At 52.7% G+C, this 122,932-nt stretch overlaps 10 protein-coding genes across 20 annotated transcripts; 5 read left to right on the top strand and 5 right to left on the bottom strand.

Moving 5' to 3' along the window:
* Positions 1-4,116: 4,116 nt before the first annotated feature.
* On the top strand, positions 4,117-9,387 carry SNX21 (sorting nexin family member 21). 2 transcript variants are annotated; one of them, XM_044262947.1, is made up of 4 exons: positions 4,117-4,147; positions 4,475-4,742; positions 5,181-5,338; positions 8,336-9,387. In XM_044262947.1, the coding sequence occupies exons 2-4, from the start codon at positions 4,481-4,483 to the stop codon at positions 9,008-9,010; spliced, it is 1,095 nt and encodes a 364-aa protein (XP_044118882.1). In that variant the 5' UTR covers positions 4,117-4,147; positions 4,475-4,480; the 3' UTR covers positions 9,011-9,387. The 2 variants fall into 2 exon arrangements, with proteins under 2 accessions (XP_044118882.1, XP_044118883.1); XM_044262948.1 differs by lacking the exon at positions 4,117-4,147 and having other exon boundaries at positions 4,298-4,742; positions 5,181-5,331; positions 8,336-8,441.
* ACOT8 (acyl-CoA thioesterase 8) lies at positions 9,384-21,233 on the bottom strand. Its single transcript, XM_044262946.1, has 6 exons — positions 20,987-21,233; positions 19,602-19,738; positions 13,849-14,074; positions 11,792-11,949; positions 11,054-11,248; positions 9,384-9,620 (listed from the first exon to the last, which is right to left on the bottom strand). Exons 1-6 carry the CDS (start codon positions 21,211-21,213, stop codon positions 9,502-9,504), a joined length of 1,062 nt encoding a protein of 353 aa, XP_044118881.1. The 5' UTR covers positions 21,214-21,233; the 3' UTR covers positions 9,384-9,501.
* A 74-nt stretch (positions 21,234-21,307) lies between these two features.
* On the top strand, positions 21,308-31,828 carry ZSWIM3 (zinc finger SWIM-type containing 3). 2 transcript variants are annotated; one of them, XM_044262937.1, is made up of 2 exons: positions 21,308-21,681; positions 29,421-31,828. In XM_044262937.1, the coding sequence occupies exons 1-2, from the start codon at positions 21,608-21,610 to the stop codon at positions 31,354-31,356; spliced, it is 2,010 nt and encodes a 669-aa protein (XP_044118872.1). In that variant the 5' UTR covers positions 21,308-21,607; the 3' UTR covers positions 31,357-31,828. The 2 variants fall into 2 exon arrangements, with proteins under 2 accessions (XP_044118872.1, XP_044118871.1); XM_044262936.1 differs by having other exon boundaries at positions 21,310-21,762.
* On the top strand, positions 21,684-36,199 carry ZSWIM1 (zinc finger SWIM-type containing 1). 5 transcript variants are annotated; one of them, XM_044262938.1, is made up of 2 exons: positions 21,684-21,762; positions 34,186-36,199. In XM_044262938.1, the coding sequence occupies exon 2, from the start codon at positions 34,332-34,334 to the stop codon at positions 35,700-35,702; it is 1,371 nt and encodes a 456-aa protein (XP_044118873.1). In that variant the 5' UTR covers positions 21,684-21,762; positions 34,186-34,331; the 3' UTR covers positions 35,703-36,199. The 5 variants fall into 5 exon arrangements, with proteins under 5 accessions (XP_044118873.1, XP_044118879.1, XP_044118874.1 ...); XM_044262944.1 differs by lacking the exon at positions 21,684-21,762 and adding an exon at positions 33,121-33,224; XM_044262939.1 differs by lacking the exon at positions 21,684-21,762 and adding an exon at positions 33,121-33,378.
* Positions 36,200-36,855: 656 nt separating this feature from the next.
* On the bottom strand, positions 36,856-38,260 carry SPATA25 (spermatogenesis associated 25). Its single transcript, XM_044262945.1, has 2 exons — positions 37,870-38,260; positions 36,856-37,487 (listed from the first exon to the last, which is right to left on the bottom strand). Exons 1-2 carry the CDS (start codon positions 37,988-37,990, stop codon positions 36,856-36,858), a joined length of 753 nt encoding a protein of 250 aa, XP_044118880.1. The 5' UTR covers positions 37,991-38,260.
* Positions 38,261-39,053: 793 nt separating this feature from the next.
* On the bottom strand, positions 39,054-41,245 carry NEURL2 (neuralized E3 ubiquitin protein ligase 2). The gene is made up of 2 exons (XM_044262935.1): positions 40,214-41,245; positions 39,054-39,262 (listed from the first exon to the last, which is right to left on the bottom strand). The coding sequence occupies exons 1-2, from the start codon at positions 40,953-40,955 to the stop codon at positions 39,147-39,149; spliced, it is 858 nt and encodes a 285-aa protein (XP_044118870.1). The 5' UTR covers positions 40,956-41,245; the 3' UTR covers positions 39,054-39,146.
* A 53-nt stretch (positions 41,246-41,298) lies between these two features.
* Positions 41,299-47,137, top strand: CTSA (cathepsin A). Its single transcript, XM_044262934.1, has 15 exons — positions 41,299-41,381; positions 41,553-41,734; positions 41,851-41,962; positions 42,200-42,250; positions 42,341-42,427; positions 42,667-42,822; positions 43,136-43,227; positions 43,554-43,638; positions 44,218-44,309; positions 44,387-44,465; positions 44,544-44,686; positions 45,280-45,355; positions 45,983-46,072; positions 46,251-46,355; positions 46,592-47,137. Exons 1-15 carry the CDS (start codon positions 41,328-41,330, stop codon positions 46,673-46,675), a joined length of 1,488 nt encoding a protein of 495 aa, XP_044118869.1. The 5' UTR covers positions 41,299-41,327; the 3' UTR covers positions 46,676-47,137.
* On the bottom strand, positions 46,982-69,680 carry LOC122916020 (phospholipid transfer protein). Of its 3 annotated transcripts, none has more exons than XM_044262931.1 (16): positions 69,663-69,680; positions 55,917-56,027; positions 55,730-55,829; positions 54,949-55,077; positions 54,111-54,266; positions 53,083-53,146; positions 52,947-53,010; positions 52,210-52,301; positions 51,291-51,467; positions 51,144-51,203; positions 49,775-49,939; positions 49,614-49,681; positions 48,166-48,208; positions 47,994-48,057; positions 47,832-47,908; positions 46,982-47,389 (listed from the first exon to the last, which is right to left on the bottom strand). In XM_044262931.1, the coding sequence occupies exons 1-16, from the start codon at positions 69,667-69,669 to the stop codon at positions 47,258-47,260; spliced, it is 1,509 nt and encodes a 502-aa protein (XP_044118866.1). In that variant the 5' UTR covers positions 69,670-69,680; the 3' UTR covers positions 46,982-47,257. The 3 variants fall into 3 exon arrangements, with proteins under 3 accessions (XP_044118866.1, XP_044118868.1, XP_044118867.1); XM_044262933.1 differs by lacking the exon at positions 69,663-69,680 and adding an exon at positions 56,637-56,751; XM_044262932.1 differs by lacking the exon at positions 69,663-69,680 and adding an exon at positions 56,119-56,396.
* Positions 69,681-70,515: 835 nt separating this feature from the next.
* On the top strand, positions 70,516-82,453 carry PCIF1 (phosphorylated CTD interacting factor 1). Its single transcript, XM_044262930.1, has 17 exons — positions 70,516-70,926; positions 73,160-73,333; positions 74,718-74,860; positions 74,951-75,075; positions 76,204-76,341; positions 76,535-76,665; positions 76,800-76,954; positions 77,525-77,672; positions 77,786-77,869; positions 78,109-78,208; positions 79,258-79,420; positions 80,078-80,250; positions 80,392-80,478; positions 80,565-80,749; positions 81,401-81,494; positions 81,593-81,768; positions 81,864-82,453. Exons 3-17 carry the CDS (start codon positions 74,737-74,739, stop codon positions 82,087-82,089), a joined length of 2,109 nt encoding a protein of 702 aa, XP_044118865.1. The 5' UTR covers positions 70,516-70,926; positions 73,160-73,333; positions 74,718-74,736; the 3' UTR covers positions 82,090-82,453.
* Positions 82,454-83,113: 660 nt separating this feature from the next.
* On the bottom strand, positions 83,114-103,326 carry ZNF335 (zinc finger protein 335). Of its 3 annotated transcripts, XM_044262928.1 has the most exons (28): positions 103,061-103,326; positions 102,670-102,920; positions 101,118-101,358; positions 100,198-100,275; positions 99,672-99,971; positions 99,446-99,580; positions 98,531-98,677; positions 96,072-96,324; positions 95,814-95,991; positions 94,735-94,847; positions 93,659-93,677; positions 93,413-93,529; positions 93,255-93,331; positions 92,998-93,158; positions 92,054-92,286; positions 91,044-91,137; positions 90,829-90,923; positions 87,266-87,525; positions 86,212-86,323; positions 85,751-86,125; positions 84,811-84,953; positions 84,575-84,729; positions 84,381-84,484; positions 84,226-84,303; positions 83,946-84,029; positions 83,791-83,856; positions 83,625-83,706; positions 83,114-83,538 (listed from the first exon to the last, which is right to left on the bottom strand). In XM_044262928.1, the coding sequence occupies exons 2-28, from the start codon at positions 102,868-102,870 to the stop codon at positions 83,411-83,413; spliced, it is 4,029 nt and encodes a 1,342-aa protein (XP_044118863.1). In that variant the 5' UTR covers positions 102,871-102,920; positions 103,061-103,326; the 3' UTR covers positions 83,114-83,410. The 3 variants fall into 3 exon arrangements, with proteins under 3 accessions (XP_044118863.1, XP_044118861.1, XP_044118864.1); XM_044262926.1 differs by having other exon boundaries at positions 102,670-103,326; XM_044262929.1 differs by having other exon boundaries at positions 98,534-98,677; positions 102,670-103,326.
* Positions 103,327-122,932: the final 19,606 nt, after the last annotated feature.

Here is a 122,932-nt window from a genome sequence, read left to right as displayed (position 1 = left end):
AAGCATTTTAACCATGTGATCTCACCGAGATCACCCCCATCCCATGAGGGAAAAGCTATTATTATTCCCTTTTTACTAGGGAGCTTTGTAAATCATAAAGGTCTCTAGTCATATCAGTGATTCTTATTAATTCTGAAGGGAGGGGCACCTGGTTTGTTCAGTTGGTTGGGCGTCTGCCTTCGGCTCAGGTCATGATCCCACAGTCCTGGGATCGAGCCCCACGTCAGGCTCCCTGCTCAGCCTCCCCCTCTATCTCTGCCTCCTGCTCTACCTACTTGTGCTCTCTCTCTCTCTGTCAAATAAAGAAATAGAATCTTTAAAAAAGAGAAAAGTCCTGAAGGGAAGTTGGGACAGCCCTTGAGGGCACCTGTCCAAACGAGAAATCTAAGGAGGGGTCCAGGAGATGGGTATGTAGTCGGAGGAGAAATAAATGTTGAAAGCAGACCTTTCTCTCGTTTACCTTGTCCAGGGAAAAGGTGTTTGAGATTTTTTTTTTTTTTTTTTTTTTTTGAGGGCAAGGGAGACTAGGTGGGGACAAGCTCTCCAGGTGAGTAAAGGGGCAGTCGGCCCCTTCCTAGAGCTCGGTGAAGAAGTCCCGAGCCCCTCAGCTGTCCATCTGGAGAGTGAAGGGATGGGCAGAGCAAGCCCAGGCTGAAGGGAGCCCATCCTCCAAACCCACAGGGTCCAGACTGGGTGTCGGAGAGGTGGGCGCTGTGGTAGGATGCTGTGGACAGTGGCTAAGCCAACAGAAAGAGCACGAAGACAACTGAGCGCATAGCCTGGGGCCAGTGAGAGGAGGCTGGATTCCAAGGAAGGCAGATGGACGGAGGCAGCTGGGCCGCCATCTTCCTCTATTTATAGGCATTCCCAAGAAAAGCTCAGTGGAGCTAGGCCAGACTATGTAAGGCCTCCCCCGGCCGGGCAGAGAACCAAGGGGGCAGTGACACCAGGGGAGTCCAATTTGGTTGTGAGCCCTGGAGCCACTAATGATTCCTTTGAAGCAGGGAGTTTGGAACCCTCAGCAATCATTTGTTCATTAATTTGTTCTTTCATTTATTCAGGAAAATAGATAAGGTGCAAATTTACCTATTCCCTCTAACTCCTCCAATCTCCATCCCCTTCCCTCCCCATCCTACATGCTGCTGTGCTCTGGTCAGACTAAAACACAGCTCCAAACAACGCCCTGTGTAGCCTCCGGGTCTTTGCACGTGCTGCTTGTTTCTGCCAGAACTCCCATCGTCTCTCTCTTCACCTGCCCACTTCCCTGTCAACTTTCTCAGCTTTAACATCACTTCCTTGTGACACATGGCTCATTCAGACAGTAGAGCATGCAACTCTTTTTTTTTTTTTTAAGATTTTATTTATTTGACAGCGAGAGACAGAGCAAGAGAGGGAACACAGCAAGGGGAGTGGAAGAGGGAGAAGCATGCTTCCCACTGAGCAGGGAGCCCAATGCGGGGCTCGATCCCAGAACCCTGGGATCATGGCCTGAGCTGAAGCCAGACGCTTAGTCACTGAGCCTCCTGGGCACCTCAGCATGCAATACTTGATCTTGGTGTCATAGGTATATATGTGTATATATATGTATATATATATATATTTATGATTTTTTTAAAAAAGATTTTATTTATTTATCAGAGAGAGTGAGCACAGGTAGACAGAGTGGCAGTCAGAGGCAGAGGGAGAAGCAGGCTCCCCGCCGAGCATGAAGCCCGATGTGGGACTTGATCCCAGGATGCTGAGATCATGACCTGAGCCGAAGGCAGCTGCTCAACCAACTGAGCCACCCAGGCGTCCCAATATATGTATATATTTTTTAACTTATTTACTTACATTTATATGAATGTGTATTAAATATATATCTATATTTATATAAATATTTAATTCACATACATGTGTATATATACCCATATATGTATATATTTCAATATAGTTAAATATATAAAATAAAATATCTATAATTTATGCATAAATATATAACATATAATGTATATATAAAATTTATTTATTTATTTATTTATTTATTTATTTAAAGGGGCACCTGGCTGGCTCAGTTAGTGCCCCATAGGACTCTTGATCTCTAGTTCCTACGTTTGAGCCCCACGTTGGGTTAGAGATGACTTGAAAAAAAAAATACAAATAAAAAATAACATCACTTCCTTTGGGATCCCTCCTCCCCTACTAAGGCCAAGGGAGTCCAAGGCAGTCTCCAGTAGTTTCTTCAATCATGGCCCTGAGCATGCCACATGACATGCCTGCTCTGAGTTCCATGGACCGAAGACTGTTACTGTTCATCACTGCGTTCCCCAGCATGCAGCACTTAGCACGCACTCAATAAGTATCGTGTTCTTTATATGAATAACTGGACAGAGGAGCATCTGGTTAAGAGGAGGAAATTCCTAACCATCGGAATAATCATGGGAACAGGAAGCCTCCAGAGAAAAGGAGCTTCCTGTTACTGAATGTATGCAACCAGGAAATTAATGACCATCTCTCAGGACAGCTGTGGGGAGATACTATACAGAATCCGAGGAGGGGCACCTGGGTGGCTCAGTGGGTTAAAGCCTCTGCCTTCGGCTCAGGTCATGATCCCAGGGTCCTGGGATCGAGCCCCACATAGGGCTCTCTGCTCAGCAGGGAGCCTGCTTCCTCCTCTCTCTCTGCCTGCTTCTCTGTGATCTCCGTCTGTCAAATAAATAAATAAAACCTTTAAAAAAAAAAAAAAACAGAATCCAAGGAGAGTGGAGAATACAAGACTTCAGGAAACCTAGTTCTCATCCTATTTGTAAGACCCAAGGTAGGTCCCTTCCCCTTCTGTAAAATACAGGTACCAGACCAGATTTCTGACGGCCCATGGTTTTATGAGCCCCTGCTTTGTACACAGACTTGAGAGACATAGGCCCAAACACAAGTTAATATTGTTTGGTGTTCAGTGAATGAGTGAGTGTTGAATGAATTAAGGAATGAAGTGTGTCCTTTTTTGCCCCCACACCCTACTGCTAAGCTGAATGAAGAGTAGCGTGGACTTTGGGCATAGATCCCAGCTCCTCTATTTCCTAGCACTGGATTTTGGGAAAGTCAGTTTGTCTCTTCATCCTGAAAATGGGCCATTATTATCTGATAACAGCCCCCTTCCTCAAGATGTGAGTGTGAGCTGTGTGTGGCCCCACAGAAAACGCCTATAACAGGATGTAGGTCACGGTGGAACCTTTGTGCATAGCAGAGCAGGGAGTGTGTTTCCCATTCAAAGCTACTTCCCCCACCTCTCCTGGGCTGTTCAAAAAGGGTAGGAAGGATTGTCAGAGAGATCTTATTTGCCGGATTGGAGGACAGCAAGGCCTTTTGACAGGAAGCGGCAATAAATTCTTCCTGACCCACGGCTGCCCTCCGGGTAAAAGATAAAACACAGCCAGCCTTTCAGAGGAGCTGCTGAGATTGCCAGGCCTTCTGTGTGGGAAAAAAAACAGAATGAGGAACTCAGGAGAGGTAGGCTGCAAGGTCCCACACTCAAAAACCACTGGCAAGCTGTGTGACTTCGGGCAAGTCAGTCTGCCTTTCTGGATCTCACTTCCTCGTCTGCTACTTCCTATGTGCGAGGCTCCAGTAGAGATTGCAAAGAACCTGTGAGCACTGGAGGAATAACGATAACTATGTAGCTGATCAATTTGTCAGCCTCTGCTCAGCGCCAGGCACTGGGATCAAGGTCCTTAAGGACTGCAAAATTAGTACTAGTATTACTTGAACCTAGGCTCCAGGCTCGACGTCAGATTCCAACTCAGATAATAGGTCTTCCTTGGCCTCGATTTTTTCACCAGCGAGATGGGCTTTCCACTGTGGCATGACTTTGGAAAGTTAGAGCGCTGGATGGAGACTGTGGGATAGAGCGGGGGCAGCCGGGACAGACTGGGTCTTCGGGACGGTGGGAGGATTTGCGGAAGGTGCGAGCCCCTGCGGATTGGGTACGATCCCGCAGGAGGCTGGGGCTCGCCCAGGCCTACCCAGGATTCCCAAGTCCCTCCCGGAGCGGAGGGCCCGGGATTCCCGGGAGGCTCCGGGGAGCGGGCGGGGCCGGGGGCGGGGCGGCGGCAGGAAGCGGCCGCAGCGGCGCTGTGTGCGGCCTGGGCCCGGCGAAGCCGGGCCGGCCTCGGTAAGCTGCCGGGGCTGCACCCCGGACCCCGGGGGATGGCGCGCCCCTGAGCACACCGCGGGGCGCGGGAGGGAGAGACGCGCCAGCAGGCGAAAGAGACGAGGGGGGGGGTCCCGGCCTATCCCGGGAAAAGCGCGGCCCTAGAATACTGCGGAGGGAGGGTGCGACTCCAGGCAACGCCCGGGCCTCGTAGGACCCCCAACCGGCTGGGGCGGGGCCTCCGCGGCGCCCCTCCCTCCGCCGGCTGGGCCCCGCCCCTCCTCCCAGCGCGGGGCCCGGGGTCTCCCTCCCGCCCACGCCCAGGCCCCAGTGTCGGGCTCCCCCCAGGGTGCCATGGCTTCGCGGCTCCTGCACCGGCTGCGGCACGCCCTAGCCGGCGACAACCCCGGGGAGGCAGCGACCGGTCCGGAGGCCGAGCAGTTCCCGGAGAGCTCGGAGCTGGAGGATGATGACGCCGAGGGCCTGTCCTCCCGCCTCAGCGGCACCCTCAGCTTCACCAGCGCCGAGGACGAAGAGGAGGAGGACGACGAGGACGACGGGGAGGTTGGCCCCGACTCGCTGCCCTCCGGGGATGGGGCGTCGGGAGAAGATGCAGGCGAGTTGCCGAGTTGCCGAAGACCGAGGCGGGAACCCTGGGGCTCGGTTAGGCCTCCACCCCAGACCTGTTCCCCAGCCATTTCTTGGCTGTGTGACCTTGAGAGAGTCACAACACCTCTCGGAGCCAAGTTTTCCCTTGTGTCAAATGAGGAAAATCATTCCCATCTCGGGGTTGCTGGGGGCATTAAATGTACAGCGTCTGGGATACAAATCGTAATAATGTGCTAGCGATGTTTTGGGGTGGAAATATTTAGAGCCCACTGTCTGCCACGCATGGTGTTTGGCACCTGGTCCCTCTCTGTCCCTCAGTTTCCATTATGTCAGATGGAAATAAAGCCTGTCTCACCTGTTGGGTGTATGAGTGAGGTCGCCACACGTGGTTTATGTGACCCTCAGCCCCAGGCCCATTGATGTGACTGGTTGTGTGCCCTTGCAGATCGGAGCTCTCCACCTGATGGGCAGCGGGGCAGTCAGCCGCTGGCAAGGCAGTTGCAGGATTTCTGGAAGAAGTCCCGGAACACCCTGGTGCCCCAGCGGCTGCTCTTCGAGGTGACCAGCGCCAACGTGGTCAAGGACCCACCCTCCAAGTACGTGGTGAGTGAAGGTCCAGGAACCCCTGGGCTGTGAGTCTAAAAGTCTGGCTAAGAGAAAGTAGGGAAAACTCCCAACGTCCCAACTTGATACATGGTCAATCTATTTTAGGAATGGGGAAACTGAGGTCAGAAAAGGGATGTAATTTGATCAAGTGCTTGGGCAGATGACTTAGCTTTCTGAGGGATTATGGATCTGCCTCCCCAACCTGGTTTTGAGACTAAGAGAACTGCCGTGTGGGCTCCCCTTCCCCCAGGTTTTGCAAACTGTAGCAAAATACAAGATATACAAGAAAGATTATTATCTGGGTCAGACCTGAGACCCAAGTTGCATTGGTGAGTAGTTAAAAAAAAATGGGTTTTGAATCCAGACCTTGATTCAGACCCCAATTATCAGCTGTTTGACATTGAGTGAGTTGTGTAACTTTGATGACCCTATTTCTTCATCTGAGGAGTGGGAAATAATGCAGAGGATTGTTGAAGAAATTAAATGAGTGCGCAGAGAGCCCTTAGCACTGTGCCTGGCATTATGAAGTGCTTGATAAAATGGTAACTACTATTATGACTTAACTCTGGCTTGAAAATGTCTGGCGTCTAGGGCCTTATACCCCAGGTCAATCAATCCCTGGGCACCCACACTGTACACAATAATCTTGTTCTGAGGGTTAGGTTTAGGGGGTAAATGGTGTTGAGTTGAAGAGCAAGGGGAAGGCCTTGGAGTCTCGTTTTGCCCGTGGAAAGGAGAAACTGACATGGGAGAATGAGGTCTGCCAGGTCCTGAAACCCAGCCTGACCTGGCCGGTCCTGGCAGACTCAGACCTCCCTCATCTTCACCACCCTCCTCCGTTTCTGACTCAGCAGGCAAAAGGGCCTGGAGCACTGCCCCACATCTGGGCCTCTTCATTCCTTTCTGCGCTGTGAGTAAACAAAGGCCTCGCCTATGGGGTGACTGCTCCAATTTGAGCAGGGATCGACTCTGATCTAGTCTTAAGTGGCGAAGGTCCCAGCCAGGCCTCATGTACTGGGAAAAGGACCCTCAGGAACAGCCAGGCAGCAGGGAAGTACTGGGTGATTCTAGGAAGAGAATGACAAGATAGAGCAGTATGGCCGGATATGCTCTGGCCCATGTCTGGAGAGGCAAGTCCCCTTTATTCCTGGGGTGGGGTTGAAAGCCGGGGCTCTGGAATTAGGCGGGCCTGGGTTTGAATCCCAGCTGGACCATTTAGCAGCTATGTGACTTAGGGGAAGTCTTAGAGCCCTTTGCCTCTCTTGTAGCCTGCTTCCTTGGTTGTCAGAGTCAGGAGCTCCCTCCTTGCTGTGCTCCATAGTAAAGTGCCCAGCACAGCACATCATGGCGGGGGCCGGTGCTCAGTTAATGGAGCTATAGTCATTCTTACCCATCTTGGCAGGACATTACAAAGGTCAGATGAAATAATGGATATAAAATGTTTCCTTTTTGCCAAATATTTAAAGTAAAAGCTACATGAATATAAGGGGTCATTTTAGACAATGCTTCCTGAAGTATATTTTGAAGGAAACTGGTTTCCTGGAATGTTGATAACTGTTCCTTTAAAAAAAAAAAAAAAAAGTTTTTGCAGCCAGTATTTTTTGGGAATGCAGAACTGAGCGGGAGTAAAATAAACTTTTTTAAGGTAAAATCTTTTAATCCTTAGTATTAATGTCCACTGAATCTTGAAGAGAAGTATAAAATAGGCCAGAGGTGGCTACAATATTGGCAATTTCACAGAACAAATTCGAGAGAAAAGTCCAGGTTTGGTGCTTCAACATCCCATGCTTAACAAATCCCACTTTTCAAACCTGGTGGGTCAGCATTATTACAGATTAATCTATGTGCGGATCCTCAGGCCCGAGGGCAGCTTCATGGTCATCTTGATCAGCGTTTCTCAAACATCACTCATTCCAGGACCACCTTCATGATTCTCGTCCTAACTAAATGCTACTGTACCATTCCTTGCTTAACATTTTTAAGTAAACCTATTTTTTTTTCGTAAATAAGTTCAAAAGACTTCAAAGCAGTACTGTATGTGGAAAGGCTTGTTTGCCATAAAGACAACCATAAAAATTAATTAATTAAATACAATAAAAGCAGTGAAAATGAAACCATGTCATTAAAACCCTGGACAAATCCTGTTGCCTGAAGGCCCAGACCTGAGATTTGCTTTCTGGGTCTTTTCTGAAAGGGGATATGAGAAGTGTTGGAAAAGTGCGTTTCAAAAAACCAAGCTAAGAGCTTCTCAACCTGTAGTCAGGATTCAAGGGGTACTCGGCAAGGGGAGGGGGGCCACCTCCTGTCTCCACTTCAGTGTTATTTACTCTAGTACCAACCACCTAGAATCTCGGGCCCAACATTTACTTATACGCATCCCACATGTGAGGGGACACTGACCTAGGTCACCGCTTCGCTCACTATAGAGGACAGCAAGACCCATGGGCGTACTGCCTTGCTTGACAACACACTGCAAGGGAGTAGCTGACTGGGGGCTGTGCCCCGATGCCCTCTCACTCCTTGGTCTATCTGAAGACCTGTCCTCCAGGTCTGCTTTGGAATAACCTGACTAAGGATGTGGGGGCTCTGTTTCCAGAGCGGAACAAAGTCCAAGCTGGTCTTGAAGGTTGGTTCAGTGGCCCAAGAGATCGGCCTGGGCTTCAGCTCCCAGCTGGTTTACCAGAGGGGCTGTCCGAAGAGCTAACTGCCCTATGGGAAGGGAGTGCTCCCTGAAAGGGCAAAAGGGGTGGTCTAGGCACTGAAGCTCATCTCTGTCTTTCTCTCCCCTTGCTGCCTTGGGCCTGGGTCATTTCAGACGAGCCTCAGGTAAGATGGGACTGGGCTCCCTGGCTGCTGCCCCAGCAGCTCCCACCCTCCTGGGCCCAGTCTCAGGGGCCAAGGAAGAAGTGGGGGGATGCAGCTTGAGGTGTGGGTATGGGGAGGGAAGGGGCACACGGCCAACTCACACCTGCACTGACCCCACCCTCCCTGCAGCTCTACACCCTCGCCGTGATGGGCCCGGGGCCACCCGATCGCCAGCCAGCCCAGATCTCTCGCCGCTACTCGGACTTTGAGCGGCTGCATCGAAACCTGCAGCGACAGTTCCGGGGCCCCATGGCTGCCATCTCATTCCCCCGGAAGCGCCTGCGCCGGAATTTTACCGCAGAGACCATCGCCCGCCGGAGCCGGGCCTTCGAGCAGTTTCTGAGCCACTTACAGGCAGTGCCTGAGCTGCGCCGTGCCCCGGACCTGCAGGACTTCTTTGTGCTGCCCGAGCTGCGGCGGGCGCAGAGCCTCACCTGCACTGGCCTCTATCATGAGGCTTTGGCGCTCTGGGCCAATGCCTGGCGGCTGCAGACCCAACTAGGCACCCCCGTGGGCCCAGACCGCCCACTGCTGACCCTGGCTGGGCTGGCTGTGTGCCACCAGGAGCTGGAGAACCCTGGGGAGGCCCGGGCGTGTTGTGAGAGGGCCTTGCAACTGCTGGGGGACAAGAACCCCCACCCTCTGTTGGCACCCTTTCTGGAAGCCCACGTCCGGCTCTCCTGGCGCCTGGGCCTGGACAAACGCCAAACAGAGGCCCGACTCCAGGCCCTGCAGGAGGCAGGCCTGACCCCCACGCCACCCCCCAGTCTCAAAGAATTGCTTATCAAGGAGGAACTGGACTGACTTTGCCTAGACTTAAGGCCACTGTGGGGAGAGGCACCGCCCCGGGGATGGCGGGTGGGCAAGGAGGGCATGAATAGCAGTTGGGAAGCTGTAGGGAGTGCTGGGAACCCCTAGAAGTCCTACAAGGAACTTGTAGCAAACCAAGGAAACATTCCTTCTGTCCAGCGGAGCTTAGGACAAGCTTCGGCCAGGGTTGCCCTGGGGTGGCACAGGGAGGAAGTCTGATGCAGCCTCTCCAGCTCATGAATGTCTGGGGACTATGCCCCAGGGTAGGTCAATGTTACCTCTTCCTTGGCCCGAGGGTTAGGGACTCTTCCTTGGGAGTCCTGGAGTAGGGCTGCCGTCTGGCCCAGGGGAATTAAAGGCCCGCAGCTCCAGTGGTATTCGTCTCTTTTTATTGGGTTTGGGGATAGAAGGTCCCGCCCTTGACTGTAAGGTGTTGGGAGGAGAAGGGTGACCCTTGAAGCCCCAGGCCAAGCTGGTCCCTCTGGCTACAGCTTGCTCTCTGAGTCCCAGGGCTTCACTCGGATCACGCCCTCCTGGGCACAGGACACAGCAAGGACACCGTCCCGACGCCACAGCCGCCCTTGGACCAGCCCCCGGGAGCCACCTGCGGGTGAGGGGAAGGGTGAGAACGGCCTTCTCTCTCCTTCAGAGCCCGGCCAGACAATGCTTCTTGGAAAATGTGCAGCTGCTCTGGCTGCCCCGTCCAGGGGCACATCGAGTGTTGTGGCCTCTCCCAGTCTCTAAGTGCCCCTTTATGAGCCTATTGGGGATGGTCCCTGCGGCTAACTCCTAAGGGAACCCCACTTGACAGTTTGAAAGCACTTTCACATATCCAGTGGCTTCCTCAAAAAGCTCACAGGGGGAAGAATTCTGAGGACAGTCTCAGGTCAGCTGCTTGGCTAAGTAGATCCGTCCCCACTCTGGCTACTTAGGGTAGGGAACCCAGCAGTTCCCTTTCTAATGAATCAAACTGGGTGCTCCAGGGTGGCAATTCACAAAACAAACAAATAAAAACCCATCCTCACCCCTATCCGGAAATAGGGCGTGTGGGGAGGACCTGGGGCCGTCACATCTGGCCACCCTCCCAGCCTGAACACTTCTTTGCTAGCAGTGGGCCTGAATGGAAGGTTCCAGAGGGAGCTGCTGGTCTCCCTTACACAGAGTAGAGCTCACTTAGTTCTCATAGTGGCCAAGTGAAGCAGGCCCATTTTCCAGATGAAGACACCGAAGTCCAGGGAGCCTCAGGCCCTGGGCCATAAGAAGCCGGCCAAACCCGAAGCCAGGTGTTCTAACCACAAGGTTGCTGATCTTGTGTTGCAACACTCTTGGTGCTGGAGACTCCCCCTTCCCTGAAGAGAGATTCCCTTCGTTCTGTCCCTGTTTTACAGAGCAAGGCTTTTCTTCATCTGAAGTATACTTGCCTGGAAAGGAGCCCAGGGCTCTGAGACTAGACACTGATGAACAAGTCTGGGCTTCTCTGCACACCATGAGTATCCTAAGTAGCGGAGCTCTTAGAGACTATGGAGGGCCCTGACCCCCACTCAGGTTGGTTAATCTGCACTATTGCTCAAGGGAGCTGCTTAAAAAATAGTTTCCTGGATTTCATCCAAGACCTGCTGAGTCAGAATCTTGGGGGTGGAACCTGAGTATCTGTTTTGGAAAGGCTCCCCCAACTGGCTGGCTGACATGCCACCACGTTCAGATACCACTGCTCTATGTGACCCTATTTGTTTAGATGGGGAAACTGAGGCTCAGAGAGGAGCTGGGACTGGTCCGGGATCACACAGAGAATCTGCAGTGCTTCTGGGCCTAGACCTGGGTCTCTGATACTCCCTGCAGGCTATAGAAATTAAGCTTAGCAGGTGTCCCCTCTCGAGCCTCATGCTGTCATTTTGAAGACAACAATGCCAGAGACTAGGGGGCTAGGAGAGGAAGTGATGGGTGGTGCCCCACAGGATCGCCTGAGAAAGCAGGCTTCCTGCCCTCCCCACACCCCCCTCCCATGAGCCCCCTTGTCCCCCGTGGCCCCATACTCACCAGCCCAGGGGCTCTCACACTCATACAGCATCCAGTGGTCCGCTCGGAAGGGGGTATGGAACCACATGGAGTGGTCCAAGGAGACCATGAAGCGCACCTTGTGCCGCCACTGGTGGGGCAGCATGGCTGTGCCCAGGAAGGCATAGTCCGAGATGTAGGCGGCCACACAGCAGTGCATCTTCATGTCGCCCTCCCCTGCAATGCGTGCGGGCCCATCAGCCCCAGGCTCCTGGGCTTCACAGCTCAGGACCTGCGGGGAGGCAGGCAGAGGGGGCTGCCGTGCACAGATGTGTAAGTGTTTGCTGCATGAGGGGGCCTGGCCTGAGGGGTGTGTGTGTGTGTGTGTGTGTGTGTGCACGCGCGCACACGCCATCTGACAAAGGAGGCAGGGATGGGCAGAGGGCAGCGCTAAGTGAGGACTGAAATCCAGTCTTCGCTCCCTAAGTCTCCCACAATGAGCCCTCCAAGGGAGTGTCTTCTTCCAGCCTGCACAGAGGCCATATGGTTAGCAGGAGTCCTAGAGGAGAACCTCAGCAAGGTGCCTGGTCTTCCCCAGAAAGGGCTCCATGAGGATTATTATAGTCACCATCCCTTTTATCCCCATGCAGGCAGCAGAAAGAGTCCTGGTGAGAAGCTACTTCCCCATCACACGGACAAGGAAACAGCCCCAGAGAGGGGAATTAACACGCCCCGTGCCACAAAGAGCACGCCTAGCCTCAGTCCTCCGGGTCCTCTTACCAATATGGCCCCGGGCTCGCACCCAGAACATCTGTTTGGGCTCCAGGCTCTGCAGCTGATTCAGGGCAGGTGGCTTTACCGGCCTGATCTCAATGGGGACCTCCTTGGCAGCAATTCGGTTCAGTCCCACTCGGTACTTCTCTTGGAGGCTGGGATCCCTGAAAGTAAAGGGGAAAGGGAGAGCCTCTCTGAGCTGCCTCTGTGACCCCCTCATTCCTCCACAGGGAGTCCTGATTTTTCCCCACAGCTCCCCTCCCGTCTGACAGGCAGAAGAGCACAGTGTCTGACTCCTTTCTCTGCCACTTAGGCGCCCTGTGGCCCTGTGCCAGCTTCTCTTCCCATCTGCAAAATGGAGCTGGTGACGGCCACCTACCTCCTCTAACACTTCAGAGTGGCAAGGCGGACCCTACCACAGGCCTGCTTCTAAAGCACACATGACCTCGTCACGACAACCCTGTGGCGACACAGTGCTGTCATCACCCCCGTGGGAGAACTGACCTGAAATAAGCACTGGGAGTTCCAGGAGCTTGCTCCGGCAGTGGGGAAGGCAGCACGTGGACCCAGGCAGTCTGGCTCCATGTTTCAGGCTTTGACCCACTTCGCTATTCTCCGCTTTCAGGAAGCAGGCTGAGCAACTCAGACCGACCAACCGAACCCTAAGCAATTGGGAAAACCGCGTTCCCAGTGTGTGGGGGAGGGGGGGCGCCCATCTCCAGGGAAGTCCCTCCGCCCTGGTAACAACCGCCCTGAGCGCTCTTCACTGGGGTTTCCATTTTCAGCCCCCCCCCTTCTAGGGCACGGTCCCACAGACCTTATGTGATGGTGGGACATTCTGTACCTACACTTCCCACTGGGAAGTCGCTAGCCACATGAGGCTACTGAGTGCTTGGGGTGTGGCTAGTGGGACGACAGAATTGTTCATTCTATTTAATGTTACGTTAATATAGCCCCATGTGGTAGTGACTTCCTAGCTGGACAGCATAGCTCTAGAATCAGGGACCTCTAAGAACAATGTTCTCCTTTCATTTCAGTGAACATCTGGGAGCGCTGACAGCAGACCAGGCCCTGTGCCCACTCCTCTCTGTGGGCAGCGCTAAAACTACAATTCACTGAGCTTTCACCGAGTTACTTATCATCTCTTACCTCACTTAATCCTCATAGCAGCTTTGTGAGGTAGGAATCACGATTAGCACCGTGGTACCTGCGAGCAGAGGCTCAGAGTGGGAAAGCAACTTGCCCAAACTCACACAGCTAGCAGAAACAAGGGTCTACAATTGAATCTGGGCCTTTACCTAAAGATCACACCCATTCTATCCCATCGGTGCTCTGCTGCCTTCCCAGCAGGCGGCACGAGCCAGGGGAGCTCTCCTTGGGATGCAGCTGTGAAGTGGCAGGACAGATGTGACCATTCCAGATTTTTAGGTAAAGCAGGACTCTGAGAGGCAGGGTGGAGAGCCAGGCAAAGTCACACAGCAGGGGAACATTAACAGAGACACAGACCTGGCCAGAGTTCCTGTGTCCATCCTGTGTCGGGACCCAGAGCCCTCTCCCCTGCCCCACAATGTTCCCAACTTTACTGGCTGCGATCCAAGAGAGAGAAAGGTATTTCACCAGGTGATATTCAAATATTGAACACACACTAAGGCAAAGGCAGCAGGGACCATCACACGCCAGGCATTACCTGCGAGGGTGCCGGATCACGAGTGACCCCAGAGGAGCAGAAGGGCCACTCAGGGTTTGGAGAGCTACGTAGCAAGTGATCACAGAAGTGTGTCTGAATTTTAATAGCCAGGAAAGCTGTAACAGTACCTGACCCGGCCGAATCAGAAGCTCTGCACTTTCACGACCCGACATGCTCGCCCATGCGCAGAGACACACGCACACCACAGACGCACACAACTGAAGCTCAAGCTTCAGGAAAGGGGGCTGACCCTGACTACACACAATACACTCTAATACCTGTATTTTTTTAAATGCCGGTCAAGACCCACTAAAGGATTCCATGACCCACTCCCAGGTGACAACTGCAGGTGTCCCGGAGCCTCCTGCTCTCTCACCTTAAATACTGGTCGATGAGGGCCTCGTGGTCCAGCAGCTCTTCAGGCGGGGGCACGCTGGGCATGGAGAACTGGTGCCGCACGGGGCTGGGCTGGGCCTGCTGGAAGGAGGCCTGGCAGATGAAAATGGGCCTGCCGTGCTGCACGGCCTTCACGGAGCGCACCGAGAAGCTCGTCCCTGTCCGCGTCCGCTCCACCTGGTACAGCACCGGCACCTTGGGGTCCCCTGCAGTGGGCACAAGTGACATGGTGAGTCTGAGAGAGCCCCGTATGGGCGGTCGTCATCCCCACGGCTGGACAGGTACCTCCGCTACTCCTTCTCTATTCCTTTTCTGCCCGGTAGCCCCTGACTGAGGCCTGCTATGGCCCAGGGACTAGGGATGCAATAAGGATAGCAGAGCCTGTCCTCAGGTTCCCCAGGAAACACGGAGCGCCTCTCCTTCCACAGCCCGGAGCAGGGGGACATTCCCTCCATTCACATCCTGGCCAAGCCACTCACTAGCCACTAGCCGTGTGGCCTCGGGAAAATCTCTGAGCAGTTTGCCCATCTGTAAAATAGGGATCATACCTCTCAGGATCTTAAGGAGAATTCAGTTAGAGTTGTAAAGTGTTCAGAATAACGTCCAGCCACAGTCAAGTGCTCCCCGTGTTTGTGAAAGAAAATAATCCCAGCTTTTGTCTGGTCTCATCTATTGACTGGAACCTTGTCATGAGTCTAGGACTAATCTTCTAGATCAGAGGTCAGCAACTCTGGCCTGCGCCTTTTTGTCTGTTCACTTTAGAACAAGCGAAAGCTATTTATTCGGAGTTTAGTCTAGCAAGGGAGTCCGTCACCGTCGCTTATGTTTGGCAGAAACTCAAAGGCAGGCAGAGGAGCAGAAAAGCATTACCGTGAAGAAAGATGGACTCTGGCACGCCAGGAGGCTGCGGGCATGGGGAGTGTGCAGGGAAGTGAACTAGAAGCAGGCAATCTCTGTAACTGGGTAGGTGCGCGTATCTGGCTTTCTCTGGTTGGTCCTAAGTTGGAAGTGGGGACAAAACTCAGGGAAGCTATCAGCTGTTAGTCCAGTCTTTGGTGTTTAGGGCTGACTGTTAACAGGGGTTATGGTCTGGCTGCCTGGTCTGGTTGCCAGAGATGGCGGCCTGATTTCCTGGAAGTCTGATGTGTAGACAGTAGATTGATTGGCTTCCAGAGTTCTGGTGTTTTGTTTTGTTTTTTTTAAGATGTTTTTATTTGGGGGGCAAGGGCAGAAGGAGAGTGTCTTCAAGCAGACTCCCTGCTGAGTGCAGAGCCCAACTTGGGGCTTGATCTCACAAGCCAGGAGATCATGACCTGAGCCAAAAACCAAGTCAGACACACCCTTGACTGAGCTACTTGGGCAGCCCAGAGTTCTATTTTTATATATGGTCTGGCCATTATCTGTTTGACTCTTCATTTTCTTAGGAAAAGCCTGCTGCCAGTCAGTCACTTCATTCTAGATGCAAACAACAGTCACTTGGCCCTTCTCTTTTGAGTGTCTGCATCGCCAGGGTAGAATGGAAGTCACTGGCCCTGGGTTGAGGCCTATTAGCTAGCCCTCAAAAAACCAGTCAGAAAGGTTTCTAGGAGGAGTTTCCTTGGTGTCTCTGAAGTCCTTCTGTGTCTGATTCAGGCTGATGCTGGAGAACTCTGATACCTTGGTAGTGAGACATCTTAGGGACGATATTCAATATTCAGATGAAGGAAGCAGGTCCCAACCAGTGAGCTTCCTCCATCATCATCCAAATGGGGAGCCAACCAGGCACCAGAGGCTCATTCAACAGCAAAGAGTATCACTATCCAAAACTGGCTGGTTTGCTCAGCAACCTGCTGGTCAGCGTTGCCAAAGGGCCATTTTATCAGAATGGAGGCCCCTCAAGGTCTTCAGGCCTTTAGGAAGGGATTCCCAAGACTGCACATCTTGGATACAGTTACATGTGCAGTCTGATATCAGGGGCTGGCAAGGAACTCTTCTTTCCCTACCAACAAACTTTAAAAGGGAAATAAAAATGGGGCGCCTGAGAGGATCAGTCACTTAAGCATCTGCCTTCGGCTCAGGTAATGATCCCAGAGTCCTGGGATGGAGCCCCCTGTTGGGTTTGCTGCTCAGAAGGGAGAGAGCCTGCTTCTCCCTCGTCCTCTGCTTCTCCCCCTGCTCGTGCTCACTCTCTCAAATAAAATCTTGAAAAGAAAAGAAAAGAAAAAAGGCTCTAATCTAGTATTTGGCTGTAGCTAATACATAGTACTTCTAGATACTAGTGATATACCTTTCAGTGTGAATGAGTTCCAGACCTGTTCTTGGAGATTTTTATTGGAACAGAGCAGGTAGGCCCTGGAATATATTGAAGGAAGGGTCAAACAGTTGCGGAGTGATTTCTGGGTTCCAGGTGGCATTAGAAATTAAGGTGGGTCAGGGTACCTGGATGGCTCAGTTGGTTAAGGCTCTGAATGGGTTTCAGCTCAGATCATGATCTCAAGGTCCTGAGATCGAGCCCCCACCCCCCCAACCCCAAAAATGAGGCTTGACCCTCAGTAGGGAGCCTTCTGGAGAATTCTCAACTTTTGCCCCTCCTCCCACCCAGCAGGTTCTCTAAAATAAATAAATCTTAAGAAAAAAAAAAAAAAGTGGGGGTGGGGGGGCACCTGATCCCAGGGTCCTGGGATCAAGCCCTCCATCTGCATCGGGCATCCTGCTCTGCGGGAAGCCGGCTTCTCCCTCTCCCACTTCCCCTGCTTGTGTTCCCTCTCTCGCTGTGTCTCTCTGTCAAATAATTAATCAAAATCTTGAAGAAAAAAAAAAATAAAGACACTAAATCAGGTTTTCTCAAGTGGGTCTCACAATAGTTATACAAAGGGTTTTTTCCCCCATTGAATAGATGAGGAAATTGATGCCATTAATAACATTTTTTAACTATACACAAGCCCCTCCCCCCCCTTTGTTTTTACATATTGTCTGTTGCTTTTGCCCTCAAAACCTAAAATAGTTTTTTAAAGGAGGCTCCGGGCCCAAATGGGGCTCGAACTCATGACCCTGAGATCAAGAGTCATCTGCTCCACTGACTGAGCCGGCCAAGTGCTCCAAAACACAAACTACTTTTTATCTGGCCCTTTGCAAAATGTTTGATGACTCTATACTCTTCATTTGCCAAGCTCTACACCTATCTCAAATCAGACGACCCCTGTACTACATTCTTCTTTATCTGCAGAGCACTACCTGGAAAAAAAAAAAAAAAAAACTATCATTCTATCCCGGATTTTTAAAAAAAGAACTGATATGATAAATAGCCAAGGACAACCACACCCATCCCAGCCTCTTTTATTTAAAAATATGGAAATATCATCATTGGACCCCCTGGGAGGTCACATCTCACACTTGCAAGAGAGCTTCCCTTTTTGCAGTGCTGCAAAGAAGCTCAGAACAAACTTTACAAAACTGTAACAATATGCCTTAGCCTAGTTTTTTTTTTTTTAACACAATCATTTTTCCTAAATCCTGTTACTACTAGTCTCCTGTCCCCTGACTTCTATTTAATAGTCCTGTAAGAGTTGCCAATTATTCAATATATACTGAAAAGCTGCAGCCTTTAAGAAGCAGGTAGGGACACAAATGATTTACGATTATTTTGAAATAGTAGCGTGGGCATGCCTCATTTTATGCTGCCCTGGATAGAGACCTTCCAAGGAAAAGGATCCTTCCCCCAAAATCCGGTAGCTCTCTCATGGTTTGGAATTACGTCCCAAGAGTAAAAGAGAAAAGCAAAGGAGGAGGGTAGAGTATGAAGCTTGAAGACTCACAATCAGGTTTAAATCCCAGTGCTGCCTCCCTGAGCACTGAGGAAGCTGGTTCCATAACCTCTTCTGGTCCCCATTTCCTTCTGGAATAGTGGCAGGAATCCCCACCCCTCCTGTTGACTTGTCAGGACCAAGGTAACAAGATAACATACATAGCTATGCTCCGTATCATGCAAATTTTACTTATTCCCATAAATTCCTCATTGGAAAGAGTATCAGTTCTCATTGATGGGAAACCAGCAACATTCCAGAACCCTCCCCTTCTCCATTTTTCAGGTGGGATGAACCAAGCCTGGTGAGGATGTAGATGGTAGCCTCATTCAAGACTCCTTGGCGAGGGGCACCTGGGTGGCCCAGTGGGTTAAAGCCTCTGCCTTCGGCTCAGGTCATGATCTCAGGGTCCTGGGATCGAGCCCCACATCGGGCTCTCTGCTCGGCCAGAAGCCTGCTTCCCCCACCTCTCTCTCTGCCTGCCTCTCTGCCTATTGTTATCTCTGTCTATTAAATACATAAATAAAGTCTTAAAAAAAAAAAAAGAAAGAAAGAAAAAGACTGCTTAAGGAGTTAGTGGCAAAGCTGAAACCACACCCAAGGTCTCTTGATTTGCAGGCTGGTGCTCTCTTCTCCAAGCCAAGCTGCCTACTGTGAACTCCTAGCAGAGGTGACAGCACCTCTCCAAGTATCCAGTACAGGGCTTGGCACCAGAAGGTGTGGAGAGAATACACAAAAACCTGCAGGGAGCAGTTAAGCAACAAAGTCTTATGTCATTTGTGCCAGATAACAAGTAATGTGGGAAACAAAGGCAAAAGAAATTAAATTTCCTTACTACAAACAATGCACTGACAAGTCCTTGAAACAGGCAGAGTGACATTCCTCTAGGAACTCAGCGGCCTCAATGTTAATACTTTGCTAAAGAGAAAAGGCGATCTTAGCTTATTATCCAGACCTCCACCCCTTTAAGTCTTCTTTAAACATAGAAATTCCTCTGGAAACTTCCTTTATCTCTACCCACCCCCCCAGATGCAGGTTGGCAATCATCCTCCAAGCATTTGGCCCACTGATAAACATCTGAAGAGTCTCCTGACTAAGGTTTTATTAGCCAGTAATAAATGACCTTTTCCTAACAAGAGCTAGCCCCCCTCCGGTTCCTGGAAACCTTGTTTCCAAAATACCTTGGAGGCTTGTGCTGTCCCTAACCGCCTCCCAGTCACTCATCACAACCCCAGTGCAGCTCCTTCTGCTCACCGGCCTTGCCCCATGCTCTCCTAAAACCACCTTTCTGGAGGCACCTCGGTGGCTCAGCTGGTTAAGCCTCCAACTCCTGATTTCCGCTCAGATCAGGATCTCAGGGACACCCCAGTCTGCTTGAGATTCTCCCTCTGCCTCCGCCCCACCCCTGCCCCACACTCTATTCTTTTTTTTCTTTTTTAGATTTTATTTCTTCATTTGAGAGAGTGGAGCACAATGAGGGTAGGGGGCAGAGGGAGACGGAGAAGCAGACTCCCTGCTGAGCGGGGAGCCCAGTTTGGGGGGGGGGCTTGATCCTAGGATCCTGGGATCATGACCTGAGCTGAAGGCAGCAGTTTAACTGACTGTGCCACGCAAGCAACCCCCCACCCCAAAAATACAACTTTAAAAACAAACACACAAAACCACCTTTTTGCACCAAAGACATCTCAAGAATTCTTTCTGGACCATTTGCTCTAAACCCCAACACTTTCACATCAACAAGCACTCAGTGATCTCAAGAGGTGTAAGGTCCAACACTCTTCTTGGCCCCAGGCTTTGTCCCTCTAGGCTCCCCTAAAGGGAATCAACTAATAGTTTCTCTCCCCCCAACCACTGTCCTTCCTCCCTCTCCCCAGTCAGCCCTCCAGATACAGTAAGAAGTGGCTGTTGGGCCATCAGGGATGGGTTGGGGATAAGGGGGGAGATAGTTTACCTGCCCGTACAAAGTAGCAGTGCAGGGAGTGCACATGGACATCTTCACTCACAGACTTGGCTGCAGCCACCAGGGCCTGGCCCACAATCTGACCTCCAAACAGCCGCTGGGTTGTGGGTACCCAATAATGTCTTCCTCTGTGGGGTGAGGAGAAAGCAGGAAATACTTGGGTAGAACGTGAGGCCAAATCCTGCAACCATCATTAAGCCCATAGGGCAGGATCTCTCTGGGATCCTCCTGAAATCTGGTGAAAGCCATGAACCCTTCCTCCAGGCAAATACCCTTACTCTGCATACAGCATACATAGAACTTCAAGGCCTTCAACACTGCTCAACCCTTCTGTGGGCTTCACTTAAAGAACCAATCCCCTTATTTACATAAAGAGAACAGGAATCAGAGAGAGGGAGAGGGACTTGAGCAAGGTGACACAACTTAAATACTACCAATCCTAGCAGTCTCTGCATCTTTTGTCCCCAGGTCCAGTGTTTCCTCTAATGCTGTATTCAAGGATACGGCAGAAGCCTGTCAAGGATCTTAGGGGACCAAGACAAACTGGAAGAACTGGGGGTGGACTGCATTAAAGCCTGCCACCTGGACGGTCCAGTTCTTCCAGGAACTAGATCTAGAACTCTAAGAGCCCTCAGGCTTCCAGTCTGACCCTTCAGTGAACAGATGCAGAAACTAAGACCCCAGAAGTGAAACTCCAGCTTCCTACCAAGGAACCCAGCCCAGCCCTAAGTTAACATTTTTTAATACAATGGATTCCAAGTAGCCCTCCAGGAAGTTATTTGTAATTCATTAAGTAGGGGGAAGGGAAGTTAACACCTAAGATTGTTTCTGAAAAGCCAGTAGGAACCTTGAAGGACGAGAAACTATTAAATCTCTAGCTACAGAAAGCATTTAGGTGGCATCTGGAAGGAAACTGGCTGAGGCCTCGGAAAGAGCAATGAGCTACTAGATCCCTCCCAGTGGCGGAGGGAACGAGGTATGTAAGAGGAAAAGGACAGTATGCAAGGAGCTGCTTTTAAGTTTTAAACCTGATCAACTGCGTGCACTTGGACAAGTCACCACCCTTTCTGGGCTGGCTCCCCCAGGGACACTGACTCCTCAAGGGTGGCTGCTGAGGCGGCTGTCTCAGGCCACCACTTTATATGCCAGACTGCTAGGACCTCCCTAGTGGCAGGGCTGCGCAGACCCGGCGCGCAGAGGGACGAAGCTAGGGCAGCTAGGGCATGTCTGCTCTCCCAGACGCGGCAGAGCCTGCATCCCGCGCAGAACCCATCCTCGTCCAGGAGGCTATCAGCAGGGGGCAACGCGGAGGCGGCAGTCGAGATCAGAGGCCTCTGTCCCAACCGGGGGGATGCGAGCCAGATGCAGCCGGCTACCTGAACAGATCCTCGTCTAGCGGCTCGAGGTTGAGCACGCTGGTAACCAGGACGCTGCGGAGGTCCCCTGGGGGATCGCCGCCTCCCTGCTCGTCCTCTGGAGCCTGCCGCGACGACATAGAGTTCACTTGCTGCGGGGCAGGGCACTGCGCTGAGCGAACGCAAACAGATGCGCACTGAACGCGGAGCTTTTCCCGGCAGCTTCCTCCAGAAACCGGAAATCCCATGCCGGCCCTGAGGAAGCGGGATCCAAGTTGTGATTGGCCAGTGCTCCTGTCAGTCTTCGCGAGAGCCGTCTACCTTTCTCTGGCGATTGGAGGAAATGATTGCCAGTCTGGGCATCCCGCGTATGATTGGGTATGACTGTGAGGGGGCGGAACCCGGGACTGAATAATAAGCACTGAATGTCATTTCTGCTCCTTCAAATAGCTAAGACGCCCCCAGACCCTCATATCCCTCTCAGTCCTAGGGCTCCTCCTAAGCTCCGTAACAGGCCACTCAGTCGGGACCGACCCTTCAGGCATACTGGACACACGTCAGCCTGTAGGCCCTCATAGTGTGACCTCTGAACCCTTCTATTGATTTTGGGGCCAGCCCCTCGTGTGGGCTGAGGGGGCGGCCATGGAGCTGGGCAGCTGCTTCAAGACCTACGAGGATTTCAAGGAGTGCTTCAGCGCCTACAAAAAGGAGAACAGGTGCTCCTTCATTCTCAGGGACTGCGTTTCCGTCCGCTTCCACAACCTCAACCATGGGACTTCCATCCGCGAGGACATCCTGTAAGGGCGGGGCGGGGCGGGGGCGGGGCAGGAGGGTGGGGAGGGAGCCCGACTGTCCCCTGGAGGGAGGCCTGGAGGAAGAGGGAGTGCAGCTGGGCCCAGGTCTCCAGCAGGCCGGTAAGCACCTGGCCTGTTCCTGGCGAAAAGAGCAAACCCTTCCCAGGCACCGCTTTTTGACCACCCACTTCCCCTCCGCTCATTCACTCCATTACGGTTTTCCCGGAATTCCCAAAATAGCAGCAATTTGCCCCATTCTTTGAGCACCTGCAGTATCCCTCATACAAAGTACTGTCTTCACAAATAGATAAAAACGCCTTCGCGATGACTTACTTCATTTTGTTCTCTGGACAAAGCAATTAACGCGGTCGTTGTTGGTTAGTTTGCTCAGGCATTCGTTGGTTCGTTTCGTACCGGGTTCTTGGAGCTTCTGAGCTTAACAGCCCTTTTAAAAACACTTCCCATGCCCCAGGCGTCCTTCCCTGTCGTTGGTGTGCATGATTTACCCCGCAGGGCTGCGTGGAGAATTACAGATAAATGCTATTTTTCCCTTTTGGCAGCTGAGAAAACTGGCGGCGAGGCTAAGATAAGGGTTGACAACTCCTTTATCTTCAGGGGTCAGGTGAAACAGCGGAAGAAAGTTTAACGTTTAATCGCACCGTTAGAGAAAGAACAATGAAATGACAACAGATATCAGGTCGTCTTAGCAGGGACCACGGAGGTGTGACTGGGGAGAAATGGGGAGGAGGCCCGATCTAATGAACTCCAGCTAATGGCCGCCAGGTGAAAATGAAGAGCGGGTGTTGTCAGAACGGGGGGGGGGGGGCAGAAGTCAGAAATCCAGGCTTTGGGTCAGTATCTCCACTTTATAAAAACTGCAAGTCAGTTCAAATTTGAACACACTCCAAGGGGGCCAACTCAAAGTACTTTATGGGCTCCTTGTGTCAATTACCTTAACCAGTTAAGGAAGAGATGAAGAGAGCTCTTCTTTTTTTTTTTTTTAATTTTTATTTATTTTTTTATAAAGATTTTATTTATTTATTTGACAGAGAGATCACAAGTAGGCAGAGAGGCAGGCAGAGAGAGAGAGAGAGAGGAGGAAGCAGGCTCCCCGCCGCGCAGAGAGCCCCATGCGGAACTTGATCCCAGGACCCTGAGATCATGACCTGAGCCGAAGGCAGCGGCTTAACCCACTGAGCCACCCAGGCGCCCAAGAGAACTCTTCTTGAGTCTGTTGGACTTCATAGTATTCAGCTCAAAATAATCCACATGCCAAAGTGGCAGATCCTGGGGCAGCCTGCCTTGAACCCCATCGGTGCTTAAAAGGAAGAGCTCAGGAGTCCTAAAGACAGGCTTTACCCTAGAGTTTGGGCAAGACTTAATTTCTCTGTCCATTTCGTCCTCTGTAAAATGAGGTGGGTGTGGTGAAGAAGAAGTAAGAAAATGCATGTAGGAGCAGAAACGTGGTGCTCTGTAAGTACTCACCAGAGCTGTAACTAGTACATGTTAGAAAGTGGTACTTGGACACAGTACTTAAAGAGGCAAATGCGCTGTGGGAGTTATCACTAAGTGTCCAAAAGTCCCATTCCACTGGGAGATTCTCTGATTTTTATGCCCAGTTTCCCCTCTCATTTTTGTATATGGCTGTTGTGTTTTTCTTTTTGTTATGTCTTTTTGGGGATTGATAATCATCAAACAGTCCATGAAGTAGTCTCCTGTCTCTCTCTCCATTGCTGTTCAGTGTAATAGCTACCTTTTTCGGGACATTTGTTTGGACCGCATTCCACACACTGCTAAGTACTTTACTTGCATTGTTTTTATTTAATCCTCATCACACCCTTTGAACAAGGCCCTTATTATCTGGGTTTTCATTTTCCATGTGTGCATAGTCACAAGGCCCGGTAGGAAAGCAGATGTCATGCAAAACTCTTGCTAATAAACCAGGCACTAATAAAATTAGTCACTGCTAAATAATGTCCTGCTTATCCCTACCGGTCCCATTAGCATCTTTGGCATTCAGTTTCTGGACAGTCAATAGATACCGTAAACATCAGGATAACACAATGGAGATAAAACTAAGTGCAAACTGAAATTACACATCTCCCAAGAGCTGTAGGACTTAGTGAAGTCTCTGAAAGTAATGAGTGAGAATTCCTTCCATCACTCTCAGCCTGACACCTGTGAACAAAGGAAGAAGGGAAATGACAAGGCTGATGATGTGATAGGAATTTAACAAAGGACATGCATAATAAAGAAATTAGGCCCCTGGGAAGTCTGATAAAGCCCAGGAATGTTTCCCTAAAACTGACCTTTCCATATTGTAAAATTGAGACAGTGAATGAAGTATCATAGTGTTTGGGGAGAATGCAGCAGGAAGAAAAAAAAACAACAACCAACAGTTGACACTGTAAGTCATGCTTTGATTATTTTAAGAATTGGTATATGCTTAAAAAAAAAAAATTGGTATATGCTGCCATTATAACCTACATTTTGTTAAATATAATATATTTTAAAGATTTTTATTTATTTGTCAGGAGAGAGCACAAGCAGGGGGAGAAGCAGGCTCCCTCTGAGCAAGGAGCCCAATGCGGGACTTGACCCCAGAACCCTGGGATCATGACCCTAGCCAAAGGCAGACACTTAACAGACTGAGCCACCCAAGTGTCCCTATATTTTCTTAACTGTTTAAGTGATCTCTATACCCAACATGGGGCTTGAACTCCCAACCCTGAGATGGAATCACATGCTCTTCCAACTGAGCCAGCCACATGCCCCTAAATATAATTCAAACTTCACAATTCAGTTCCACTGAAGTCTTTTTTTCCACTCTTACTATGATACGTTATTTCTGGGGGATGTTTTTGGCTGCAATTATCTGAAAACTCTGACTCAAAATGGCTTATTTCTTAGAAGCCTAGAGGAGGGGCTTGGAAGGTGAGTTTCCAAGGCCCAGGCTTTTTATGTCTCTCCACACTGTGGTCCTCAGGCCCCAGCTTTGCCTGCAGGAAGGCTCCCACATGGCACAAATGCAGGAGTCCTGTCCAAAGGGAAAAGCCTTCCTTGGTTTCCTACAGATTTCCTATCATTTTCCTTCTCCAGAATTGGGCCAGTAACCCTGGCCAATTCCTAATGAGATTACTTTAATTGGCTTAGACAAGCCCTGAAGTACTTAGCTATGTGGGGGAGGAATGGCAACCCAAATTAAGTTAGCCTTCTGTTAGAATGAAGAAGGGGCTAAGGGCTGTTGAGTTAGCAACCCACAGGTGCACTCACAGCCTTTCACATGAATTCAATTTTAGTGGTTCTGGATGGTTTTGGATGAGGTACTGACTTTTCATAGACAGTACTCTTGTGATTTCTGTATTTACAGATAAGGATTTGGAGGCTCAGAGGAAGTGAAAGGACTTGTCCAGGCTCACACAGCTAGTACTTGTGGTAGAGTTGGAACTTAAAAGATCTTCTGACTCAGAGTCTTGTTGCTAACTCAAGTTATATTGTCTAAAATGGCTTTACTCCACCCATAAAAATCCTGCTCATTGCTGAAGGTATGATTTAAACACCACAACACAAATCTTATGTAAAATTAATCAAAAGCCTTAGTTAATCTGTACCAGTCCCCAAAGAGTGAATCACTCTTTGCTCAGGTATAAGTATGTTGCTTATACTTCTCTTTACCCAGTCACTTAATGTTGATTTCACTGGCTACCTATGTGAGCCTCTCTCTGCTCACTAGACTTGGAGAGTGGAGACTATCTAATTATGGTGTGTTGCCCTGTGAGCCACTAGTGTTCAGTACCTAACAGGACTTGGTAATTGTTTGAAATGCAACAAAGTACTTGTTCAGAGTCATAGTTAGGAAAAGGAATAGTGCTAGGACCAGAAGCGTTCCATCAGAACACTCCCAGTGGTCTTCCTGGTATACTTCTCACGTTCTAGGAGGATAACTTCCTGTGCTCTGCAGTCAATCATTTAACATTCATTTGGTCCTCGGGCTTCGTGCACCTGGTGTGTGCTAGCTGTGGGAGCGAACACTGGGAGCACACCGGCAGCGCTGTCCAGGAGGGAATGCAAACACCTACAAAGTGGATGAGAAGCAAGGCTGGCTGACTCCCTCCAGATCCTGGTTGAGCAGTCTCAGATACAAGCAATAAAGGAGATTCAGAAAGGTGTGAAACCTTGTGCCTGTCTTCAAAGGAGTGATGTTTTAAGCCTCGAGACAACTAAGTACAGGTTAAAACAACTTAGCAGTGCTCAAAGTTCTTAACAAAAGATTTGTATACTTGGCTGTATGTAGGTTATGTCTCAATTAAAAAGATGAAATGAAGCAGGGGAAAAAACAGGCTTCAACCTATGATGTTTGAAATGCATGATGACAACATGAATTTTATGTTTAGAGATCTTTAAGGAAGTGAATTGAACCCAACTAGTTGTTGAGGGTCAAGTTGATGAGGGTAAGAATGAGTATTCTGTGAAAGGAGAGAGATTTTGAAAGTGGACAGGCAGTGTAAGGGTTAACTACACAGACTGTCGGCAAGCAGGCTTAGTTCAAATCCCAGATTGGTATCCTTAAGAACATTTTTAAGCCTGTTTCCCCATCTGTAAAATGAGGATAATAGAACCTCTTTCCTAGTCTAAAATGGTGCATGTTAGGGGCTTAATATAGCCTGGCATATAATATCTTAATACATGTAGTACTGGTAGGAAAGCGTGTAAACGGATTGTTAATGTATTGGGTATTGATGTGGAAAAGAAGGAGTTAAAAAGAATGCCAAGGTTTCTACTCTGGGAGGTACAGTCAGTCATTCATGGAACCAGGAAAGATGTGAAAGACCTTTCTGGTTGGGGTTCACCAGTGTCTTTTTTTGGACTAGCCTAATAAACGTGCACTAAGAGCACATGAAGTCGATCTAATTTGATGAGCTAGGGCTCTGTTAAGGTGTTGAGCCAGCAAAAGGGTAGGGCCCCGAGTATGGGCTCGGGGAAGTCTTCCCAGAAACGATGATGGTTGCATGTAGTCAAGGATGAGTAAACTTGGAGATGAAGGCGGGTGGGAAGAGCATTCCAGAGAGAGACAAACACAAGCAAAGGCAGAGAGGTGAGACCCAGCACAGTGAATCCATGAAGCTGTAGACAGTTTGTGTTTCTAGGGCACAAAAAATAAGATGGTGAGCGGGTGGGAAAGGAGGGGCTGCCGAGATGGGCAGAATCCATCCTCAGTCACCACTGACTGGCCTTGCCATGCCACTGGGCTGCTCCGGCCCCTTCCTGGCCTGAGCTGGGGATAGTGTTGCCGCCCTGTGCACGCAACAGGTGCAGGCATTTTCAGCCTTGGACCCCTCCACCCTGTTATTGCAGGCCTGACATATCCTGTTTTTCTAAGCTTACCCCACGGGGTGGGCAGACAGGACCAGCTAGATTAGAGTGTTTGGAAAAGGGTTAGTGAGGTGCCCAGGCTGTGTCACATCATGCCAGGGGCTGAGATTTTTTACCCCTTTCCTGGTGGCTAGGACACTCCCTGAGGAGGCAGGGGTGTGACCCATCCCACCCACGGTCTATGCGTCATTTATCAGAACATCTTTGATAAGCATCTGTTAAAAGAATAGCATTGTGTTAGGTGCTTGAAATACACTGAGAAATAACTCCGGCCTGCCACTTGATGACAGCCCCATCCAATTGTAAAGGTACTTTATAAACACCCAAGAGAATGTCACAAGGCATAGGAGTTGTAATAACAGCAGCAGGCTTTTATTTAGCATAAATAAAAGGCTGAACCAGGCTCTGGGCTAAATATTATATCTGAGTCTTACTTAACCCTCATAACAATCTTTTTCTTTTTTCTTTTTTTTTTTTTAATTTTTTTTTTTATTTTTTTTTTTTTTAAGATTTTATTTATTTATCAGAGTGAGAGGGAGAGAGCGAGCACAGGCAGACAGAATGGCAGGCAGAGGCAGAGGGAGAAGCAGGCTCCCTGCTGAGCAAGGAGCCCGATGTGGGACTCGATCCCAGGACGCTGAGATCATAACCTGAGCCGAAGGCAGCTGCTTGTTTTTAACTAATCTCTATACCTAACACGGGGTTTGAACTTACAACACCAAGAAAAAAGTCGCATGCTCTACCAACTGAGCCAGCCAGTCATCCCTAATGTTCATAACAATCTTAATAAAATAGTCTCATTTTATGACTAGGAAACTGCACACAGAGGATAAAGTGACTTGCCCAAGGTCATAGAGCTTCTGAGTGGTGGAGCCCTGATCAATACCCAGGCAGTTAGCCTCCAGCATCTCCACTGTTTACTGCCACCCAGAGAAGTTTTTAAGCCTTTTATGTTAAATAAATGCTATGAATTGAGAAAAGGGAGCAGTTAACTGGTTGAAGACATCCACAAAGCCTTCCTGGAGAAGGTGGGACCTGATCTGGCCTTGAAGCATGGGTCGAATGGGGATAGGAAAAGAGCAGATTTTCTTTTTTTTTTTTTTTTATTTTTATTTATTTATTTATTTTTAAAGATTTTATTTATTTATTTGACAGAGAGAGATCACAAGTAGGCAGAGAGGCAGGCAGAGAGAGAGGAGGAAGCAGGCTCCCTGCTGAGCAGAGAGCCTGATGCGGGACTCGATCCCAGGACCCTGAGATCATGACCTGAGCCGAAGGCAGCGGCTTAACCCACTGAGCCACCCAGGCGCCCAAAAGAGCAGATTTTCAATTTAATCACCCCTCTCCTTTGAATCTTCACTATCAGCCTAGAATGGTAAAGCTGACAGGGACCTGAAGATCATCTGACCCAGGGGTTCTCAGACTCTCTTAGGATTTGGACATTTTTGTTTAAGTAAAAGAGAGATGAATAGAGATGTTTCCTGTGAGAGAGGGGCACTTGTATCTTTACTGTCTGGAGGAAGAAAAGGCAAAGGCAGGAACGAAGGGGAAGTTTTTTTTAAAGGTTTTATTTATTCATTTGACAGAAAGAGACAGCGAGAGAGGGAGTACAAGCAGGGGGAATGGGAGAGGAAGGAGCAGGCTTCCCCGGATGCCGGGCTCAATCCTAGGACCCTGGGATCATGAGCTCAGCCGAAGGCAGACGCTTAACCACTGAGCCACCCAGGTGCCCCCAAAGGGGACATTTTAAACAGTGAGGAGCCAGCTGGCCCTTTGCTACTGCCTGTTGCCTGTTTTCCCTCGTGTCTTGCCTGACACTGAATCATTGGGAACTACAGATGGGCCATAGAGGATGAATGAAAGGAGTGCGGCTTAGAACTGAGGATGATGAAAACGAACGCCGTGTTAGTTGGACAGGGTCTTGATAAAAGTGTCGAACACTGTGGGATTGGAGTGTGAGTGTCAGTCTCCCTTCCCTACATCCTACACTGCCTCGTGATCTCTGGGACACATACCAGTCACTGTATTCCTGTGGGGTCTTGTCTTTTTTTTTTTTTTTTTTTAAGATTTTATTTACTTGAGAAAGAGAGCACACAAGAAGAGGGAGAAGCAGGCTCCCTGCTGAACAAGGAGCCCAATGTGGGACTCGATCCCAGGACCCCAGGATTATGACCTGAGCAGAAGGCAGACCCTTAACTACCTGAGCCACCCAGGCGTCCCCAGGGTCTTGTCTTCTAAGAGAAAGGGGCAGGCAGCACCTTTCTCACTGTCACCTCTACCTTCTCTAGATACATGCAGGTGAAATTTGTCTGTATTCGGACTCAGTCAAACAGGAAGAGAACCTCAGAGGCGGACATGTGCCCAGCGTACTTGCTTCTCCGATATAATGAGAAACTGGATAGACTGTTCATCAGTGAACTCAACACCCAGCATATCCATGTTGACTCCAAACCTGCAGGTCCTAGAGGAAACACCGCTGACAAATCTCAAAAGACAGTGTGCCTGCAGAAACCCCAGCCTGAGAAGTCTGCGATCAAGAAAGACCTTGACCTGGCCGAGAAGTCCCCCATTGAACCATCATTTTGCTTAGATAAGGCCCAAGTACCCTCAAAGCCAGAGCAGGAGGGCATCACTCCTTCTGACCTGGCCAAGATAGCACAAGTGATGAAGAACTTTCTTAAGGTGGACGAGGGTTCCATGGCCTCTCTCAGCGTGGGCAACAGCCAAGACCTGGACCGGCTCAGCTTCCAGAGCAGCAAGATGAGCGATCTGTTCATCCGCTTCCCAGAGAATCTCTTGCTACACCGGGTGGAGAATGCCCAGGGCCACATCCTTTATGCTTTCTTGGTGGAGAACAAGGAACGAGAGGGTCGCGTGGTACACTTTGCTGTGCTTCAGGCTGAGACCGCTACCTCAGTGGCCAAGATGCTGAGTATCTTCACAGAGTTCAACTCCGATTGGCCCAAGGTCAAGGTGGTGTTTGTAGACCCGTCCTTCCCTCACCGAGCCATCCTGCAGGAGATCTTCCCTGCTGCGCGTATCCTCCTCTCCATCTACCACACCACCCGGCTCCTGGAGAAGAAGTTGCATCGGAGTTCAGCAAATCCATCCTTTAAAAGGCTCATGAAGGAAGCCCTGCGGGAGGCCGTGTTTGTCACCTCTGATGCCAGCCTCCAAAATCTCCGTCAGATGTCCCAAGCCCTACTGGATGAGCAGCTCTTTGACTTCCTGCAGGCCCACTGGTTCTCCTGTGAACTGCTCTGGTACATGCACGTGAGGAAAGGCCTGCACGCGTGTAACACGTATATGGACAGCCTAGACGTGGTCACCAGCAAGGTGTCCAGCCTCTTCCGGGAACAGCAGTCTCTGCCGGACTGCATCCTCCGCTTTGTGGATTATATAGACTTCTTTAATACCAAAGGCTTGAAGAACGTGCCCATAGCTCCTCCCAAGTTAAAGAGAGCCCGGCCAGCCAGCGTGCCACCAAAGCCCAAGAAGGCATTCGGAGCCTGTTGGAGGAGCCTCACCAGGCTCGCCGTGGAAGAGCCCAAGGCAGGCGCACAGCAGGTGGAGCTGGAGCAGCAGCCACAGGTGCAGCCCTCCCAGGGCGGCATGCTAGACGCCTTGCACGGCAGTGGCTCCCAACTGGCCTATAAGCTGTGCCAGAACGAGTGGGAGGTGGTACAGAACTCCACTCACCTGGGGGACCTGGCTGGCTCCTCGGTGGACATTCAGCTACTAGAGGATTCTCACCAGGTGAGCAAAGACGGCCGTAGCTGCAGCTGTTCCTTTCAACGCTGGTACCACCTGCCATGCCGGCACATTTTAGCCCTGCTGCACACCAGCCAGAAGCCCGTGGGAGAAGCCATGGTGTGCCGCCGGTGGCAGAAGAGGTACCAGCACCTCCTTGGGCCCAGTGGGGAGCTCCGGGACCCCGTCGTGGTCCTAAACACAGGCCAGCCTGGGAAAGAAGGACGGAGTGACATGATTCAGGACCTAAGTAGGGAGCTAGCAAACCTGCTCATGCAGACCGAGGGGCCAGAGCTGGAGGAGCGCTGTTCCACCCTGCGCAAGATCGTGGACATCTGGGCGGACCCCTCCCAGCCGCCTGAGCCCAGTCAGCAGCCAGAGGACTTCAAGGATGTGGGCCGCCTCCCTTTCCTCTGGGGAAGGCCAGAGGAAGGGGAGGGCCTCTCTCTCACTGGAGCCGTGATTCACAACTGAAGCACTTGCACTGGCACACTGGACCACAGACCCCTCTCCTTGGAAGTCTGGGAACTCAAGGCAGGCAGGACATGCCAGGGGTCAGCATTTTCACCAGTGTCTTCCTAGGTAGGGCTAGGAAGATTGTTACAAGAGGGGGAAGAGGAACCCCACTGTGTGACAGTCCTTTGAATCCACCCCTTTTCTGCCCTACCTTTGTCATTCCTCCAGAGCCTCCTTCTGTGTCAAGGCCAAAGTTATCTTCGTGCTGAAAGGTCACCCCTCTTTCTGCCCTGACTCCTGAGATCAGACATTACTACCATTAGAGAGATGAACTCCTGCCCAGGATTGGGTGAGACAAAATATACCTGGTAAAAGGACCTATTTTCAGGGACAAAGGGACAGGGTGATCCTTGACTGTTGCTGCTCTTTACAAAGATTCTGTTATTTGTACTTATTTTTATTCATGTTAAATAAAAGTTGTGGGGTTTTTTGTTTGTTTGTTTTTTATTTGACAGAGATCACAAGTAGGCAGAGAGGCGGGTGGGGGGGGAGCAGGCTCCCCGCTGAGCAGAGAGTCCAATGTGGGGCTCGATCCCAGGACCCAGAGATCATGACCTGAGCTGAAGGCAGAGGCTTTACCCACTGAGCCACCCAGGCACCTCTGTGTTGTTGTTTTTTTTTAAATAAAATCAAAGAAGCAGGTGAAATGCGTGCTGCCTGAACAGGGAAGGAATGTAATGGAGGTTGTAGAGTACAAAGCACGTGATGCCTTAAATTCAAAGTCTTAGCAGTCCACCACCAACTTAATCCTCTTCCTACCAATCAAGGCTTCAACACGGATATCAGGCTGCCTAGAATTCTAGTAGGAGGAAGTCAAATAGATGTGGGGCAGGGGGAAACCTAAACCAGATTCCACTGCCTATATTTGCTGGGGGACTGTGGGCAAATTTCTAATTTCTTTAACCCCGGGCTTCTCATATGTAAAGATAAGTTGTTGGTCTGTTCTAATCCCAATATACCCTCTAGATTTATATAAACAGAGCATTTTCCTTCCAGTTCTAAGCCCCAGTATGGGCTTCTGTTGTTGCTAGTTAATAGTTTTAATCACTTAAAACCTGGGAGCTACCCGGCTTTCCCAGATGTCATCTTCAGGGGAACCGAGGTCAAAGGTGGCAGTCAGTCTTGGCTCCTGCACTGGTCTGCCATGACCTCAAGTCACAGGGCCATTTTGGATCTGTTTCTTCTGTAAAACACTGGAGGGGGTGGGGCTAGGCAACACAAGGTTCAGCTCTCATAAGGAGATCTGGATTTCCTCAACAGTTCTGGCTGGGCCTCTGACCCCTGGTGAAGAAGTCAGAATCTGAGACCTGGTCCCCAGTTTCCCCATCAGGCCGAAGACCGTACAATCCCATAGTCACCCTTTCCCACCCACAACCCCTCTGGAGGAGGTTGGAATTTGACCAGAAAAGAAAGAAAAATCCATAAAGCGCTGCTATTTATTTTCCTTTTTCATTTTCGGCCTCGGAGGAGTTTCCATGGTAACACAGCCTTCCAGAGTCTTCTTTCCCCCTCCCTGCCCCCTCCCCGCCCCCCTTACAGACGCGGGGCTTCGGAGTTTCATCCTCAAGGCTCAAGCTCGCGTGGATGCTAGTGTCCTCGGGCTTTCATTGGTCACCGCCAGCCGAGCCCCTCGTAACCCTAGGAACAGCACCCGCCCACAAATCGCCGGGCTACGATTGGTCTAATCCCCCCAAACCGAACGCGAACTCTTCAGGCCATTGGCCCAAGTCACGGCGAAGCTGGTGCCGCGGTTGGTGAGCCTAGAGGTCAGTCAGAGTCAGAGGCAGGGTCAAATAGGGAGAAATGGCGACGGAGCCAGGCAGTGGGTGAGTGATTCTGGAGGGTGGAGGTGTGAGGCGATTGATGATGGTGGTCAGCCGTGACAGCTTCCAAAGGGGTGGGAGGTTGACTTCTCCTCTGGCTCCGGCTGGACTCCGAATGGGAACGTCTGATACCTACATCCTCCCACCCGGGTTAGAGGTGAGAGGTCAGAGGCCGCGTCCCCACTCGGGTGTTTGGACCTCAGGTACTCGAAAGCAGTCAGGATCCCGAACCAAAGACTCAGCTTCCAGCTACTTATGGAGTAATGGTGGGAAAGTTACTTAACCTCTTTGAACCTCAATTTCTCATCTGTAAAATGGGGATAGTAACCGGGTTTGGGGCCAAATAGACGAAGCTTTTAAACACAGTACTGCAGTTAATAGAGGGATTTATGGAGAGGCAGGAGAAGCCAAGCACATGTGATAGCTCCTGTGCGTGGTTCAAGGGCTTGAGGCTCAGAAAGAGTCGCTGACTTGCCTAGAATCATACAATTTGGGGCGCAATTAGGTTCTCATATATATACTAGGACCAAATGGAAGAATGGATGCCAAGCGGTAATCTGTAAATATAAAGTGCTAAACAAATATTTTTAAAGCTATCTAGGGGGGTGGGGAGGCCATATGCACCTCCACCCCTCACACGCACTTAAATCTCTGAGAACTGAATCTTTCCATGGCCAGCTTATCAGTTAGGTCTCAGCTACAATGTCGTCCTCTCTCCCCACCAAGAGACACCTTCCCTTCCCACCTTAGCTAAATTTCTCTCCCTCTCCCATCTTACTGTCTACCTGTTATCCAGTTTTGTGCTCTCTGCAACCTTCATTGCCTGTTATATCTTTATCTGTTTACATGTTTATCATGCATCTCCCCCAGAACAGTGCTGATCCACAGTAAGCAATATTATCTGGATGAATAACTGAGGAGCCAAGCCCCTGCTGTCTCCTTAAGATTCTATTCCTCTCCATAGGCGCATCTTTGGAACAAGATCGGGGAACTACATCCCAGCCTCACGCTTCAGCTTGCTTGGAGCTTGAGACCTTGAGAGTCTCCTGGACAGCAGTCTTGCAGAGAAAGTATTTTGACCTTGGCATCTAGACGTCTCCCATCTCCCCCATGGCCCTGACAATGCTGAATGAGTTCCTGATTGAGGACCCAAACCCACCTATGCTGCTGTATCAGGTTAGCAAGACTGCTCAGTTAGATACCCTCAACTACCAGAGCTGCTTTATGCAAGGGGTCTTTGCCCATTTCCCTGAGATCTTATTTATCCACCGGACCTATAACCCAACGGGCAAGGTGCTATATACCTTCCTGGTAGATGGACCTCGGGTGCAGCTGGAGGGTCATCTGGCCCGGGCAGTCTACTTCGCCATTCCAGCCAAGGAGGATGCTGAAGGCCTGGCCCAGATGTTCCAGGTGTTCAAGAAGTTTAACCCAGCATGGGAGAGAGTCTGTACCATCCTGGTGGATCCCCACTTCCTCCCACTGCCCACCCTTGCTATGGAGTTCCCCGCAGCTGAGGTCCTGCTCTCAGCCTTTCACATCTGTAAGTTCCTCCAGGGCAAGTTCTATCAGCTGTCCCTTGAACAGCCTGTGGAGAGGGTGCTCCTCAGTGCCCTGCAGAGCACAATGTGCTCGGCCACCGCTGGCAACCTGAGGAAACTGTATACACTCTTGAGCAGCTGCATCCCTCCAGCCCGGCTGCCCGAGCTCCACTCCCACTGGCTGCTCAATGACCGGATCTGGCTGGCGCACCGCTGGCGAAGCCGAGCTGAGAGCAGCCGCTACTTCCAGGGCCTGGAGGTCACCACCCGCGTCCTCAGCCAGCTCTTCGGCACCACCCCCTGTGTGGAACAAGGCATGGCCTCTCTGCTCCGGTACATGCATCAGAATGCGGGAGACGAGGCGAGCTTCAGCCTGGGCCTGACTCCCCAGAACAGTCACGCCCCCTTAGACGTCAGCCCGGAAAGCCCCAAAGTGGAGCGGCTGGTAGAAGCCCGCATCCAGCACTCTCTCAATGCCATCTGCACGGGGCCGGCCGCCCAGCTCTGTCTGGGAGAACTTGCTGTGGTCCAGAAATCTGTGCACCTCATCAGCTCCGGCTCGGAGAAGGTGAACATCCAGATCCTGGAGGACACCCATCGGGTGCAGCCCCAGCCCCCTGCCAGCTGCAGCTGCTACTTTCACCAGGCCTTCCACCTGCCCTGCCGCCACATCCTGGCCATGCTCAGCGCTCGCCACCAGGTGCTTCAGCCCGACATGCTGCCCGCCCAGTGGACAGCAGGCTGTGCTGCCAGTCTAGACAACATTCTGAGCAGCAAGTGGAGTGAGACGCTGGATAAGCACTTGGCTGTGGCTCTCCTCACCGAGGAGGTGGGTCAGCTCTTGCAGCACTGCAGCCAGGAGGAGTTTGAACGGAGGTACAGCACCCTGCGGGAGCTGGCCGACAGCTGGATCGGCCCTTATGAGCAGGTCCAACTCTGATTACCTTCCATGCCCAGAGATGCTCATGCACACATACCCGCTCACATCCACCCCTACGTGCACAACACACACACACACTATTATACTTCCGTGGGCCTTCCTTCCAGGAAAGGACAAGGGTCTTCTACTCTACCGTGGCCTGTTAGCCTAAAATGTGTCTAGTTCCTAAGACAGGAGTCAGCAAACCTTTTCTGTAAAGGGCCTGGCAGTAAATATTTTAGACTTTGCTGGCCATAGTCTCTGTTGTATATTCTTGGTTTGGTTTTGTTTGGCAGCCTTTTCAAATGATTAAAAACCATTCTTAGCTCAAAGGCCTTAGAAACAGGAGGCCCTGCTCTAGGATAAGATAACTGGGTGGAGATCAAGGGCAGGGGCTTGGTAACAGCTTCCCCAGTCATTAGATGACTCACCTGACCCACAGAGGAGAGGAGGTGGATCCCAGCCTTTGTCCCCTGGCCCCCACAAGGAGGTCATTAAAGTCACATTTGCCTATTCCAGCCCTCGTCTCATTTTGTATCTTCTAGAAGACAGCAGAGCAAATATCATGGAAAGAATAGACTTTGGAGTCTGCCACTACGTGCAAATCCCAGTTCTTTCAATGCCTGATTTTTGAGGCCTAGTTGTACCTTTTACTAGCTCTGGGACATCAGGCAAGTCACCCCTCAAAAGGCTCGATATGTTCATCTGTAAAAATGGATATCCTCCCAGCACTGATGAGATTAAAGGAGAGCCTGCCTGTAATGGGCCCATGACCAGTGGGTGCTCAAGTGTTCATCTTCCTTCCTTGACACTGGTCCCATCACTTGCCCTCAGCTGGCTGGGAGATGTTAGACAAGAGGAAAATTCACGTTGCCTAGGACTTTGTATCACAATCTTGATCAAATCCTGAAACAAGACAAAAGAGGCCTCCACTCCAAGCGGGGGTCCCCTACCTCAGGTGATTTTCATTGTAACTACTCTGAGAAGTCCTGTCTCCTGACTTACTGGCATCTGGAGAAAGTTCCTGGGTCTGGGCCCTGATGAAAGACTTGTATTGACAAGAGTGGTTCATACCACCACCCTATCCCCATCCGTGTCACAGGCACTCCCAATTCTGTCTGCCCAAAAACCATACAGAGAAGCTGCCCTGTGCGTCTGGTGCTATTTCATCCAGCTACAAGCAGGAGCCAGGAGGCTGGCCTCTCCTGGATCTCATGAGGGGCATTTGCCCAGAGGCTGTGTGGGCACGGGCCTGCTCCCACCGCGCCCCCTCCGCGGCCCCCTCTGGCTCCGGATGGGCCATCATGAAAGCTTGAGCCGCCCGGATCAGGTCCTCTTCCCGAAGCCCTGGGACAGGCACGGTGGGGATGCCTGCGATCATCATGGCCAGGGTAAGGATGCAGATATCAGGCTGGGAGCCGGCCTCCTTCCCCCCTGCCTCAGAGGGCATCGGTAGAACCCCTGGTGACAGCCCACACAGCAGCAGGGGCCCAGGCCTGCTGGGGCCACCCAGGCGGGGAGCTCTGCTTCTGGAGCAGCCATCCTCCCAGCCCAAGCTCTCCGGCTGCCTTGCGAGGGGGAATCTGTGGTTGTATCGGCCATAATCCTTCCGCTGCAGTGTCTCCCAGCCAGCCCCCCCAGGGCAGCCCCTGGCTTCTGGCACTGCCAGGGCCGGGCCCCAGGCCTGGGCAATGGGAGCCACCTGCTCAGCTTTCTGGCTCACTGGGCCTAGTCCACCAGAGGCCACCACCACTGGCTCTATAGGACTATAGAGGCCAAGGGATGAGCCTGGAGAAGCAGCCCCACCTGTAGAGACAGGAACGAGATGGAATGTTACTCTTGGTGTCTTGCGGGAGGCCCTGAGGGGCAGGGCATAGGAGCAGAGTACTGGAAACAGGAGTGATTAAGACCAGCCCAACAGGGCTGTCTAGTGGTTGGGAACTAGGTGTTTTACTCATATCCGCACCCCCGGTCTCCAACACTGAGTAGGTAATGGAGAAGTGTTTGTTGAATGAATGAGTGAGCAGGTAGCTACTGGCAAGACCTTTCGGAATGGCTTTCTTCAGAGAACTGATTCCAGGGCCAGCCCAGAAACGTCCAGCAGAACCCCCACCTCCCCAGAGCCAGGAAAACAAGTTCTCAGGGAAAGTTGTGATGCCCCCTCCAGTTCCAGGAGCCCCTCTCTCACCTTGACTGGAAGGCGGAAGACCTTGATGAGTTTGTGGAGACATGAAATAGGACATGGCGGCCGCAAAGCCCCCGTTTGTGAGGGAACAGTCCTCTGCCTCCTGTCCTACCCCTTCCACCATTCTAGAATGTCACCTCATAGTCCCTCCCCTTTACACCTGGAATCCACCTCATAGCACTGACCTGTTCATTCTAGAACCTGTATATGACAATAGCATGGGGTTAAAAGATTGCTGGACCAGGAACAGGACATTCTAGGTTCTTACCTCTACCTTGGGCAAGTCACTTGGATAATTTTGTTCCTTGATATTCTCCTCTGTAAAATGGAAGTAATGATACTCACTTCCTCACCAGAAGTCGTGAGCATTAAATGAGATTATCTGTCGTGGAAGCAAATGATCAGAGCTACCAATAAAGAAGCGAGTGCTTTGTGCTCTGCAGTCTGAGAAGGAGTGCTCTGCCCTCATTCATTTGCTGTGTGACTTCAGAATACATTCCTGTCTTTAGACTTCGGTTTCCCATCTGCAGGATGAAATCGCTGGTCCAGGGTGTCAAACTGGGATGGACATTAAATTCTTTGGGGAGCGCTCAGAAATCCTGATGCCCAGCCTTGTCCCAGACCAATTAAATCTGAACCCCTGGGTCAGACCCAGTTAGTATTAGTCCCTCAAGTGTTTATACTATATGCCAAAGTCAAGACCTCTATTCTAGGGGAATGCTCCTCAATCCTGGCTGTACATTAGAATCTCTGGGGAGCTTTTACAAAAGAATAACGTCTAGGCCTAATCCTCCAACAATCAGAATGGGAATCTCTGGAGATGGGGTTTGGGGCATCAGCTCTCCAATGTATCCCAGATAACTCTAATGAGCAGCCCGACTAGGAATGCTGGTCTAGGTGATGTCTATAATGCTGTCTAGGGGCGCCCAGGTGGCTCAGTCAGTGAAACATCTGCCTTCGGCTCAGGTCATGATCCCAGGGTCCTGGGATTGGAGCCCCACGTTGGCTCCCTGCTCAGCAGGGGAGGCTGCTTCTCCCTCTCCTTCTGCCCCTGATCATGTGCTCTCTCTCAAATAAAATCTTAAAAATAACTAAATAAAATGCCCTGTCTTGCTCTGACCTGCTGACTCTCAACGTTTCTACAAGTGCTGCTAATGGGCTTCCAGGGCAAGGAGACCGTCCAGTGATGGGTGTCAGCATCAGCTGTGTTTATTTCCGGGCCTGGCCAGCTCCAGGGCCAGGACATGCTTGTGGCCCGGTTCTAGGGCCACTGCAGGCCTTTATTCATACTTGCAGAAATCCTTAAGTCCTTTTGGCAGGTGGAGCCCATCAATGGCCAACCGGTGCACCACGCTCCTTTGGATGACCAGGCGGCAGAGCGTCTGCAGGGACGGCACTGTGGAAAGAAGGCTGTCAGAGGCAAACTTAACTGGAGGGGCATCTGAGGCTGAGACCCAGAAGACCTAGGTCCTGGTTCTCCTTTTGTCATTAACTTGGGCAAGTCCCTTCTGCTTTCTAGGTCCAGCCTGCATCACAGGCTGTCCATGTGGTTGACATAGCACGTCTTTCAAAACCTCCACAATGCTGCAGCCCTGTTTCTATTGGAACCCCTCTTAGCAGTTGCTGGGGGCACAGGCAGTGTGCCTGACTCACCTGTGCACACCCGGCATTCCAGCACAGGTCTGACACAAGAGTGGGTTCTAGTTCACTGAATTCATAAAATGATCAGAGGTATAAATAAAGGGCTTAAGAAGGCTAGGGGCGCCTGGGTGGCTCAATGGGTTAAAGCCTCTGCCTTCGGCTCAGGTCATGATCCCAGGGTCCTGGGATCAAGTCCCGCATCTGGCTCCCTGCTCAGCAGGAAACCTGCTTTCCCCCCACTCTTTGCCTACTTGTGATCTGTCAAATAAATAAATAAATCTTAAAAAGGGGGGGGGGGTGCTTAAGAAGGCTATAAAGGACCAGATCGCACGAACAATCTGGAGCCTATGATGCCTTTCAACCGGTATGCCCAAATCCAGGAGCATTTGTCAAATAAGAGAGCACACAGCTTCCAAGGCAGCCCAGGTGTGACAGTGTAGGTTAATACAGCCCTAGGTTAATACAGAAAACACTGGCAAAGCAAGCAACCTAATAGATCAAAGCTGAGATGGCAAAACGGAGGCCCAGAGCCAGGCAGTGACTTGTTCAAGATCCCAAGCAAAAGCAGAATTTCAAGTCTGATTCCTTAACTTCTACACTAAGGCTGGACAAACGGAAGTCTTGCTAGCTGGCGTGAGAATTCTAGCAAATTCCTATTCCCACACTGGGCCAGGAGGGGTCGCTGCTCAGGGGGTGGGATACCTACAGCCATACTCGAGCTGGACCAGGCGCACGCTCTTGGTGGAGGCAAACACGTCCACCACTGCGTAGAGAGGCTGGGCGGCTGGCAGCCCCCGGGCGCTAGGGCCCATGTCCTCGCCGTTGATGATGATGTGCATGTCGGCAGTACCGTCCGGGCGTGGGCAGAAAAGAACGCCCACGCGGCTGCGGCGCGCGGTCGGTGGCAGCACGTTCAGCTCATACAGCTGATCCAAGAGGTGGCTGTAGAGCCCGGGCCGGCTGCGACCCACCAGGCGGTCGCGGGGAATGCGAAACTGCTCGATGCACAGATACGGTTCCACCAGGAGGGCTGGGGGGCGGCTGGGGGCCAATGCCTCTGCCTCCGGGCGGTCCTCCCGGGGCACGCGGTTGTGATGGCGCGTAATGGCGAAGACCCAGGTGTGGCCGAGGCTGACTAGGTCGGGCAGCGAAAACTCGGGCACGGAGGCCAGAGTGGCGGGGTCTAGCGCGGTCAGGCCGAGGCGCAGGTGCCCGCACCAGCCCAGCTCTTTCTCCTCGATCTCGACCAGGAATACCTGGCCCGGGGCCAGCGGCTCGCGACTGAAGCATACGCCGTGAGCGAAACTCTCCACGCGTGTGGCCCGCGTCCCGGAGAGGTCCACGCGGATGTTGGCACCGTGCACCTGGTGGAAGCGGGTGGGACAGGGCTCGGGACGCGCGGATCTCCAGGCCGCTCCCAAGTCCACGGGGTCGGAGACAGCAGCCATCTCCCGGCCACGAGACAGGCCAGCGAGCGCCGGGGGCTATTTTGGGAGGCGTGCTCAGAGGGTGACCGCGGGGGCACCAAGTAAGGTAACCGTCCCATCCCCCCGACTGCCCTTCCCGAGGCTCTGCCCTGGGGTCCTAGCGCCGCTTGCTCAGCCATCCGGCTTGGACAGGGGCCCACCGGGAGGCCGAGGGATCCTGGCCGCCCACATCTGGGTCATCTGATGGCTGGCGCGCGCGACACGACCTGGGAGGACCGCGGACTCTGACCGCACGCAAGCCGCCGCCTGCGAGCCGCCGGTCCCGGGGGACCAGCGAGGCCCGGGCGGGCTGACTGTCACGTGAGGCCGGCACCCACGTGACTCCGACTCCACATGACCTCCCGCGACCGGGCCCCTCCTGGAGAGCGAGGACGCGGGGGAGCAGAGGTGAGGGTGTCCCGGGAGGCCGGAGGGGACCCGCGGCCCGGGTGGGTGGGCGCTAGAGCCTAGCCGGGGACTTCTCTGGCCGCGCGCCGCCAACTCCTCCACGGGGCCGCCCCGCGGAAGCGCCGAGGAGCGAGGGAGCGCGGAAACAGACGGTCCCGCTTCCTGCTGCAGATGATCGGAGCCGCGCTGTCGCCTCCTTGGCTGTTGCTGCTGCTCCTGCCCTGGGCGCCCCCAGGCCAGGCAGCGCCGGACGTGGATGAGATCCAGTGCCTGCCTGGGTTGGCCAAGCAGCCGGCTTTCCGCCAGTACTCCGGCTACCTCCGTGGCTCCGGCTCCAAGCACCTCCACTACTGGTCTGCGGCCCTCCCTCCGGGGCGGGGAGGGGACGGGGCGCGAGTGGGGGAGGGTCTGAAGACCTCCCGGGGAGCCTGGGAGCGGGGCACTCACCCTGCTCTGCCTCCCCTCCCAGGTTTGTGGAATCGCAGAAGGATCCCAAGAGCAGCCCTCTGGTGCTTTGGCTCAACGGAGGGCCTGGGTGCAGCTCCCTAGATGGCTTCCTCACAGAGCACGGCCCCTTCCTGGTGAGTGGAAAGCCACGGTCTCCCCCCTACAACCAGGAAGGGGACAGCCCCTAAAGGAAGGGGCTGGGGAGGAGGGAGAGCAGGACTTAGAGGTGTTCCCAGTGTGCCCTTCTCCTGAGCCTGGGTTCCCTGGTCTGTACCATTGACCTGACTTTCTATACTTCGCATGGGTTTTGCCCGAGTGTAGAGTGCCCAGCACAGTGGCCCTTGGCACTCAGTCCTCTCTCTCCTCTTCAGGTGCAGCCAGATGGTGCCACGCTGGAGTACAACCCCTATTCTTGGAACCTGGTATAGCTGGAGCCGGGGGTCCCGTGGGGGTGTCCGGGCACTCGGATGGGTTGGGGAGCCTTCTTCAGTTGGTTTCCTCCTGCCATATAGATTGCCAATGTGTTGTACCTTGAGTCCCCAGCTGGGGTGGGCTTCTCCTACTCTGATGACAAGACTTATGCCACCAACGACACCGAGGTGAGTCCAGTGCCTGCCCTGTGCCCCAGCTTCCCCAGTTCTCGAAGGGTAGCCTGAGCCGGGAGAGAAGAACATGGTGCTGGAGTCTGTTTTTGGCTCTTTCGCAGGCTGTGTATGGTCTTGGCGAGGCCACTTCCTCCTGCTCAGAGTGGGTGGTGGGTGTCATGATCTCTGAAGTCCTTTCTATTGGTGGCTCCAATACCAGAAGCTTTCGGTTCCTTCCATCCTGCTTTCCCTAGGTCGCCCAGAGCAATTTTGAGGCCCTGAAGGATTTTTTCCGCCTCTTCCCGGAGTACAAGGACAATGAGCTTTTCCTGACCGGAGAGAGCTATGCCGGCATTTACATCCCGACCCTGGCCGTGTTGGTCATGCAGGATCCCAGCATGAACTTGCAGGTAGGGCCGCTGCGGGATGGGAGTGAGGCAGCTTATGGTCATGGCCTTTCGGTGAGCGAGGTCAGGCAGGCCATCTTCCCTGTCCAACTTGGTCTCCTTTGTAATGCGCCTGCCCCTGGCTGGCCTACCCCTGCTCACGTGCCTCCCAGCACGGAAGCTCACCTGTTAGCCAGCCAGATCTGTTCTTTACTTTGAGTGGCCTCCCCACAAACCAGCTTGGATTTCAGTGTCCACATTGCTGGAGGTCTGGGTGTAGCCCAGGGAGGCTCCTCCTCTCCCTCCAGATGACCTGGATGCCCTGGCTGTTTCACAGGGGTTGGCTGTGGGCAATGGACTCTCCTCCTATGAGCAGAATGACAACTCCCTGGTCTATTTCGCCTACTACCATGGCCTTCTGGGGAACAGGTACGGGAGGGGGCGGTTGGGCAATCTCCAGGGTGGGGCAGGTCATGAGATCTCAGGTCTGCTCTCCAGGCACACGATACCCCCGGGCCCTACCCCAGTTTATGACCAGGTGGGGGGGGGGCTGGGGTTGCTAGAAGTGTTCAGTGCGGGAAGGGATTGAGGAGGGCCGCCGGCAGGATGGCCCCAGAGCAGCTAGGTGGAGAACTTCCATACCATCCCCCGTGATCCATATCCTTGTCCCCTGGGAGGCAGGTGGTGGTGGGAGGTTGGAGGGAGAAAATGGGAGGCCCCCCTTGGGCCTGAATGCTTTTGTGCCTCTCCTGCAGGCTCTGGTCTTCCCTCCAGACCCACTGCTGCTCTCAAAACAAGTGTAATTTCTACGACAACACCGACCCAGAATGCGTGACTAATGTGAGGTTCTTCCCCCAACCTCTGTCACCCCTGACACCCCCAGCCCAGAGAAGAGACCACATCCCTTCCTTGGGGACTCCCTGACCCTGTCCCCTATGGCTTTCCTGTCCTGCCTCCTACAGCAATTTGGTGTTTTCTGGGACACATCCCTGTCACTACTTCCTGTGACTTTCTCGGCAAATCCTAGAATCCTTGGGAGGGAAAGGGTCTCTCGCACCTACAGTGTTCCAGGCACTGGGCTGACATAGGTCAACGTGGATTATTTGATATTCAAGTTTCCCCTTTAAGGGACATCGTATTTTCCACATTTTCTAGAAGAGGAAAATCATGTCAAGAATGTTAAAGTGTTCAGGTTAACTTGCCTGAAGTCACAGTGCTAGGAAGTAGTGCCACCAGGGTTTAGACCCTGGGCTGGCAGATGCCTTCCACTGAGCCTCAGTTCCCCTACCTGTAAAAAAAGTGGGGGAAGGGTAACAACAAGAGGCGAAGCAGGAGAGTGATGAATCTTGGGACATGTTGGTGAGATCCTGGGGGGGCCAGGGCTTTGTGACACAGGGGTGGTTCGGCATGTCATTGCAGCTACAGGAAGTGTCCCGCATCGTGGGCAACTCGGGCCTCAACATTTACAACCTCTACGCCCCCTGTGCTGGGGGTGTGCCCGGCCATTTAAGGTAGGCCCTGCGGTGTGCCCTGGGGGGCCCTAGCCCCACCTGGAGACGGAGGCACCCATCCCCCACTTCACTTGCAGGTTCGAGAAGGACACTGTCATGCTCCACGACTTCGGCAACATCTTCACTCGCCTGCCACTCAAGCAGGCACGGCATCAGGTGTGCAAGCATCTGGGCTGCTTCTGGTGGGGGTGGGCCAGGGCGGCAAAGACCCTGACCTTTGGTCTGGTCTCCCAGGCGCTGCTGCTGCGCTCCGGGGACAGGGTGCGCATGGACCCGCCCTGCACCAACACCACGGCTGCCTCTACCTACCTCAACAACCCTTATGTGCGCAAGGCCCTCCACATCCCTGAGCAGCTGCCCCGCTGGGACATGTGCAAGTGAGGCGCTGCGGCCAGCCGTGGTCTGGGGGTGGCAGGCTCTCGGGACCTGTGGGTATCAGACGGGTTCCCAGGAACCCCTTGGCCAGAGTCTCTCAGGGGTGGCCTTCAGGGTGTGGCGGTGGGTTAGTTGTACAGGAAGTCTAACCCTTCAGCTGATGGATGTTTTACCAGTTCATTGGTAGAATGTTAGTTTGCTTCCCCAGTAGTGAGTCAGCAGACCCTGTCCCCCACCCCTGCTCCGCTACAGTCCCCAGTTGCACAGATCTCCTGTGGCCCATGTTGAGTAACATGGTGACGCCCAGCATGGCGGGGGCCACTCAAGTCCATTCTGATTGGCCAGCACCCCTGCCCTCCTGCCGTTAATGCTCTGTGGTTCTCACACCCGTGGGCCCCTTGGTGCTAAATCCCAATCGTGGACCCGTCACTAAATGTTTCCATCTACGTTTCCCAACGGGGGTGAGTCTGAATCCCAGCTCTGCCCCCTGGGCTGGAGCTTCGAGCTGGGAGGGGACAGGAAGGGGAGGTCTGCCATGTGACTTTTTGTTCCCCTTTACCTGGTCTTCGTGGGGCCTGCCCACGTGCTCCCGCAGCTTCCTGGTGAACATACAGTACCGCCGTCTCTACCAAAGTGTGCAGGACCAGTACTTGAAGCTACTCACCACGCAGGTGAGTGGGGGCCACCAGCAACCTCAGGGCTCCCTTGAGAGTACCACTCTGGACACCAGAAGCTGAAACTCTAAGAAATGAAGGCCAGTGATACAGGGTTACGATTTGAATATGGCTTTGTCCCCCACCCCATGCTGCTCTGTGGTAGGAGGCTGGGGGTTCTGCATCGGCCGAGGAGACCTTAGGTGGAGAAGAGCAGGGAGTACGTGTTACAGACAGACAAATGGAGGTCTAAGGTGGGACATAGCCTTGTCCAGGGTCATCTAGGAGACCCTGACAGCCAGTCAGGACCAGGTTCTATACCCACAGTGGTTAGAGCAGGAGCTCTAGTGTCAAATGGACTGTGTGCAGGTTCCTTTACTAGCCATATGACCCAGGGCACGTTTCTCGTATCTTGAGATTAGGTTTCCTCACCTGTAAAATGGGGTTAATAACAGTATCCACCTTCACAGGTGAAGCATTTAGTAGAGCACTGGACATGTAGAAAACAGAAAACCTGAGTATTTCCTGCTTCACACTATATAGCTGGGCCCCCTGAATTCCCTGAAGGGGTAGGGCTTGAACTAGGGAAGGGCTGGGCCCTGCGCTCACGCCAGAGCCCCCATTCCCTCTCTTGTCCGGCTCCAGAAATACCGGATCCTGCTATACAACGGAGATGTGGACATGGCTTGCAATTTCATGGGGGATGAGTGGTTCGTGGATTCCCTCAACCAGAAGGTAAGGTGCAAAGATCCCAGCTCTGGGGAGGGATGGGGCAGCTGTGCCTGGCAGCTGGCCTCTGGGCAGGCAGACAGGGCAAACCCGGGGGAGTTCCGGGCCCCTGAGGTCTTGCTGGCAGCTGTGAACAGAGATGATGGGGCAGTAGCAGGCTGCTAAGTCTTTCCTGGTGCGGCAGATGGAAGTCCAGCGCCGGCCCTGGCTAGTGGACTACGGGGACAGTGGAGAGCAGATTGCTGGCTTCGTGAAGGAGTTCTCCCACATCGCCTTTCTCACCATCAAGGTAGAGCCTGGGCCTGACGAGGGTTGGCTTGGCTGGAGGGGATGGGGCAGGACCCACCCATCCTCTCCTCCCAGCTGCCTGTTACACTGGGTTACCGTCTGGCCCCATAAGAGCAAGTTTTCTGGAGGGAGTGGGAGAAGAGGAAGGTCACTGGCTGGAGGGATCCAGTAGGATGGAGGAGGCACCGAGGGGCAGGGGTGACACGGGAAGGTGATCTCACAGAGCTTTGCTTCTAGGGCGCTGGGCACATGGTCCCCACCGACAAGCCCCAGGCTGCCCTCACCATGTTCTCCCGCTTCCTGAATAAGCAGCCGTACTGATGGAGACCAGTCCCCCTTCTGCCCGATGCAGCCGTACTGACAGAGACTGGTCCCCGTTCGGCCTGATGCAGCGGTACTGACAGAGACCGGTCCCCGTTCTGCCTGATGCAGCCATACTGACAGAGACAAGTCCCCCTTCTGATCCAGCCCCTTTCCTGCCTCTCCTGCTAGGAGGGAGGCCCTCTTTTGTGCAAAATGCCCCTGTGGGGCAGATCCCGGCCTCCAGAAGCAACCTACCCCACCACCACTGCCCCCTCCACAGCCCTCTGCCTCCCAGACCAGGCCCCAGTGCCTCAGAAGACAGCCTGGGGGAGTTAGCACTTTATTCCTGACGGGGGTGGGGCCTGGCCCCTCCCTTCATGCACTGGAACACAGCAGAGCTCAGCACGGCCCGTGGGGAGGGTGGACGGACTGTAATCAATGGAATGACTGATTATGGAATTAAATTGGGTACAGCTTAAAGCCCTGTCTTCTCTGTGGCACTGGGGGTTGGGACACTGTAGGCTGGGGTGGGAGGTCCTAGGGGAGGGGATGACAGGCGTCTGGAGTCCCAAAAGCCCCTTCCAGGGTGGGCTTGAGGACTCAGGCAGCCGCTTTGGAGGGCGGAGGGGCACTGGATGTCCAGGGGTCCCGGGTGTCAGCAGGCCGGTTCTTCTCAATCACCTCTCGCAACCCTTTGGCAAAGTGGAGGTCAGCCCCGATGGTGAGGAAGCCCTGTGCAGTGGGGCAGAGAGGGGAGTCTGTTCATTCCATCACAGAGGCCAAAATTTCAAGATAGAGACAGAGTTCTTAGCCTTGAGGGGTTCTGTTTAGTGGGACAGGAGGAGCAGCAAAGGTGGTCTTCTAGCTCCCTGTGAAGGGTGTAAAAGAGAGGCTGCAGGAACTCAGTCTGTGGAGGTCAAGGAGGGCTTCCTGGAGGAGGTGACCTCTTAGCTCAGACGGTCAAGATAAGTAGATATTAGGGGTGGAATCGGGGAAGAGGCTTAGAAGGTGAGGGCACAGCTGTGCAGAGGGCTGGAGAAGTCTGATGATGGAAGATTAAAATGGGAGGGGCCGTCAATGAGGGAGGAGCTGGGGTCAGGTAGCCCAGTTAGTTAGGTTGGTGGTAAATCAGGGGCGGGGAGGCTCTGCCCTCCTCCATCAACCCCCCACTCACCGCATGGTTCGTCACTACCTCACGCACGAAGTTGATGCCCTCGGGTAGTGGGATCTGCACCCCCCGCCACATCCGCTCTGTGGGTGGGAGCAGTTGGCTCAGCCGGGATCCACCCAGCTCCCCTCTCTTTTCCCTCTCCTGCCCTCCGACCCCTAGCCCTACCGTTGAGCATGGGCATCACCCCAATCTGCAGCATGGTCTTCAAAGGGGCTTGCAGTGGGATTAGCTGGGAGGGAGAGGGCAGGACGGACGTCAGGGCAAGCAGTAGGAAGCCGACGGGCCTCCAATTGCCTAGCCTGACCCGGCCTCAGCACCCCCACCACCCTCAACTCACTGCCAGTGACTCCAAGGCGGACTGGTTCGAATAGATTCGGAACCTATGGGAGAGAAACAAGTGTCCACTAAGCACAAGGCCCAGAAGTTCCCCTTCTTCAGGCCACCAGGTGCCCCTCTGTCTCAGCCTCAGATGTTCCCATCTTCACACCTGTCGGGGGTTTCTGCCACTCGCCAGATGTGCATCCCTGGGTGGGGGAGTCCTTTCTCCCACTTTTGGTTCCTTTTCTTCAAGTTTGCTACTCATAATTCATTGACCACTTCCTGTATACCAGACTTGGCCTGACCGCCTGGCGTGTATGGTTTGTGTTTATTTAACGAAACTTACAGAGCTTACTTCCTTCTAGTACTAATAAGCATGTTAACAGAAGTTAAGTAGTAAGATTTTTTTTTTTTTTTTTTATCAGAGAGAGAGAGGGGGAGAGAGCGAGCACAGGCAGACAGAATGGCAGGCAGAGGCAGAGGGAGAAGCAGGCTCCCTGCTGAGCAAGGAGCCCGATGTGGGACTCGAACCCAGGACGCTGGGATCATGACCTGAGCCGAAGGCAGCTGCTTAACCAACTGAGCCACCCAGGCGTCCCAAGTAGTAAGATATTTTAAAATGCCAACGTGACTTCATCCTCCCGACAGCTCTAAGAAGTAGGCACTATGAAATGATTTGTACTTTTTAGATGAGGCAGATCAAGCCTAGAGAGCCGAAGGCATTCGCCTGCGATCTCACAGCTGGTAGAGGGCAGAAGCTGCCTCTAGGATCTAAACTCTTTTTTTTTTTTTTTTTTTAAGATTTTATTTATTCATTTGGCAGAGAGGCAGGCAGAGATAGAGGAGGAAGCAGGCTCCCCACTGAGCAGGGAGCCCGATGCAGGGCTTGATCCCAGGACCCTGGGATCATGACCTGAGCTGAAGGCAGAGGCTTTAACCCACTGAGCCACCCAGGAGCCCCTAGAATCTAAACTCTTAACCACGACCCTGCAATATCTCATTTAACCTCTGGGACAGTGCTGTCCAGTAGAACTTTCTGCAGACCGTGGCACATTTGCCCCCGCTGTGTAGTAGCCCCTGGCTGCCTGTGGCTCGCATAGTAGGTGCTATTTTTCCCTCCATTTAGTCCATGAAGAAAATGAAGGTGAAGTGACTCTTAAGATCAGAAAAGCTGTTTCTGTCTGAACCCCTGTGGTTAGGCTCTTTGCTATGCAACTGTGGGACCGTGGGCACGTCACTTAACCTTGCTGGGCTGGTTCATTCCTCTCAGAAGATCTGCTCTGCCTGCCTCTGGGTCATAAGATAATCTAGAGAAGTTCCACCTGATTTAAATGCATTTGTTACACATGAACAAAGACCCTAGCTCCCCAGTAGCTATAGATCTGTTGTTGAACAGGCGCGACTATCCTGAAGGCACTGAGGCTCAGCGAGGTGAAGCGCTTGCCCGAGACCTTGACTGGTGCTTACCGGCGCAGGTCCAGCTGGGTGCGCAGCGCCTTCCCCCGGAGGGCCATCTTGGCGCTGAGACGGGCGTCCTACAGGCAAAGAGGTTGGGGCAGGGTTACTGACCCACGGGGCCCACAGCATGCTCATCCCGACCCTCAGTACCCCCGCTCTAGTGTCCGCACCATGATCATGCTGGACAGCTGGACCTCGGGCTGGTCAGGCGGGACCAGGGCTATGGTGACACTGGCAGTGACGGAGACCGTGCTCCCCGAGGGCTTGATGGTGCAGCGAGGTGGTTCCAGGACGCGCAGCTCCAGCTTCAGCGGGGAGTCAATCACTGCTGGGCTCTGGGGACAGAGTGTGGGGGGGGAGGTGGGGGTAGTCCCACATCTGCTCCCTGATGAGCCCCAGGAGGGAACATTTGCCTGCTGGGAGCCCAGACCCGCAAATAACAGGGACTGGTGTGGCTTCCCAGACCCTTCAGAACTGTGTCCAGCCTCTGTGCCTTTGCTCACGTGAGGGATGGAATGTCTCCTACTGCTTTCCTGAGTTCTTGCTAGTGGGGATCTATATCCAGCCAGACTCCTCCAGGACAGTGTTTGCATCAGATATCCCCACCCTCTGCCGTATCATCCTTTTCTCTGCACTGCTGTGCTCTTTCCCATGTAGGCACTGACCAATATTTTGCCTGTGTTAGCTCATTCAGACCTCATCATAACCATGTGAGGCAGGCTTTATCATGCTCATCTTGGAGATGGGGAAACCAAGGCACGGAAATCTTAACAGAGAAGTTAAGTAACTTGTCCAAGGTTCTGGAGTCATCCAGGTACAGACCCTGGGATGCAGACCTGGGCAGTCTGGCCAGAGAGTCCATGACTCTCCCCCACCACATGGCCATCAGGCAGATGGTGACGATGGGGATGACAGCAGCGGGGATGGCAGCTAGTGTTTCCCGAGCAGTTAACCTGCACCAGGGGCTGCTCTAAGTTCTTTACATGAATTAATTCAGTTAATCCTCAGTGACAGCCCTGGGAGGCTGTATAGTGTAGAAGAGATTAAGGGCAAGCCCTCTAACGATCACTGAGATACTTTTTAGATTCTGACCTCCCAACTCTCTTCCCATGAAACAAGGGGAAATCATAAGGCAAAAGAAGAATACATCAGGGGCATCTGGTGGGCTCAATCAGTAGAGCATGGGACGCTTAATTGTGAGGGTAATAAGCTTGAGCCCCACGATGGGCATAGAGATTATTAAAAAAATTAACTTAAAAAAAGAATACATTGGTCATTGTTAGAGTCCCTATGCTTAGAGAGCTTGGGTTCTCAGCCTGTGCTCCTCCTAGCTTCATGAAGAAGCAGCAAGGGCCCTTCACAGACCTGAAATCGACCTTGACAAACAAGAGAACTTGCCACAGGCAAGACGTCGGGCCTTCTGTCTACTGCTGAGTGGCTGCGGGGGCCTCTGCCTGTACAGCTCACACGTCCCCGGCTGGTGTGCAGGTGGTATGGCCGCCCACCCTGGCCACGTCCCTACCTCCCGCCAACACTCACCAGTAGGACAATGCTCCCAAAGTAGGTGGCTCTCAGCAGCATGTCCAGATCGTGGGGCACCTGGAGAGGGGAAGAAGATGAGGCAGGGTTATCGGGAGTTTCGGACAGGTCCCCTCTTGGCCATCCAGCAGACAGACCCCGACATACCTTGTCCCCCACCAGGGACAGCTTCAGGGCTTCTGCCCGGAAGTAACTCTCCATGGCAGAGTCAAAGAAGAACTCCGAGAAGGCCACGTACACCATCCGCTCCTCCTCCTGCAGCTGGGGCTCTACCGCCCGGTTGGTCAGGCTCCAGTTCTCCTCAGCCAGAGGAAAGAAGGCCCCCTACAGTTGGGGGGTCAGGGTCAGCCTGGCCCAGCACCCAGATCTTCCCATGCCCGGTGCCAGGTCCTGTGAGGGTTGGACCCAGTTGCTATCTTTAGGGGTCTTGTTAGCACAACTTCTTCTTTTAAGTTGTACTTATTTAAGTAATCTCTTCTCCCAACATGGGGCTTGAACTCACGACCCCAAGATTCAGAGTCGCATGCTCTACCAACACCCCATCAGGTCCCCTCGTTGTTAGCACAACTCCTAAAAAGTCATTCAGAGGAGGGCAGCTGGAGTTCTGCAAGGGAGCACTCCCATTAGGCCAGAGAAGGGACACCCAGGAAAGGGACTTGGGGAGGAGGTGGCTTGTGAGTGGGTCTTGAAAGATACAGAGCAGAAGTGAGAAAAGCTGCTGTTTACATTTACATAGATTATGTGCATTAAGCTGTTATGTCCAACTGCTTCGGGGGAGGTGGGAAAGGGCAGCACACGAGCAAAGGCCCTGAGGCAGGAAGCCAGGGGCATATTTGGGAAAGAATGAGTGCAGAGAAACAGGGTGAAGTCACAAAGGGGGGGCCAGACAAGGTTAACCAGGCTCAGAAGCCAGACCCAGGGGTTGAACCGAATTCTGCAGGCCATGGAGGTCCACTCAGCAGTGGAGTGGCCCAGAGCTGTGCCTTCAGAGGACAAAATGAACAATGCCAGGAACGAGGAGGAGGTCTGGTTAGGTCAGAGACAACATAGCAGCCAGGCAGCTCACCCGGAAGTCCATGTCCAGGTTGCTGTCGGAAGCCACGGGGTCCTTCAGGAGAGAGTAGTCGATGCCAACCAGCTCATCCACAGAGCTGCGAACTGTGGGAAGGAGCACAGTCACTCAAGCTGCGTTCACCCTTCTGGGCCTATTTCTCATCCACAACACGGTGATTAGAAATCCTCCCTCATAGGGTTGTTGTGGGGATCAAATCGGTTTTACGCGGGAAGCAGTCAGTGCTCAGCAATATTAATGACCACTCCTGCCATTGCCACCCCTATGGCAAGGGCTCCATGAGATCACTGAACAAGACGGCAAGGGATTCTTTTCCCTCATTGTTTGTGTGTGGGGCGTGATGATCTCTACCCCACAGCAGGCAGAGGTCACGGCAGGAAAAGGGAATTCGTGTTAGCTGAACACCTGTTAAGTGCAAGGGATGAATACAGACAAGCTCCCAGTGATCAGCAAGTCCATATCGAGGACCTAGACAATCATTGCTCAGTTACTCGTTCCAACAACCACAAGGAGGCATCGGCAGCCAAGCGAAGACACCAGGGCCCAGAGAGGGGTGAGTACTTACCTAAGGCCACGTGGCCAGTCAGCAGCAGAGGCCCTATTTGAGGCTAGGGCATGGCAGGGGACTACTCTGAGGCCCTGCCTGGCAGCTGCACACCTGGCCCCCTCCTCACCCCCAGTCCAGTCCCAGGCATGGCCCGGAGCTTCCCACCCGGCCAGCACCAACTCACCAGGCACAGTGTCCAGGAGTGAATTGAGGAGCACCGTCCCTGCGTGGTAAAGCACAGGGCAGATCTGCGAGGTGGGGTCTAGAGTCAGGGCCTTCCAAAGAGAGGAGGGCACCCCACATACACACTACTGCTGTACCTGCTGGTTCAGGAGAAAGCGCATCCCCGAGATGATGAATGTGGAGAGGAACTCATACACCTTCCTGCAAGGAGGGGAGAGACCACGTGAGCCCAGACTCTGCCCTACCCCAATCCAGGTCCAGGAGAAATCACTAGCCTGAGAGATGGGGAGGAGGTGGCTCAGCTTTACTGTATTACCACCTCTTTAATGGAGGGTTTCCAAATCCCCTCTCTAGCCTTATTCTCAAGACATAACCCCTGCCCCCCACCAGCCCCATGAATTTACCCCCAGTTCTTCAAGCCTGCTGTAAGCATCCCCACTTCCAGATGCTTACTCATACCCTCCCTTCCACCCTCAGCGTTCCTGTCCTATATGTCCCCCTGTATAGGCTCAGATGCTTCCTCTTCCAGGCAGTCTTCCCAGATTACCCTCTTCTGAACCCAGGGAGGACTCAGTTCCTCCCTCAAAGCCCCAATAACAAATATTTTGTCCCTTCAGCTAGGCTCTGAGTTCCTTTATGAATCCTCAAGTACTTGCATATACGTTATTTTTTTAATAAATAAAAACTTGGCAGTATACCAACACCAGATGATAAATCCACCATCTTTTCTTTCCCACTCTCTTTGAGAACAATCACTAAGTCCCCTTCTCAGCCCCAAACCTGAAATTATGCTATTGTTTTTATCAGTAGTAGTGAGGGCTACAAATTACTGAGTTCATGTCCAGCTGCACATACTGATCCTCACAATTACTCTTATCTAGAAAGCTAGCCACTAACATGCCAGGCACTGTTCTAAATATTTGTACATATATTAACAAACAGTCTTCAGAACATAAAATTATAAAATAGTTCCTATTATCATCCTCATCTCACCAATGAGGAAATTGAGGCACAGAGCCTCAGTGACTCGACCAGGTCACACAGCAAGGCAATGAGGATGCTGAGAGTTGGACCCTGTTGACCTGGCTCCCAAGTCTGTGCACTTTGCATCGTACTAGGCAGTAAGGCTCAAAGGGGGGTGCCCTGGGTTGGAGATCAGGCTTACTTGAAGGTTCCCCCGAAGGCTGCGTGCATTCTGGAGACCGAGGCCTGGCAGGAGACATTGGACACTTTGATGCGGCCAGTGGCATCCCGGGAGAGCTGTAGAGCAGTGCGGATGGACACACCCTCGGCAGAGGCATTGATGTAGCCCCCATCATACCTGCAAGGGGGGGGTGGGGCACTCAGTGTCCTGCCTAACGGTGTCTTCGCCAGCCCCTACCCACCCCATACCTCATGATACTTTTCTTTAAAATTTTTTATATATTTATTTGACAAAGAGATCACAAGTAGGCAGAGAGGCAGACAGAGAAAGAGGGGGAAGCAGGCTCCCTACTGAGCAGAGAGCCCGATTTGGGGCTCCATCCTAGAACCCTGAGATCATGACCTGAGCCCAAGGCAGAATCTCAGCCCACTGAGCTACCCAGGCACCCCGCCATACTTCTTTTTTTTTTAAGATTTTATTTATGTATTTGACAGAGATCACAAGTAGGCAGATAGGCAGGTGGAGAGAGAGGTGGAAGCAGGCTCCCTGCTGAGCAAAGAGCCCGATGTGGGACTCGATCCCAGGACCCTGGGATCATGACCTGAGCCGAAGGCAGAGGCTTAACCCACTGAGCCACCCAGGTGCCCCTGTCATGATGTTTCTTAATAAGGCTTCACTTCCCCGTTTTACTAGACATTCTACCAAACCTTATGAAGTGGGTCTGCTTGTCCCTATGGCATAGATGAAGAAATTGAGACGCAGGAAGGCTAAACGACTGCCCACAGCCCCGTGGCCTCCCGGCCCTCCTGATCCGCCCTCCTGATCCACCCTCCACTCCCCAGCAGTGCCAGGTCCTCACAAGAACCAGTAGACAAGCTGCCTCCGGAAACGCAGCCCCAAGGACGCGTTGGTGATCTGCAGCACCAGCTCTTGCTCTGGCTGGAAATGGAGCTCAGAGGATGTCAGCTGCAGCTCTGTGACCTTCACCCTTCAGGAAGCCTCGGGATTAGTTTCAGGACCACGAAGTGGGTCCCACCCAACCACAGGAAACTCATTCCCTCCTCACCCGGTCCAGGCCTGGGGAAAGCCGAGGTGGGTGGAAGGAATTCTCCCACTTCCCCTCAAGTGCTGGGCCTGGACTTGGACAGCTCAGAGATGAGCTTCTCCTGACCCAGGTGTTAAAAAGTGCGCTTCACCCCTTCTTCAGAGTGATTGCTTGCACTCCCTTCCCTCTCACACCCTGTAGTTGCTTAACCTGCTCTTTTAACCGAATGCTTTGATTTTGTTTCTGTCAGCTGAGCTGCATATCCCATTTCTCCTATCCCCACCGTCGCAAGTTCTTGTCTCTTGTTGCCTGGTACCTTTCCCTTTAGCTCCACCTCGGGGCCTAGACCCCACTCTCATCCCCTGGCAAGTTTCCTGACTCCCCCTTTCCCGGGCTCTTTAGCCACGCCTCAGCCTGCAAGGATTCTGCTTTGCGGTTCTTGGTCCCGCCTATGTTGGAGGGCTTGGCCTATATAGTCTACGCCCCATCCTGTCTCTTGAGTCCCGCCCCCTAGATGTGGCCACGCCCCTACCCACCCACTTTGTCGTTTCCCCCCCACCGGCCCTAGGCCCCGCCCCCCAGGTCTCCAGCTTACTCCGAGATGTTGTAGTAGAATTGGCCTTCCCGGCCCCGCAGGTCCGGAATGGTGATGGTCTCCAGTTCTTGTTCCAGAAAGCGCAGGCCCTCCTGCTTCACTGAAGTAGCAGCGAGACCCTTAGGTCCTGCGCCCACTGCCGAGGCGACCCCTCCCTCATCGGCCCTCAGCCCGCCCCGCGCCTTACCCAGCTCGAGCGCCTTGGAGGTGATGCGGATCTTGCAGCCGGGGAGCTCCGCATGAGCGCCTACCAGAAACGCTAGGAGGAGGGCCCCGAGGAGGGCCATGGCGAGCGGGCCTGGGGTGGGGTGGGGTCGCTGGAGTCATCAGGGCCGCCCAAACCCACTCCCCGGTTGTCCAACCAGAAAAGGGACTGGCCGGATCCTTACCCTCGAAACAGCTCTTCAGGGAACTTGGAACCAATTATATTGCCTCCATTTGGCAGATGCGGAAACTGAGGCTCAGAGAGGCGATGCGACTCGCGCTCTGGTTCCCAGAGGATTTGGGACACGGGGGAACGGGAGGGGACATCTTCGGTCCCCCCCGTGCACCCGCCGCGTGATGAGTTTGGACCTCCCGGGTACCAGCGCCCCCTCCCCTTTCCTTTAGCAGAGGGCGGGCGCGGCTTGCCTGTTACTATGGAAATGGCTGCACGCGCATTCCTGGGGGGTGTCTCGCAGTCTCCCAGGCCCCGCGCGGGGGGGAGTAGAGGGGGCTGCCGGTCCAACCTCGGGCTCACCGGTCTCCCGGCTCCGCTGGGTCCTAAATCCCTGCCATTGGGATTCGGCCTGGTACCCCCCCCCCCATATCAGTGCCCGCCTTCACGGGATCTCTACCCCACCCGGGTTCAGTAGACCATGCAGCTCAGCGAGGGGCTGGGGGTGGATGGGGACGCGCCCCAACTCACTGCGGCGGAGCTGGGGGGGGGGGGTCGGTGCGGTCACGTGGGGCGGCGGGCTGCGCAGGGGATCCAGGCGGCAGGGTCTGGCGGGCAGTGCTGTTCCAGCCGCCTTTATAATGCCGGGCCTCTCCGACCCCCCTCCTCGCTCCCGCTCTCCCCTCCTCCCTCAGGGGCTGGGAGGGGACGGGGCGGAACGCTGGCAGCCGCGAGGGTGGAGAGGGCTGTACAGAGCCCCGTGACAGGCCGGGCCGCTGTCAAGACAAGTGGGGGACCCAAGCCGTGAAGGAGGGAGGGAAGTGCAGGAATTGGCCCGCCCAATCCCAACAGTCCTTGCTTCTCTGGGACCTTGGTTTAAATTCCAAATGCCCATGTCTTCTTGTATGATCCTGAGCAAGTCACTTCACTTGGGTCACTGTGCCTCAGTTTCCTCATCCAGCAAAATGTGCGGGATACTTGGGACCACCCACAAAATCAATGCCCAAGGCACATTTTCTTCCTTTCCACCTACAATCATCAAGACCTCTTCTTGGCAGGCTTCACCCGGGGACCCCCCTCCCCACCACCACCACCAAATGTCTCTATGTCACTATGTGACCTAACACGCCCCGGAGACTTCTCCCACCAGAGTCCAAGCAAGTGCTGCCTGCCCAGGAGGTTGGGCGCAAACTGCTGCAGTCACCCCAGAGGCAGGCAGGGTTGGTGTTTCCCAGGGATTGTGGATTTTGTGTGTGTGAACCTTTGAAGCTAGGTTCTCTGCACAGTATCTCCATCTACTGCCTGCGGTGTGTCCCCAGCTCCTGGGACTGGCACAGAGTAGGTGCTGGCTAACCCTAACCTTTGTTTGTTGTCAAATGGATGAAAGTGGAAAGGAAAAGCAATAAAGGTGAGTGTCCACTGAGAACACATATGTAACACTAAGCACTCATCCACGCAGGAATGCCAACATGTCCTGACTTGCCCAGGACCTTCCTAGCTTTGAAACTGAATGTCTCCCTTCAGGGGAACCCCCTCAGTCCCAGGCCAACAAGGATGGTTAGTCATCCTGGATCTAGAGGAACTTCTTTAATCTTAACCTATGACGTTGCACTTTTATGGACCGACCCTAGCAGGAAACCAGACGTGAAGACCACTGGACAGCTACTACCAGAAAACCCACGAACTGTGAAAGGGTGGGAGGTGGTATTTCTAGCCCAGTAGCTAGTGCTTAGACTCTTGAGTCTGACAGACCAGGATTCAAATTCTTAGAATTCATCCAATTCTTGGACCCCTACTGAAGCAGCGCTGAGACTCAGCTTCCTCTTCCAAAAAACAGAAACAGCAAGGTCGTTGCAAGAATAAATGTGCCTCCTGGCTGTGCTGAGCACAGTACATGGCATACCATTAGTGCCAAATAAATACTGGCTATTCGGATGAGAGGCACACCCCACAAGCACATGAGACAGAAAGGGTTTAGGAGAGGAAGGAAGAAAGAGCTAAGGATATCCAGAGGAGGAAGTGCCTTAATGCCTTTGAACTCTAGTACCCTGCACTCTTCCTGGAGCCTGGCTCAAGCAGAAAACCTGGCAGATGTTAGTTTTCTTTCTTCTCTTTTTCCTTTTTTTTTTTAGATTTTATTTATTTGTTTGACAGAGAGAGAGCACAAGCAGGGGGAGCAGCAGGCAGAGAGAGGGAGAAGCAGGCTCCCTGCTGAGTAGGGAGCCCAATGTGGGGCTCATGGGGTTCCATTCCAGGACCCTGGGATCATGACCTGAGCCAAAGGCTCAACCGACTGAGCCACGCAGGCGCCCCTCTTCTCAATTTCTTAACTGAAATGCAAGCTCCATCTTTGTATCACTGGGATGTCCTGCAGGAGATTCTTGTTTCCTGCATGTCACTGTCTCCGCAGCAACCCCAGTGAGCTTTAAACGGAGCTGTGTGATCTTGGGCCAGTGGTTTAAACTCTCTGGGTCTGTTTCCACATCCGGACTGCTTGTAGATCCCTAAGAGTTAATGCGTTTGTTTGTTTGTTTGTTTGTTTTAAGAGTTAATGGATTTAAAGGACTTGATGAGCACCTGGCATTTAGTTAGGGCTCAGAAAATGTCAGCTACAATCATTAGCGTCCTTTGTTAGCATCTAGGGCTCTCCATGACATTCAGAATAAACTGTGGCCTCTGTGCCCTGACTTCCAGGCACGCTACACGTGTGCCCCTGTCTCATCACCCACTCTCTGTCATCCCCCTTTATTCTGCTCTGGCCACACTGCCTTTGCATTTGCTGTTCCCTCTGCTTGGAATGCCTTTCCACCTGATCTTCCCACAGCTCGCTCCTTGTCATGCTGGTCTCAGCTTCAGCAGCATTTCCTCGGAGAGGACTTCCTGTCTACCTCGCCATTACTCTCAGTCCCATCAGCCTGGCTTATTTGCTTTATACATCTTGTGACCAGTTAATATCGGTCTACCAAAGTATTGGTGAATGGAGACCTGGCCTGTGCCCATGAGAGCTAGGATCTCGTTCCCCACTTATTCCCAGTGCCTAGAACCGTGCCTGCACGGAGGAGGTCCTGCCCATTTGCTGAGTGACTAAACTGGTTTGGAGCCCTCAGGTGTGTCTGGGGGACAGATGACATCTATAGCACCCCAGATTCTTAAGGGACTCCTGTCCCATGTTTGTCTCAGCCCGAATGACCCTAAACACAGCTCTGGGCTCAGGGACAAGATGGACTCACTGGCCTTGAATCCAGGGACTTGCCCTGGCAGCCCGACTCTCTGTCCCTTGGGTTTCCCCTTCCTCCTGAAGCGTGTGCCCCCCGCCCTCACACTTCAGTGACACTGGCAGCTGGGCAGCCCAGGGAGGTCTTTGGCAACCTCCCTGAGTCCTCAACACTTGACCTGAGGGATGAAGAGATCAGTCGCCCCAAATCCCTTCCACTTTCACTCCCAGCTTTGAAGAGGGAAGGAGGGACTTCCCAGCCCTCAAAGAGACAGGACAGAAATCCTTTTCTAGCTCCTGTTGTGCACCCAGCACAGCGATATTGTTAGACCATGAGGAGAGCAAAGCATTATTTAATTAGCTTTGGAATCAAACAGACCTGGTTCAAATCCTGCTCCTGTCATTTTCTAGAGCAGAGGTCAGAGAGCTGTTCCTGTTAAAAGTCAGATAAGATAGTACATATTTTAGGCTGTGCTGGCTCTGTGGTCTCTGGTCAGCTGTTCAAACTCCTCCACAGCAGCTATAAACAAGACTTACACGAACAGACTGCTTGCTGGATGCGCGCCCATGGGCTGTAGGTTGCCAACCCCTGTTCTAGAGTAAATTAAAAAGTAAATCTTGGGGTGCCTGGTGGCTCAGTGGGTTAAGCCTCTGCCTTCGGTTCAGGTCATGATCTCAGGGTCCTGGGATCGAGCCCCATATGGGGCTCTCTGCTCAGCAGGGAGCCTGCATCCCCGCCCCCCCCCACTCCCCGCTGGCTTGTGATCTCTCTGTCAAGTAAATAAATTAAAACTTTGGGGAAAAAAAAAAAAAGTAAGTCTCTTTAAGAGCCTCAGTTTCCACGTCTGTCAGATGGGGATGATCTAGTACCTGCCTACCTCTCTGGGTGGTTGTGAGATTTTTTTTTTTTTTGGTTGTGAGATTTTAAATAAAGTGTGTAACATGCTGGGGGCCTGGGTGGCTCTGTCTGTTAAGCCGACGCCTTTTGATTTTTGGCTCAGGTCATGATCCAGCCCCACGTCTGGCTCTGCGCTCAGTGGGGAGTCTACTTTAGGATTCTCTTCCTCTCCCTCTGCCCATTCCCCCCAACTCACTCTCTCTAAAATAGATAAGTAAATCTTTTTTTAAAAGATTTTATTTATTATTTATTTGACAGATAGAGATCACAAGCGGGGCTTGATCCCAGGATCCTGGGATCATGACCTGAGCCAAAGGCAGAGGTTTTAACCCACTGAGCCACCCAGGTGCCCCAGCAAATTTTTTTTTTTTTAAAGTATATGGGGCTCCCGGGTGGCTCAGTCGGTTAAACATCTGACTTTGGCTCAGGCCACGATCTCAGGGTCCTGGGATAGAGTTCAATGACAGCCTCCCCACTGGTCCAGGAGGTTTGCTTATCCCTCTGCCCCACCCTGGTTCATGTGCGTGTGCTCTCTCTCTCTCAAAACAAACAAACATACAAACAAACTTACCAAATAAAAGTATGTAAAATGCTAGGTCTAGTACTTGGCACACTAAAGGGCTCAGTAAATGTCTCTGGTCTTCAGTAGTAACTAAACAAAAGTGCTAGTATTAACAAACAAAAAGTGCTTTCCAGATATTAACTCACTGAAAACTCATAACATCCTATAAGACAAGTTATCATTAACCCATTTTACAGATGAGGAAATAGAGACCTGGAGAGGTTAAGGAACTAGCTCGAGTCAGTCTGGCTCCAGAGGCCCTGCTCTTAACCACTCCACTCACTTGTGTCTCTTCTTAAATGACCCCGTTTAATCCTCACAGCAACTCCTTGAAATAGCTATCCTTGCTCCTATTTTGTAGACTGGCAGACTGAGGTACAGCGGGGGGAACTAAATGGTCCAAGTAAGTAAACACAGGACACCAATTGGATTCCTGCCCAAGATGTCAACATGCCTAGCCTGGCTTCCCCTTCCCTCTCCCCACCTCCAGCTGTGTTTTCTTTGGATCCTTGCAGGGCTTGGAGAAGCTGCGTCAGACCGTCTCCCCTCCTGACCATTCTCCCGCCCCCCCGAGGCACATCCAAACTACCCCTCAGGAAGTGAACCCCCTTCCTCTCTCTGCAGCTCGTGGACATGGAGGGGCCTGGGTTGGTCCCCCTGCGTGTGTGACAGGGGGCGGAGTTGGAATGAGGGAAGAGCTCTGTGGAGGGGGGGGCGATGTCAGCCCAGGAGACTCTGATTACATCTCCCCAAACAGGCTGAATGACACATGTAGGGGGAGGCCAGACACTTACCAAATGGAGATATAAGAAACACCGGACTGGGGCTGTCTGAGTGCACCCAGCGCAGAGCTGCTTACTGCCTTTCTATGGCTTCTAAAACTTGGACACGTGGCCTTTGGGTTTCTCCTTTTCTTTCCCATTTTTCTCCTTGAAGACCAGCTCCTTTTTCTGCGAATGGAGCTGGCCACCTGGCCCCCAAAGGATCTTCCAGGTTTCAGAGTCAAGGACTCCGACGCTTCTCATGGAGCGTTGCTCCCCGGCTCCAGGGCGCTGTGCACCCCTATCCCTTGTACCTCTCCAGCTACTTGGCCTTGAGCAGCTCACTCATCCTCTGACTTCTCTCTTCTTCATGTTCACCCTCCCTGCCTACTTCCATGCTTCTTGTAGCCTCTCGCTGACTCTGCCTCATGTGGGCCTCTTTCTTGATGGTTCTCTAAACTTCCTGTCCCTGCTTTTGTTAGCACTCAGCATGGGCTTCCCAGCCGCTCACTGCTTTGAGGAAGGTGTGGAAGATCTGTCCAGTGCTGCCTAGATGTCTGGAGTTCATAAGCCAGAAATAGAAATTTCCAAGTAACTGAAGGGAGGGGGTTGCGAGTGGTAGTGACTTTTCCTTTTGAAGATGACGATGGGTCACCACGTTCAGCCTGTGCTTTTGTCTTCGCAGGACTTTCCAAAGGGTACAAGAAGTACCCAACACATTCCAGCATCCTGACTTTTTCTGGAATCCTCTGCTGCCACAGTCTCTGAGGGCCCAACATACACAGAGCCAGGAGTCAGGAGAACATCACAGCCCCCCGGCCTCCCTCCCTATTGCCACCAGCTAGTGCTGTATTTCAGCAATGTCCCCACTGTGGTACCAAATTCTGCAACTTTCCCAGGCTTCTCATCTCAGATCACAGGCCCCTCCTCGCCCAGATGCTCGAAGCTCACCCAGAAGCCGGGGAGTTATCCTTGAGTCTCTTACTTCCTGAAACCTCATGTCAGCAGATCCTGGTGTCCCAAACTCCAAAAGGTGCTCCCCCTCCCCACTCCTACGCACACCTTTCCATTTGCACCAACACTAGTCTGGCCCATTTTCTTCTTTTACCTTGACAAGCAGTATCATCTCCCTGTATCACTGTCGCCCCTAAGGGATCTAGCCTTCCTGCACCAACCACAGTGATGTTGAAAAAGTAGAAATGGTAGTTCTTTTCCTACCCTGTTTGAAACCCTCGTTCAGGGGCACCTGGGTGGCTCAGTGGGTTGGGCCTCTGCCTTCGGCTCAGGTTATGGTCTCGGGGTCCTGGATCGAGCCCCACATCGGGCTCTCTGCTTAGCGGGGAGCCTGCTCCCCACCCCCCATCTCTCTGCTTGCCTCTCTGCCTACTTATGATCTCTCTGTCAAATAAATAAAATATTTTAAAAGAAACAAAAACAAAGCAAAGCCCTCATTCACTCCCCGTCACACACAAAATAAGACCTGGACTCTGGCTACGAGCCCAGAAGGACTCCAGGCTGCCAGCTCCTTCCTACCTTCCTCCCCAACCATCTTCCACCAACGCCTGGACACCAGCTCACTCAGCCTCAAGCTTGCCCTTGACCCCTCCCTTCACCCGCTGCACCTTTGCAGACAGACTTTGCATGGTTAGCTTCCTTCATTCACTTGAATCTCTCCTCCAGGGTCACCTGCCCTGGGAGGACCCTTCTATCACTTCCTTTTGTTCTGCTTCATTCTTTATTCTCTGTTTCTTCCAGCAGACTGTAAGCCCCATGGGTGTTTCCTCAGGCCCCACACAGGGTCTGGTACACAGAGAGTGTACACAGAGTCTCCTTCAGTGGGAGGAGATCTTATCATGGACTGAGCAGTACGGCCCTGACTGCCCCCTGAGCCTCTAAGCTCCCTGTGTTTCCTGCTAGCACCCCTCTCCTTACATCTTTCTGGGGTTTTCTGGAGCTGGCCTGCAGCCAGGAATGCCATACTCTGCTAATCTTTTCAGAGGCCTGAACAATCCCTAAAGTCATAGCTGGGGGCGGGGTGGGGGGGGTGCGCATTGCTCCCTCAGTTTCTCAGCTGGCTGTGCAGAAATCAGGACTCCCTGACCAAAGCCACTCCCAGGCCCCTTTTCCTCACCTTGCAGTGGGCTGGGCTGCCCTGGGACTTCATGTGCCTTCATGGGAGGCAGCTTGCCTCCTACCCTCAACCTCCTATGTTTCCCGGTGCGGGAGAGGCTGCCGGCCAGCCTGAGGTCTCTCTCAGTGCCCCACAGGCCAGAACTTCTTGCCTGAAGTTAGATCACTGGTTCTCAACCCTCCCACACATTAGCAGCTTTTATTTAATTAATTTATTTTTTTAAGATTTTATTTATTTATTTGACAGACAGAGATCACAAGTAGGCAGAGAGGCAGGCAGAGAGAGCAAGGGAAGCAGGCTCCCCGCTGAGCAGAGAGCCCCATGCGGGGCTCCGTCCTAGGACCCTGGGATCATGACCCGAGCTGAAGGCAGATGCTTTAAGTCACTGAGCCACCCAGGCACCCCCACATTAGCAGCTTTTTAAATAGGGAGGGTTGGGCGCCTGGGTGGCTCAGTGGGTTAAGCCGCTGCCTTCGGCTCAGGTCATGATCTCGGGGTCCTGGGATCGAGTCCCGCATCGGGCTCCCTGCTCAGCAGGGAGCCTGCTTCCTCCTCTCTCTCTCTGCCTGCCTCTCTGCCTATTTGTGATCTCTCTCTGTCAAATAAATAAATAAATAATATTTAAAATAAATAAATAAATAAATAAATAGGGAGGGTTATGCTTTGTTTTGTTTTGAATGCCTATGACCCCAAACCCTAAAACTCTGATTTTTCCTTTCCTTCTTTTTTTTTTTTAAGTAGGCTCCATTGGGTTCAAGCCCCCCCCAATGCCGGGCTTGAACTCACGACCCTGAGATCAAGACCTGAGCTGAGATCAAGACCTGAGCTGAGATCAAGTGTTGGACACTTAACTGACTGACCCAGCCAGGTGCCCCTCTGATTTTTTTTTTTTTTTAAATAGGCTCCACGCCCAACGTGGGGCCCAAGTCAGGACCCTGAGATCCAGAGTCACACACTCCATGGTCTGAACCTGCCAGGCACCCCCGCAGAACTCTGATTTAATTGGTTTGGGCTGAAGCCCAGGCATCAGTGGGTGTTTTTTTAAAAAAGTTCCTCAACAGGATATAATAAAAAAAGACTGATAATAACAAGCATCGGCAAGGACGTGGAGAGATGAGAACCTTCACATGCTGCTTCTAGGGACGTAACACAGTGAAGGGCTTTGCCAGTTTCTCATAAAGTTAAGCACACACTTAACTACATACACAGCAATTCCGCTTCTGGGCGTCTACTCCCCAAACAGGAAAACAAACGCTCACACTAACACTTTGCACACGGATGTTCATGGCAGCACCATTCCTAACAGCCAAAAAGTGGAGAACAACCCAAAGCACCCCGTAAACAGATTAAGCAGAACGAGCTGTATAGGTGCGGCGGGGACCATTCAGCAGGAAAAAACAATGAACTATACCAATCGGTGCAGAGACACGGCTAGTCTCAAATACAGAACGTAAAGTAAAGGGACAGAGGCCAACACTGCATTCTGTATAGTTCCGTTATGCGAAAGGTCCAGGAAAAGCAACTCTATACAGATCGAAAGCCAAGTAGTGGTTACCCGGGTCTGGGGCGTGGGAAGACGGGGTGACGGCAAACAGTCACGAGAGCTCTTTTCTGGGGTGATGGAAATGTTCTGAGTTGGGATGGCCGCACAGTGCTGTACATTTGCTCAAAATCATTGACTGGTACATTTGAAACAGGTGACTCTCACGACATACATAAATTATTAAAGTTATTATTATTATTATTAACGTTTTTCCCACCAGGGTTGAGATCTCTGGGTTAGAAGCCAAGCATCCTAGGAAGCCAGCTGGTGTCCTCCCTCTTCCCCTTCTCTGGTCAAAGTTTCCTATGATTTCAGATGCTCATGAAGCTGCCAGCTGTCACCCTGGCTTCTTTTTTGGAGAAGTCTGGGATTTCATTCTGCAGACTCAGCTCATAGGAGGGTAAACATCCTGGTTCATGGCTGCTCTGCCCAAAGTAGTACGAACCGGCATCAGAAGGAATGGGTGAGGAGGGTGAAGGTGCCCCCGCCCCCAACCTGAGACAATCCAGACACCACCTGGACATGGCAGGTGCTCATCCAGAACAGGGACTGAATTTGGGGCTCAGGACCCTGACTCAACCTGCACCTTCCCCATTGCCTCGCAGTGTGCTCTGGCTGCCGAGTTCCCCCAACATGCCACCCCTTTCCACCCCTCCAGGCCTTGGGACGGGCTGCATCCTTGCCCACCTGGAAAGTCCTATCCTTCCAGCAAGAGTCAGCTCATTGCCCTCTCTTCTGAAGCCTTCTCTTTTGCAGGGCCCACCCCCCTGGTCAGCCCAGCTGAACCCTTATCTCCCTGCAGCAGAGGGTTTCTTCCTGTTCTGTGTCTGTCTCCCCGCCTCCTCTGTGAGCAGCCTGAGGACAGAGTCTGTCTTATTTATCTTTGGTTTTCAAGGTTCTGGGGTGGGCCCCACCTCATAGCGGGCCCAGCTGGAGGAAGAAATGGAGGGGAGCCGGACACCACATCAGACACTTAAAGGACCAGGAAGGCTAGAGGAAACGCCCCACTCCCCTCGTCTATTCTTGGCCTAAATGGCTTCTCTCATCTGGCCCCAGAATGGCCAGAGAGCCACTCCCAGTGGAAACCACAGTTTGGGATGGAAAACTTCCTTCTGCAGCTTTCCTAGGGCCAGGCCCACTGACCTTGGAAACAGCTTCAGTGTTATTTAAACGGCAGAGCAGAGTCTATGGGCAGCTCTAGCTGGACCTGGGTGGGGGTAGCCTGGAGCCTCCCTGCCCCGACTGCCAGGACCTCAGGGATTGGGATGTGTGGTTCCCTCTTAGCAGCTTCCTACTGTAGTGGCAGAGAACAAGGGGGTGAAGGTATGTGGCAGCCTGAGCCTGGATGTTTGTTTCTACTTTAATATGGAGCCTAGGCTGAGGTCCTCAGAAGCTCTGTCAGCAGGCTCCCAGCCAGGACTGGCTAAAGCTGGAGGAGTCCTGCTTATCTCAACCACGCCTCCCAACTCACTAGGCTTCTTCGAGAAAGTTGATGGAGTACTTGAAAGCCCCAGGATCTTTGCTTGACCTGCTCATCCCTATCTTGGGAGTAGTGGACTCCAGGCTGTTGGCAAGGACTCTGCCACGGCAGGCAACTTCTGCTTTTCTTGGCATCTCAAAGGGCACTGCCTTGGTGTCCCCACCACAGAAACCAGAGCCTGGAATAGAAACAGGGATACCTGGAAAAAATCACCCAGGCTTCAACCCAGTGTGGTCTCTCCATGGTCAACAAATATTTACAGAGGGTTAGGCACAGCACTGGGTATGGGCGCTACAGATGTGAACAAGCCCCGGCCCCACCCTTAAGCAGTCCACTGAGCACAGGCTGTTGTAGGAATACAGAAGAGGGGGCCTGACCTAGCCTGGTTCAGTGAAGGCATCCTGGAGGAGGTGACATCTAAAATAAGACTTGAAGAGGGCACCAGGGTGGTTCAGTCGGTTAAGCATCTGACTCTTGGTTTTGGCTCAGGTCATGATCTCAGGGTTGTGAGACTGAGCCCCTCATCGGGCTCCATGCTTAGCAGGGAGCCTGCTTGAGATGCTCCTTTACCTTCTGCCCCTACCTCCCTTCTCTCATATAAAAAATAAATAATAATTTTTTAAAGATTTTATTTACTTGGCAGACAGAGATCACAAGTAGGCAGAGAGGCAGGTCGGGGGTTGGGGGGAAGCAGGCTCCCCGCTGAGCAAAGAGCCCGATGTGGGACTCAATCCCAGAGCCCTGGGATCACAACCTGAGCCGAAGGCAGTGGCCTAACCCACTGAGCCACCCAGGCGCCCAAAAAATAAATAAAATTTTAAAGTAAGACTTGAAGGCTGAATGAGTCCAGTTGGGGAGAAAGTGAGAGCAAACAACGTATGCAAAGGCCCAAGCTCAAAGAGAACCTGGCACCTTTGGGGAAATTGCACATAGTTCGTGAAGGCTGGGGTCTGATGAAGGAGAGGTTGTTTGAAGGTCTGGATCATGAATAACATGAATGTATGTAAAGTGTTCGACACAGTCCATACTCAACGCTCTGCCATGGTAGCTCCCCTTATAATTACGACCTTGTAAACCAAGTTAAGGGTTTGGGAATTCATCCTGCAGTCAGTGGGGAGATATTCAAGGGTGTTAAGCCCAGGGGGACGTGAACAGATTTTCCATATGACCAGATTTAAAGAGATCTCTGTGACTGGAGGGGGCATTAACGGACTACGAGAGAAGCAAGAGTGGAGGACGGGAAGAGCAGTTTGGAGAATGATTTTAGTATTCACTCATCCACTCAAATATTTACATACTTAAGGGCTTAGTTCATTTATTTAAATATAATAATTTTGTTGTTATTATTATCTATAATAATTCAGAAAGAAGGTATGGGGTGGGGGGCTTCAAATACCTCCGGACAGCAGAGTAGATAAATATCCATTGGAAGACAGAATACAGCAATGAAAATGAACTACAGCTACATGCAACAACATAAATGGGTTTTCCAAGTCCAATGTCGAGCAAAAGAAGGCCAACACAACATAGGACTGTAGAATTCCATCTGTATACAGTTCAAGCAACAGGCAAAATGAAACTGTAGTGTTTAGGGATACACGCTTCTGTGGTAAAACTACATAAGCAAAGTGATTACCACAAAATTAGTGGTGATTCGTGCACCCGAATGTGTATAGCAGCAATGTCCACAATAGCCAAACTATGAAAAGAACCTAGATGTCCATCAGCAGATGAACAGATAAAGAAATGTGGTATGGGGCGCCTGGGTGGCTCAGTGGGTTAAGCCTCTGCCTTCAGCTCAGGTCATGATCCCAGGGTCCTGGGATCGAGCCCCACATTGGGCTCTCTGCTCAGCAGGGAGCCTGCTTCCCCCTCTCTCTGCCTGCCTCTCTGCCTACTTGTGATCTGTCAAATAAATAAATAAAATCTTAAAAAAAAAATGTGGTATAGATATACAATGGAATACTATGCAGCCATCAAAAGAAATGAAATCTTTTTTTCTTTTTGAAGAAATGAAATCTTGCCATTTGCGACGACGTGGATGGAACTAGAGGGTATTATGCTGAGCGAAATAAGTCAATCAGAGAAAGACAATTATATGATCTCCCTGATATGAGGAAGTTGAGAGGCAACGTGGTGGGTTTGGGGGGTAGGAAAAGAATCAATGAAACAAGATGGGATTGGGAGGGAGACAAACCATAAGAGACTCTTAATCTCACAAAACAAACTGAGGGTGGCGGGGATGGGGGGTGGTTATGGACATTGGGGAAGGTATGAGCTATGGTGAGTGCTGTGAAGTGTGTAAACCTGGTGGTGAGTCACAGACCTATACCCCTGGGGCTAATAATACATTATATGTTAATTTTAAAAATTTTTAAGAAAATAAAGGAAAAAAATAAAATAAAAAAATAAAGGAAAATACAACAAATAAAAAAATAACTAGTGGTGATTTTGCTGTGCTTGATGATACCTTGACCTGAGTGATGTTCACATGGGTCTTTACTCTGTGACAGATCATCAGGTTTACATTTCTGTTTTGTGCACTTTTCTGTATGTGTGCTATTCTCTCTTTTCTTTTTTAATATTTTATTTATTTGACACAAAGAGAAAGAGTTGAGGCAGGGGAGCAGCAGGCAGAGAGAGGGCGAAGCAGGCTCTCCGCTAAGCAGGGAACCTGATCCGGGATCCATGGAAGGTCCCTGGGATCGTGACCTGAGCCGAAGGCGGACGGTTACCCGCTAAGCTTCCCAAGTGAACTGGTACCCTGTTAAGGGAGGCTTGGCTTCACCTACTGGGCCTATACAGGAGGCCGGTTTGTTTTTGGAGGGCTCAGATCTTCTCGGAGCAATCCTCATAACCCCGTGAGGTGCTAACACCTAACGTTTTTAAAGGCCAGGTACCACATGTGCTGGGTACTTCACAGGCCCAGTTAATTCTCTCCAAACCTTCACAAGGCAGGTGGACTTACCTTCCATTAGAGGAAACCAAAGTTCAAACAGGTCGAACAGCTCCCTCAAGGCTACACATCTAGGATGGAGGAGCAGGGCTCTAAACTTAGCCGGATTGATGAATTCCCTACTTCCTATTGCTGCCTCCCGTTTTGGTGGCACTCCCCCAACCCCACCCGGCTGCACCGGGCTATAGGCACCGCGGACGGCAGAGGCTACTTGCCCAGCTACGGTACCAGCAGCTTCCGGCTCCGCCTGGGAAGCGCCAGGCCAACAGCAGGTGGCAACCTTGTGTTCTTTTCAAGCTCCTGCTGAGAGGTCAGTTCAGTAAGGCCCGAGAGGGGTGGAGCTAGCAGGTCGGTCCGCCCCTACCTAAGAAGCCCGCAGAGAGTCGGGCGTGCGGTACCTAGCAACTGCATCTCCCGCTGGGCTAATTTTGGTGGCCGGTCTGAGCTCTCAGCGAGGCTTAGCACCGCAACTAGTAGCCACAGGTATGTCAGTGTTGGGAGAGCCCCTCTGATGCTTTTAGTTAATAATTTCCTAAATTTGCCAAAGCCGTTTATTATGTCTCCTGCGGCTGTTTTGAGTTTCTCCTACTCAAGAGCACTTAGAACTTATGTAGCCTCACTGTGGGCGAAGGTTCGATTTGCATGCATCCTGGATATGGAGAACGGCTGGAAAGCATTCTTGGCACAGAGAGGTCAAGCGACTGGACGTTGAAGGGGCAGAGCCCAGCCGGAGCTAGGACCCGGGTCCCTGCTACGCCCAGAGCAGCGTCACCACAACTCCGCCCCCGGGTGGGCGTCTTTGCAGAGCGCCCGCAGGTTCCCAGCCCGCCCCGCGCCCCCCGGTGCGCATTCTCAGTTCGGCCCCGGCGGTGCACCTCCCACCTGGGTCCTCCATCCCCGGCGGGTGTGCTCGCTTGGGGGAAACTGAGGCTGGGAGTGTGCTTGTGAGCACGTTCTTTCCTCAGCCCACACCCCACAAACTGCAAAGCTGCCGTGCCCTCCTGAGACCCGCATGGAACAGCAGGGAAGGGCGGGAGGAAGGGGAGGGGGCCGAAAGCAAGCAGGGTCTGTGGAGTCGGCTGGTTCTGCCACACTCAAGATGGCGGCGCGGCAGCGGCAAAGTCCCTCAGAGGCGGTACCAGCGCATGCGCAGCGCGGAGTCCCGGCCCGGGACACAAGATGGCGGCAGCGGCGCTGGGGAGGGCGAGGCGGAGGCGGCAAAACGGGAGGTCGAGCAGAACGTGTAGCCGCGTCCCCGCGAGTCCGCTCCGGGCAGGTAAGAGCCCCAGGATGCCATGGTCCCGCGGCGAGCCGCTCCGGGGTCCGGGGATCCGAAGCCGGGCAGCGGTGGCCCCTGTGGCGCTTTCCGCTCGGGGCCACCGCTTGCCCTATCTCTGCCGCCGCCGCCATCTTAGGCCCGCGGGTGGGTGGCCAGGCCGGTGGCTTCGGTGAGGGAGGTGGGCCCGGAGAGCGCGGGCGGAGCGGCCTCTAGGGCCGCTCCGCTGCTGCCGCCGCCACCGCCTTTGTGTCGGGCTCCGACTCTGAGTCGCCTCAGCCCGGGGGCGGGAGCGCGCGGTGGGGCGGGGGGCGGAGCCCGGGAGATGGGCTGGCGCGCGCGCGCCAAACAGCCCGCCCCCGCTGGGGTTGGGGGTAGGGGAAAGTGTGCGCGCGCTCGGGTGAGGGGGGAGCCCCCTCATTGAGCGTCCCCCGCGCCTGCGCACTTTGCAAGTCCTTTGACTCCGCCCTCCTGGCTCAGAGGGGTTCTGATTGGTGCATTCCTGAGATGGTCCCGCCCCATCTTTCTCCAATAACTGGGTTCTTTTCTTCTCGTGCGTTCCTCCGGTTGCGCAGATACAGTTGTTTATTAAGCTGGTCGGCACTGTGAGACTGCGGTATGCGCGGGGGCCGGGAAGCCTTTGGAAAATAAAAACATTATCTTGATAATAGAGTTATTTCTTACTTAAAGTGTACAATACGCTAGACTCTACGTATAGAGACCATAGAGGTCGAATGAGTCCTGTTTGTAAGTCGGAAGGCTTTAGACGGACCTGGACCACGGGTCTCCCCAAACCCAGAGCAGGTTCTTCGGTCATACACTTGATGGCTGCTCCCAAATCACCTGGGAAATTAAGAAAAATTCTTTAATCGTAAAAAATTGGTCAAGGTTTGAAGCGGTGTAAAATTTGTCATCGCGTTTCCTGGTCCTGCCTTTTGGGGTGTGTTTAAGAAACACGAATTCTTGTGTATCTCCCCTCCCCATTCCTGACTTCTAGGACGTGAAGTGAGGGACAGGAATCGGAATTGTTTTACAAGCCCTCGTGATGCCCAGTCGCTTTGAAAAAACTCCAGTGTCCCCATTTGGCCTCTTAAGCTATGCTGTTCTTGCTGCCTCTGCGTAGTTCAGCTACGGAGTGCATCAATGTCACAAGATAATTTGTTGGGGAAACTGTCAATAAAAGTGGACATACCGTGTTACATAATCCATGAGCATGTATGATTATTATTGTGGTTTTAAAGAATTGACTTCTTTTCCCTCACTGTGGGTGGCTTGGTAGTGTGCCCCCGCCCATCTGATATGTATAGTTGGCCTTTGATCAACACAGGGGTTGGGGCACTGATCCTGGCTCAGCTGGAAATCCCAGTAGAACTTTGGACTCCCCTCAACTTTACTAATAGCCTACTGTGGACCGGAAGACTTACTGGTAACATAGGTAGTGGATGAACATGGGTTTTTTACATTATGTGTATTATACAGTGTATTCTTACAATAAAGTGAGCTAGAGAGAATCAAATGTTACTGAGAAAAGCATAAGGAAGTGTAAATACATTTATAGCAGCACACTGTGATGAGAAAACTGCATGTAAGTGGACCCACTCTTTTCAGACCTGTGTCGTACAAGGGCCAAATGGTATGTCCGCTTTTCTCTTGTCTTAGGGATATTTGGGGTGATAGGAGCAGTTACACAGTTTTTGGGGTCCAGTGTGCAAAATGAAAACATGGGCTCCCTTGTAAAAAACTTTTTTTTTTTTTTAAGATTTTATTTATTTATTTGACAGAGACACAGCAAGAGGGGAACGTAAGCAGAGGGAGTGGGAGAGGGAGAAGCAGGCTTTCTGCCAAGCAGGGAGCCCAATGTAGGGCTTGATCCCAGGACCCTGGGATCATGACCTGAGCCGAAGCAGACCCTTAATGACTGAGCCACCCAGGTGTCCCCCCTTGTTAAAAACTTATTAGAAACTTCAAGACAGCAACCATAGAGCCTGAAACCAGGCGTAGGGCCCTCCACAGCACAGGGCCTGTGTGCCTGCAGGCTGCAAGTCTGAAGGTGAAGCTTTCGGTTTGCAGAATTTGAGAAGTATCATTTTCATCCCTTAAATCCCCAGATCTCCTACAGTGTTCCTTGCCCTGGGGGCTCCCACCTTGCTCCACGTCATTGCCTCTCTTGCTGCTGTCTCTGTGCTGCAGCATTTCACAGGTTTGTGACTCTCCTCTTCTCTTCGCTCTGCAGTTGCTGATGCAAGGAATTTCCTGGGCCCCCGTCCACTCCACTGCTGACCAGCCCACCCACCTGCGCTGAGCCTTCCTGCAGGCCTCCCCCCTGCCTCTGTGGGACCCTGTGACGTGGGGGTCCATCTGATCGGAGAAGAAAACCCTCTCATGCTAGCGTTGCAGACCCCAGAGGGTGAGAAAAAGAGGGACCTTTTTCAGGCTTGAGACATACGGGCTCAGCCCCAAGGCACCAGGAATCCTTCCTCCCCAGAGAATCAAGCTTTTTCTCCCCTCGGTTAGTGGTTCTGAACCTTTTTGTTATCACGGCCCCTTCTGGTTGTATGTATGTCCTTTTGCTTCGTGCATTTTTACTGCCAAACTGTACCGACAAGTAACCATTTGCTTTTCCCTTTCCAAATTAACGAAGACATCTATGACTGAGTGTACAAATAAAATTAATGTCCAGTGATTCCTATGATGTTGTCAACAGCCAATCAGAGCTTCTGATCATCACGAGATAATCAGTGTGACCACAACGAGTTGATAAAATTTCAGCAAGCAAAGATAACTGATGTTTCAACATGCTTTTGTGCCTTTTTGTGGGTAAATGATTTCTTGGGGTGCTGTGACATATTGAGAACAACTTTGGGATCACCAATCCAATCTTGGTTGGGCACCTAGGAGTCTAACAGCCAGATTGGGAAATCACTGGCCACCAAGGCTTGTGCTGGATGTACTGGGGTGGGAGTCGTGGAGAATACAAATCCGGAGGAGCTGACCTGCTTCTTGGCATTTAAATTTTCACCTGGGAATTAGGAAGGACTGAATTAGGTATTTCTTCTCAGTCCCACTGGTTTCTTTAGCAACAGATTGTTTCCTGCCCTGAAGCACAGAATGAGGCAGCCACTTAGATCCCGTGTCCCCTCCGGGCTGCACTCTGTGCCAGTTAGATTTTATTGGATAGGAACAGGAAAGAGGAGGATTTACTGTTCTTTTTTTGTGGGAATAGCTTTTCAAGGGCAGACCCTGTTCTGTCTTCTGTGCCACTCTGTGCTTTGTAAATATTTGCAGAATGAATAGAGTTCCTATTGGGTCCAGGGACCCTGCTGAGCACTGGATAGTCGTGAACTGGACCCAGTTCGTAGCCCTGGGAGTTCTGATCATCTGATGGGTAGACAAACCCCGCTGACAGGATTGAGTGCCACAGTGGAGGTATTCATGGCCCTGCAGAGGGGCTCTGACCACCTTGCTTGGGGTGGGGGGTGACATTGGAGAGTCCAGGAATGCTTCCTGGAACATGTGAACATCATGACAAGCCAGGTGGAGAATTTGGGAGAGTATGTCAGGAAGAAGGAACAACAGGAGTGCACCCATTTTCTAGTTGAGGGAACTGCGTGCGACTTAGATCCCAGGGCTCCTCTGGTACCACACCAGCCCTCCAGGGACAGGACTGGATTGATATCTTCACATCTGCAAGTGGTCATTGGGGCTCTCAGTGGATTGTAATGGGTGGGTGAGGGGTGGAGTTGACGTCCGTGTCCTGCTGGCCTGATACCCTTCGGTCCTCTGTGTGGCAGGTCCGGTGTGGGTGCTGAGATGGCCAATGAGAATCACGGCAGCCCCCGGGAGGAAGCGTCCCTGCTGAGTCACTCCCCAGGCACCTCCAATCAGAGCCAGCCCTGTTCTCCAAAGCCCATCCGCCTGGTGCAGGACCTCCCAGGTACTGGCGAGGGGCAGGGTAGGGTGGTGGGGTAGGAAGGAGGCCTCAGGAGCAGCGCTGACCCCAGCTGGGTTCCGTGCTTGTTTGCAGAGGAGCTGGTGCATGCAGGCTGGGAGAAGTGCTGGAGCCGGAGGGAGAACCGTCCCTACTACTTCAACCGATTCACCAACCAGTCCCTGTGGGAGATGCCTGTGCTGGGCCAGCATGACGTGATCGTGAGTGCCAGCCCAGGGAAGGGCTCCCAAGCAGCTTCTAGCATTTGGGCCTTCCTCAAGTCTATCTTGAGCACCTGTTATGTGCCTAGCCCCGTCTTGGGACCTGGGAATACAATGACACACAGACACAGCCCCCGCCCTCATGGAACCTACACTCAAATAGGGGAGATGGACACGTAAAGAATTGATTGTAATCACGTATGATCCTGAACTTGAACTCCATGTTGGGCTCTGTGCCTGTGGTGCAGTTGTGAACAACTTGTCCTGCCCTTGTACACTCAGGGGGCCACAGTCTGCTGAGGAGCCAGTAGGATCACAGTGTGGCACATGCGTGAAGACTAGCATTGGATTGCACCAGGGACCCTGGTCTGCTCATGGGGAGGGGAGGGGACAGGGAATGCTTCTCCTTGAATTAGCATTTAAGGTGACAAAGTTAGTGAAGTGAAAGTTGTCAGAGGGGAGAAGCACGTTCTAGGAGCAGAAGTGTGCACGTGAGGGGGCTGTCTGGCAGGAACATGGGCTTCTGGATCCCTATCAGGTAGGGCAGACTTTCCTTACTGGGCATAACCAAGCAGGTTGGCACCCCCATTTTGCAGATGAAGACACTGAAGGTCAGAGATGGGAAATGACTGGCCCAAGACCTTGAGCCAGTAGGAGGCAGAGCACTTGATGTGACTTTAGGGCCACCCCGCCTGCTATCACTCATTCTCAGTGTCACCAAAGGAATATCATCCATAGGGCCTTGCTCTTTAAAAAAAAAAAAAAAAAAGAATTTCTTGAGTTTTTCCCTTTATTCCTCTCATTCTTGTGTTTAAGGAGAAGTTAACATGTACAGAGGGTTCCTCTCATGCCGGATGTCCTATTAAACTGGTCATATCCCCGGACCCACTGAATCATTTTCCCAGCAGGAGGTTGGGCCATTGTGAAGGTGAGGGAATTAGGAAGGGCCGTAACCATCCCAAGGTCACATAACTGTAAGAGGCAGGCAGGAGTGGAACCCAGTGCTCTTTCTGTGTCCTAGCCCCCTTTGCTCTTGGAGCAGGGGGCAGGAGGGCACCAGGATTCCGTATTCGTGGGACTCCTAAGCCACTAGCCCTGCTTGCAACTGTGCTGGTCTCCCTCCACCAGTCGGATCCTTTGGGGCTGAATGCGACCCCACTGCCCCAAGACTCAAGCTTGGTGGAAACCCCCCCGGCTGAGAACAGGCCCCGAAAGCGGCAGCTCTCGGAAGAGCAGCCAAGCGGCAATGGTGTAAAGAAGCCCAAGGTGAGCATCTGCGGGCTGTGAGGGCGTGGCTGGTAAGCGGCTGCCCCAGGTGGGCAGCCTACAGGTTCCCTGTGAGGGCTGGGCAGTGGCAGGTCGGTCAGGAGGGGGTCTGGGGCACAACTCACCACTTTGCCAGTGCAGTAGCCATAGGCTGTCTCTCCTGACCCCGGTTCCTTTTACTTTTTTGCTCTAGATTGAAATCCCTGTGACACCCACAGGCCCGTCGGTGCCTAGCTCCCCCAGTATCCCAGGAACCCCAACACTGAAAATGTGGGGGACATCCCCTGAAGATAAACAGCAGGCAGCTCTCCTCCGACCCACTGAGTGAGTCCCTGCCGATCGACTTGGGGGCATCCAGTGTTGATGTGGTCTGGGACCGTGGGGTATGGCGGCAGGCGGGGCACCCCTCCTTCCTTCCTTGCCTCTACTTTCTGCTTCACTCCTTTTTGTGCCCCAAGGGTGTACTGGGATCTGGACATCCAGACCAACGCTGTCATCAAGCACCGGGGGCCTTCAGAGGTGCTGCCCCCGCACCCCGAGGTGGAGCTGCTTCGCTCCCAGCTCATCCTCAAGCTTCGGCAGCACTACCGGGAGCTGTGCCAGCAGCGAGAGGGTAACTGCCTCCTGGGCCTCCAGACCCTTGTTTCCACCCACCCTTAGCCAAGAGCTGGGCTTGGGAATGGCGCAGCGGTTGAGCACGTAGGCCTGCTGGAGCCCCAGCTCTGCTAACTGCTTACGGAAAGGGGGTCTGGCGTCAGTAACCGCAAAAGCCATCATTAGCATTTCCAGAATGCCTGCCATCTGTCAGGTACGGGTGAAGCCTTTTCATGTATCTGTAAGAGGGCATGAAAACCAGAGTACCTGGACCTCACAGCATTGCTACAAGGATGAAGTGGAATGGGAAGTCCTCAGTAAGCTGCAGCTTATTCTTTAGGAAAGAAGCCTGCGTAACTCGCTGAAATGGTGTTTCTCCTTTTCCTTTTTACCTAAGTAACATTTACTAACACTCTAGAAAACTCACGATTCTCAGTACTTGGGGAGGAGTTGCCTAGAGGCAGGGCTTCTGACGGAACAGGCCATGCCATTTACTACTGCCCCTCCGGTGCCCGCATGCCCCCCGTGGGCTGGGCCCGTGTGCAGGCTCTGACCGAGCCAGACCTTCACCAGCCTGTCTGTCCCGCAGGCATCGAGCCCCCACGAGAATCGTTCAACCGCTGGATGCTGGAGCGCAAGGTCGTGGATAAAGGCTCTGACCCCCTGTTGCCGAGCAACTGTGAACCGGTCGTGTCACCTTCCATGTTTCGTGAAATCATGAATGACATTCCCATCAGGTACCGGCCCCGAGCTGGGGCCAACTTGGTGGGGCGGGAGGGGAGGGGGTGTCGGTGTGTGTGTGGCCACTCCTGTATCAAAGGGCTCTCACTCTGCCTGCTCTCGGTCCCAGGTTATCCCGAATCAAGTTCCGGGAGGAAGCCAAGCGCCTGCTCTTTAAATACGCAGAAGCTGCAAGGCGGCTCATTGAATCCAGGTTTGCTCTCTCCTGTCCCCAGCAGGCTGGGTGTGTGATCAGAGTGGGGAGGTCCTCGGCTCTCTGGCCCGTCTCATGGAGCTCGGCATCTCTTTGTGGCAGAAGGAGGCCGGCTCCCAGAGGCAGCACAGGGGCTGTGAGGGATGCCTTGATGCCCGAATGTCAGTGCGGGGGTAGGGGGTAGTAAGTGTGGAGCAGATGCCCGACTGCTGGCTCCATCACGCACCCTCAACTGGCAGGAGTGCGTCCCCCGACAGCAGGAAGGTGGTCAAATGGAACGTGGAGGACACCTTCAGCTGGCTGCGGAAGGACCACTCTGCCTCCAAGGAGGACTACATGGTGAGTGGCCCCGGGTAAGGAGGCCATTGGAAAGGCTCTGTGGCTCCTTCCTTCAGCTGCCTGCCTAGGCTGGGCAAGGGCCCCCAGCAGAGCTTTGATGCTTGTCAGTCCCCAAACCTCTGCACGTAGGGATGTTTGTCCAGGCTCCTGGCTCTGTCCTAAAGACGGTCTCCATTAAGGTTCTTAATGGAATCTTGTGCTCAGCCACACACCATAAGTAGCTGCCTTTTCAACTTAATGAATGTTGAACAGCTCCCCTGAATAGACTTTTGGACACAGATGGACCAACTGCTTTTTCTTGGGTATGTGCACTCACCACAGCAAAGAGCTGGCGCCAGACTGAATGCCCTGCTTTACTGCGTCCACAGTGATTCCATTTTCTGGCCCAGACCTGTCACTTCTTGAAGTCTCCACCAGCACTAGCAATGGGCTTTCTTTTCAGGACCATTTTTCACAAGAGGCAAGGTTTCGCACTTCACGATAGTAACTGTACTTGACACGTAGAGTGACAAAGGTAGGTGTACTCACTAGTCAGAGTGACTCATTTTCACTCATCACTTTCACACGTGTGATTCAGGAAAATAACAAATGCCTAGTTAAATCCTTGCCAGTTGCTAAAAGCTCGGATTTCAAATCTTCAAAGACCAAGGACCTGTTTTGTCATGGTCTTTTCACCGTGGTAGATGGCAAGTGCTTTAGGAGCGGGGACTTTACCTGCTTTGTCTGTCTGCCCAGCAGTTCTCATGGCACCTGGCACAGTGTAACTCCCATTATAGGTGCTGGCATTTACTGAACACTTGCTGTATGGCAGGGGTTCAGTGAAGCCCTTAATGGGAATGATCACATTTAATACTCAAACTGCCTTATCCGGTAAGTACTTTGTGTTCCCTTAACAGTGGAGGACTAAATTCAGAGATGACAAGGGACTTGTCCAGGTGACACAGCCACTGTGCTAGTAGCAGAGCTGGTATCAAAAGCGAGGACTGCTGGAACCCACCAGCCCTCCCCCAGCAGCCCCCTGGAGCCCTGATCAGGAGTGTCTCCTCCAGGACCGCCTGGAGCACCTGCGGAGGCAGTGTGGCCCCCACGTGTCAGCCGCAGCAAAGGACTCTGTGGAGGGAATCTGTAGTAAGATCTACCACATCTCCCTGGAGTATGTCAAACGGATCCGTGAGAAGCACCTTGCCATCCTCAAGGAAAACAACATCCCAGGTAGGGAGCCAATGGCAGGGAGCCCACTGTGAGGCCCCAACTCTGTTTCCTGGGCCCTGACTGAGGGGACATGCGAGGCTAAGCCTCCAGACCACAGGCTGATTTCGGGGAGCCTGTTTCCCCCAGCAGTGTCTGGGACAGGACCTGCTGTCCTGGGGCTCAGGGGTTTCAGCCTTCCTCTAGGAACTGGAGAAGGGCTGGGGGAAGGGGAAGGCAGAAGGCGGCGAATGTGGGGAAGACAGGCTGGGCGTAAGCAGTTAGGTGGACTTCTCCCCACACTGCAGTCTCATGCCTGGCCACAGGCTAGGGCGTGAATTTGGGTAACTGAGTGCTTGGCCCAGAAAGCTCTTGGCCTAGGACTAAGCAAGCGATGCAGTTATACTCCTGCCTGGCAAACTGGGGGCCTGTGTCAGTACAGAGCATGCTGGCCTAGGCCACCAGCTCTTGCCCTTGCCAGCTGTCTGGCTGTTAATGTTGTCACCAAACCGCCTGGGCTGCATTCTGCTCCTCTATGGGATGAGACTTACCTCCCCTGGTTACTGGGACACGCGTGTGAAGGACCCAGTGCACAGCAGACATGGAGGCTATCCGGGGTTCCGGGGTGAGAATGAGTGGAGCCGGGGCAGGGTGGCCTCTCACTGCTCTCCCTGCCCACAGAGGAGGTGGAGGCCCCAGAAGTGGAGCCCCGCCTGGTGTACTGTTACCCAGTACGGTTGGCCGTGTCTGCACCCCCCATGCCCAGTGTGGAGATGCATATGGAGAATAATGTGGTCTGCATCCGGTATAAGGGAGAGATGGTCAAGGTCAGCCGCAACTACTTTAGCAAGCTGGTAAGAGCTGGGGTCAAGGGGAGGCAGGTCCCCCCAGGTCGGGGAGGGGAAGGCTGGCTCCTTCTGGAGCCAGCATCCTCGGCAGGAGGCCAGCGAGGAGGGAGGGGGCGCTGTTGAAGGCCTTTGCTCTCTGTCCCACAGTGGCTGCTTTACCGCTACAGCTGCATTGACGACTCTGCCTTTGAGAGGTTCCTGCCCCGAGTCTGGTGTCTCCTTCGACGGTACCAGGTTCGGGCCTGGGGTAGCAGGGGAGGGCTCCGCTGGAGGGCGGGGAGAAGGCTAAGGCCAGGGGGCTGACGGTGGCCACTGTGCAGATGATGTTTGGCGTCGGCCTCTACGAGGGGACAGGCCTGCAGGGATCGCTGCCCGTGCACGTCTTTGAGGCCCTTCACCGACTCTTCGGCGTCACCTTTGAGTGCTTCGCCTCGCCCCTCAACTGCTACTTCCGCCAGTACTGCTCTGCCTTCCCGGACACAGATGGCTACTTCGGCTCCCGCGGGTGAGAGCCGGGAGGCTGCTGGGGCCCTTCTGCCCAGGCCCAGGAAGGGCTCCCCTAGAGCAGAGATCCCACCTGGGCCAGCAACTTCCTAATGCTTTTGGGTTTGGGAACCGAGCAGTGTTGGGTGTAGTCTCTGCCTTCAGGACTCTTGCTGTGGGACCTCAGACTGGCCTCTACTTCCGGGAGCCTGATCGCCCCTAACCCAGCCTGCAGGTTTCTCGGTGAATTAGCCCAGGCTGGGGTAGGAGCACGTGACCCAGGCACAGAGAGGCTCGGGAAGTGGTACTTCAGATGTAGGAGACCTTTCAGACTCACTGGGACGGGGGAGAGGGGAGCTGGCAGACTGGCCGGAGCCAAGGAGGGCTCAGCAGCTGGGAACTCCCAGCTGGGGCTTGTGCTTCGGTGTCTGAACTGGGTTTGAGTCCCTGCCCTTCTACTAAGTGGCTCGGTGGACTTGGCCTCCAAGCCTGAGCCTCTCCATCCTCAGCCCTTCAATGGAGTTGGCCACACCTTGTCCCAGGATGAATTCTGGGTTCACGTTGGCCTAGGGCCTGACCAGGGCTCATCCCTTCAACAACGTGGGGGCGGCACCCATTTCTGGTGGAGGGCCTGGGTCCTGGTAGGACTTGGAATGCTCACCTCTGTCCCCAGGCCCTGCCTGGACTTCTCCCCGCTGAGTGGTTCCTTTGAGGCCAACCCTCCGTTCTGCGAGGAGCTCATGGATGCCATGGTCTCTCACTTCGAGGTTGGTGTGCTGCTGTGGGCGGGCGGCAGGGGTGGCACGCAGATTGCCAGCCCCCTGGAGGGCAGCCTTTGATGTCCACCCCGTGCCCCCTCCCGTAGAAACTGCTCGAGAGCTCACCAGAGCCCCTGTCCTTCATCGTGTTCATCCCCGAGTGGCGAGAACCCCCGACGCCGGCGCTCACCCGCATGGAGCAGAGCCGCTTCAAACGCCACCAGCTGGTCCTGCCTGCCTTCGAGCACGAGTACCGCAGTGGCTCCCAGCACGTCTGCAAGAAGTGGGTGCCGGGGAGGGCGGGGGTGGGGTGGGGGAGGAGGGCCAGGCTGATCATGCCAGGCCAAGCCCCACCCTGAGCTGTTCCTTTGTCCACAGGGAAGAAATGCACTACAAGGCCGTCCACAACACGGCCGTGCTCTTCCTACAGAATGACCCCGGCTTTGCCAAGTGGGGGCCGACGCCGGAGCGGCTGCAGGAGCTGAGCTCCGCCTACCGGCAGTCCGGCCGCAGCCACGGCTCCAGCTCCTCCTCTTCCTCGGAGAACAAGGACCGGGACTCGGGCCGCGAACAGGGCCCTAGCCGCGAGCCTCACCCCACTTAACACATCCTGCGGGGAGGAGGAGCCCCAGGGTGCTGGTATGGACTGCTGGGACTCGGGCCTCTTGGGGCTGAGCAGACCCCAGGACCCTCCCCCTGAGGTGGCAGCGGGACTCAGGCTGCCGGTGTCATAGGAAGATATGGCTCTGCCAGGGCTCTCCCTCCCTGCCTGAACCCCCAACTCCTCACCTCAAACTCACTCCGACTCCTGTGTAAATAGGTCCATCCCTTCCCTTCCTCCCCCCAATCCCAACCATCTTATCGCCATCTTGTTTCATTTGTAAAAGGAAATACAGAAACCCCCGTAAGAATGCGTGAGGGTCTTGAGGGCAGAGAAGGTGGAGAACCTGGAGTTAGTCCTGGAACCACACCCTCTACATCAAGGCTCACCTTCTTAGGATCCCCTGGGTCTTACACCCCAACCCAGGGCTCCAGTGTCTTAAGTTCTCGCCCTGCTGGCCCCACAGCTGGGTCCCTGCCAGCCCCGCCACTGTCTAGCGAGTCTGGGGTCCAGAGCCCTGCGTTGTCTGTCGGCAGGTCCTGGACTCCCACAGCCAGGCCTGCTGTCCTACCTCCAGGGAGCAGAGGATGGGGGTTGTGCCCAGGAATAGAACTGGACTCCTGCTCAACCCGGAGCCGCCACAGCAAGGGGGCAGCCAGGATTCCTAGTCCGGGCTCAGTGGGAAGAGCAGCCCGGAGCGGCCATGGGTTTCAGGAAATGGTCTCCCTGTGGACAGGCAGCTGGCTGTGCTGCCCTCTGAGGACCTCTAGGCCTGGAGCAGATGTTCTCCTGGGGCCCAGGAGAGGGGAAGAAGGTCTGAAGGTGCTCAGGGGGTTCTTACCAGCTCAGCCATCTCTCCCAGTATCAGGCCTCTGCCCCACGGGCCTGCCCTGCTGCTGGGCCACCACACTTAAAGGGGGGCAGGGCGGGCCTCACTGTGGGGCCAGGCAGCTCTCCTGAGCTATAATAGGCTCTTCCTTCCTTCCATTTCCCAAGTCCTTTCAGACAAAAATAAGATGGTCAGGACTGGACTCTGGTCCCTTTATTGAGACTGAGGGGCCAGTGGGTCCATCCAAACAAAAATAAATTTCTCTCCCCAAAGCCTGCCTGCAGGCTAGGGCACCCGGCATGTCCTGGCCGGGGCCCATGGCTGTCCCCTAAACCCAGCAGCACAGGTCTGGCTCTCTCAGAGTGATGGGATACTGGCTGCTCAGTGTGCAGAGACCCTAGGTGAAACAGGGAAGGGAGTCCCAGCGGGTCCCCCTCCCCCCACACCCCCAGCATGGCTGGCCCCAATATCCACAGTGTGTTGGGCCCTCAGGGCTCAGTCGTCGGTCAGGGTGATGACGTCGTACTCGATGCCCTGGTGCTGCAGCTGTTGGATGTGTTCAGGCGCCGCCTCTTCCGCACCAAACAGGCCCTGGGCTTGGGCCATGGCGGCATCGGCCACCGCTGCCAGGGGAGGGGAAAAGACGGTGAGCCTGAGGCCCCAGAAGCTTGTCCTGGGTCCCCATGGGCGTCAGGCTCCCACCCCATACCTGTGACAGCTGAGTGTGCAGCAGCCTCCAGCTGGGCCTGTGTGACCAGCTGCTGGCCTGGGGACACAGGCACATACTGGATCTAGAGTGGAGAAACCAGTGAGACACGGCCTTGGAGAAGCTCTGCCTGTGCCCCGGCTCCATCTGATCCCCCCAGAGGCCCTACCTGGGACTCCTGAAGGAAAGGGGCCCCTTGTTCATACTGGATGTGTGTGATCTGGCCTTCCTGTACCTGCAGAGGGGAAGGCAATGTGGTGATTGAGGAGGCTATACACCCTTCCCCTGCCCTCCCCTGCCCTCCCCAGCCCAGGCCCGGCCTACCTGGATGTGATGGCCCTCTGGAACCACCACATATTCCTGGGGGAGCAGGTGCTGGACTCCATCCTGGGAGATGATGTACTGTACCTGGAAAAGGGTGGAGATGAGGCAGGTGCGGAGGCCTTGCTGAATCAGGAGCTTAGCAAGGAAGACTTAGCAGGGGGCCAGGGACACCCGCCATCAACAATGGCGGCTCGGAGCAGTGGTTTGCAAAGCACAGTTCCTCCCTGAAGTGGGGCCTGGGGGCAGGCGGAGGGAGGGCAGTGCTGGCCGAGGTGCTCACCTGATTGTCAGAGGTCACCAGGTGCTGCACCGTCTGGCCGTCTGCGGTGGTGATCTCCTGGATGTAGGTGGCTTCTTCCTGCCAGGACCAAGCCAGCTCCAGCCTCGACTCTGTGCCCCAACCCTGGCCCGTGACTTCCCAGCCCAGGCGCTCACCTGATTGGTCACGGTCTGCTCTTGGGCCACAATGATGTGTTCCTGGCCTAGTGCCTGCTGCAGCCGCTCTGGGCCCAGGACCCCATGGCTGGACTGGAGTGCAGCTGGGCAGAGAGGGGAGGGTGCTCACACAGGACTCGGGTGAAACCTGACATACCCTGCCCCCCCACGCTGGTCCCCCAGGAGCAGCTCACTGTGCAGTGTGGCCAGCGTCTCCTCGTCACTATTCAGGATGATGGTTTGGGTGGGGGTCCGGGCTGGGGTCCGGGCAGTCGGTGTCCCTGTCTTTCTCCCATCAGGACTGTGCAGCCGCTGGATGTGGAACTTGAGATGCCCGTTACGGTTGAAGCTGAGGGGGGCGGAGAGAAGGCTCAGGGGCGGCCCCATCACGCATGCCTAGCAGCCCCCGCCTGCCTGTCCCTGGCCTCACCGCTGCCCGCAGAGGTGGCACGCGAAGGGTTTCTCATTGGTGTGGGTCAGCATGTGCCGCCGCAGGTCCTTCTTGTTCTTGGAGGCAAAGCTGCACTGGCTGCACTGGTGGGGCCGCAGGCTTGAGTGCTGCGCCATGTGGGCCTGGAGAAGGGGCAGAGGCAGGGGCGCTGGCTGGGGGGCCGCTCGGCACCACGCAGACAGAGCTGTTGGGGAACCTGTCTGCAGGTCGGGACAAGCTGTGTAACAAGTACAAACCAGGCCAAGATCTGGCGCTGCCGTGTACAGAAAGAGGACCAAGTCCCAGGGCCTGTCGTTAGGTCACTCAGAAAATCCCGTCCCTGCTCCCAGACTCCGTTTACCCCCGTATAAACACGAGATAGATGTTCAGATGAGGGGACCTCTGAAGGGCTCTTCCAGCCCTGACGTTTTAGGGTTCTGGGCCCTACTCCCCTCACTGAGCTGCTGTAAGGATTCAGTGCACAGTTGGATCTGGAAATGGTAATCCTTTGGGGGAGGACTCCCGCGCAGAACCTGCCCTCCTTGCCTTTTCCACACTGTCTCCACCGCTTCCCTTGTACCTTGGACGCGCTCTACTCCAGACAACTGGCATTTCCCTAAGCGTGCCTCCTGCCACCACCCCTGTACCTCTGCCCCCTCCCTGGCCCAGGTTGGCCAGCGCCAGCACCCCACGTCCACATGACCCAGTCCCTGTCTGCTCTGCCACCTGTAGTCTGTTCACACCACACACACTGCTGGCATTAGTCACCCTGTCTGGATCGGTTCCCCACCAGACTGAGATCCCCAAATGCTGAGACCTTGTGGAGTCCTCTCTGACCCTAGAAGGGGAAGAGGGCCCGGCTTGGGGGGAGTTCAGTTAAGCTCTGTTACACAAGTGGCCAAATGAGTGCCAGGGGAGGCATGGGGGGGGCGGCACCTACCCGGACCTCGGGCCACTGGCGGGCACTGAAGGAGCAGTCGGGGCACTTGAAGGCACTAGGCCCAGCGTGGGCCCGTTTGTGGCTCTCCATCTCTGCTCGGCCAGGGAAGGCCTCAGCACAGATCTTGCAGGAAAACTTCTTCGATGCGGCCGCGGCTGCCGATGGTGGAGATGGTGGTACTCCCAGGCTCAGGGCTTTGCTGGCCGCAGGAGGTGGGGAGGCAGAGCCCTGGGGGTCTCCCACCCGGTGAGTCCTGGCTGGAGATGGGGGCTCAGGGCCATCTCTGGGCAGCCCCCCACACTGTAGCAGGGGCCACTTGGCTCCGGAGGCCAGGGAATCTGGACTTGGGAAGGAGATGGAACCATCTGCAGTCAGCTGTCGAAAGATGGGGGAGCATGAGGTCCTGAGGAGGATGGGGGAAGGACGGGACATGGGGGAGGGGTCGGCACCCCAAGCCTCACCTCGATGTGGTGTAGCTGGGTTCCATCAGCTGCCATGATGTAGTGGGTGCCAGCTTCTTTCAGGGTGTCGCTCACCACCACAGCCTGGGCTGCCTCCCCTGGGGGCTCCTCGCTGTGGGCACCAAAGAGGGGAGGAGTGAATTCTAATGGGATGGAAGGCCGAAGGAGTCCCCTTCCCCAGAAAAGTCATCAAAGGAGGGGTGACTGCCACCACGGGTGGACTCCCTGGTTTGAATTCTGGCTCTCCCCTTTTCCAGCTGAACCTCAACAGCCTCTTCCATAAATGGTGACTATAGGTCCAACTTATGGTCCTGCACCAGCAGTAGTCACCGGGCTCCCCTGAAGGGCAGGGCGGCAGTGAGGCTGAGAGCCCAGGGGTCTAGGCCAGTCTGGCCAGGTGCAGCAGCAGGAGGGCCGGTGGGGGGGTGTGGGGAGGCAGGCCCAGCAAGTACCCAGAGACCAAGAGCAGATGGCAGATGCTGAGACTGGGCTGCCCGCCGTCTGCCCGGGGATCCGGATTCCCATCCCAACGGCACACTGCGGCGCTACAGTGCTTAGATTAAACGCTTTCTCAGACGGCCCGGGAGTTCAGTGAGCATACAAATATTTCTGCCCCGAACTTGCTCAGTGTGGAGGAAGCCGTGTGCAGCTGCCAGGCCTCTGTCGAAGCTCAGAACTGGACAGCCCCTTAGGGATCACCAGAACAGAGAGCACGGGACTCCAGAACCAAGGGGTCAACGGCTCACTCACTGCCTGTCTGACCTTAAGCAAGTCACTCAATGTCTCTGGCTTATTTCTTCACTTGTAAAATAAGAGAAACGTGGACCTCACAAGAAAGGTTTAAATGAGTCCCCAAACGTTCAGTTCCTGGAACATCTAAGTGGCCAAGAAACGGTAGATTCTTGATAGAAAGATAGGACTCCTATGGATCATTATGTTACGTGTGTGAGGATTTTTGCCTCCTGCCAACTAGGCTCGAGTGGGCAGAGCCCTCCTCTGAGGCCTCCCAGCGCACCTACCAAACTAAAGGGGCCTTGCAGGCAGCAGGTCTCACCTGTAAGGCGTGCCAGGAGCCGACGTCCCTTCCTCCATAGGGGGTGCTGTGATGACGCTGTAGCCAGTCCCACCGAATGGGCCAGGTGCCAGGGTGATCTGCTGTAGGTCAGGGGGGCCTAGCTGGCTCTCTGCTGCCACACTGCCTCCGGGCTCTGCCACATGGAGAGTTACCACCTGCGGAGTGGCCCCTGCCGGGGAGGGCTGCCCACCCGGGGATGCCAACTCTGCTTCCACGTCCTCGGACTTCACCACAGCCACCTGTAACAGACCCGCTGGGCGTCAGGAGCAGGGGCTGTGCCAGAGGGGCTGGTGTTCAGGGCCCTTCTCTACTTCGCGGCCTCAAAGCTTGCCCACAGTCCGCGCTGCCATCATGCACCTGTACAATCCCAGCCGTATGCTCTTTCTAAAGCACCCTCTGGCTCTCCAAGCCCCACCCAGCAACTGGAAATAAACTTAGCAAGACCAGGATAGTGCGACACTGCCCTCCAGGGGCAGCTGGGCAAGTCTGCAGACATTCGTGGGTCTTGCACTTGGAATGGGGCCGGTAGTGGCCCCCTGGGGTTATCTGTCAGGGATGCGGCTAACCAGCCCACAATGAACAGCACAACGGCTCCTGCAACAAAGAACTATCTGGCACAAAAGACCAAGATTGAGAAATCCTAGGGTAAAGGGACAAGTGGCAAATCATTTTAGAAAAAAAAGAGCTTGACCTCACATCTTACTCCAAAGTCTGCTTCAAACGGATCAAAAACTGAAACATAATAAGAGGGAAAAACCTCTAAAAATATGAAGAGAAAAGGTGGGTATTTTTATGACCTGGGTGGGAAGATTTTTTTCTAATTAGCAAAACAAACCATAAACTGAAATCAGAAAACAGAGAAATGTGGTATTTAACAATGCATACGAGAGAGAAAAGACTCCTTCATATGTAAAGAACCTCTGCAAAGTGATAATAAAAAGACCAACAGGGGCAGCTGGGCAGTGCAGCTGGTGAAGCATCTGACTCTTGGTTTCGGCTTAGACTGTGATCTTGGAGTCCTGGGACTGGACCTCATGTCGGGCTCTGGGCTCAGTAGGGAGTCTGTTTAGGTTTTCCTTTCCCCCTGCAACCCCATGCCTCATGCACGTTCTCGTGCTCTCAAATAAATAAATCTTAAAAAAAAAAAAAAAAAGACTAATAGGAAAACTGATACAGGACACAAACATGTCAGTCAGAGAAGAAATAAATGGTCCATGAACATATAGAAAGTAGTTCAATCTCGTTTATGGTCATAAAATTATAAATTAAGGTCATGAGGGGCATCTGGCTGGCTTAGTCAAGGAAGAATGTGACCCTTGATCTCAGGGTTGGGAGTTTAAGCCCTACTATGATCGGGTATAGAGATTACTTGAATTAAAAAAAAAAAAAGAAGGGCGCCTGGGTGGCTCAGTGGGTTAAGCCACTGCCTTTGGCTCGGGTCATGATCTCAGGGTCCTGGGATCGAGTCCTGCATCGGGCTCTCTGCTCAGCAGGGAGCCTGCTTCCCTCTCTCTCTCTCTCTGCCTGCCTCTCTGTCCACTTGTGATCTCTGTCTGTCAAATAAATAAAATCTTTAAAAAAAAAAAAAGAAAAGAAAAAGACCATGAAATATACTTCTAATGTGTAGAAGATATTTATAAAAAGACTGGAGACACCCAGCACTCAGTGCTGGCAAAGGTGCAGGGACAGACATACACTCTAGTAGTGGCAGTCACAGAAACTGACATCTCTATGAGGCTTCTTACCTTCAGACCCACCAATTCTACTTCTAGGAGACTTTTTTTAAACTAAAAAATGTTTAGGAGCACCTGAAATATACACGCACTAAAGCACTGCCTTTGATTAATGAGGAACTGGAACCAACCAACCAGTAAATGACGGCATGAACCTAACAACATGGGGACGACGGGGTGATGTGGAGATGTGTCGTGGCACTGGTGGAGAGAGGAGCTCTGCGGGCCAGCGGCCAGACCATGCCTCACGTGTGCCGAGTGAAGAAAAGTGGGCTGTAGATGAGCATGAATTGTGTGATCCCATTTCTTAAAAGATTTATTTATTTGAGGGAGAGAGCACGAGCACGCGTGCATGTATAAGCGGGAGGGGCAGAGGCAGGAGAGAGAATCTCAAGCTGAGTCCGCGTGGAACACGGAGCCCAATGCGGGGCTCAATCTCCTGATCCTGAGATCATGACCTGAGCTGAAACCATGAGTTGGGATGCTGGCGCTTAACCGAATGGGCCACCCAGATGGCCCTGATGATCCCATTTTTTTAAGGAACACAATGTCTCTGTGTTAGTGTGTACATGGATGAAACTGGAGAAATGCTTATCAGTCCATTTACAGAGGGTGGGGAGAGATGTTAAGGACTTTCACTTTCTGTATTGAACATTTCCTAATGTCCATTTTGTTTTTTTTTTCAAACACACCTATTTTTGTAATCAGGGGCGGGGAGGGGAAATGTTATGTACTAAGAACACGGGAGCAGCAGACAGGGCAATAGAACAGAACCCGTCCGGACACATGGCAATTGACATCATGATAAAAGGGACATCTGCAACCACTGGGGAAGATTATTTCATATACTGCACTGGGTAACTTTTGGGAAAAAAAGTAAAGTTAGTCCCCTACCTTTTTGCATACACCAAAAATAAATTCCAGGTGGAGTAAAGACTTAAGTGTAAAAAAATGAAACCCTAAGAAGAAAATACAAATGAATGTTCATATAATCTTGGGGTGAAGGAGGCCTTTCTAGGAAGGATATCAAAGGCAAAAACCATAAAAGACAGACTGAACTATCTAAAAATGTGCAACCTCTATGTACCCCCAAAGGGACCACTGAAATCCTAGGAAGCGCTCCAGTCTGACACCAGGCTCCCTCTTGCACAGAATTCTGTTTTCTAGACCCCCCAGTGGCACGTTACTGCTCCAGGTTCTTGGAATTTAACATCTCAAACACAGATTCTACATGTTTTCATAAGGCTTGGGGCAGGGAGTCAGCAGGGGCTAACAAAGCTCTCCCTGCCTCAGAGGAGGGGGGTGGTGCGGGGGTGGGGGGCGGGGGTAAGAGCGACTCCAGGCGGCTGGGCGGAGGGAGGAGTTCCGATGAGCTGGGGGAGGATCTGCCGGAGCTGGGGGAGGATCTGCCGGGGCTGGAGGTGCCCCAGCCCCGGCAAGAGAGGCTAGAGCGGAGACAGCCCGGAAGCCTTCCGGCTGTGCCAGGTGTCGCCGGGTGAGGGCGCCAGGCTAGATGGGAAGCTGGCTTGGACCCACCACACAGGGAGGCTGCGGAGCTGGGACGCCTGCGCCGACCAGGGCCTCCGGAGCCACAGGGGCAGTGCTAACCCACGCCGGCAGAGGTCACGGGGACGCGAGCTGAGCGGGAGCTCCTTGGACCTCCCTGGCCCAGGGGAGCCCCCTCCTCCGCATTTGCTCCCGTGGTTTTGGTGGACCGTCTCTGGGGCTAAGTGGGGGTGCCCTGAGGGCCCGTCTTGAAGGTGGCTGCAGGGGGTTAGGGGATGGAGAGGCGGCCCAGGGGCGGCTCACCTGCAGGGCTGTGCCCCCCAGCTCCCGCTGGGCGCTCATGTTCAGCAGCAGGTCCAAGGCCGTCTGTGTGGCCATTGCCGTGGACTCCTCAGCGCCTGGGTTAGGGGAGACGTGAGCCTGAGAGCTGGTCACCACCCCCTCTCCTGTCACGGGGCCCCAGCGCGAGTCTGGCTCCCGCCCAGATCCCCAGGCTTCCACCTTCTCCCAGAGCTCACCTTGCTGGTAGATGATGGTGGCGCCACTAAGCGTGTCAGAACACAGCAGTGGGGGGGTCTCGGGTGCCTGGAAAGGTGCTGCTTCTGGGGGAATCTGTGGGGTGGGGATGTGGCCAAGCCTGAGAGGGGGCAGCTCGGAGGCAAGCACTGGTTGCCAAGCGCCTCCTACCGGTCGAGCGCTTTACATGCGTCGGCTTGTTTCATCTTCACAAGACTACATCTAAAAGGATTTCTCAGCTCAGCACTCCCGAGGAACAGACTCAGGCTCAGAGAAGCAACGGGCTACGATTCCACCAGTAGTAAGCAGCAGAACTAGGGTCTGAACACAAGGCTGACCCGTGAGCCTGTGTTCTACCTGCACATAGTGGTGGTCCATCTTTTGGGGCAGGGGAGGGGGAAGCAACGTTCTCAGCTATAAGACTACTTCCTGGCCTGCCTTGCAGCTAGGTAGTGTGGCCTTGTGGCTAAGCAGGGGCTTCTGGTTAAGTTCACCGGGAAGACAGATGGGGAGATGGCAGGCTTCCTTTCTGCCTTTCTTCCATCCCTTCCTCCTGCTTCCTGCCTGGGATGTGGCTAGAAGGCTGGAGCTCCTGCAGCTATACTGGACCATGAGGCAACCACAAAGATGGAAGTCGTATGCCTAGGATGGCTGGGAAAAAATATTGACAGAGCTTGGTCCCTGATGACTGACCATGGAGCTGCCACACTAGCTCTGGGCTGCTGACCTTTGGGATCATTTCTGAGAGAATGATAAACTACTATCGTTAAGCTACTGAGGTCTCATTCTCTATTTCTAGCCCTGGAAAGCCAATCCCACTGTGAGCTTATTAGGGCTGACAGGTCTGTGATCTCATTGACTCTTTACCATAATCGGAGAGGCGGGGACCATTTTGTTGTCCCCAAAATGCCAGTGAGGATGCTGGGGATGGGAGAGGTGATGGGACACTGTCATCCTGGCCCATGCCCCACTCCCAGTCCCCTCTGTCTGCTGCCTGCTTGGCTGAGCTTACCTCAGGAGGGCCCGGGGAGCTTGGGGGTGGTCCGGGGGCTGCGCTGTGCTGCTGCTTTAGCTCCTCAATCTGCTGCAGAGAGAAGAAGGGGCGACGGCGGGAAGGGGGCTCCTCAGGGTGGCGCCGTCCCCACTCCTCAAAGCTGCTGGCGTGTCGGCAGCGCACGTGCAGGCGCAGGTTCTTCTTGTGCCGTGTGCTGAAGTAGCAGTATTCACAGGCAAAGGGCTTGGCCCCTGTAGGCACAGGCAGACGGACGCTTGGGCTTTCCCACCACTCACCCCCAGGGCAGGAAGCCTTCCATGGGCCCTTGGGCCTCTCCAGCTGTCTCCCCGCCAGTGTTGCGCGCCCCAGCTTGTTCTGGTGGCCAGGGCCAGACAGGAACCGGGCCCACCCTCCACACTCACAGCCTTCCTCGGAGAGTCCTAGTTTCACATCACGGACCACACACTTCTCTTATGAATCATTGCCCCCCAGGTAGACAGGAATCTGGCCCCCGGGCGTGTCTAATTTCCCCCAGCGTGCCCATCAGAGGCACAGGCCCCAAGGAGAAGAACGAACCAACTATTTCAAGCACCTTCTGCGTGCGTGAGGACGGGGCCCCCGTGAGCACATCTCCCGTCCGGTACCCAGCACAGACAGGGCTCAGGGAACAGAGCTCACTGTTACAACCATCACGTGGTAGGTATTCCTGATGCCCCTTGCACAGCCAAGGAAGGCTCAGTCTGGACACGGTGGCCCATGACCATGCAGAGAAGAGCAGGCTAAGCTGAGTTGTAAGGGGGAGATTCCCTTATAACCGAGCAGCCGAGGCCACTCTCGCGGCAGGACAGGGGCTGCTGGTGGGACAGGGGCTGCCGAGGTGGAGGAAGAGGACAGCACTGAGGCTGCGACTGTGGGCAGGGTGAGTGGAGGGCTCACCGCGGTGGGGGCGGGGCTGGCCTGACCTGTGTGCTTCACAGCCACGTGGGAGAGCAGGAAGTCCTCCCGGAAGGTGCGGTAGGGGCAAAAGCTGCACTTGAATGGCTTGTCACTGACATGGGACAGCTGGTGGTTCAGTAGTGCCTTCTTGTCCTCACAAACAAACTCACAGAACTCGCACTTGAACCTGGCGGTGGTGAGAGGGAGGGAAGCTCAGCAATCATGTGGGGCGCTGGGGCGGGGTGCTCCAGCCTGGGGGCCCCCTCCCTCCTTGGGGATATACCTGCGGTTGGCAACAGCTTGGATGTGTGTGAGCAGGTGCATCTTGAAGGTGTAGCGCTTCTTAAAGGACTTTCCACACTGTGAGGGGTAGGGTGAGTTAGATGGGGGACTGTCCAGGGAGACCCCTTCACCCTGCCCCCAGCTCTTGGCCCCAGCCACCTTGTCACACATGTGAGGTTTCTCGGTGCTGTGTGTCTTCATGTGCTGTGTGAGTCTCTTCTGCATCGGATAAATACGGCCACACACAGGACAAGGGAAGGAGCTCAGCTTTGGGGCCTGGGAAGGGACAAGAAGGGACCAGATGAAGAAAGGAGGAGAAGAGAAGGTGAGCCCTTACTTCCTGCCCCCACCCTCACAAGCAGCCCTCAAGCAGGCTCCCTTCCTGGGCCAGGGTCCCAGACTCACCGGGTCTGGCCTCTTCTTCCTGGGGGCAGAAAGGCATAGGAGTCAGACCATTGCTTCCCCAAGCCCACCTCAAACCTTCTCCCATTGACCGGACCCACCCTCAGCTCTGAGAGTTTCTAATGCCCAACCAAGCCCTTCTCCCAGAGCAGGGTTTCCCCAAGTGGAGTTCGCTAAGAAATGCTAAGAGGCATGCTGTAAATAAATTCTAGAATGGTGCCTTCTTCCTTGCTTTGTCACAAAATAAAATGTGCATTTTAAAGCCCTGAGAAGTCCCGCAGAAAGAGTTAGTGAAACAGGTGTTTGAACTGATGTCCATAATTTTACCTCTCCCCTGCCTGCCCCGCCTTTTTTGAAAGAAAACCCGTAAGCATCAGAGAGAGCAGGCTTTCCCACAAGCACAGTTTGAAAGTCATTTTCCTGGGGCGCCTGGGTTGCTCTCAGGTGTTGAGCATCTGCCTTTAGCTCAAGTCATGGTCCCAGAGTCCATGGACCCAGAGTCCTGCTCGGCAGGGAGCCTGCTTCTCTCCCTCTCCCACTCCCCCCCTACTTGTGTTCCCTCACTGTGTCTCTGTCAAATAAATAAATTTTTTTTAAAAATCTAAAAAAAAAGTCCCTGCCCTCGTGAACTACTGTATCCAACCTCAGCTCACACAGCACGCCAAGCGGAGTGAACTCCTTCCTGAAGCTGCAGATCTAATGTCGACTCGGTGAGCAATCTCAGGCCCCTAAGGATTCGTTCCTCCGCCCAGCTGTCCTGTGTCTGCTCTGTCCGTGCTCTGAGAGGTGGGAGTCTACAAGACCTTTAGATGATTTCCTGAACTCCTTTAGGTAGCCCTTCAACAATGACTGTCCCGATCTTACAAAGCACACGGCAGGGAAGAGACGGGACAAGAGCCCTCCAAGCCCCAATACTGCTCTGAGTCAAGTGAGATGGGATGAACGGCCTTATCTTTCTGCTGTCTGTAAGTGCTGCCAATGGCGTGGCCCAGGGCGGGTGCTCAAGTAAGGGGGAAACACGGTGATGCTGGGCCTCTGCTTCCCGCCCTGGCCCATTCCCCTGGCCTGCACGCACTGACCGGTCTCGACTGTGCACAGCTGCGTGACGGACCACGTCCTTCCGGTAGACACTGGTATAGCTGCATTCGTCACACTTGTAGGGCTTACTGCCCACGTGATTGAACATGTGTTCCTAGGATAGAGGGGAACGACAGTGGGCTGGGTTTGGCCTCCCCTGTACCCTCAACCTGTGCCCACAGCCTTAGGGCTGCCGTGGGCACAGGCTCACAGAACGAGGGAGCTAGAGCCTATTAGGGCTGGGGACTCTCCCCAATAAGGGCACCTACTCTGCGCTAGGCCCTATGCTGGCTCACCATGTGAGATGGAGGCTCAGAGGGAAGTAACCTTGGCCCCGAGTGACTTGGTCACTGCCAGAGCTTGGAGCCAAGCCCAAGCAGCACAGCTCCAGAGCCTATGCCCTCCCCACGGCCCCTGGGGACAACCGTCCCCCAGCAGGGTTTTGGGAACAACTTCCAGGCCCTGTCTTGAAGAAGAACTGTGTGCAGAAAGCAGAGGGGCTCTGGCCTGTCCTTCAGGTACTCCCTACTGCGCTCAAAGGCCAACTCTCTGCCTTACTTTGGCCAGGCCAAGCCACAGATTCCTGGGTCAGTCAAATAGGAAAGTTGATACGCGCAACCTCTTCAGGCTGCATGGGCATGGAACTCAAGTATGTCTACCATGCCCTGGTAAAATGGCTTAGGGTTGCAGCCAGCCCACTGGCACCTTAGGTAAATGATATAAAAAGGAACTCGTTTCTTGAGACACATTACTGCCATCTACTGGATAATTTTCTAACATACTAAACGAGACAGAACCCGGCTTTACTGTCATCCACCCATAAGTGTGGTGGTGATCAAGTAAATCTCTGCTGTCTGCACTGGGCACAGCACCTCTGAGGATGACACCACTACACAGTGTGCAGCCTGCACAACTGCCCATGCCACCCACATCTGAACTTCAGCGCACAGTGGCACACCCCTGAATGTGCCCTACGGAGGAGCAGGAGGGCCCCGCCAATGGCCTGTGAGCACCACTCCATCTTGGCACTGCCCGCCAGCCACTGCCTCCATCCCAGTGCCCCCACCCCCATGCTGCGTACCTTGAGTGAGGACCAGCGGCGGGAGCGATAGCTACACTGCAGGCACCTGAAGAGCTGGGGGTCCCCGGCCTCGTGGGAGTTGACGTGGAAGCGCAGGTCCTCATGGGACAGGAAGCGGGAGCCGCAGATGCGGCACAGAAAGGGCCTCAGGAGCGGTTTGGGGGACTTGTAGTAATACCTGCCAGAAGGGCACAGGGGAGAGTCTGGCTGGGCTGTGCCCCCGGCTGTCTCCCCTACCCCCATCCCTGCTCTACTTACTTGCGGTATTTCTTGCCTAGGAAGCGCCTGGAGGGCCGGCCACGGCGGCGGGGCGGGGCAGCAGGCTCATCCTGGCAGGAGGGGGCCGCATTCTCCGCATCTGACTGGCTCACACCGGGGTCCACGGGGGCCCTGTCGGCCTTGCCCAGGGCAACCAGGCATCCTGGGCCTGAGGAGCTGGGAGCCTCGGGGTCTGGGGGCTCTGGAGGGCTCTGTCCACTCTGGGAAGTCACTAGAGGCTCTCCTTCCACACCTGCCATGGACACGGGTGCAAATCAGCTACAGACACACCAGGGCAGATGCTGACAGGTGTGCCAGAGGCCAGCCAAAATATCTCCCTAAACCATGGTCACAGACTGCTGATGGGGACATCAGGTCACCGGACAGGTGCAGGCAGCCCACAGTTAGAGGGCAGTGTGGGCACTGGCCGCCGACTAGCACAGCACAACCCCCGCCCAGCAGTCCGCAGCAGCAGCAAAAGAGCTGGGACCTCCCTATTGAGAGACCCGTGTACTGCTTGAGCCTGTACACGGGACTTCCGTGTGTCCTCGGGCAAAGTCGCTGCCCTGAGTCTCATTTTCTCATCTGGCAAGTGGAGGTGATGACTGCTGAGCTAGTGACCTCATGGGAACATTCTATAGAGTCTGGAAGTGACAGCAGGTACTTTAACATTGGTTTTCCCTAGGGAGGCTGGCAGGCTAGAGGGCAGACAGGAAGAAGAGAGGAGGTATCACATCACTGTACATAATCAGAACCTCGAGAAGTCTGAGCAATCTGAATGTGTTACCCTCAAAAACATCAGCAGCATTCCAATGTAACATTTTTAAATTTATCTATTTTTAAATTTTTATTTATTTGTCACAGAGAGAGAGAGAGAGCGAGCGAGCGCGCACAACCAGGCAGAACAGCAGCAGAAGCAGAGGGAGAAGCAGGCTCCCTGCTGAGCCGGGACCACCCTCCCACCCCCACGCCCCGTCCGATGTGGGACTCGATGCCAGGACTCTGGGATCAAGACCCGAGCTGAAGGCAGCCACTTAACCAACTGAGCCACACAGGGCTTTCCTCAATGTAACAATTTAAGAATGAAAAGTGATCTAGGGGCACCTGGGTGAACCTAGATCACTGGCTGGCTCAGTCGGTTCAGTGCCTGGCTTTGGCTCAGGTCACAATCCCAGGGTCCTGGGACTGAGCCCCGCATTGGGCTCCTTGCTCAGCGAGGAACCTGCTTCTCCCTCTCCCTCTGCCCCACTGCTGCCCTGGCTTGTGCACCCTCTCTCGCTCACTCTCTCTTTCTTAAATAAATACAATCTTTTAAAAAGAAAATGAAAAGTGATCTAGACAATCCTGGTGACATTCTGCTTCTTGAAAGAGGTGCTGGCTATATGGCGGTATTCCCCTTGTCCAAATTCCCTAAGCTGGACACTTAGGATATGTGAGCTTTCCCATACAGATATTAATAAGGTGTTTTTTTTTTTTTTTAAAGATTTTATTTATTTAGTTGTCAGAGAGAGAGAGAGAGAGAGAGTGAGCACAAGCAGACAGAGAGGCAGGCAGAGGCAGAGGGAGAAGCAGGCTCCCTGCCGAGCAAGGAGCCCGATGCGGGACTCGATCCCAGGACGCTGGGATCATGACCTGAGCCGAAGGCAGCTGCTCAACCAACTGAGCCACCCAGGTGTCCCTTAATAAGGTTTTTAAAATCTTATTTTTAAAAGGATGCTAAAAAAAATCTAAGAATCTCCCCTAGACTCCATATACAAAAACAGCTGCCGCGTATTTTTGTGTCTTTACACCTCAGAGCAATCCTGAAAGGCAGGTGTTATCACCTCCAATCATCAAAAGGCAACAGGGATTCAAGAGGCAAAGTCACATGCTGTGGGTCACACAGCCAGTAGGTGGCAGAGCCATCATGCCCATGGGGCTTTCCAGTCCACAGCTTGTAATGCTCCAAGTCAGTTTTAGGTCAGACTGGTTCTCATTTCAGTAATCATACTTAAAATTTATCTTCTGGGGCACCTGGATGGCTCAGTGGGTTAAAGCCTCTGCCTTCGGCTCAAGTCATGATCCCAGGGTCCTGGGATCCAGCCCCACATCGGGCTCTCTGCTTGGTGGGGAGCCTGCTTCCCCCTCTCTCTCTGCCTGCCTCTCTGCCTACTTGTGGTCTCTGTCTGTCAAATAAATAAATAAAATCTTTAAAAAAAAAATAAAATTTATCTTCTATCTTCTTAGTTCAGTTATAAAAGTTCCAACTTCTCCTGTGCTGTGACACCTTACCACTTTACCACTGAGGAGCCTATCTCTTCTTAACTCAGGGTTTCTCCAGCTTGGTCTGAAAGGGCTGGCCCTTTACGAAGAGGCCCGAAGGTCTCCTAGGTTTGCTATGTGCTCCCCTGCATGACACACTTGGTCCCCGAGGCTCTACAGAAGGTGGACAGGTGGCCCCACCTACGACCAACTCTCACCACCTGGGAGGTCCAAGGTCTCTAGCCGAGGCAGCTTCCGAGGCCGGCCAGGTCTCCTTCGGGGTCTTGGCGTACTGGGAGTAGGGCGCTGGGGCCGTAGCTGCCGGCCCCGGGGCTCATCCTCAGCCGGATTGTAGTCACTGTCCTCTGTGGGGACCGCAAGAGAAGGTGGGTATCAGTCCTGGGCCCGTCCTTTCAGGGCTGACCCCTGGCCCAAGGCTCTCTTCCCATCCCTGCCTGCTTCTCCTCCAAGCCCACCAACCAGCTGATGCCACCTCCAGAAAGCCCTCCTCACCTCCCACTGGCTCTGAGCACCTCTAAGCCCCTGCAATCCTTTCTCTGCACTTTCCCAGACTCCTACCACTAACTCAGCACCACTGCATGAACTAGAAAAAGATGCCCCTTCCTTAAGACACTTTACAGCCATTGTTAGAAAACAGTTGGAATAAACATTCAAATCTACAGACTCTGATGACGATGCTCTCCAGTGCAGGAGCCACTAGCCATATATAATTGAGCACTCATGCTTGGTCTACACTGAGACACTGGATTTCCAAAAACAAGTAAAAAAAGGAGGAAGTAAAATATCCCACTGATAATTATGATTAAGCTTCATTTTATCTTTTAACCTTTTTAAATATAGCTACAAAAAAAGTACACGTGACTGGTCTTCTACTTCTGTTGCACAATTGTGAATGTGGCCCTCTTAGATGGGGTGCTTTTTTTAGTGCACAGCCTGCACAACTGCACACAGAGATCCTGACCCCAATGCCCAACTTCTGTCTTATACTGGAGGCACCTGCATGGCTGAACCTGTGCCGATTCCTCTTTCCCAGCTCTCCACATGGGCCAGATGCAGCTAAGTATTTGCAGATGGGTATGGTGGTGGCACGCCTGGGAGCCACGGTGGCCTACCCTCTAAGTCATCGATGGCGCCGGCATCAACAATGTCATCATCATCTTCCTCCTCTGGCCCCTCTTCCTCCCGGGTCTTGGCTGAGGTGCCCCACTTCCGCAGGCGCCCCTTCTTCCCAGCTGCAGCTGCCGTTGCTGCAAAGATCAGAGAAGCTTTGTCACGTCTGGGTCTCAGCCCTCCACCCCAACCCGTGCAGCCCAGCCAGCAAGGCAGCTATCAGTGCACCTGGTCGGAAGTGCCGCTCCCGCATGTGGCGCAACAGCGTGGCTTTGGTGCTGCTCCGGTACTGGCACATCTTGCACTTGAACTGCTGGACCACCACCACCTCCATCATGGCCTCCAGGCTCTGCAGGTCTGGCTCCTCGGTGCCAGAGCCTGGGGGTGGCTGCGCGGGGGAGCTGGGTCTACCCTGTGTCTCCTCTGGTGGCTCCAGGCACGTGGATGTGGGGCCGTCAGCCAGGGCCTCGATGGCTGCCAGGCTGTGGGCCAAGGTGGAACTGGACATTGGCGAAGCCATGGGGGCACCTGCGGGTGGGTGAGGGAATCAGAAGGGAGGGGAAACAGAGGGGCAGGTGGACCACGAGTGACAGCTGCCCCTCCCAGGCAGGACCAGGAATCCTAGAACCCAACTCCCCCGAGAGGGAGCAGCAGAAAACCTGCCAAGATCACACAGTGTGTCTGTGGAGGAGCCTCCCTCTCCAGCTCCCTCACTCACTGCACGGCTCCCCGGGGCTGCTGCCCAGGGTCTTACCATCGTCTGGGCCCTGCAGGATCAGGTACCGTGCCGTCTCAGCCCCGCCATCCTCAGCACTGGTTACGGTGATACAGCCTGGGCAGAGATGGGGGAGGGGAGTCCCAGCTGACAATGACAACTGTTACTGCCCACACTCATTCTGGCTCACCTGCACCAACTACGATCCAGCTGCGCTGCCCTGACCCCACCCCCACAAGCCTCACTTGCACCCCGTCCTTGCCCGTGCACCCCTGCCCGGAGCAGGGCTGGAGGGAGGGCTGGTGTGACAGGCTGACCGAGCAGCTGGCTCACCATCGCAGATGCCACGGCTACACCAGCTGCCCCACCTCTGACCTTTAACTAAAACCTGGAGAGTCCCCCTCCCTGTCTCCCAACTCCCCCAAGATCAAGGCCTAGCCCCTTTACCACTTTCTCAGGCTTGGCTTCCCACATGACCCCAAGGCTTTTTGAAGTCTGTGGCCTTTATATACACCATTGATAACGGAGGGTTCAGTGCGGTAAATCAAGAGTACAGACTCTCACAAGCTCCCCTCTGAGCCTGTGGCCCCCGACCTGCTGGTCTCAGTGGGTCCTCTGTACCTGAGACTTCTCTTCTAGGCTGTGAGGATGATAGCACTCCTCTTTTGGGGTTACCGGGAGAATTAATGAGGTACTGTATGTAAAGTGCTTAGAGCAAACCCCAGTACATAGCCAGGTATTAGAGTTTCCATGTTCATTCAGTGTTTATCAATGCCAAGCACGATATGACAGTGTTTCCAGAAATCTTCACCTCATTTACTACTATGAGACACGGGCTACTGTGTCCGTGTGACACACTTGGAGCGATAGGATTATCTGCCTAAGTTTGCACAGCTGGCTCTGCTAGACCCCACAGGAAAGCCTCATGGGCTCACTCTCGCTGCCTCTGTGGGACTCACTTGGGATTAGGTCCGGCCCAATGGTGGACTCGATGATCTTGTCGATGGCTGAGCCCAGGTCTGAGGAAGAAGCCGTGCAGTCGGACACCAGCATGTTGGGGTCGGGGAGTGCGCTGGAGTGCACCAGGGCTGGGGGGCCACCTGTCACCCCCGCCACTGGCCCATGGGACACAGAAGATGAATCAGGCAGGTAGCCATGGGGCAAGGGGTCTGTGCTCGAGCTGCTCTCAGATACTTCCTCCTGGGTGACAGGAAACAAGGAGAGAGGAATTTCAGGAGCCGTGATGGGGCAAGGCAGTCACCTGCCACCCACTAGATCGACCTCCGTGGCCCAAAAACATGGTGAGTGGAGCCATCCACATTGTCAGGCCCACTGATGACTGGTAGATGCCTTTCGGTCACAGAGCCACCAAAGAACAAGTTCCAGGGTCTCCGACTCTGGTCAGGTAAGAGGCCCCATAATCCCCACCTACACAACAGCCTGGCAGAGCTATTTTCAAGGAACTTTTGAATTAGCTCTTCCCTCTGCCTGAAATGCTTCTCAGCGTTGCACCATGGCTGATTCCTACCCAGCCTTCTCACCACCATTTAGCTGGTACCTCTTCTAGGAAGTTAACCCTGACCCCCAGGCCAAACGAGGACCTCTCTGTCCTGGGTGCTACAGACACCTGTGTCCCCTCATCATGGTTCCCTCTGTAGTGTAATGTCTCCTAGGTCAGACTGTACTTTCCATAAGGGCCAGGCCCACATCTGCCTTGTTCCCTGCTGTATCTTCAGAGCTCAGCACAAGCTGGGCACATGGTAGGCCCATCTCTGCTGAATCAACAAAACCTTTGGACCCCAAAAGGGGGTTCATTTTTGGACAGCTCTATACTGTGATGCCTTGGAAGTCATTCATTATCTTGCAGGTAATAAGAACAGTAATGGGTAATACTTCTTGAATGCGTACTATGTGCTGAGCACTGTTTTAATTGCTTTGCATGTCTTAATTCATTTAATCCTCACAAAAACCCTATTGAGGCAGATATGTTTATCCCTTCCCTCTTTACAGAAGAGAAAACTGAGCTAGAAGTAGGGTAGCTTGTCCAAGATCAGAGAGCCAGGAGGAAATGATAAAGGTTTCACAGAACGTGTCCAAGAGTACTCCCTCTGAGGCCGGTCTTCCTGCTCCATTTTATAGACAGAAGAATGAGGCTCCCGGTGAATCAGAGTCGGGAGCCAAGATTTGAAGCAGGACACCTGCATCTCAAAGAGTGAGGACAGTAGGTAGTGGAGTGGATAAGACTACAGCTTAGATTTGAATCCTGGCTCTGTCGGCTCTCTGTGCCTCGGTTTCCTTACCTCTAAGATGTGCAAGAGTGATATATACCCCTTACGAGGTATGAGGCTTAAATGAGAAAATCCATGTTAGGGGCTTGGCGAGGTGCCTGACACACGATAAACCAAAAACAAGTATTAGTTACAAGCCAGCCTTTCTGGCTGCTTCCCTTGGCTGCCAGGCATGCTTCCTGCGGTCCCTGCCTCCACCCACGCCGGCCAGCAAGGTCCATACCAGAGAGCTGCTGCCGCGGTCGGAGCTTTGCCCCACACCAGAGTCGTCGGCCTCCGCCGGCCCCCGAGCGGCAGCGGCGTCGCTGCTGTCGGCCGACACCGCTTCAGAGGTGCCCACGCCCAGGCCGCTCTCAGAGGGCTCCTCGGGCCGGCCAGGACCAGGGGCCGCGTCGCTACTGCTCTCCACCTCGTTCTCCTCCATTGGCTCGGGGAGCCGCCTGACAGCGAGGCGCAGGATCTGGATCCTTCACTCTGCGAGAGGAGGTGAGCGGGCTGGAACAGGTGGGCCTCCTCCCCGGCCCGGGCAACCACGGCCCACCCAGCTGCGCCCGTGTGCCCATTTTGCAGGTGCAAAGACTGAGTCTCCGACGGGGAGGGGCTTTCTCGTGTACCGAGAGACAGGAGCCTCGGGAAAAGAGGACCGAGAAGCCTGGCCTCCCAGTCTGGAGCCCTTCCCCGTCCCCGGTAGGGTGGTCAATGGCCGGTAATCTTGACCCTCCTCGTCTCTCCTCCATGACTCCCGCAGCGTGGTTCGCTCTAAGAGCCGGCTCCGAGCCCAGTGGTTTAGCCCTTCGGCCCCCCGAGTTCCCCCGGGTGCGGGGTCGGTGGTACAGCCCGCAGGCCCCCTGGGTCAGTGGCTCGCTCCCCCCTCCCCTGGTTCCCATGCGGAGGGGGCTGACAGCGACGGTCCCGGGGCCTGGCGACTCGGGGCTGTCCCCGGCGCTGCCTGCGCTCCAGGCCCGACGCCATCTTGTGGCGGCGCCGGGTTTCCGCTCAGGCAAGTGCGAGAGCGACTAAAGGGCCTGGGACCCCGGGGCCCTGTTCGGACAGCCCCGCCGGCCCGGGAGCTCGCCGCCGGCTATCCCCGCAGTCTGCCCCCACTTCGCGACAGGGTGCAGTGGGGCGACCTGATTCTACCCCATGCTCACCTGACGCTTTCGTAGCCGCACTCCTCTCCGACTCCGGCATCGACGAGGTCGCCATCCTCTTTCCCCCGCTGCGGAGGGACCCGTCGGCCCACCGTAGGCCGGGACTACTTCCTACGCCGACCCAGAGAAAGACAGCTTTCCGGTGTGTCAGAAGTTTCCTCTGAGGCCTCAGAACCATGGCCCAGTCCAGAGAGAGTCTAGTATTTTATATGTTGTGAAGTATGGGTGACAGAGTCCGCGATGGATTGGGGACTACTTTCTGTCTTGGCGGAGGGCTACTCTGGGAGTGGTTATGTGACGTCACTGCTGGGTCCCTTCCCTAGGCCGCAGGGTTGGGCGCGGCGAAGGCTGCCCCACGGGCTGGGGGCGTGGCCCTCAGCGGCCTGACCACGCCCCTCCCGGAACAGCTGCTAAGGGTGTGCGGCGCCGGGGAGGTTTTGACTTGGCCGGAGAGGAATAAACATTAGTCATTTCGTTTGGCTCAGGACCGATGACTTAACGCTCTTATCGAGCCTAATCGAATCCTTCCTAATTAGGTTTGATGTGTCCTGGGAGGAGGGGAACATACAGTCCTCGTACAGATGGGAAACTGAGGCCGGGAGATGGGAAGTGGCTGGTCCAAAGTCACATAAGGGCACTCCGGAGGCAAGTGCCAGTAGCTAGATTCGGGGAAATGCAGAGGAGTCAATACCCGGCCCTTAGTGAACTCTAGTCATACGACATTAGTAGAGCTGGAGGTCGAGACAACCTTCACAGCCCTGCTTTGCAGCCCTTCAGGTTGGCCGCTCTTCTGATGCCGCAAATGCCATCTTTGGCACTACTTTCTTTTTTTTTTTTTTTGGCACTACTTTCTGTTTAAGCCTATATATCATTTGATGAGGGGGCCTGGTGCCTTGGTTTGTCCTTAAATCTGTGTTACACGAGTTATTTTCCTCAATTGAAAAATATAAATGGGTCGAGGGGAGGAAGTCTTCAAAAAACTGTTTAAAAAAAAAATCAACCCTATTTAAAAAGGCAAAGTGTGCTTCGAGCTGTTATAATTTGTGTGTACTTGAGTATGAGGGCGTTTCCCTGGTCCTTTACTAGAAGCAGGTTTTCATAGGGGGGATAGAGCATGAGGCCTCTGGATGGGCTGGGTACCCTCTTCACCCCCTCCCTCCCATCCAGCAGGACCAGGCCCCCAGAGTAGGCCTGGAAAGCTAGGTCAACAGTGGCACGATAGCAGGTTGATTCTGCACTCCCTGCACAGGTTTCCAATGAGGACCTGATTTCTCACCTCTCCAGAGCCACCCCCAACCCTCACCACTTGTCAGTAGGATATATCCTGCTTCTGACCATGTCACCTCTCCCAAGGATGTTGTAGCCCCACAGCACGCATTCCCATCCCCAGCCCAACTAAGGCTCAGTCCTAACCTTGGCCTTTGCCACCGGATCACAGGGTTGCAGGATATCACAATGCAAAAGGTAACAACTTCATCATGGAACAGAAGAGGAGCCCAAGATCCAGAGAGGGAACTCTCTAGACCCAAGGTCATGGCTCCTTGGAAACAGCATATCAGAATCCTTCCATTACAAAGACAAGCAAGCCTACCCTGGTTTTCTGACTGCATATCCAGGGTTCTTCCCACCCAAACATGCTGCTTGTCATTATTGCCTCCCCTCTGAGGGGGAGACTTCTTAGAAGCACCAAAGAAGCTCTGGGTCAGAAAGACAAAGTGAACCATGGAGGAGAATGCTGAGGAGGGGAGCCACGAGGTGAAGAGGAGGGAAGCACTTGCAAATGAGCGCCGCTCACATGTGAGACACGGCACACACGCTTTGCTGCATCCTGGTGCCTTAAGGAAGCAGGTTGTTATCATCTTCCATCTTAGAGAAGAGGAAGCTGAGAGGTTCAGAGAGGGGGAGTGACTTGTCCAAGGTCACACCACCAGGAGGGTGGGATGCGGACGGACACAGGTCTGTGGCATTCAAAAGCCCCAAGCAGTTTCGGTGCCCTGTGCTGTATGCTTAGTAATCACAACACTTACAATGCTCTGTGCCCGTCATTGTTCTAAGCACTTTACCTACGTCACAACCCCCGCTGTGAGGTAGTTGCTGTCATTAACTCCACTTTATGTACAAGGAAACAGGCACAGAGTATGAAAGGAATCTAAGTAGGGGGTAGAGCTGGCATTGAAAACGCCACACTTTCAGATTGCTGTGCCGTTGCTCATGCAGTAACTGTATGAACAGGTGACACTTGAACTGTTGTTTCCTGAGCCAGGCAGGGCTAGTTTCCCATTTTACAGATGAGGAAGCTACGCCCAGAGAAAGAAAGTGACTTGCTCAAGGTCACACAGCAAGTTTCCTGGTCTAATGGAGAGGGTTGCCACTCCAGGCCAGAGCTCCTGCAGCAAGTAATAATTGCACTGGGAGTGTTTACTGTGTGCTCACCAGGTACCCTATGAACAGGAGGGGCTTTACCTGCATTTTTAACCTGGAATCATCACAACCAGAGATCCTAGATACTCTCCATATTCCCATGTGACCAATGAGGAAATAGGCTCAGGAGCAACGAAGTGACTTGTCCAAGGTCATGTACTTGGTCAGCAGAGCTGGCATTCAAACCCTGGTTTCCTCCCTCCCAGTCCACTGCTCCCGCCACTGTACCAGATGCCCCAGGAGGGCAGCAGAGCTAAGAGTAGACAGTCAGCAGGTGGGTGCTCTGGGGTCAACACTACCTTCTGTCTCCGTGCCCACGGCCATCTACGGGTTTAGCTAAACCTGTTCTTAAAAACCTATTTATAGCTTAAAACTGTACCACTACTTGAGATAATGAATCCCTTAAGTTGACTTCCCGTGGTGTAAATTAAGGCTTCCTTTCATTTGTCCGAAATGTTTCTCTTTGAGGATTGGGGAGAGGAAGGGTTGGGCAAGGCCTTAGAACCAGGACACTTGGATTCAGAAAACAGGCTGTGGTCCGAGCAGTATTCGCCGGTGATGGCAATTCCTGAAACCCAGACAGCAGGGGACATTTATGCAAGCACCTCTTCTGATCATCGCAGAGACATGAAGGATGGGCAGCGTGTGGCTGTTATGCCTTTTAATGGATCTCGTTTCCTGTGATATTCCCAACACTTAGCACAGTTTTGCAGTCATGAGGAAGCCACTAGATCCCTATCTGTTGAATGAATCAGTGAACCCTCCTTTTATAGGCTAGGAAACAGAGACACAGAGTGTCAGGGGTCTACCCTGGAAAATGAGACCCATACCAGATGATTCTAAAGAGGGAATCTAATATGGAGAGTTCATTACAAAGTTGTGCGGTGAGCAGAAATCAACTAGGGGAAGCGGAGGCAAACCCGAGGTTAGCAGCAACTCAGGAAGCCAAGACCCTCTCTCGCTTAGGGCTGGAGCTCTACGGGGAGGAGATGGCATCCCCAAGACCAGAAACCAGAGCCACCCAGAGAGAAGCAGGGACCACAGTGGGCCTTTCTTGCAGGACCCGTACCTACGGAGGAGACCTTGAAATTGCTGCAACCACTCCCCACCTCCAAGGCTGAGAGAGACGGGGAGAAATCCCCCAGCTTCTGTTTCTTCTTACTCTGATCTCTCCAAGGCTTCCCATTGGCCGAAACAACCAGAAGCCAGTTGTCAAAGGAGCTCAGGAGGCATGGTTCGCATGGACCAGCCTTTGCCATAAGGAGTGGAGCAGAAGGGCAGTGAATGAATTCGAGATAAACAGAAAAATTAAGTGGCCCAAATAGTCCCACACCTAGGAAGGAGCCGCATAATGTATATGCTGTCAGGCAGTTCTCCCTGGCCTCAAACTCCATTTGATCCTTCTAAGACTCTTTATCTCTTTATCTTTCCACATTCACCTTAAGTATTACCTCCTACAGGAAGCCTTCCAGGACTGCTTCCCAGCAGAGCTGCTATCTCCCTAGTGTATGTTTCCCCAGCACGCCTCTGCCGTGACATACACCACTGTGATTACGCCAGAGCTGCCAATTATCCCCCAGCCTTCTCAACAGATTTGGCCTCCCAAGGCCAGGCCCAGTTCCAATTTTTTTTTCCCCCTGCTGGAAAGAAAACAGTTGTTGAATGAATCAGGGGCAACCTGGGGTCTGGAGTCAGGCCACACCTAGGGTCCAAATAGTCCAGTGTATTTATATGTTGTATGACCTTGGCCAGCCCTCATTCCCTTTGTCTTAGTTTCCTCACCTGTAAGATGGGAATAATAATACAAACTTTGAAGAGTAAATGGGAGAGTGTACAGGAACATAGTTGAGTTCAGGTCCTGGAATCAGACAGTCTATAGTCAGTCCCTGCCTCCTCTTCAAGTTACTTACTTCCATTCCCTCAACTATAAATTGAGGATATGAATACTTCCTCTGGTATCTGGGAACATTAAATGAAACGATGTATGGAAAAGAGTGCCGGCTGGCAGAGGATGGGTCTTGTGTCAGCATGGGTGGGGTCCCACCAAGCAGCTGACCACTGAATTGGTAGGTTCTCAGTGATAGATAGCAAACAGGGATCTTGATTTTTTTGTTTACCACTGCAGCCCCAAGACCAAGAACAGTGGCTGGCACATAGTAGATGCTCAGTCTTTGTGAGGCCAATGAACAGTACTGAGTTATATGTGGGGATGTTATTCTGCCCCTGCACTGGCCACCACCGCAGACGATGCCTGTTCTATACCAGCCCAACCCAAGCCTGGAGTCATATTATTCAGGAAGGGAAAGTGGGGACTGCTGGGCCTATTGGGAGGAGCTGTAAAGGGCAGGAGACAAAGGTCTGGAGCAAAGGACTAGCAAAGGGATCTAACGTTTATTGAACACCTACTGTGTCCAAATGCTGTACATACCTGATTGCATTTTATCCTTGCAGGAGCCTGCAAAGTGATGAACCTTACCCTCCCTTTACAGGTGATGAAATAGTTCAGGGAGATGAGAAAACTCACCCAAGGTTGCACAGAAATTAAGGGGTACAGCTAGATTTGAACCCTGGACTGTTTTGTTCTGAACGCCTACCCCTTCCATGGTACCAGCTGCCTCCCAAAGGGCAGGGGAATGAAATCTGAGCCTCAAGCCATACCGGAAGCTCCAGCAACCAATCTGGAGGCCAGGCTCAGGCTGAGTGACAGCTTGAGACAGCTTGAGACCCGATTTTGACAGCTGTGCCCAGGCTGGCCCGGAAGAAAGTGTGCTCAGTTCTGGTGCCTGGGAACTAGAGTTGTGATCACACAGGCAAGGACTGCTGCCGGCGGCAGCAGGGTCCAAGGAGGTGCTGGGCCCCAGGGAGAATGTCCTCGGGCCTCGCCCCCAACAGAGAAAGCTCCCTACTAACTGGCTCTGTGACCTCTAGCAAGTCCCTCAATCATCTCCATTCAGAGTCCTCCCTTTTCACACAGGGTCACCTTGCCTCCTGGGTTGTCATGGAGCTACATGAGACAGTGCAAAGAAACAGAACTGGGGCGAGTCCAGGCCAGGGCTCCAGCACTAATTAGTTGTGTGATCTGAGGCAAGTCACTTCACCTCTCTGAGCCTCAGTGTCCCCAGCTGTATAATGGGCATAGTATATGCCTCACCAGATTGCCAAGAGGATGTAGTGATTAAAATTATGGGCTCTCAGGGTACCTGTTGGCTCAGTCCATTGAGCACCCAATTCTTGTTTTTGGCGTCCTGGGATCAAGCCCTGCATCTGGCTCTGTGCTCAGTATGGAATCTGCTTGAAGATTCTCTCTCCCCTTCTGCCCCTCATCCTGCTTCTCTCTCTCTCTCTCTCAAATCAATCAATCAATCAATCTTAAAAGAAAAAACCTGAAAAGGGATCTGGAGTACAATTGTCTGGGTTTAAATCATGCTTCACCCCTTACCTGCTGTGAGCCTTTGCCAAGCAGCTCGACTCTCTGGGCCTCACTCTCCTCCTCTGTAAACTGGAGAATAGAACCATACTCACTTCAGGGAGTTGTAGTGATTAAATGATATAATCAGCAGAAAGAACATAGAACAGCAGCTGGCCCCAGTAAGCTCTCTGTCACTGTGACTAATCATTAGCCCTGGGTCTGGCATCTAATAGTGACTAGTCCTTGCCACACGCCAGGCACCACTTTAAACTCTAATCCTCAAAGCAGTCTTGTGAGATCGGTGGCACTACCGCCCCGTATTTTGTTCACGAGGAACCGAGTTATCCCGGGGTCCAATAACTTGCTGTAGGTCACACAGGGATCAGAGGACCAACCCCGACCTGAGTCCACAACTCCTCCGCCAGGGCACTCCCTCATTCCTAAAAAAAGGCTCCATAAAAGGAAGATATCAGGATGTCTGTGTCCCGTGGGAACGTCTTACGAAGGCAGAGCAGATGGCAATAATTTGTGTCCACGTGGAGTACCCTAAATGCACGTTAAAAGATGGGGAAAGCCTGGGTGAGCGCGGCAGAGTGGAGGCGCTGAGGGACCCATCTGCTCAGCTTGCGCTTGTCTCCAGCAGGGGGCGCCCGCTGCCTCCGTCTGGTCCCTGAGCCTGAACCAGGCTGCTGGGCTGGTGGCCGGTGCCGCGAGTGGCCCGTCCAGGTCGACCTTGAGGACCCCGTGGAGGAGCAGCGGAAAGTGACAATGTTAGCTGGTACAAAACCAGGGACATGCCAAGAGATTCTCCCGTGGTTCCCAAATGGCGCTGCCCAGCTGCATCGCACAGAGCTTCCAAATGTTGCAGAAGCCATCTGGCCCCTGCCCTGTGTCAGAATTCTCTGGGTGACCGGCCAGGGATCTGAAACTTTTAAAACTTTAAGGAAATACTATACAGGCGTGAAAATCAATCATGTCCCAAAACGTTATGCTGAGTGGAAAAGTGAGTAGTTAAATGCACAGAATTTAATGTGTGTGCTTGGGGGGCGGGGGAGGATAGCCCGAGGCGAGAATACAGAGGCCCACCCCCCATCTGCATCCCACTGAAGCCCCCCACCCCACTTTGTGTGCCCCGCCCCCAGATTCCACTCTATTTACTCCCCATCTCACACCTTCTCAAACAGTAGGCCCTTGGCCACCCCTCTGATCTAGGGGTGCACATTCGGGTAGATGGCCCACCTTCAGAAGGATGGACCCTGGAGAAAATCCTGCCTAGGTTCTGCGTAACACGGGAGGCTGTCTGGACTGGGGGTCCTGGAAGCCCGAATACCCTCATGTGGTCTCCAAGTGGCTCACAGTCACTGCAAGTCACATTCCCTCGAGCTCCTTGTCCTGTGGAGAGGGGCACAGACAGAGAAGGGCCAGAGGAAGACCTCTGGGATCCAAGGCCTGACTTGCCTCTAAGGGCTATACTGTAAAAATTAACACTATTTCTATAAGGATAAAACATGCAAAATAGGGGTGCCTGGGTGGCTCAGTGGGTTAAGCTGCTGCCTTCGGCTCAGGTCATGATCCCAGGGTCCTGGGATCGATCCCCGCATCAGGCTCTCTGCTCAGCAGGGAGCCTGCTTCCTCCTCTCTCTCTGCCTGCCTCTCTGCCTACTTGTGATCTCTCTCTGTCAAATAAGTAAGTAAAATCTTTAAAAAAAACATGCAAAATAATGTTTTTTATTGATAGATATGGAATTTTTATTTTATTTTATTTATTTTTTAAAAGATTTTATTTATTTATTAGAGAAAGAGCATGAGCAGGGGGAGAGGGAGAGGAACAAGTGGACTCCCAGCTGAGCAGGGAGCCCAGTGCTGGGCTCAGTCTCAGGCCCCTGGGATCATGACCTCAGCTGGAGGCAATTAACCCACTGAGCCACCAGGTGCCCCACATACAGAAATTTTAATAAGAATTTTAAGGCACAGGAATAAAAACATGCCCATCAGGGCACCTGGGTGGCTCAGTCAGTTGGGCATCAGCCTTCCGCTCGGGTCACCATCCCAGGGTCCGCAAGTCCCTGCTCAGTGGGGAGACTGCTTCTCCCACTCTGTGAGATAAATAAATAAAAAACCTCACAAAACAAAACAAAACAAACCCCCACAAAACCATGCCTATCTCATAACACCAAATTCAGAATGGTGTTAGCTTTAGGGAGAGAGGTAGGGGAGGAACTATAGAATGATGCAGAGGGATCTTCAAATGCGTCTGTCATGTTAAATTACTTCATCTGGTTGGTGAGAACCTGAATTTGTTTCGTTATTATCTATACTTTTCCTATGATTAAGAAAGTTAAAATTAAATTTAACAATTTAATAATTTAAAAATTAACCTGGGGTCTCCTAGGTGGTTCAGTTGGTTAAGAGTCTGCCTTCAAGGGGCGCCTGGGTGGCTCAGTGGGTTAAGCCGCTGCCTTCGGCTCAGGTCATGATCTCAGGGTCCTGGGATCGAGTCCCGCATCGGGCTCTCTGCTCAGCAGGGAGCCTGCTTCCTCCTCTCTCTCTCTGCCTGCCTCTCTGCCTACTTGTGATCTCTCTCTGTCAAACAAATAAATAAATAAAAATCTTTAAAAAAAAAAAAAGAGTCTGCCTTCAACTCAAGTCATGATCCCAGGGTCCACAAGTCTCTGCTCAGTGGGGAGGCTATTTCTCCCTCTCTCTCTGCCCCTCCCCCTGATTGCACTCTCTCTCTTTCTCTCGGTCACATAAATAAATAAAATCCTTTAAAAAATTAAAATTAACCATAAAAGGTAATATATAAAAAAGCAATATACGTTCATAGTTTAAAAGTTCAAGAAGTACAAAAAGAAAGAAAGTTAAGGTAAAAATCTGTCTCCCTGTCCCTCAATGTGAAGGGGGACTTCCTAGAGGTGACCACCGTTACCAAGTCCTTGTGTATTGCCCAGAAATGTTTTAAAAATCTACACGCACTGGGGCACCTGGGTGGCTCAGTGGTTTAATCCTCTGCCTTTGGCTCAGGTCATGATCTCAGGGTCCTGGGATCGAGCCCCACATCGGGCTCTCTGCTCGGCAAGGAGACTGCTCCCCCCACCACCTGTCTCTCTGCCTACTTGTGATCTCACTCTCTGTCAAATAAATAAATAAAATCTTAAAAAAAAAAAAATCTGGGACACCTGGGTGGCGCAGTTGGTTAAACGACTGCCTCCGGCTCAGGGCGTGATCCTGGAGTCCCAGGATCGAGTCCCACATCAGGCTCCCAGCTCCATGGGGAGTCTGCTTCTCCCTCTGACCTTCTCCTCGCTCATGCTCTCTCTCACTGTCTCTCTCTCTCAAATAAATAAAATAAAATCTTAAAAAAAAAAATCTACACACACTGGGGGCGTCTGGGTGACTCAGTCTGAATCCTGATTTCAGCTCAGTTCATGATCTCAGGGTCTTGGGATTGAGCCCTGTGTCAGATACTGAGCTCAGCCTAGAATCTGTTTGCCTCCCTCACCCTCTGCTCCTCCTCCCCCCAACTCTGTCAAATAAATAAATCTTAAAAAAAAAAAAAAAGAATCTGCATACACTGGATATATAACACTAACTTCTGTGGACATTGCTCCTTCCCCACCCCAACACACACTTCATCGTCTTTGTCTTGGGTAATTTTCCACAAGCACATGTAGATACATCTTGTTTTTTTAAGGACTGGATAGGATACAATGCCCTGTGGATGTATCGCATTTAACCAGTTCTCTATGGAAGGACACTTACATTTATTTGTTTGCTATTATAAACAGTGTACCCCAAAACACCTTTCAACTTGTATGTCTTCTTGAGTTGCAAGAATAACGCCATGAACTCTTGTGTAAGTGTATTTGTAAGAAGAGAAATCTCGGCGATGAAACTGCTGGGTCAAACTTCATGTCCATTTAATTGCAGTATTTCAAAATTACATTCCCAAAAGTTCATGCCAATTTACATTCTTACGGGTGATATATGAGGTTGTCAGTTGTTCCAGGCACTCACCAACACTGGATTGTTTATCTTTGTCTTATTTATTTTTAAGAACTCTTTGTATATTAAGGAAATGAATTTTTTTGTCTCCCCTTGGTGTTACCAATTTTTTTCCCAGTGAGGCATTTGGAGTCTCCTCCTCCATTTGGAATTTTTAAAGTTGATTTTAAAAATTGCATTTCTATTTTTTTTCCTTAATTAAAGAGAAATTCACATAATATAAAATTAATCACTTTAAAATTTCCAAGTCAGTACTATTTAGTACACTCATAATGTTGTGCAACCACCTCCTCTATCTAGTTCCAACATATTTTTATCACCCCCAAAGAAAACCTCATACCCATTAAGCAATATATCTTCATTTCCCTGTCCATCAAGACCTTTTTTTGTGTGTGCCTTTTTTTTACCATTTGTTTTCATGTAGTAAAATTTATTAATCTTTTCATAACAGCTTTGTGATTTTGGTGTGCATAGAAATGCTTCCCTCACTCTAAGATTATTAAAAAGCAAAGAATTGAAAACATTATTATTAATGGTTAGTGAACTCTTACAACCTGGACACCAGTGTCTTAGATCACCCTCAGTATTATGAGCTCCTGGAGAGCAAGCACCTTTGTTCCTATCTCTAGCACCAAGCACAAAGTTAAAGAATAAGTATTCAGTAAATTTTGGTTAAAGGCAATTCCTACCTCTAGATTATAAAAGGAAAACGTCTCACATTTTCTTGTAGTCCTTTTAGGGTTGTGTTTTTTTTTTCCTTAATTAACATTTTCATCCATCTGGAATTTATTTTGGTAAATTGGAATGAGGTAGAGATACAGCTTTATTTTTTTCCAAGTGGCTAGCCAGTTGAACCAACACCATATTGAATAATCTGTCTTCCCCCACTAATTTGAAATGCCACCTTTAGCATATACTGAATTCCCACATGTATTCAAGTCTATTTCTGGACTCCTTATCCTTTCTCTGTGACCTCTCTGTCTGGGATTCTGTATTTTTTAAAGCTTCCCTGGTGATTCTGACGCAGCCCATCTGTAGTCCGTGCTTATCTATGGTGAGATATGTTTGCGGATTCTTAAGCAAAATGAAGGGAAATAGTGTCACAATGTTAAATTTCATTTTGAGGGCCCATCTTTTATTTTGAGATGATGTCCTTGCTAAACTTTTTCTTTTAAGATTTTTTAAAAAAATGAAAGCTGAAAGTAAATAGTTATTTCTTATTTATTTTTTTAAGCACATTTAAAAAAAGATTTTATTTATTAATTTGAGAGAGAGTGAGGGAGGGCTGAGAGACAGAGGGAGAAGCAGACTCCCTGCTGAGCAGGGAGCCCAATGCAGAACTCCATCCCGCGACCCCAGGATCATGGCCTGAGCTAAGGGTTTAACCCACTGAGCCACCCAGGAGCTCCTTAAGTACATTTTCTTTTTTCTTTTTAAGATTTTATTTATTGGGGCACCTGGGTGGCTCAGTGGGTTAGGCTGCTGCCTTCGGCTTGGGTCATGATCCCAGGGTCCTGGGATGGAGCCCTGCATAGGGCTCTCTGCTCAGCAGGGAGCCTACTTTCCCCCCTCCCCGCCTGCCTCTTGGTCTACTTGTGATCTCTGTCTGTCAATTAAATAAATAAAATCTTTTTAAAAAAGGATTTTATTTATTTATTTGACAGACAGAGATCACAAGTAGGCTGAGAGGCGGGCAGAGAGAGAGAGAGAGAGAGAGAGAGGAGGAAGCAGGCTTCCCGCTGAGCAGAGAGCCCTATGCAGGGCTCCATCCCAGGATCCTAGGATCATGACCTGAGCCCAAGGCAGAGGCTTTAATCCACTGAGCCTTTTTGAAGGAGTATAACACACATAGATGGAGACATGCGCACAAATCTTAAGTGTACAGTTTGATGAATTCTCCTTAAGCGAACACACCCATGTTAGCGTCCCGGGGCTACCAAGACAAATGACCGCAAACCTGGTGGCTTGAAAGGACAGAAATTTATTTCTTGGTTTTGGAGGCCGGAAGTCTGAAATCTAGGTGTCCACAGGGCCATGCTCCCTCGGAAGGCTCCCTGGGAGAATCCTTCCTTTCCACCTTCTGATGTTTCCAGGAGTTCCTTGGCTTGTGACCACGTCCCTCTAAGCCTCTTCCCGTGGCCTCCTCTCTGTCTCTGGGGAGATCTCCCTCTACCTTTCTCTTCTTAGATGGACACTAGTCCTTGGATTGCGGGCACACCCTAATCCAGAATAACCTCGTCTCAAAATCCTTAACAACATCTGCAAAAACCCTTTTTCCCCACATGCAGTCACATTCACAGGTTCTGGGTGGATATCGCTTTCTGAGGGGAGGGGCAAAGGCACAATGTAACCCAACAGCTCACCATGTGATCGAGATGCCCCATCAAGAATTTGGGCATCACCCCACCCTGCAGGACCCCCTCGGGCTCTGCCCAGCGGGGGAAGAGCCGCTGTGTTGACCTCTGATTCCCCCACCAACTTTGTATTTCAAAAAATCTCAAACTTCCAGCCACATTGCAGGAAGGGTACAGTGAGCTCATCTGTAATGTTCACCTAGAGCCACCGGCTCTATTTCTGCTTTCGTTTTACTATTTATTATTTGTTTTTGTTAGGTTCACCAGTGACTATATTGGCACGTTTGCTTCTTCTCTCCTCTCTCTCTATTTATGTTCATTGATGTTTATATTTATACTTCTATAAATATGTATTTTTTTCATGAACCACAAGGAAGGGAGTTAGTGCAGACATCCTCGTATCTCACCCCTATGCTACCCTAATGTATGAAGAATGCAGGCCACTGTCTCCCTGACCACAGCATGATTATCCAATATACAATCCTTTTAAAATGCTTTTTTCAAGGTGCCTGGGTGGCTTAGTGGGTTAAGCCTCTGCCTCTGGCTCAGGTCATGATCCCAAAGTCCTGGCATCGAGCCCCACATTGGGCTCTCTGCTCAGCGGGGAGTCTGCTTCCCCTTCTTTCTCTGCCTGCCTCTCTGCCTACTTCTGATCTCTCTCTGTGTCAAATAAATAAATAAAATATTTAAAAATATATTTTTTTCAGATTTATTTATTTTAGGGAGAGAGGGAGAGAGCGGTGGGAGGGGCAAAGGGAGAGAGAGAGAGAATCCCAAGCAGACTCCTCGCTGAGCATGGAGCCAGACTTGGGGGGGCTCCCTCCCAGGACCCTGAGATCATGATCTCAGCCGAAATCAGGAGTCAGCTGCTTAACCAACTGAGCCACCCAGGCACCCCTCCAATATACAATCTAAATTCAAAATTTTCAATTATGTCATGAATATATCTTAATGCGGGCTATTTAAGCCCAGGATCCAGTGCAAGATTTCATATTACTTCTACTAACCGTGTGTTTTTTTTTTTTAATCATTATTACTGCATTTAAGTTTTTCTGGTAAAATGAAGAGTTAGAAATCTTTTTTTAAAAATATTTTATTTATTTATTTATTTGTGAGAGAGAGAGAGAGCACACAAGCAGGGGGAGCAGCAGGCAGAGAGAGAAGCAGGGTCCTCGTTGAGCAAGGAGTCCAATGCAGGACTTGGTGCCAAGATCCTGGGATCATGACCTGAGCTGAAGGCAGACTCTTAATGGACTGAGCCACCCAGGTGTGCCCCCAACCCTTTTTTTTTTTTTAAAGATTTTATTTATTTATTTGAGAGAGAGAGACAGTGAGAGAGAGCATGAGCGAGGAGAAGGTCAGAGAGCGAAGCAGACTCCCCATGGAGCTGGGAGCCTGATGTGGGACTCGATCCCGGGACTCCAGGATCACGCCCTGAGCCGAAGGCAGTCGTCCAACCAACTGAGCCACCCAGGCGTCCCCCCAACCCTTTTTTTAAAGTAATTTCTACACTCAAAGCTAGAGCTCACAACCCCGAGATCAAGACTTACATGCTCTACCAACTGAGCCAGGCACCCCAAAAAGTTGGCGATCTTATGTTCTTTCTCAAATACCTTTGAACATGGACTCGTCCCTGAAATTCAAAACCTGCGAGTCACTGCTCTAGACTAGCAGCACAGTCCCAAAGAACTCACTGTGGTGATGCCAGTGTTCCTTAACCTGTACTGTTTGTACACTGTGGTCACCAGTAGCCACAAGTAGCTTTTGAGCACTGGAAATGTGGCTAGTGAGACTGGGGAACTGAATCTTATATATTATTTAATTTTAATTAATTTAAATTCAAACATGGGCCTAGTGGCCATAGGGTCAGACAGTCTGGGTCTAGACCAATCAGCGCACAAAGCTGGGAGCTCAGGCAGAGTCTGGGTCCGAGTTTTCTTGCCCTTAGCCTGTCGTCATTACCATCACGCCACAGCGTCCAAGTGCTGCATGGTGGGAGGTCAGCGAGGGAGAGGAAGGGGTTCTGAAGTCTATCCTGGCCCTCGCCCCTGTCAGCCCACTGTTCCTACATCACTTTTTCCTCTGTGCTCCACACATTTATTGAGCACCTACTTTGTACCAGGCCCTGAGAATGAGGGATGGATGGTCTTTGCTGTGGCTTTTGTCAAAGGGGATTGTCAATGTCTGTGAATGTGTTTGTCTTACACACATCGCTCTGTCACCCTCTGAGGTCAGGGGCCCAGCTCAGTGCCTGACCCTTAGAAGAAGCCTGGTAAAGGTTTGCTGACTGACTGACTGACTGACTGCCTGAAGGGTAGGAATGAAGGGAGAGGGTAGTCTTCCAATTTTATTCCAGAGGCTAGGACAGAGAGGAGACAGGAGATGGTGCTGCTTATCCAGAAGAGTGCTAGTCTGACTCAGGATGAGTAAGGAAAGGGTTAAGGCATTGGCAGGGAGAGAAAGGAGGCCCCTGACTTCCTGGCCTGGGCTTAGGCTACTAACCAGGCTCCCAGAAATCCCAGATGTGGAGAAATGTTATAGATGAGATATTAACCAGAGAGCTGGGAACTAACAAGTCTATCCTGTTTGTTCTAAATATAGATGGGATATTTTATTTTATTTTATTTTTTTTAAGATTTTATTTATTTACTTGACAGACAGAGATCACAAGTAGGCAGAGAGGCAGGCAGAGAGAGGAGGAAGCAGGCTCCCTGCGGAGCAGAAAGCCCAATGTGGGGCTTGATCCTAGGACCCTGGGATCATGACCCGAGCCGCAGGCAGAGGCTTTAACCCACTGAGTCACCCAGGTGCCCCTAGATGGGATATTTTAATGATATTTACAAACTACCTTGTTTATCTTAAATGTTATGGACAAGATATTTACCAAGTTCCCTGGTCAGTTTTCTATAAAAGACTGACCATAAAAGCCCTCAGCGGCAGCCCACTGGGACCCTTCTCCCTCTAGAGAGCTTCCCCCCCCACCCCTTCCTTCCTTTCCTTTCTGTTCTCATTTCACTTAATAAAAATTCATTTCACCCTTTTGTGTCCCTAGGATTCATTCTTCAACTTGGTAAGACAAGAACTTGCAACAAGGAAATACAACTTCCGTCCAGGTGCTAGCCCCGACTTGTCCTGTGTTCTTAACAAATCTCTTCCTTTCTCCAGTTTTTTTCCAAGAGTAAAAAGAAGTAGCTGGCCTAGACCAGGCCTTAGGGCCTCTCCCAGGGACAGGGTCGATGGAAGTGGGGTGCCGAAGAACTCCTAATTTGTCATATATTGGGGTTTTCCTAAAAGTGTTTCCTAAGAGTATTCTGGGGTTTAAAAAGTTGGGAGACTCTGTGGGACGTCTGGGTGGCTCAGTTGATTAAGCGGCTGTTTTCAGCTCAGGTCATGACTCTAGCCTCCTGGGATCAAGTCCCGAATCAGGTTCCTTGGTCAGCAGGGAGCCTGCTTCTCCCTCTGCCTCTGCCTGGCACTCTGTCTGCCTGGGCTCACTCGCTCGCTCCCAGCGCGCGTGCGTTCTCTCTCTCTCTCTCTCTGAGACAAATAAATAAAATCTTAAAAAAAAAAAAAAAAAAGGTGGGGAGCCCCAGGGTTTGTAAGGTCAGGATGAGGACAGCCTGAGTGGGGTTTTGGGGAAACTCCCCGATTCTTCTCACAGGCTCCTGGTCTGTGCTGGGTCTGCACCTGCTTGAAGGTGTGCCTGCTGGGACCTTCCTTCTGAGGTGGTGAGCCAATCCCTGTAAGGGATGGGGGCACGGGGCAGGAGGGAGCCTTGAATCTTGGGGCAAGAGAGGAGGGAGGGGGGAGGTATGTCTCACCCACACAGAGACTGAAGGACCAGAGCCCTGGGGCATGTGTAACTTGCCTCGCCCCACTCATGTGTGACTCAGGCTGAAACTGGACGCTACGACAGTCACTCTGTCTGAGCCTCATAGGCCAGTATCTGGAGCGCTGTCCATTGCCTTCCATTTCTCCTTCAGGAAAATGGCTGTTGCATTGACAAATTGGTGGTTGTCAAGTCTGCAAAAGCCCCTGCTCCTTTTCGACATGGCAGACTCCTGTTCTTCAAAACTGGGCTCGGGTGTTGTGCCTGAGGGCTTCCCTGACTTCTGACTTCTCCTCTATAGAATTAATCACTCCCTCTTCCAATATGCAGACTCTGGAACCAGATAGCTTGGGTTTGAATCCCTAATCTGCCACTTAATCACTGTGTTTCCTTGGGTGAGTTACTTAACTTCTCTGTGTCTCTATTTCTTCATCTGTGAGATGGGAAAAATCACAGCACCCACTCACTGGGCAGTTGTGAGGATTAAATGAATTAATACATATAAATACTTAAGATGGTTGCTGGCACGTAGTATGAATTTAAGAAAAAAGCAGATAACACTACTATTATTTTTCTACGCTTAAGAAATACTTCCTTGCGAGTATAATGAACACGGCAGATAAGGGTCCTGTCCTCATAACCATCTCAGTCTGTGAGGAGAGATAGATGAATAAACAGGAAATTCACTCTGAATTATGAAAAATGCCACAGTAAGGGAAGTGGTGGGTTGAGGGGAATCATGAGAGCACTGAAGGGCCCCACTTCCCAGGTTGGGGTGGTCAGCGGTAGTTTCCTGGAAGAAATTATATCTCAGCTGAAATCTAAAAGATGAATAAGATTTAGCCAGGCACAGGGGGAGGGCAGAGAGTGGAGATGGGGAAGGGTTGGAGGCTTGGGGTGGGGGTGGGGAGTGCACTCCAGGGCTCAGAGTATGATGTCTTCTGAGGACAAGGGTGGCCGGGTGCCCCCCACGAATGCATGTTTTTGTGATCTTTCTCCTTTCCTGGTTTGTGAGCTTCTGCAGGACAAAACTTATGTCTCCTTTTCATCCCCTACACCTGCCTGACGCCCAGCACTCAGCCTGGCCCTCCCCAGAGTCTCAGTAAATGTTTGCTGAATGGGAACGAGAGGCCAAAACCTTGCCTTTTCCATCAGGGGGCCCTTCCCAGCAACCTTTTTATGTGTCCAGACTTGTGAGTTAGGCATTCTTCATAGCCCTGGGAAGTCAAGTTCCTTTGTTTGTTCAGAATCATTATCTGCTATGCATTCCAGACTCCTGTGAATTGGATGGTTCCGTCAAAGGCATCTTTCTGATCCAATTGGATGACAAAGGCAACTTTCTGATCCAACAAGGTGACCCCGGGTCTCACTTGTGTGGGTCCTCTCTGGATACCATCGGTGGGTGGAAAGTTTGCAGCCTCGGTGTCCTCACGGATCACCTGGGGTCTGTGCAGGTGATGCTCCTTCTGATGGAGAAGGTCTGGGGCCCGGCCTAAGGGTCTGCATTTCTGACCAGCTCCAGGTTGATGCTGAAGCTCTATGTCCAGGAATTACACATCATTGCTTCGGTTTTTTAAAATCACGAGTTACAACAACAAGGCGCTAGACAGCATGGTCACTTTTCCGGCCCTGATCACTGCGACAATTGTCAAAGGAGGTTGCAGCCAGGTTCCGAAGTGCCTTGGGTGCCAGGCTGAGGAGTTCAGTCTTCATCGTGGAGACAGTAGGGGGCATGGAAACTTCCTGAAGCATGCTCAGGGAGAGCTGACCCAGGAGAGGGGTCTGGAGTGTGGGTGCTGGGGGGCCAGAGGAGCTGAGCTAGTACCAGGCGAGAAATGGTGGGGCTGAAGTTCGAGCAGCAGCAGTGAGAAGGCAGAGGATGGACGGAATTTGGGGCTGAACTGTGCCCCACCCCCCAGTCATATGTTGAAGCCCTAACTCCTAGGACCTCGAATGTGGCTATCTTTGGAGAAGGGGTCTTTAAAGAGGTAATGAAATTAAAACAAGGTCATTAGAGTGGATCCTAATCCAAGTTGACTGATGTCGTGTAAGAAGAAGAAATTAGGACACACAGCGGCATAGAGAGGAGCCCAGGTGCGGACACAGGGAGAAGAGAGCCATCTACGAGCCAAGGAGAGAGGCCTTGCGAGTCCCCAACCCTGTGGACACCTTGATCTTGAACTTCTAGCTTCCAGAGTTGTGAGAAAATAAATGTCTGTTGGACAAGCCCCCCAGTCTGTGGTACATTTGGACGGTAGCCCTAGCAGAGTAGATGGCTAGAGAGGGGATGGATTTAAGAGGATTATACAGGTTGTCAACCGGTGGGAGGACATGGAGGGGAGGGGCACGCTGTAGGAGACTCTACAGATGGTGGGGAAACTGGGCAGACCAGGGAGGAGAGAGCGCTGCGAATAGAACAGAAGCAGGCAGTGGGGGAGCGTGGAGGGAGGAGCAGGGCTGGAGAGAAGTACACCAGGACCGGGAGGCAGAGGAGGCACCCCTGGGAGCTGCAGGAGGGGCTGTGCAGGGGACTTAAGGAAACCAGCTGCTGGTGCTTGCAATCAAAGCCAGGCCCTCAGGAGGATGTGTCAATCCTGGCCCTTGCCTTCGAGCAGTCAAAACCTGTCCGGGCTAACTTAAGCAGAAAGAAAGGTCGCCAAAAGGATTCCGGAGGCTCCCAGCAGTGAGGGGTAATCGAGAGGCAAAGGAGGCTGGTCAGCTGTGAGCATAGCTGGAACCGTGCTGCAGGGACAGCCCGCGCGGGCGGGTGGGCCTGCTGGGCTCCCAGCACCACCTTCTGCTTGCACCCATTAACAGCTTCTTCCCAGCCTCCCAAAGGGCCTGAGAAAGATAGTCCCACTACTGAGGAACCGAGTAAAATGAGCTTATTAGTCCCATTATAAAGATGAGGAAACTGAGTAGCTCAGGAAGGGGAAGTCATTTACCCAAAGGCATAGAGTTCAAATCCAGACCGGTGGGACTCCAGCGCCCAGTTCCTTCCACTGCACCAGCTGGTGCCTGGCTCCTGCTTCAGAGAGCCCGTGGTCGGAGCTGGGACAATGTTATCAGTGGCCTCCAAGCCAGGCCCCTTCTGAAGCTGGGAAGGAATCTCATCTACCTAACCCCCACCCGCTACTCCACACCATCTATTGCTGCTCCCCTCTATTCCCACTGGAGAAACCCTGCATTGCCTCTTCTCAGGAGCTGGGCTGGAGCCACTGGTTCTAGACCAGAGGAGGCCTCCTGCATCTGCCTTCCTTCTGCATCCACGCTGAGCCTGGGAACTGTCTTCCCTTCTAGCCTGGTAACCCAGCTTC

Source organism: Neovison vison, chromosome 8 (genome assembly GCF_020171115.1).
Source record: "Neovison vison isolate M4711 chromosome 8, ASM_NN_V1, whole genome shotgun sequence".
In the NCBI taxonomy this organism is placed as follows: domain Eukaryota; kingdom Metazoa; phylum Chordata; class Mammalia; order Carnivora; family Mustelidae; genus Neogale; species Neogale vison.
This window is presented reverse-complemented; position numbering and strand designations above follow the sequence as displayed.

Excerpts from the sequence above, each read along its gene's own strand:
- SNX21 (XM_044262947.1), top strand. The coding sequence starts at position 4,481 with ATGGCTTCGCGGCTCCTGCACCGGCTGCGGCACGCCCTAGCCGGCGAC. Across the intron at positions 4,743-5,180 it reads GGCGTCGGGAGAAGATGCAG|ATCGGAGCTCTCCACCTGAT; the intron begins GCGAGTTGCCGA and ends GTGCCCTTGCAG. Across the intron at positions 5,339-8,335 it reads ACCCACCCTCCAAGTACGTG|CTCTACACCCTCGCCGTGAT; the intron begins GTGAGTGAAGGT and ends CCCTCCCTGCAG.
- ZNF335 (XM_044262926.1), bottom strand. The coding sequence starts at position 102,870 with ATGGAGGAGAACGAGGTGGAGAGCAGTAGCGACGCGGCCCCTGGTCCT. Across the intron at positions 87,526-90,828 it reads TGGGGGGCACAGCCCTGCAG|GTGGCTGTGGTGAAGTCCGA; the intron begins GTGAGCCGCCCC and ends GGTCTGTTACAG. Across the intron at positions 84,954-85,750 it reads GCCAGTGGCCCGAGGTCCGG|GCCCACATGGCGCAGCACTC; the intron begins GTAGGTGCCGCC and ends CCCCTTCTCCAG.
- ZSWIM1 (XM_044262938.1), top strand. The coding sequence starts at position 34,332 with ATGGCCCTGACAATGCTGAATGAGTTCCTGATTGAGGACCCAAACCCA.
- PCIF1 (XM_044262930.1), top strand. The coding sequence starts at position 74,737 with ATGGCCAATGAGAATCACGGCAGCCCCCGGGAGGAAGCGTCCCTGCTG. Across the intron at positions 76,342-76,534 it reads ATGGTGTAAAGAAGCCCAAG|ATTGAAATCCCTGTGACACC; the intron begins GTGAGCATCTGC and ends TTTTTGCTCTAG. Across the intron at positions 78,209-79,257 it reads CCTCCAAGGAGGACTACATG|GACCGCCTGGAGCACCTGCG; the intron begins GTGAGTGGCCCC and ends TGTCTCCTCCAG.
- CTSA (XM_044262934.1), top strand. The coding sequence starts at position 41,328 with ATGACCTCCCGCGACCGGGCCCCTCCTGGAGAGCGAGGACGCGGGGGA. Across the intron at positions 41,735-41,850 it reads TCCAAGCACCTCCACTACTG|GTTTGTGGAATCGCAGAAGG; the intron begins GTCTGCGGCCCT and ends CTCCCCTCCCAG. Across the intron at positions 42,251-42,340 it reads ACCCCTATTCTTGGAACCTG|ATTGCCAATGTGTTGTACCT; the intron begins GTATAGCTGGAG and ends CCTGCCATATAG.
- NEURL2 (XM_044262935.1), bottom strand. The coding sequence starts at position 40,955 with ATGGCTGCTGTCTCCGACCCCGTGGACTTGGGAGCGGCCTGGAGATCC. Across the intron at positions 39,263-40,213 it reads GGTCCAGCTCGAGTATGGCT|TGCCGTCCCTGCAGACGCTC; the intron begins GTAGGTATCCCA and ends TTCTTTCCACAG.
- ZSWIM3 (XM_044262936.1), top strand. The coding sequence starts at position 21,608 with ATGGAGCTGGGCAGCTGCTTCAAGACCTACGAGGATTTCAAGGAGTGC. Across the intron at positions 21,763-29,420 it reads TCCATCCGCGAGGACATCCT|ATACATGCAGGTGAAATTTG; the intron begins GTAAGGGCGGGG and ends TACCTTCTCTAG.
- ACOT8 (XM_044262946.1), bottom strand. The coding sequence starts at position 21,213 with ATGGGATTTCCGGTTTCTGGAGGAAGCTGCCGGGAAAAGCTCCGCGTT. Across the intron at positions 11,950-13,848 it reads CTCATCGACCAGTATTTAAG|GGATCCCAGCCTCCAAGAGA; the intron begins GTGAGAGAGCAG and ends CTTTACTTTCAG. Across the intron at positions 9,621-11,053 it reads GTGTGAGAGCCCCTGGGCTG|GTGGCTCCCGGGGGCTGGTC; the intron begins GTGAGTATGGGG and ends CCTCACCCGCAG.
- LOC122916020 (XM_044262931.1), bottom strand. Across the intron at positions 48,209-49,613 it reads ACCCAGCTGGACCTGCGCCG|GTTCCGAATCTATTCGAACC; the intron begins GTAAGCACCAGT and ends TCTCTCCCATAG. Across the intron at positions 47,909-47,993 it reads GGTGATGCCCATGCTCAACG|AGCGGATGTGGCGGGGGGTG; the intron begins GTAGGGCTAGGG and ends TCCCACCCACAG.
- SPATA25 (XM_044262945.1), bottom strand. The coding sequence starts at position 37,990 with ATGGTGGAAGGGGTAGGACAGGAGGCAGAGGACTGTTCCCTCACAAAC. Across the intron at positions 37,488-37,869 it reads TCTTCCGCCTTCCAGTCAAG|GTGGGGCTGCTTCTCCAGGC; the intron begins GTGAGAGAGGGG and ends CTGTCTCTACAG.